Source organism: Balearica regulorum, chromosome 4 (genome assembly GCF_011004875.1).
Source record: "Balearica regulorum gibbericeps isolate bBalReg1 chromosome 4, bBalReg1.pri, whole genome shotgun sequence".
Taxonomy (NCBI): Eukaryota; Metazoa; Chordata; class Aves; order Gruiformes; family Gruidae; genus Balearica; species Balearica regulorum.
The window spans coordinates 55,480,591-55,624,769 of NC_046187.1; the positions used below are offsets into that span (position 1 = coordinate 55,480,591).

Sequence of the window (144,179 nt, forward strand, 5' to 3'; positions counted from 1 at the left end):
ATGACCTTAAATTGTTGTGGCCTTTAGGCTGAAAAAGTGATGCTACTTTTAATTTTAAATCCTGGAGCAATGCTTTTCTGATAGCTTAGTGTAACGAACAAACAAGAAGCAAGTTATGTGGACATCCATTTAATACCTGTAACACAGCAAGAACTACACTTTTTTTAAAAAAGATATTAGAATGATTGCTTCATCTTAAGTTCTTACTTCTGTTCTTCACACGGTTTTTTTCATAATCAGAATTTTGTAACAGCTGATGCTTTGCAGTTGTCTGTGCATATGTTGTGGGTTTTTTATTCTTCCTGTATGCATACTGTACTTTGGGTTTTGTGGTGTTTTTTTTTCTTTGTCAGCTTTCTGAATGTTTGGATCAGTGCTCTTCTGTTGTCTTGGAACTTTCTAATGGATTGCAGAAGGGCAACCAACTCTCTTTAATTATTACTGTGTATTAAATGCATTTTTTTTCAAACACATTTTTATCAAAAATATAGCTACTTTCACCAAGAGATGATCTGATGAAATTTCCCTTCCATTCTTGAATATGGCTATGCTTTTATTTGTTCCTACAGTTACTTACAGACAATATTGTTGACAGGTCAGCCTCTGCTTATTTAATTAATAGGCTGAGTTCATATAAAATGGTTTGATGCCAATGTATCCTCACTTTTGGAGGAAGAAATACAGCACTTAGTAGCTTCTTTTTTGCAAAGTGGTGAGTTTTTATGCAGACCTGCTGCACTGAAATGTGGTTTTATGCAGACCTGCTGCACTTTCCTTAGGTTAGTCAGCAGTTAAGCTCTAGCTTATAGTTTGGGGTTTTAAAATTTCGTAGAAAGGTAGATCTTAAAAATTGGGGGGTGATGTGATGCAGTCAGATTCAGGTTTATGAGTGTAGATTGATAGATGTCCTACTTCATATTTGAAAGTGAATACTTGAAATGGTATATGTCTTACGTGATTTCTTACAAGGTGCCAGATTGTAATAGTGAGACAAATTCGCAGTGTTGATTTCTGTCCTCTTGGCTGTAGATCGGTCAGCATGTCAAATGAATGTGTGAACTACCATAGCATGTCACATTGTTCCTCGTTGAAAAACACATCCCTTTACGACTGTTTTCTTGTATTGAAAAGCATGACCCTTTTTGATTTTTAGTTCCTGACACTATTTTGGGCCATTTGAGTACCAATGAGTCGTTGTCAAATTCTTTACTCACCTTACATAAATAAAATACGGTGAATATTTCATTGCAGGTCATATTTGAAAAAATGACTTAATTAAATAAAGCTTTTGATGACTTAATATGTTTATGCTAGATGAGTGTGGGCGAGACATAGCAGAAATTGGAAATGCTTTATGATAGTTTTTTGAAGATACAGAATACAAATGAACCCTGGGAATGTGATAGATAATTTTTAGTTGCAGTTCTAGTGAATGCATCATGTGGGGAACTCCCAGTCACACTCAAGGTGGTACCTGTGAACATAGTCCTGTATCTGACAAATTAGTGGAAAATTTCACTTATGAAGCATAGCATATTGACTTTAAAAACAAAACTGTTGTTGCCTGTCCTGCATGTAGGCCAGGGCATTATAGTGTCCCTGAAGACATTTGGCATGCTGAGAGTCCAGAAACGGTGCTTGAGCTTTGGCTTGCCTTGCAGCTGCGCAGCAGAGTTGTGTTTGACCTCAAGCAGTTCTGAAAATCAGCAGCTACCTGACAAAGACGAGTGTGCCCGATTTCTGGCCAGGCATTAGGCATCTTATTAGCTAACCAGGATAGACACATAGCTGCAGAGGAGCTGAAACTCAGGTGTGCTGAACTGTTCACTGAAGTTCTTGGGTGGGTAATGCAAGCAAGATGCAATGGTGGTATTGCAAAGGGTGGTATATGGATATTTAAAGAAATGGCATTGTGGGAGGGTGGGATGTAGAAGGTCTATATCAAATGCTGAATTAGAATTTCATGTCTCTCTTTGTTTTACACTCTTTCTGATAATCTCATATGAAAGCAGACAGAGCATTTAAAAATGACTTTGTGTCTCGTGTTGCTTGGAAAACATTTTAGTCATTTAAATTAATCGTATTTACCATTTTAGATTATATAATAGATTCAGTAATGCATAAGCTTTTAGATATTTTGTGTGTGTGTATACATATATAGACAAACACAACTGGGGAAGAAAAATTTTATCTCCTTAATGCTGAGCTTTGTGTATCAGGCTAGTCTGTGTACTCTAGTGAATGTATTCCCTATTTAGGCAGGGAGGTGATGGGACATGTGTAACCTTTAAAGTTTTCAGGGTAGTATAATGCACCTGAGGCAGGACAGCTGGTTTTACTGAAGCTGCAGAGAATAGAGGGCTACATGTGAGGCTTAGAGTTTGACTCCTAAGATTCCTTTTTAAGTGAAAATTGAAAAAAAGTGAATTCAAGGTAGTAGAAGGTGAGACGGTAAATGTTTATGAAGCTCCTCAGCACCTTTTTGCTGTCATTTTGATTAAAGGAGAACAAATAAATGCCTTAATATTGATATATGAAAATAAATGTCTATAGTTTGGCAGTCTTTATAACAAACAGGTAATATATAGTGTTTAATGTCTGCCAACATTTGCTTTAATTCTATCACTGTCAGTATTCAAGGCTTATACTGGCACAAGTTTTAAAATTAATGCTTTAAAATTAAAGTAGTACATTCCACAAATAAGCAAAATCTTTCCTTATTTCCTGAACTTAGTCAGGCTAGGTTGATACTTTTGACACAATAATTTCCAACCTTTCCACCCAAGTGGTCTCACAGGAAATGTATTTCATGTTTGCAACATGAAATCGAGCAACTGGAAAGTAAATATCCTATACTGATGTCGTGGTTTTACCCCAGCCGGCTGGTGAGCACCACACAGCTGCTCGCTTGCTCCACCTGCCAGGATGGGAGAGAGAATCGGAAGGGTAAAAGTGAGAAAACTCGTGGGTTGAGATAAAGACAGTTTAATAGGTAAAGCAAAAGCTGCGAAGACAAGGAATTCATTCCCCCTTCCCATGGGCAGGCAGGTGTTCAGACATCTCCAGGAAAGCAGGGCTCCATCGTGTGTAACGGTTACTTGGGAAGACAAACACCATCACTCTGAATGCCGTCGCTTCTCCTTCTCTCAAGTCCTTTATATGCTGAGCATGACATCATATGGTATGGAATATCCCTTTGGTCAGTTTGGGTCAGCTGTCCTGGCTGTGTCCCCTCCCAACTTATTGTGCACCCCCAGCCTCCTCGCTGGTGGGGTGGTGTGAGAAGCAGAAAATGCCTTCGCTCTGTGTAAGCGCCACTCAACAATAACAAAACTCCCACCTCTATATAACAAAAACATCTCTGTATTATCAGCACTGTTTTCAGCACAAATCCAAAACATAGCCCCATACTAGCTACTATGAAGAAAATTAACTCCATCTCAGCTGAAACCAGGGCAACCATGAATGAAGGCGAGTTCACTGTGTGATGGATTTGGGCTGAGTCAGGTATAAACAGAAGATTGGATGTGCACCTGCAGCTTGGCTAAAAAACACCCTAGTCATCTTGAAGATGTGTTTATATCCAGTTGTGTTATAGGGGTACGTGTTTATGGAGTTGTGTGCTGGAGGTTGTGCATAGCCAGTTGTGTGATGGTTGTCCCTCCAAGGAGAGGTTACGACAAGGTTAGAAATTACATGCTTAGTCTGCCACGTAGACCCATGTGGTTCCTTGAGTTAAGGAGTATTGTGTGGGTGCCTGTTCAGGTGTACCCGGTCTCTTAGGCTGGCTCCCCTTCCTTTGAAGGGTCTTCTTGAGATACATACTTGTTTCAATAGAAGTGGGTTGGATGCATGCCTTTCACTGGGGGAGTTGGAAGGAAGGGAATAAAAAAATTGCAGTGGATGAACACAATAATGGGTATTTCCTGTTGTAGTTATAGCATCTGCTATGTTAGGTTTCTACTGAGTCTTTGCACAATATGCGGAGACTTGCCCTTTTGAGGAAGTTAGTATATGAAATTTATTTTCTACATATAATAAGTAAGAGGCTATGTAGTAGGCCAGTGGACTGAAGGATGACTGGAGTTTTGCATAACCTGTTTGTAAGGCTTTATAGAACATGTTAGAAGTAAGTTTCAAGATTTCATGTATAACCTTAATTATCCTTGACATGCATATACATTATGATGTTGTATTCTAACATTTTTTCCCATGCATCTTTCTCATTTGGCATACAGAATGAACTGCACTTATTTAGCAAGCAGCTATACACACACGGGTTATTGTTTTAAAACTCTTTGGTGATTGATTTATGCCATACTTGTATTTACTGTACAAGCTCCAGCCTGAATGGGCTACTTAGGCCTGTTAGTCATCATTGTAATGGCTGAGTGATTGACAAAACATTAGTGAAAAGTCTTGAGAGAGAAGAATACATTGGTGTCCCCTTTCACAGATGAAAGTTATGATGCAGGTTGGTACAAGATTCCTTGTAGCTTATAAAAGAATATACACAAAGCTCAGCTTTCACTGATTAGTGAGAATGTCCCTAAGTCTAATAATACCATTTCAAGTTAAGCCCACACAAAATGAAGAATATACTGATGCCTCTTCTCTGGGAATAATCTGACTAGTGTCTTGCAGAAAACTTGTAGCAGGTGAAGGAATGGTATCCCAGTAACCAACAAATGTTTCATGGTCTTGCTTTCCAAGGATCACCACCTCCCAGCTGAAGATTAGTCCATCTCAATGAGCAAGAAATCAAGTAAAGGTGGCAGTAGGGCTGCATGGATGACCAAGGAGCCCCTGACAAAACCGAAGTGTAAAAAGGGAACATTCAAGAGCAGAAAGTGAGGACAGGTGACTGAAGAGGAGTATAGAGGGATGGGCTTAACAAAGCCAAAGTCCACCTGGGGTTTAATCTAGTGAGGGACTTGTAGAAGCCCTTCTTGTTCTCCTTCAGATGTAACAGCAGGAAGATGACGACTGTGGAAAATATGCTTACATATGTAAGCAGCCCCTGCTGCTTACAGGGACGAGGAACCTGGAGGTGAAGGACACAGAAGAGCATGCAGTACTTAAAGCCTTCTCCACTTTGGTTTCTACTGATAAGGTCAACCTTCAGGAACCACTGGTTCCTGACACCAGTGGGAAGGTCTGGAGCAAGAAAGACTTACCTCAATGGAGGAGGACCAGGTTAGAGAACACTTAAACAAGCTGGGAATACATGAGTCCACGGGATGTCATCAGATGCATTCATGAGTGCAGAGGCAGTTGGCAGGTCTTGCTGTCAGGCTACTCTTGGTTATCTTTGAAAGGCCATGGTGGTCTGGGGGGGTTCCTGAGGACTGGAAGAATATAATCGATCTCACTGTAGGGTAGCTTACCTTGGTTTCCTATGTTTGCTTAGTTTTAATTGTGACAATGAATTTTCTATGAGTATTTCTGAGAACAAGTGGTTTGTGCAAACAAATGGAATTAGTAATTTTGATTTAAGGTAGCTATACTAGACACATGCTTTTTAATTTCATTGTTCAGACATCATCTTGGTAAACTTTTTCTACCATTGAGGTTAATGGTTAAATTTTCAGAAAGTTTTTATAAGAAATTAACCTATTTGTGTGTTCTTTTGCAAACACTTAATTGTTACACTACTGTAGGGTATTTGCATGTGTGTAACACTAGTTTAAAAGAAGCACAAAGGGGAAGGTCTGTTATGTGTATATTGCAGATATAGTGCAGGAAAATAGATTAAGTAGTATGAAATTAATAGGATAAAGGTTATAGTAAATGTCCCTTAAATATTTGACTTTCCTGTAAATTCATCAATGACCAATGTTGTATTTTACGAGCAAAACTTGAAACTGATCTGCTGAATGATCTGTGTACAATATAGAGATCTTCTGAGTTTGTAATGTTTATTTGTCAGATAACTACATTTTTTTGTTACATGTTGCCCAGAATTACTCAAGATCACTCAGCTGGAAGAGATGGAAAAAATAGCCTTTTGTTTGGTTGGTTTTGTGTGCTCACTTCTGGATTCAAATGCATCAACGGACCATAGTTCATATGAAGTGACACATGCTATTTAAGTGTACTTGTGAATTTAGTAGATTTTACGGTTGTTATTCATTATTGTATATACAAAGCATATTAACTATATACCTTTTATCCTCATATCTAATTAAAATTATTTAAAAGACTGAAACTTTTTTGCTTTTAAATGAGCATTCTTGTGAGAAATGCAAATGCATTGAGTTCACATTCACAATAGATGTCATCTTTTGTCATGAAGTGCCTTGAATCTTGTGTATATAAATCTGTTTATATGGAAAATCATGCTGTGTTTTTACAGGCTATGAGAAGACAGATGATGTTTCAGAGAAAACTTCTCTAGCTGATCAAGAGGAACTGAGAACTATATTCATCAACCAGCCCCAGCTAACCAAATTCTGCAATAATCATGTCAGGTATTGACTAGTGGTTTTGTTAATACATGTTGAACTTCAGAACATTACATGTTGCATAGCAAAAATGAAGGAAAAATTCTGTTTGTTCCACTTCTGCCATTTCCTCTGACCACCAGTTACAGTCTCAGACTCTGGAGGGGGAATGAAGAGAACCCACAAGAGCAGCTGAGCTCTTTCATTTACAAACCTGACCTTCTGAATTTTTAAGAAGGGGGTGAGAAAAGTCTGAGTGGGGAAAGGGTTGCCTTTGCAGCTGTACCATCAGCATTCCCTGGAGTATGCATTTCTTCTTCAGCTTTCAATTCAGTTGAAGTTAAGTTCATCTTTTGCCTTTGAACATATTTCTGGTAGCTGGATGCCAATGTTGAAATGCCACTTTTAAATTGACTGTTTTATGCAAAGTTAAATTAAATATTATTAACTTTAAAAGGGGTTAAAATACTCTTAGAAGTCTTTAGCTTTTAAGTTTTTGGCATGATTATTTTCGCTGTTACTGTTTTAGGACCTTAGGTGGTAGCAGTCTGTTTTTAAACAAATGTAGGGCTGGCAAAGAGCTAGGAGCTCAACCACTTCGTGGTGATGGCTTTGCAGGATAAAATCTATTCTATTCTTTCAGCCTAGCAAAACTACACTTAATATCCAGTACTTACCAGTTTTTGAAAAAATGAACTTTCGATTCAGTGAAGAGTATAGGGGTTTTTATCCTTTGGTGGAATTTTGTAATTTTAATCATTTCTTAAATGCAACATTTACAGTCAGCTGATCCCGTTGTTATGTTTCTTGCATTGAGTCGTACAAACTTGTACTCAATGCAGAAGCTCCACAGCTCCTCAATCCTGATTTAGCACCCTCCTCGTTACACTCATTATACCTCTTTCCCCAAGAACTTTGTCTGAACCTGGAGCCATCATGTTACCTGCCCGGCGTATGCCACAGCTTGCGGGGCAGGGTACTCCTCTGGGCCCGAGAGCTGTGGGCCCGGGGCCTGCCCCACCTGCTCCCTCAGTGGTGTGGTACACAGTGTCTGCCCTGCACCTTCTCTTTGTGGTTTTGGGGTTGGGGGTTTTTTTGCCTCTCCTCATTGCCTGTAAGTGAGTGGCAGCAGAGCTTAACTGCTTCCCACAGAGCAGGCAGAGGCGACAAGGGAACTTCTTGCCTCAACATGGATGGAAGCTGGCGACAGCCTCTGTGGGCGGCGGGCGCTTCCCTGGGTCGGCTGGTTTATGGGGGCCCGCAGGACTGTGTCGGTACAAGTCTTTCACTTTCTCTTGTAGCCAAAACAAATCTGTTAGCTAGCACAGAAATCGCAAAAGGTTCTGTTTTGTTTGAAAGCTTGTGTAACTGAGAACTGAATTGGAAGAATTTTTCATACTGTAATAATAGTGCATGTTTTTGTCTCTTTCTCTCAGCACTGCAAAGTACAACATAATCACATTCCTGCCAAGGTTCCTTTATTCCCAGTTCAGAAGAGCTGCTAATGCATTTTTTCTTTTTATTGCGTTACTTCAGGTAAGATCAACAATAAGATGCTAATGTTTGAAACCTGTTGAGAGAGCATTTATACCATAGAGAGTGTTTTGCAGAGATGCTGAGGTTGGTGTACCGTTCTTTCTGAGCTAGTTAGCCTCTCAGAATAGCTGTATTGTGTAGACGTACCTTTAATAAACATTTGGGTCTATGGGGTTTTTTAACTCCTTGGAGATAACAAAATACACATAGAAATTTTTCTGTAAAATGGGTTAGCTATAGCTGAAGTACTGTCAGATGAAAAAGACTGTTGTGACAGCAAAATTCTGTTTAAAAATATCTGGCATACACAGAAAAATGTTACCTGTAGTTGGCATTTCTCATAATGACGGCTACTGCCTAAAAACCTGAACTTTATGAACTTTAATCCTGTAGTCTGTTTTGAGGAGCACGAATTGCAGCTGAGGAGAAGTGATTATTTATTCTTAGAGTGAGGCTGATAAGGGTTGAAGTTGAGCCTAGATGAAGAAAAATAGCAGGGGAGTCCATTACCGTAGCAGCTATTTCCCATATCCCAGCTGCTTAACTGTGCTGGTTAGGACTAAAGTACACAGTCTTTTCTATACCACCACTATAGCTTCATTGTAAAGGGCTATCCCTGACCCAGCTTACTGAGACTTTTTTGAAGGAGTACATAACGTTTTGCAGATATATCAGAATATTTTGATTTTGCAGTAGTTCAAGCTGATAAAGCAGATTGTGGGATTTTGTGTAGTATTCTATGAAAGTGGTACTGATGATGAATGCAAATTGAACTGTGGGCAGTTGCAGTTGTAATTACCATTGGCTAGTTCTATTTTCTAATCATATTTGATAAACACACATTTTATGTGTAATTTCTAGTGCATGTTTTAGAATGTGTTGATTTGTCTGTTGTGGAGGTCATTGTGTTAGGAATTGATTTACCAAACAAAAATTACTAAAATAATGGCACATATACTGCCATGTGTACATGCCTCACTTCAGATGTTTCAGCAAGTGAAAGTTGATTCCTCTGTACTTATTCAGGTTTTTTTCCTTCTACTCTAAGTGCTTGGAGCAGTTTCTTAGGATACATCTACACAGGTATCTTACACTGTTTTCTAGGGAGAAAAAATGTGAAGTTCGGGGTTTCATTAGGTTGTGTGACTGCAAACCTGTGGCTTCTAAATGCCACAGCCTTTGGACCCCATCTGGCATCTCAGGCTAATCCAGTGGTCCAGCAGCATTTCTTGTGGTATCACTGTGTGCATCAAGCTAGCAGACGCAGAACATGTTTGAGTCTTGGCACGACTGGGTGAGAGGCTGGCAGGTGGATGTTTGGGGTGGAGGAAGTGGAATGTGAGGAAGTGGAATGTTAAGAGTTACCAGTCCACCTTCTCCTATCAGGCTATCAGTGAGACCACAGTGGCAGGAGTAAGAAATGTGGGGTAATTGAACCAGAGTATGGGCTGGTGCCCTTTTTGCTTTCATATTTTGCCTGGAAAATGTGTTAATTGGAATGGGGGAGGTTGGGCATACATGTAGGGAGGAATGAAAGGGTAGGAATAGCTGGAGAAGTGATAGATCCCTTTCCATTATAGCCAACATGTAGGCACTTGCCCAACAGTAATTTTTTCTGCCTGGTTTCCATTTAGTTGCTTGAAAAATGTGGTCCAGAGTAACCTGGAAAATAGATCTATAGTGGTCTTACTCCAAGAAACATAGTATATGTACGTATAACATCCTGTTTTCCTTCAGAAGCACAATGTGGTTGTAGCAAAAAGAAATGTATATAATTCATAAATAACAAAGGCTGTTTTTCACAACATTTTGTGATAAATTGAGGATGTCTCTAACCACTTTGAGGCAGCACTTGTTAGTGTAGTCTTTCCTTGCAAAGATCTCATGGTAGTCATATGGGCTGCATTGCCTATTGTAAGTTTATTAAGGCAGCAATCCTCTCACGTATCAATGTTACCATTAGGAACTAGGAATTTTATTTTATAAATATGTATTTTAATTTAATTTGAAGCACAAGAGAGGAAGGTGAGTATTCTGCAGACACTAAAACCTCTGAAAGTAACTCCACTGAATTCTATGCTATGTAAAATGCAAATGTTGTTTTACTGCATCAGCTTGTTTTGAATTGAAGACAATAACCTTCTCTGGGAAATAATCACTACCACGTCTAAAAAGTGAATCCAGTTGCCTGGTCTGTATTTGCACAGAAAGTATTGCTTCTTGTATTAAAAATATGTTTTCAAGCAGCAATGCTAACAAATTTTTTTCTCTTTTTAATAGCAAATACCAGATGTATCACCAACAGGCCGTTACACAACATTGGTCCCTCTCTTATTTATTTTAGCTGTAGCTGCAGTGAAGGAGATAATAGAGGATATTGTAAGTATTTAATAGTAATATTTTGTGAACAGCTTTCCAGTTTTTCATAATTATCCAACAGAATTTTTGTTGAACTACTTTTGCCTTCTGGATGCTTTTTAAAACTTTTAAAGCTACTTACGTCAGAAGATGAAATCTTTAGAATATGGTGTTATGATTTGAAAGTGGTTTTACTATATATGCAAGTGGCAATAACATGGTAAAACAGTGACTGTTGTATTTCTTATATAGATTGTTTCTAGCCAAAGAGTTCTCATTAATGAATTAAAAGCATATTTTTAAAGTGTGAACTGGAACCAAAGACTCCACAGAACCCAGTCAAGTCTAGAATATCACCAATTTTCTCAAACAAGGGCTCTGTTAAAAGCAGATTGGAAGCTACTGAATTCATCTTAGGTGGAATCTATTTTTAAACCAAATAAACTTTAAATATCTTTTCACTTGCTACTGGAATTATAGTGCGACATTTTAATATGTTTAGAATGGTAATCTATTTGGTTTAATACATTTTAGATGAATGAGTGCAGGTCAGTAATGTGCCGTTAGTGGGATTTTTCCCAGTTGTCAAATCCAGATCCACACATCTGATGCATCTCTTTATTTCTGAAGTAACATGGATAAAATCCTGTTGTGATTTTGCAGGGTTTTGTAGACAGCAAGGGGAATAGGCCTTTTTTATTTTTTTCCCATTGCTCCAGCCCAGTGCAATTTATTGTTAGCCTTTCATGTCTTGGTGCTAAGTGTGATCTGCTGATGCCTGATGGCCAGGAACAGACATGGAACGCTTGTCCTTGTTAGGCAGGTGTCCCCACCTACACCAAGCTTTCCTGGGCTCTCTCCAGTCAGTGTTTGTGGTACTGGTGGTTTTGCTTTATTCTTGCATTGAATGAAAACTTTAAGAGCTGGGACTTGGAAGTGTACATTCTGATTTTTTTCTATTTTGTGGGTAGGTACAGGAATTTCAGGCTCTGTTTCACTTCATACAAAAGATGTTGGGGCTTTCTGAGTACCTTCCTGCCTACTCTTCACTGAAAGGATATGGTAGAACATGTCTCTCTAATTTGCGTAACATAGTTGAGTCTTTTCTCTTTAGATGATACTTTTTGTATCTAAGGAATCAGTCTTGATGATTTACCAAATCACTCTAGATGCCAAGAACTTCTTCATCCTTTCTTGTTCTGTTTTAGTTCTGCAGATATCTTATGTGGGGGACAAGAAGTTAGATACGTCATAATATGGCAGAGTGCCTTATCTACTAGAGGAGTAGTGTTCCCGGTTCGTGATATTGTGGGCTGTTCTCTTGATTTTTGGAAAGGGTTGCAGGTAGTATAGTCTTTCTGGGCACACAAATAGTAGGCTTTCTGAGAGCATCAGATTTACTGGGTTTGAGTGGAATTACAATGTATGTGCAGAAACGTGATCAAGGGGAAGAGAGGTGAGCTGCAAAGCTCTGAAATGGAGGGTGGCTGGGCACATGCTGCCTTTCCTGCTGACAGTCAACTGATTCTTCTTCTCAATTACCTTTGTGAATGGAGGCAAGATATATCATCCAGCTGGGTCGTGTGAAGCTCCTGGGCCACAGAGTTAAGTGGTCCTGAAAGAGACAATGACATTTCCGTTAAATGTTTTTGTTCTGTTTGGGATTTTCAGTATTTGCTGCCCAATAGTCAACTTCTCCTTAAATGTCTTTGTTGCTTCCACTTTACATAAACAAAATCCCTTTTAAAAAAGCCATAAAATCAGTTCATGCTTTCAGATATTTTTAACTATTCTGCTGTTAATGCTTACAGACTTATGCCATCTGTCAGTGTCTAGGCAAATATAAAACTGAGGCTGCTGCTGCTACTGTACAAAGTGTCCTTTTTAAAATTATCTCATCCACTCACTTTTCTGTTACGTTATTTGTTTCTACCATTTGCTCTTTGCAACTTGAAGTGTACAGTTTGGCATCAGAGGGGGGGAGACAAGGAACAGGTTTAGGAGTGTTTTGCATATATCAGCTAAAACAATAAAGTTCACATTACCAAATATACTACAGAGGTACCTAAAGGCAATGCAAACACCATTTTTCTTTCTGTTAAGTTTACATTACCTCAACATGTAGTTAATTCCAGCTTAGTTAGTCAAAACTGTATGAGATGAAGGAGCTGATTGGAGTAGCTGCTAACTTAAAGGCTGTATCTCTGTGTGTCTGTGTGTATATATATATGATGATAACTTCATGAATTTCTCACTTGCACGGCTGAGTTTCACAGACTGTATAGTCCAAACCAAACAATTTGGTTTTATAGTCAAACAGGTATGAAATTTAATGTTGCCTGCTGGTTATATTTGGAATATTTGGCTGACTCTGACAGCTATACTTTTTTTCCTGGGAAAGCTCACACTTGCTGCATAGTAAAATATTCAGTGTGTTCTCCCTTAACCTTTAATTTTCATTATGTCTTAATTTCTTTACATAGTGAGATATCTAAGATCTCCAGGAATGGTTATCTTCATCTAGTATAAAACAATATTAATTGGCTTTTGGATGAGAACCTTATAATTAATATCAATACATAGACTTATCAAAATAATACTTTCAGCTCAAGAACCAAATGCTTCCTTTTCTGGAGTGAAATCCCAAGAAGCAGAAGATGTTAGCAGAAGACATTATTCATGAACAGCATGTGTTTTCCATATATGTCTCAGAAGTGCTAGCAAAATTTGCGGCGTGCGATGCTAGATTATCAGCCATTTCCAATGATTTTCACCCACATATAGCTCAGAAAGCAACTGACATTAAACTGTTACTTTTCAAGCTGGAGGAGATTCTCCCTGTGGGCAAATAAACATCTGTGTTGGTCAAGTTGTTATGCCTTCCCATTGATCAAAGATTATTTATCTGTGAAAGCAGCCATCTTTTTGAAAGGAGAATCTGCTGATAATCTGTGAAAATCGAGTAAAAAAAAACCCTAATACCTTAACTCAATCTTTGCAAAGTGCTAAGGTGGCCTTTTAAGAGCTGCTAGCTCAGAGTCATACCACCATTTAATTGGAAATATATTTCTTAAGTAGCTTGGCTTACTTTTCTTTCAATTTACAAGATTGCTTCTGATTTTCTTGGTATTTCAAAGGCATGAATTCCATAGCTCAATTCAAAAAGCTTACCTAAGCCAGTTAATTCTATTTAAATTACTTTTCTAAATGAAGTTCCTGCTCAGGCACAACTGAGTTCATTACTCTTAAACACTGTGTTTAAACTACTAGTCTCCTAAGCTTTTTTTGTAGCTAAGATGAGTTTGGTTATACCTTGAAAATGCTGATGATTAGTTGCTGCATCAAAAGATTTCTAGCAAAAGGTTTCTCACAGCTATATGAAAACTGAGAGACATCATGGCCTGTGGAGGGTGGGGGGGATTTGTTGATTTTTGTCTGTCTTGGTTTTTACTGTTGCTGAAGTCTGCAGGCACTTAATGTGGAAGTGAAGTCATATATTTACACAGTCATTGCTTGATTCAGATCTATACGAGATCTGAATCTCTATACTTGTATGAGGAATGGTTCCATGATCTTTGCTCTGGTAGAAGCATTTTCCAGTTGCAGGAAAGGGCAAAGTTATGGTACACAAATAGACCACTTCCTTCTATAAGGAACTTGTTTAGATAGCGTTTGCCCACATGAGAGGACATTTTAGTACAACTGATTAGCCTGGAACTGGGTGTGGCTTTCCTGGTGATCATAACTGTACAAGTAATCTGTAGTCCTGTTTAAAATGTTTTTTAAATCAGTTTATTGAATTGATGAGTGGGAAGAGGTAATATATATGCGTTTTTTATCTTAAGTGTGAAAGCTTTATCATGTCAACAGAAGTCTTTAACCACTGTGCATTTTTAATTTAGAAAAGGCATAAAGCTGATAATGCGGTGAACAAGAAACAAACTCAAGGTAGGAAATTTTTAAAGTCTGTTAATTGTGGGTTGGGGGGTTGTTTTAGAATTTTTCGCAAATGGTAGTAATGTTGTCTGAACTGGTAATTGAGTGGGAAGTTGCTTATGCAGATTACTTCAAACTTTGGAATCTAACCAGTTGAAATAACAATTTGCAGTCACATTAGCCCCACAAAATGGAATATGATCTAGATTAAGTTTATGACATTCCCCAGAAACTTTAAAATTTACTCATTTAACAGCTACAGCGTCAACTGTGTTAAAAGATCATGATCACCACTTTATTTGGTGGGGCTAGATTATGATGAAAAGTCTATGCATTTCGAAGTACACAAATCATAATTTTATTCAACCAGCAAATCTTGAATAATTTGATTTTGAAAAACTCTGGAATTGGAAGGAAAAGCCATAAAATGGGACTTTCTATGCTGCTTCAAAATTGTGGATAAACTTTAATGGAGTTTTTTGTTTGGTTTGGGTTTTTCTTAATATGAAATCAATTTAATGGTTTGATAAGGAGATACTTAGCCAGTGTACGCAAACCAAAACTTTGGAATATGGTTTTTATTTTTTAAAAAATATTTTAATAAAGAAAAGTATTAGATTTGATGATTATTTTAGTTCAGAACGTGAGGGAGATGTTAGCTAATACGTCCTAAACACGTTTGTGAGGTAGGACATCCAAGTTTAAAAGTTGCTGCTTTGCTGCCCTTTAACTTTTCGTGTTACCTGTTCTGAGGTAGGTGTCTCTATCAAGAGCTGATCTTATTTTTATAAAGGAGGAGGAATGATTGTCATGTGAATTTGATGGCAGAACGATGAAAAATACCATGAAGAGCAGAATGTTGCATGGAATCTTATTTGAATAGATAACAAACATAACCTTAAGGTTTTTTTAGGGAGGGATGTAGTCATTGACTAAACATAATCACAATTGTTTAGCACTGCTAACCACTGCAAGTGTCTCTAATTTAAAACCATAAATTTTTAAGCATACCTAAGTTTTCCTGTAAAATTACGGGGGACAGGGAGGGAAGATAACTTATGAAACTACTGAGCCTGTAGCTCAGTATGGAGAGATTAGGATAGGGAGACAAATCTATTGACTGAAAGCACTGCAAATAGAAATCTCCAGAGAACAGGCCTGGAGCAACAGATAACCTATCTATACGTAAAAAACAAAGGAGAGCTTAATGTAGATATCCAAAATTCTTTCATCAAGCATTCATAGCTTTTAAGATTGCAACAACAGTTTTAGGTGGCAGTGAATCTTGAAGAGCCTTTTCAATTTTTTTCCCCTTTTTTGGTCCAGGGTGTATTAAGTTAATAAAAAAATTGTTATACTGTCTTTCCTGCCTCTTCTCCTTGGTTGCCTCTCATTAGACTCTTTGGTGACTGTTCCTAAAGCTCCTGAATGTTCCATACATACAAAAGAGCATCTTGGAAATTGAAAGTGTATTGCGGGTACATAAAATATTGCTAGCACTGAGAAAGAAGTTTCTTAAGCTAATGCATAATTCACATAGGTACAACATCAATCCTGATGTACTGTCAAAGCAATACTTAAATGTATCATCAAATATAATCTATTGTCAAAGCAATAATTAAAAAGTTAATCAGAATGGTACTATCTTAACTTTTTTTTTTTCATGTATTCAGCAGTTCTGTAACCCTGGAAAGTAGCAATGTGCATACTGCCTTATATATCCAGCTCTGCCTTTGGCTGTGTTTTGAACATGTAAAATTGTTAATGAAATGACATGTGCATGTATAGATTCTGTATATGGGTTTCCCTTCATCTGTCTGTTCCTTAAAGGCCATCTGTATCTCAGTTAACCTTAAGTAATTAACTTTCTAAATTTCCATTACTATAAAAAGGGAGGATTTTTGATTTATTAAGCTGCATTAGGGATGGTTTTTGTTACCTCAGGCTGCACACATAGACAGCAGGACATAGACACTTTGACATGGTGAAATATGCATTTCTGGAATATGGTGAAGTAGTCTTTTGTAGGGCAGATGAAGCGTGCTTTTGAAAGTTAGTTGCTAGAGACAGCTGAAGAATGGCAGATAGAAATGTGAAAGCCAGGCTGCAGAAGACTTCATAGCACAAGTTCTCTAACCATTATATAAAAGGTGCATAGCAACACTTCTTATTTTGTTCCCATAAGAAAATGGATTTAATTGCGTGTCAGTGTATGTTAATTGTGCTTAAAAGCTTATTGGATTAAGCCAGGGTTAGAGTACTGTTGAGGTTTTCAGGTGTCTCAGCATGTTTTCATGAGTCTGACTCATCCATTGGTGAACTGCTTTTAACCAACTAAACCAGCAGGAAACAAACCCAGGAAGAAAAGCTCACAGCTTCCTTCCATTTAGTGGGTTAAACTGTCTCATCCAAGGGTCCAACAAACACCGGAGGCAGCAGGCATTAAGCAGCAAGGGAAGAAGGGGACCTTCCCTTTGCAGTGGCAATACTACCTTAGATCAGTTTGGCTGCATGTGCAACAGCCTTAGGATGTATTTTAGCAGTGCAAGTGCTTCTGCAGCCAGCACTTCTTAAGAAGCCTCTGGCCACCTCTGGCAGCTTATTTACATTTCGGACCTGTAGAACTCCACTGTCAATTATACTACTACAGCTATCTGTGAAACTTAGTCATCTGGATTGATGCAAGGTATATTATTAATCCTCGTCATTTCTCTCATCTGGTTGATATCATGGCCCCACAAACAGTACTGCTGACACAAGGGGATGGAAGTAGGTAGTTGGTGGCACAATTATCGAATGTCTTAGGTTACTTAGGACAGTATTATAACCAGTCCTCACTCTGGATCTGTAGTTTTCCCAGTGAAGGGAAATGGTTTTTCAAAATAGCTTTTGTGTAATAATCAACTGATTGGTGAGACAGACATTAAAATATCTTGCTTACTGTCTGAAAGGGAAACTGCTACATTTACCATTGCCCCGAGCATATCAGCACTAATAAATCTGGGGGGGAAGGAAGGGTAAGAGACTTTATCTCTTCCTGAAGAATTACTAAGCCGGTTAGATAACAACTCACAGAAATCATTGAGATATACAAGAAGAGGGATCAGTCTGGACAGAACCTCAAGGAAGGCTTAGCTGTAAAGGCCATATTCCTAGATTTTGATCCACTTTTTTGAAATCAACACATGCTTGCATAAGAATTGGATCCTGATCAGGTACTTAGACAAGCATCCTGATAATTTGAAAGCTGGGAGACACAGTGAAAGAGAACAGTCTCTTTGAATTATCTGAGTATTGATACGTGGCAGTATGTTTTCATTTCATTTTCTTTTTGCACATCAATCTTCAATAGCTTTGTAACTGGTACTAATAAAAAAAAGTCACCTTTTTTATTCTCTGAAAAAACAATCTTGGCAATTAACTGGCAAACAAGGCATGTTTTTTGTATCATAGTAGCAATTCTTAAAACTAGAGCAGTGGAGTGTGCTTACAATACTAATTGCTACTGCCAGGGGAAATCTGTACTAAATATTACACTAAATGGCATGGGTCGATTTTGGGGATTTCCAGTATATTTATGGAGGAGATGACTGCAATGATCCTGAAGTTCTCTGACATGCCAGTAACAGTAAGAACAGCTGGATCCTAAGAAGCCTGCTAGTGACTTTCTATGAATCTTTTTTGTATGAACTTTAACAATATTTGAACTGAGAAAAAATTCTTGAATTGATGCTGCCCCCACCAATAATTTCATAATTTTTTGACTTTGGCAGTTTTTATTCCAGTTACTGATTTATTTTAGAAAACACCACATTATCATATAGACTATCAGATTTAATTGATTCTCAAACCTAGTAAAATGTTCTAATTGACTTTGCAATAAGATTCTACGGTACAAAAACTGTTATACAGAGTATGTGCTGTATAATTGAAATGCTTGACCTGAATTTATAGAAACAAGGCATGCTGTAAAATATCATGTAAATGAGCTGTGTCTGTATGGCTTTTCATAAGGAATCTAATACATACCTGTATACTGCAGTTAGATTGTACAACTGGAATATTCTTTCTTCTTTTTTTTTTTTTTTTTTCAGTACTACGAAATGGTGCATGGGAGATTGTCCACTGGGAAAAGGTGTGTGTTTATGTTGGTGACTTTTAGAGCATAATGCAGATTTAACATTTGCTTTATTTCTACAAATAATTGTCATTGATAAGAAATAACTGGTATGATGGGAAATGTATAATCTTTTGTATTATATTTTTTGTTTGTTAATACTTATCTCTTAAAATGTACTTTTAAGTCAAGTCAGTCTTGATGGCAAAACTGCCATTAAATGGTGGCCTTTAAGTTCAGTGAAAAACAACTTGAATAATATGATTGACTTGGGAGTATTCATAAATGGCAAAATTATACAGTTCCTTAGTATTATTTGGTGTGCCAAGGCAGAAACTTCCTTCTGGAAACTAGTTACTTTGTGTATTTGCTGAACTTCTTTGGCTTAAACCGTGAGAACTTCAAAGACTGTTACACAGTAGTTAGGAAGGGACTGTTAAAGGTAACTTTGAAGGACTAAATGTTATGCTGTCTATCTAGTCTCTTGGTTTTATTGGTTTCCATACCTGAAAGCTTGAACAAAATTTGCCCCACAGTAATTTGGAGGCAAGGTTCAGGTGAAATTGATTTATACCTTTTGGAGAAACAAGGATAAGGTATATAGCATGATGCAACAGAACATGATCTTAGGGGAGATTAATTCCTTCTTTAACTCGACTTCAGTCTTCCAATAAAATATTTTTAATAACTAGCAAAAGTAAAGAACTGCGTGGAGAAGGTCAGGATTAGACCTGTTAATGGATAGATTTCTGAAGAATTCCAGTGACCTTTGAGTACTTAATACCTATAGCCTTCTCTAAATGTGTGAGTTTCTAACAGTTTTTCTAGCAAATTCAGCAGGTAAATATTTACTGTGCTTAAAACAAAGGGATAACATATTTTTGTTTGAGACCATTAACCAATTCCCAGTTTTCTTTCAGGTAGATGTTGGAGATATAGTTATAATAAAAGGCAAAGAGTATATACCTGCTGACACTGTACTGCTCTCATCAAGGTAGAGATGCCCACTGATGCTTATAGTGTAGAGGCTGGTTTCTCTACCCTGCATTTATTTATTTATTTGTGATTGCTCCAAGGAAATAAGGAATAAACAAAATTGCTGCTGTTCTGAAGTGTAGTCCCTTCTTCATTCGGGCATTTTTCATTTCAGGCAGTGTTTCTTTAAACTGTGACAATTGCAGTTTTAAAATTACACTGGCATTCAATTTACCTCTAAGAAAAACTTAGTATGTTATTTTGTTGTTGGATATAATACAAAAAAGGCTGATTCTCTCTAAAAACTGGACCTCAACTGCTATATTTAACCAGGTTGGCCTTTTGATATTACCCAACAAATTGCATCCTATAAATAAATTAAAATGGATATATTACAGGGAACAGAAATGTTTTTTTAATAGATATAGTCATCAGTTTGATTAGTTGAATCAGGAAAAAAAGTGAACATGAGATGTGACCCATCAAATTAGCATTGTCTTTGAGCTGAACATTCACCTTATTCTCTAATATGTATATTATGAATAATTTCATCACTGAAAGCAAGATTTATAGCATGTGACTCTTTTACATGGACAATCAGAGGTTGTTTATCATCATTTCCTTGGACAGTTTTATTTAAGAAATCCACATCTTATGTGGAAGATGCACATTTTTCAACATCTATTTGATCAGGTCAATAGACAACATATTCTAAGAATTTTTTTTTTTAATTAAGATTGTTTAAATATCAATTATATTTTGATTTATTACTGTATGTGCAGTTTCTGTATTTTTTCTGGCACAAGCAGAAGCATCATTGTAATCTGTATGATTATGGTTTAGGTATAAACCCTGTATGATTCCCCTGAAGTTAATGAATCCGTTCATACATACAATAAGGTTAGGATATTACTCATTTCTGTTAGATTGTGGTGTACACTATTACACAGTTATTATCAAGTGTAAAGTAGTTGCCAGATAATACTGTAAATTTTCCCTACAGTCTGTCTTCAGTACTGTTTGTCATAACTTAAAGTGGTTTTTTATTGAGTATCCTCTACACACTTTTTACATCTGCACTTTGGGAAGCATTTACAAATTTTATTGGTGCTTTTCCTCCAAGGCCTTCGTAGGCAATGCACTATGCAGCAAGAACGCTTGTTCTGTTGCCCGATAATAGCTTCTGTCATGCTGACCATAGTGTTTTGCAAGCAAAACAGATTACATCCTCTCAGAGCAGCTTCTTTATAAACTTCCTGAGTAAGCTCCTAAATTTGAGTCTTTGCCTAGATGTCTTCACTGTTTTGCCCTTTTGGATTTGGAGGACGCTTGCGCTGCAATGTTCCCCAGTTGTAGTTTGCATACAGAATACCAAGTGCCTACAAAGCCTTCTTTCTGAGCCTTGTTCCCCCTGAAGGAATCCTACATCACGTGTTGATAAATTGAAATAAGTCAGCTGCTACTGGATTTGTCAGAACTGTTACCTCTTTGTTTAACTTCACTTTACTGTCCTTGTCAGAACACAGTATCCTAACTATGACCATCACTCCCCTTAAATTTCCCTGTCAGGCTTTCTTGTAGGATCCAGTTTGCAAAGGGGACTCTTCAAATCGTGAAAGCTTTTCTGGGCCCAGTTCAGGCATTTCTTCCAGCTAAAACTTCCTTCTTAGTTATATTACTAGGGTCCTGTTGCAGCCCTCCTCCTGCTAATTCTGCCTGCATACTGGCACGTGCTCTCCTTCTCCACATGGCCATGTGGAAGACAGTCTCATCAGTTTTGCTTTCCAGTTGATGCCCAGTTACATTTTAGGCTTCAATAGCAATGCAAGCCCATGTGCCTGGTTTTAATTCAAACTGATAATATTTGGTTCTTTTTACCAACAATAGCAGTTTCTGGAGAATAAGAGGATTTTAATTATTTTAGGAAACTATAATCTCTTACAGTGGAAGGACACAAACCTCTGAGGTTTAGTTCTGTTTGGTTCTTGCTAATTCACTGTAAATTGAAAGTTACAAAGCTGAAACAAAACACAAAATCATTTTTGGCATGTCTACATAGAAAGGTACTTGTCACCTGACTTTTCTGAAAAGTTGGTGGAAAATCTTTTATTGTGGCTTTTTTTTTTTTGATTAATGTATGAAGTGGCTAGAAACTTTGTTGGTTGAGAAAGGAGCATAACAGCTTTTATTTTTACTGTACAAGATTAGTATGCTCTGCTCCTTAAAATTGGTGCCTTACAGTAAAACGGTCTACTCGAGTAAAAATAAAAATATGCTAGCTCTTTTCTTCCTGACCTGATGAAAATAGATTTTGAAAAAATTGTCATCAGACATTTTAATTAACATGTACTGTTTGTATAATAATTTCAAACTCTGTCTTTTTGTCTTTGTCCATTTGTTTGGTTGGTTTTTGTTTTTTTTTTCCCTGTCACTTATTTTTTTCTGTTCTAATCATTTTCAAACTGGGATGTGTAGGTGGCAGTAGGGGAAAGTAGTGAAAGTGACCAATGGGGAACATCTCCCAGCTGATCTCATCAGTCTGTCATCAAGGTTAGAATAAACTAGTTGCACAGGATACGTGTACGTGGGTCCTCATATGCCAAATATGAAGAACACTGCTGTGTTGATAATCTTTGCTTTGCTGTTCACCTTTCTTTGACGGACTTTTATAAAATTAGAAAGGGTTCAGTTGATAAAAGTACAGATCATTAAAGTGTGAATCCACGCTAACACTTCAAGAAATGAAAATTTGTTTGTCCTCTTTGTTTTTACACTATCCCCATGAAATTTTATCAGACAAGTTATCATGAATAAACACACAGTAAAACACCAGGATAAATACATGTTTAATGCCTTAGAGCAAATTAAGAAGAATATACATGTTTATAACAACCCACTATTTTCAGCAAAGAATATAGTTTAATATTGGTAGGACTGGCAGAGGACCCTCTGCACAAACTTGGATGTTGCACAATCTCTGCTGCATGCAATGGCAAAAGCAGCGCTGTTCTTGTGTATTGTGACAAAATGCATGTTTTCTTAGACACGTCAGCTTTATGCTATTGTCTGCACTGTTACCGCACTTTGTTTTTTCCCTAACAAATCAATGGGCCTGCCTTGATCTAACTAACTTATTCTACTTTGGAGGTCACTGCTATCTGCTACAGTAATTGCAATTAAGCATGTGTCTCACTTGAAATGTCTTTGCTGCCTTAGTCTGATTAAAAGTGCTTCACAAAAATATTGTTTGTGTTATATTATTAACTAATAAAAATTCTGGGAATTGCAATAAAGGTTTATACAGGTGATTCCATTTAAACAATCTAAGTAGAAGTTATTTACATTTTTACAAAAGTTTGCCAAAAAGAAAATACTAGCCCAAAAGGAATTTATAATAATGATGTATCACATTTTCATGCATTTGCTTTACAAAAAATGTGTCAGAATAACCTATTTAACTTTATCCTGCAAACACTCTCTAGAAACTAAGTTGCTTATCGGTAGCCATTGTTGCATTAAGAAAATTTTAAAAAACACTGATGCTTGAATTTCATACTAGAAAGACAGAGAATATTAGACTCTTTAAAGAGGTGTATAAAGTAAACCTTTTTTCTTTTAAGTTTGTAAGGGGGGCTTATGACTCATTTGGTCCTTTTACAAAGTAAAACTTCTATCGTAGATACAAGTAGTAGGTGTTCTGTCCTTATGTCAGAAAGTGGGAGCTGACTGGAGTAATTCAGAAATCCTGACCTGTTAGACCTGTTCTGTTTACTATCTACTTGCAGAAAAGTCATTTTGTCCTTCTGTGTCTCTGTTTTCCTTGTTAACAGTATATAATGGTTGTAGTACAATTTTAAAGTCCAAAAGTATTTTACCAAATATAAAATTGCTGCTATGTTACACATGAAAAATTGTATTGAAAAACTGAATGCAAGGAATAAGCCATTTATCAGTATGTGTCAAATAGGTGAACTATTCAAGTAGTAATGCTCTGCATAAACTTAAAATTTTTAATATATAAAAAAGCTTTTTAAATTCCATAGAGGACGTATATTTCAAAAACTGCATTATGTTATCCATAATTTCAACTTTTTTTTCCTAAGAGAACCCTTTACAAGAAAACTTTCATGTCTAAACTACTGCTGCCTACAGTAGTAGGCACTAGGAATGCACTACCTTTGTGACTGTATCTTAATCTCATGTAAAAGCACAGAAAACTTTTGCCTGTGTACAGCATTTTTTAGCAGTGTATCCTCTAAGATAGGTTTTGGCAAACTTTTCTGAAAATGTAAAGTACTGTTGGTTTTTACAGATTTGGCTGTAAATTATTCTAGTTCTGAAGATTTGATAAGAAAAAGAAAAACCTGATTGCATAAATAGGCATTAAAAGATTACAGAAAGTTCATGGATTTTGACATTATAATTAAAAATCAAGGCTTTTATTTTTTTTTTCTTAATAGTGAACCGCAAGCTATGTGCTACATCGAAACATCTAACTTAGATGGTGTGAGACAAACTTAAAAATTCGACAGGTAGGAATTTAATTTTTGAGAATATTGCTAATATTTTTTCATCTAATTATTGCTTATAAAAACATTTTATGACATCAATGGCCATTTTAGAAGACTGAAATTTTAGTGATTTGAATAAAAGCTGCAGGTTATTGCCATCATAAAAGTTTTTGTTCAATTAATCAAGTGGAAGGAATGAATGGTTACTCCTAAGCCATGCCATGTGCTTTGTTTTAGGATTTTTTCTTTGAGAAAATAAGTAGAAATGTTCGTAGTTTGAGTAATGGGGTTGGTTTTTTTTTTTAGAGGATAGTGGAGGGAGGAGCCCTGCAGAAAGAAGCTGATAGTGCTGGTATTGTCCTTGAGGGGCAGGTAGGGAATAGAAGTTTTTGACTGAGTGTGCTGTCTGTATGCAGGGACATTCTTGCCTGAGCTGTACGATGGTGATGACCCTGTCTTCATCATGATGTTTTAAGATACCAAGGTGACTTTTTCACTGTCTCTAGCATCTAGCAGTATGACAGCAAAGTGTAGCGGTCCCGTTTTTGCTCCCACAGGGAAACTGTTTTTCTGGAGTTGCACTACCAGATTTGTAATACATAGATTTTATATATTAGAAAGTTATTTTAATGTCATGATAAACAAATTTTGTTTACAGGGTTTGCCACTAACATCAGACATAAAGGACATAGAAAGCTTGATGAGACTTTCAGGCAGAGTTGAATGCGAGAGCCCAAACCGACATCTCTATGACTTTGTTGGAAACATCAGACTGGACGGGCCATGGGTATGTAAATCCAGGGAAGATCATCTCAGGAGATTAAATCTATCAGTAAATAGCAGTATGATGTTAGACTACCTAAGTTTAAAATACAGATAGTAAATTCTCTATTCTGTTAAGACTAAAGACATAAACATCTTTTCTGATGCATTCTTCATTAGCCCTTGTTCTTTTAAAAAACTAGAGGACTAAAACCTAATGTCTACAACTTGAGTTTTTTATAGTAGTTGACCTTCAGAAAGCAATAACTATTAATATAGAAGGGAGTGCTAATCCAATTGTAGTTAGTTCTGGAATATGTACTTAGTAACTCACTACTTAAGCATCTCCTTCCTTGCCTCTTAAGTTTGAGTTATGGAAGCTGAATAAAAGTAGTTTCTTGTCTGTTTTTTTTTTATTGTTGTTTTTCTTCTGATTTTCTAAGTCTGAAGTGGAACTGAGTCCATCACTATATACCTCAAATTCTTCTAATCTGGTAGCTGAAAGACATTTAATAGCTTATTGACAGTATGTATCTGTAAGAATAGACTGCCTCTGTGCAATAACAACATACATGCTTGTAAAACTGCTTCAAAAATTCTTAAAATACTTAAGTGCTTACCAAATAGTGATATTTGGAGTCTTCTGTGGGTTCAAACCAAATGTGAGTATAACAGTCATTACTAGATCCAGAATTGCTGAGTCCTTCATTCCCAAAGATTTACAGGATTTCATTTTTATTTTAGTAGGCATTTATTTCTCCATAGACAACATTATTCATGTTTGTGGTTTTAGACTGACATATATAGTACTAACTAATTATTAAATACTTTTTTTATATTCCATTTTTTATTTACTAATTTCTTACAGATGCATACCGGGAATTTTCAATCACAAGAGTGTGGATCTATTATAATTCCACTGTACTTGTCGTTAAGAAGAGAAAAACATTTACCTGTAATTCTTCTCTGAAGGTAATAGTTATAATAGATCCACACATTCATCCTTCCTCCCTGGCTAGAGGGGAAAACGTATTTTTCTTTTTAATCTAATTATTTAATTTTAAAATTTGATTTTAAAAAAAGAAACATTGAATGTGCTGATGGCTATTATGCCTCAAGAATGTGTAGGAATGTGCCATCTGCTGGTCAAGCAATTTGTCACTTGGGAAATTCAGTTTTGGAATATTTTGAATATAGTTCCTGTGCAGTAGGATAGTTCCAAAAGTGTGGCTCTAATATAATATTTACCTTCAGTGAAAAAGAATTGCAGGTAAGTAACTCTTTTTGGATCCTAACCTTATTTCCAACCTGAAAAATCAGGGATTTCTCTTTCTGCCCATATTAGAGGTATCATAGAATCTAACTGGTATTTATTTATGCAGATCTTTAAGACCTGCCTACCAGATTATCTAGGTCCAGAAGCTGTGATTTCCACTTAATCCACTATCATCTTAACATTTTTGCAAAAGCAATAGAGGATACTGAAAACGTATCTCCCTCTTACTTCTTCTTTCCCTTTAGATAACGCATTGGAGTGCCATAAATGTTGTATCTGGTTGACCTTTGCAGTCTTTTTCCCTTCATGGGAGAGCAACTCAAAAAAAAAAAAAAAGGTTCTTTTTTTTTTCTTTTGGATACTCAGTATTCAAGGAGGTAAAACTCCACTACGTTATTTTGCCTTTTGGCTGAATCTAGCAACTAAAAGAGGCCAAAAAGTTTTCTTGGTGTCCTCATCTTTTGAGTGAGTTAACTCTTATCTCCAAAGTGTGCAGCTCTTTGTTATGCTGATGAATATACAGAAGCATGTCACTTGGTTTTAGTCAGTGAAGACAATTAGCTAGAGAATGGAGAAATGTTCTTTGGCCTGGATAAATTTTAAATTATGATTAGTCAATGGCTCAGAAAAAAATACTTTTCCAGATTTTTTTTTTTTCTAGTTTCTGCAAGAACTGATTCCAAAAACCTGTACTGCTGCTGTTGATTTCAGGGGAGGAAGAATGTATTGTTTCCTCTTCACTTGCAGCCTTTGAATTTTAAAAGCTTTTGTATGAGAGGATGGAAGGGGACATGATGATCCAAAGAAATTACCTGAAACTTACTCACTAAGACTGATGTTATGCTCTTTGTGCTACCAGAAATGTTACCAAATATCATGGCTTCCTTAGACTCTTTATAGCTTATATATCAGAGGTAGAGTTGGTGTCATTAAGCAATTTGTGATCTTAATAATGTGTTGGTTTCAAACAACTGTAGAGAAAATAGTTTTAGGTAAGAATGCCAAACACCAGAATACTATTGACAAGTCTGAACTGCTATTTGGTATTTATAGAAAGAAAAGTGCCAAAATAGGGTATTGTTTGTCCCAGCAAAAGAGTAATTATTATCTAAGATGTTTATATTTTAAGAAAAACTTGAGCTACAGTATATGTATAATGTCAGCTGTCTGAATTTAAGACAATTAAATGTTTCCAATGTCTTTTGAGGTTTTGTTGCTCCTTTACTCAGTGCAGTTCTAAAAGAGTAACACAAGTAAATATACCTGGTTTTGCAATTTAAAGAAGGTGCAGGAAATACTGTTAATCATGTTCATAAAAGATTTTTATTGCAGTGGAAGAGTGGATTAAGTTGAGAGTTCAGAAAATAATTTCATTTGAAAATTGCTTTGGAAAATCAATGTTGTAAGAGTAGTTGAGTTTCCACATACACTTAGGAGAAAACTTCATAATCATAAATCACAGGAAAGGTTGGCCTTTGTTAGTTTCAGTATGCTTGCTAAGTAATACCGTATATTTAGTGTCCGTAGTCAAAATTAAGTGATAAGTAATATGTTTGGAAACCTAAATTTTTGGACTTGCTTTCAACTGTCAAGTTTTCTCTGTCAACACTCCCAAAAAGTTAATTGTGAAAATGAGGCTCCTAGCATATTTACAGTAATCATCTAATTTTTGAGAAATTAGTTTTAACAACTGCTGGTTACGTTTATTCACTGACATATACTGTTTTAATCCTAAAATATAAAACTCCTTCCTTCTAGTACTGTTCCGTTGGGATCTGATCAGATTCTTCTACGAGGAGCTCAGTTGAGAAACACTCAGTGGGTTCATGGGATAGTTGTCTATACGGGACATGACACAAAACTTATGCAGGTTTGTCACTTGGATTTTCTCTAAATTATCTGTTTTGTTACCTTATTATGCCATTACACAGCACAGAAGATGCTTTCAGAAAACTTGGCTAGATTGAATATAGTAGTTAAAATGTCAGTAATGGAGCATTTTTCTTATGAAGTAAAACCAATAAAAATAAAGCCATTTCTTGTTAGTCACTTAGCCACAGAGTAGTTTTTCTATTAGCAAGCATATTTGTTGATTCTATTTTGTAACTTGTGTTTTGAAAGCTATTTTATTAGCAAGTTGGATTATTATAGCTTGCCTGTTCATCTTTTTTTATTTTTGACTGCTCCTAAAACTGTCCTCTTGTGGAGCTTTCTTTCAAGTGCAAAGGTAAGCATTCTTGTCAGAAAACAAAGTGAAACTTTATTTGCAAAACGAGGAGGGAAGAGAACCATTCTCAGACTATGAAATTACTTTTTCCAATGCTATTCAAAATATCAAATTGAGGGGCATTTGTTTAAAAAAAATGCTTTCAGATTGATCATGCATGTCTCTTATTTATTGCTTTTTTGGTTTGTAACACAGTTATTTGAAAAAGTTTGTATTAGCAGTTGTCTTCTATAGCACTAATAAGGTGTGTTCACATTCATTTTTAATGTTTACTGTTAGCTGTTGCTGTTACAAATGTTCTGTGTGATTGTTTAAACTGCTTGTGACTCAAATCTAAAGCTCTAAAATTTATGAATTTATAAGCTGCTGCCTTTTTTTTTTGAGTAAAACAGTTATGCCATTTATGATTATGATATATTTGGCACCATATTTAGAAAAAGGTGCAGTAGCATTTAATTTGAAAAGCGAGAACTGTGTATACCTCTTCTAATACTTAATAGCCACTGTTCTTTATTGTCTTTTGCAGAATTCAACAAGTCCACCCCTTAAAATGTCTAATGTGGAACGAATTACAAATATTCAGATTTTGATTCTGTTCTGCATCCTTATTGCCATGTCTTTGATCTGCTCTATTGGTACAGCTATATGGAATCGAAGGCATACTGGAAGAGACTGGTATCTTGATCTAAATTGTAAGATGTAAAATAATATGTTAATGTTTTGGTGTGCAGTTGTCTTTCATATTTGGAAAGGAGAATGATTACCATCCTTTACACAGTGTGTTTTTTACCAGTCTTTCTTTACTGGCTGTTGACTAAAGTCATTAGGCAAGGTATATCACAGCAAGTGTAAAATTTACCTTACTGTGCCATCTGAGCTCTTGCTAAATGCAGGAAAGGGAGCTTTGTTGTTTACCCCTACATCTTTCAACCTCTACATCTCTGCAGCTCAACATGTTCTGTATCAGCATTCCAGTGGTGTAAACAGTCGGCTTCTTAGACATCAGACTAAAGCTATTTTCAGCTATTGCTGATGGATTACATTTAAAGTTGCGGTGACTTTTTTCTGAATTTTTAAGCTCCCTCATCCCAGGAAATGATGCTGTGGTTTTATAATTTTTGCTATCATCTAACTTACATCTAACTAAGGAATCTAACTAATTATTGGCCGCCAACTTCAGATCTTAGCAGACTGCTCCTAATGAGGATAAAGCAGGCACAAAAGATCTCATCTAACATATTATACTGGGCAGCTGTACTCACTATTGCAAGGCAATGTGATGTTATGTGGGCCTTCACAGCACCATGCAACACATTGACATAATTTGACCCCTCAGTGAGGGAACTAGATTTAAAGGAAGGTTTCATAAATATACTTTATGGTCAATTATTCATGTTTTCAGCATTTCTTACAGTGTGTCTAAAGCCTTCTTTACTTAGACAGTAAAATCAGAACTAGGCTTTCTGCTCCTGAAACAGTCTTGAATATAAAGCTGCTGAATGTAGTTATCCTAGTAGGGATTATGGAGTGGTTTGGTCAGTTTTAAAAGAAAAATCTTAGAATCTGGTTTGAAGGCACTCTCCTAAAGTTTCTGTTGAACAAAACAGTTGTCTGCATTTGTGATGAATTTTTGTTTATTGAAAAATCTTGCTTCTCCTCTTTTTGATGCTACGAAACTTTTTTCTGTTTTTTTTTAAAGGAAGAAACTTAACTTTTGTATTTCTGTCTTGAGATAGAAAAAAGTGAAATCATTAATGGAATATTGAGTTTCCAGTAATATAAAAGGATGACATTAGATGAGTTTCATCATTTATTATTTTTCATCTGATTCTTTTCAGTGTTTGTTTTTGTTTGCTTTGTTTTTTTTCTTTTCTGGAAAATGTAAAAGTTTTCAGAATATGGTGGTTAGCACAGTAGTGGTGAAGCCCTTCAGAAGCTTTTGGTTTTATTCCTGAAAAAAAGAAACATGAAACAGTGAGCACTGGTATTTTGCGTGTTCTTCAAGTGATTATCCTTGTCAGTTTATTTTCTGATACATGCCCCGTGATTAAATGAAATTGTGTTGGGTTTTGTAAGGTATACGCTTTAAGGCATTCAGCTCATAGTTGTTCTTGTAGCAGGTACTTTTAAAATGTAAGAAATAATTTATTCCCTTTTCCCTTTAGTTATTTAATTTTTATGTGGTAGTGAAACAGGTTCCCAGCAGTACCACATCTTTCTGAATGCTGTTAGTATTTAGAGCAATCTGTTGCCTGTGGATGATAAAAAAGTGATAGTGATAACAATAAATATCTGAATATTATTTTATTTACAGGTAGCAATAGGTAATCATTATTGCAGATATCAATGTCATGGTGAATGTTAGCTCTCTGGTCTTTTAGACTTGTTCTTCATTTGATGCTGGAATTGCTATTAATGAAAGTATCCAAAACCTGCCCTCGTGGATATTAGAGTAACAAGCAGATCCACATTCCACAGGCAGTGGAAACCTGCCTGAGGCTGTTTTTCATTAAGAGACCTTTGAGTACAGACAGGCTGGCTACATCTTCTGTCCTTTCCCTGTGCTGGAGAGCAGACTGCTATTATCCTCTCTGAGGTGCTACTACTGGAGTTATCTAAAACTTTAAAAGGAAAAAGTAGTATAAAACTGCTTGTCATATATGTTAATATTCACATTTCCAGTTCTTTTAGAACTTTCATGAAACGCTCTAATTTGGTCTTGTCTTTTCATGTGGTATGAATTTACCTTTTCCGTAGTATTTTGCTGGGTTGGGGGGAGGAATAGGAAGGTGTGAGGGTGGATAGAGGAAAAAATTAATTCCACTCCACATTTCCCTCTTTAAAAATATAAAACTCCTAACATTTAGAATTCGAATTTTGTTGCTATATATAGATATTCCCAGATTATGATCTTAAAATGTAGCAAAAGTGGGAATGGCTGGTAAATTTGCTTTTCTGAAATTGGAGAAGATCACAAAGATTTCTAAATTTGAACTCCATTTTATTATAGGAATCCTTAACTCTTATCAAGGTCATATTTATAGGCAAGTGATATTGTAATTAATTCTCAAGTTTCTTCTTTAGACACAGAACACTTCAAAAATCAGCAATTAATGCAATACTCTGAATACATTGTATATACCTACTTTTATATATGGTCTTAAATGGTTTTTTATTTGCTTTGGTTTTTTTGGCAGATGGTGGAGCAAGTAACTTTGGATTGAATTTCTTGACTTTTATCATTCTCTTCAATAATCTTATTCCAATCAGTTTGTTGGTTACACTTGAAGTTGTTAAATTTATCCAGGCATATTTCATAAATTGGGTAAATATTTTTTTTTTTACAATATGTATTGACTTCTAAAATCAAGTGGTTTACAAGTAAGTGAAATGATTGATTGCTTGTCTATGTATACATTTTTTCTTTTTCTTAAATAAACTGCATACTGAAGTATTTACATTGTTATTACTGGAATCTGAGAAGGTGTTTTGCAGTCCAATGGAGTTTTGTCCAGTTTAATTTCTTCTTGCAAGTGTAGCCTGTGTTTTGGGGGTTTTTTTGGTGTTTTGCTGATTTTCCCACCACCATAGTTTAATGGGCTTTTTGGTACAAAGCCAGTGTCTGTTAGTATTATCTCTTATAAAATATCCAAAGATCATTTTGGCATCTTTTTTTTTTTTTCTTAATGAATTAGTGGGGGAAGGAAGGGTTTATTCAGTTTGGGGTGGGGGGGAGGTATTCTCCTTAAAGTCATGTAAGTGCTTTTAATAGCATGCCTTCAATTTTTTCTTTTCCAAATGTAAATTAATCATACCATTCTGAACTCTTTGATTCCTTGATCAAATGTATGAAATAGATTTGTGTGTGTGAGATATGATGTTATGCAGATAAAAGTTTATGTGGAGTAACAGGTGAGGTGTATGCTTTATTTTACAAGTTAAATCTTTTTGTCAGCAATCAGCTGGTTTTGATTTCTTCCTTTATTTTATGCTATAGAACAAATGGTTGACAAATGCAATTAAATTCTTCCTTTATGGTTTTGTATTCTAAAATAAATATTCAACAAAGGCTCACCCATTCTGTATGTGTAGATTGGCAACTGTTTATACAGCAAATCCAAAAGACGGTTTAAACTTCTGTTTCTGCCCGCGCCCCCCCCCACCCCCCATTTCACATCATGAGGGTTTAGTTGTCTTTTATCTTAACCTCAGACTCTGGACGTTTATTATCTTAAACATTATCTTTATGTGTGTGCGTATCATATTGATCTAGAGAAGTAGGTCATCTGCAATCTGTTGCACTACATTGAGTACTTCACAGTGTTATAATCTTTTACCCTATTTAAAAATAAACTCTGATTTTTGTTTTGTTTTTTTGAACAAGTTAAAAAAAAACCAAACACTTATATTGTACCCTACATTTATTCTGTACTCTTAAATTTATCTTCATGTTTTTATCTCAAGGTATATTTATCTTGCTATTCAGATATGACTGGTTGTGCATACAATATAAGACTGACTTCTCTCTAAGAGTTACAATGCAGTATTTCTGCTTGTTGCTAAATCTATTTAGATGCATGGGTCCAAAGTTTTTCAATAATAGAGATCACTGGAAATAATCAGAGTAAAATCTCAAAGAACCATATAGGTTTTTGTTTTAAAGGGGAAATTAGTTTCTTCTGAGGACTCTCAGAAGCGATCCGATTGTGTCTGTGGCTTCCCATGTTGAAATAATCATAAGTATATAACTTGTGTTTATGATCAGTCGGCTCTTCTACACTTAGCTTTTCAATTTATATGCTAGATTTTTTGTAATAAGTTATGGAAGACTAATTTTAAAAAAAAAAAAATATATATATACACACTTCTCTTTATCTGTAGGACATAGACATGCACTATGAACCTACGGACACTGCTGCAATGGCTCGTACTTCCAATCTCAATGAAGAACTTGGACAGGTAGAAAAATATTACTGGTTTTAACTCTGTGTATTGAAATTATTCATGTGGTTTTACAATCTAAATTATTAAAATAATATGAGGTTTTATTTCAAAAAAACTTACATTCTTGCCTTAGTCTTTGCTTATTTCTATTCTCTTCATTTTGTCAGATATTTTTAAAAACACTTCGCAATATGTGGGAGTTAAATTTTTGAAACCAGTATTATATGAAGAAACGCTGCTTTATGTATCAGTGTGCATATGGTAATCACAGAGGGTTAAAGTGTATTACTAAAGTTACAAACAGCAGAGGAATTCTGAACATTAAGGCTGTCTGTGGCACAAAAACTTAGTCTCTGTATATACACTATGATAGTGTGCATCTTCAGTATGTCTTTTTTTCACAAACTCTCTTACTCAGGAGAGACAGTGGGTATTCTCTAGGATTGAATCAGGGTTGTATACTTTCCCTCTTTTTTTGCCACTGAAGAGTGGAACGGGGACTCATGGCTAAATTAAACCTTGGAAATTTGGGCTTAATTCTTCATTTTGCTTTAGCGTTCTCTTTTAATACTGTAAAATCAGTTGGAGATCACTCATTGTATGTTCTTCATTTTATGGAACTATGACTTTATAGAAGTGTTTCTGGGGCACAGGGTGTGCTTCCAGAAGCACTACACACATTATATTTGTTGTTATAACCATTTGCAGTCTTGCTTTACAAACATGTTAAGCATTATGCTTTCTGTTACACTGATTGGTGATGGTAAACTGATTCTTTGGAAAAAAAAAACCTATGTGCTCATTTAATTGAATTATACGCACAAGTATACATGTTCTTGCATTTTCTAACATAGAAGTTTTCATAACTAATTCTTTAGTTTATAGCATGGGAATGTAAAAGTTGGGCTTAGCTTTCCAAGAACAATAAATAATAACATAATTTTACCCGTGTTGGCAAACAAGTCTCAGGGGCTAATATTTAAGAGATCTGCCTTTTGGGAAAACACTAGTTGCAAGTCAACATGTTCTAACATTGGATTACATAGGGGAGGACAGGGCCTTTGCCTACTGGGTCTAAGAAGTACAAGCAGATAACAGAAAAGTTGGTTCTCTTCCTGGCCTTAAAGAGAAATACAATCACCTCCAGTGGGGAAGAGACTGTTGAATCTTAGCTTTCCTTCTGTCTCATTTTACACAATCTATCTGTTTTTTCTCTCTCCGCAGTTAGTTATTCACATCCCCAGACACATTCTCTCTTTTTTACTTTGACAGTTCTTGTCTTCATTTTTAAGTTTCTCATCAAAGTCTCCTTCACCACCAAGATCTAGTCAGACTTCTCGCAATCTCCACTTTCAGGTTTTTGACAGATTCTTAATTTGAGCAGATTTTTGAAGGGAGACCAAAGGATTCTCAGCTAACAAAAAGAGCAAGTCTCTTCTCTGAAGTACCTGAGGGCTGCACATGATGAAGAGATTTCCCCCAAGAGATCTTCATGTTTTAAGAAAGGCAAAACTTTGGTGTTGGAAGAAAAGGTTGAGTTTTCTTAGCAGCAATTCCTGCTATCCCGTTCTGTCCACACAAAAAAAATACAGTTTGAGGCATAAACCTGGCATGGAAGATTTCTTCTAACTGCTGATTTGGCTAAACCATTAGCCCTCAGAAACAGAATCTTTAAATAGGAGATGCTGAGTAAATTTTACTAATACATAACCTTATTATCTCCATGTATAATGCAGTTAATTCCTAATTAAGAATACTGTGATTTTTTTTAATGAGAAATAAATTCTAATGAATTAAAATTGAAATTTACCTTTGACTAACAGGGCCTTTGTTTCATCACAGACCATTTTCTTCATATATTAACCTTTTTCTTGAGATTAGATTTGAACTAAATTTAAATATATCACAGATATATGTATTTCAGCTTCAGTTTTTAAAATAACTAGTAGTTTCTGGAGAGGAAGCGTTTATGATTTTAGGGAAATAGAACCTGGAGTACGTAGAAAGGAATGTATTTCTTCTACTCCTGCAACTTGGCGTTCCTGAACTGTCTGTCTTTTTAATAATGTTTTGGCTTTAAGAAATATTTCTATGTCATAAAGAGGGCTTTAGAAATTGCATATAGATTCTTGTACTGTATTGCTTTCTGTCAGAAATTGAATATTTTACTAGCAAAGCCATTGTTACTCACTAGCTTCTTGCAAATTTAACAATATGTTGAGTGAGGAATAGTTAAGTATACCACCATGGCGCTGAAGCAAGCTTAAGCTTCCTGACATCTCAGTTGATGGCCGTGTTTGGAAATGGGTATCAAGACTGTGCATCTGCCACGTTTATGTACTGTATATTATTTTTTTCTATAAACTGTGAAGATTGCAGATCTGGTAAAAATATTTAGCGTGTGGATAGTCCATGAATTATACTAGATAGGTAAACAGCTGCCTAATGTTAATGTATAATGAATTTTATCATTCATTTAGGGTCAAATACATATTTTCTGACAAAACGGGTACCACTGACGTGCAATGTCATGCAATTTAAGAAGTGTACTGTAGCAGGAGTTGCTTATGGGTAGGTATTTTTATATACTTTCCGTTATCTTTGTGCCTTTCTTTTTCCTCTGCCTGTGCATATATACCCATACATTAATACTACCACTAAAATAAACTTAGGCCTGGCAACACATACAACTAGGTGTCAGTTTGTGACTATGAGATGTTACTTATAAGAGATTATCATCACTTCAGTCATGACATCTCTTTCTGCATAGAGGAACAAGAATAAAGTTTAGGTACCAAAGGCTTACTGCTGTAACGCAACTTCAGTATGCATGGTTTTGCTATCGTTCAGTCTGTTTAATGTTGTTACTAAAAAACAAAAGTGTTCCCTCATACTTGCAAAAACTTGTATAATTTTCCATGCTTCACATTTTATGTGGCACATGCTCTTGCAACTAAATAATATGCAGGTATGAACAAGAGTTTGAATTACAATACTGTAGCATGATCTATAGTACTGTAGCCACCATCCAAGTGGCTTTTATGAATACTGTTATAGTGACATAACTCCAAATATCAGTGTTGCTATTGAGAAGTCTCTCCAAATAAATACAGACAAAGCATTTTACTATTTATTGTCAGCACTTGCCAGCCAAGTCCTTCAAACAGAGTTTGTTAAAAGCCTTCAAACTTCTAAGGCTGATTACTTGAAAAAACATTATTAAAGCAGTAAATAGAGCAGAAACACCCTACGTTGTAATGCTGGTGTGGCTTACCAGTATGTGAGATGCTAGACCTGGGTGATCTCAGAGCATTCAGTAGCAGATAATTAGACACCTCTAGAATTGCATAGAGATCAGGCAGAGGTTGTGTAAAGGTGATGATTTGGCTTTTGTGGCTTTATCATTGGATCTCTTTGAAAACTCCTAATTTTCAGGAGTCTAATGAGGCTTTCTGTTTTTAAAAACTTAGATCCTTAATGCAGTAATCATATCAATGATTTATTTTTTTAATTAACAGTTGTATTAAAATACAGTTCTAACGCTGATATTTCAAATAGGTATATAAATGTGCGTGTGTATAGAGAGTTTAATTTCAACCACATGAGCTAATTCTGTGACTTCAGAGAAACTGCTCTGAGCTAACTATTTTCAAATTCTTTGTATAGCAGTTTTCAAGATTTAAAAAATACAATAATTGTAATGGAACTTAAAATCAGTATTTGATTCTGAGTTCATTATATATCTTCATATGAAGTTGGTATAGCACAAATTCTGAAATCTCTCCTTTATAAAACCTAGGTGTGAATGTATCTTTTAGAAAAAAATTACCTAATTTTTTTCTGTTTATACATCCATCCACCTCACTTTAAAGAAGCGTAGACCAGTTTTCTGATTAGCATCACTGTTTAGAAAGCAGAGTTTCTCTTTACAGTGAATAGCCATTACAGCATCTCTCATAGCTGCTCAGAGAACAGAGTCAGTCTGTCTTTCTGTATTGATGCATATAAGTTGGGAACACAGAAAAGGGTAAAAGTGACTGTTACATCTCCCATATCTCTTCTTTCTAAGTGTGTTATAAATTGTGATGTATTCAAACCTGTGTCATCACAGTGCAGAGTCCTTCGTGTGCTAGCTTTGTTCATCAGCATTTTGAGAACTCAGCCACACAAGCTGCATTAGCATGGCTTCACATAAATAAAAAACCTGCCTTTTGTTTAATGAGAAACTGTAGCAATATATATATACTGAAATACAAAGCAAGATTTGTAAAGAGGGCAAATGCTTTTATATCTGCTGGTATAAGTTAGTAAGTAGACAAGCTTTCAATTGAACAAAACCAGTCATTTATAGTTTATGAAGCCTCAAGAGAAACATCATTTTTTCACAATATTTTATTGTTAACTAGGCACTAGCAAAATACTCGGTTGAAATACCTTTTTTTTTTAAGTAATTTAATTTCATTAGCTAACTTTTTTTTTTATACATGATCCAATTTTTTTAGCCTTTGTGATTCTCTTTCTCTCCCTGTTTCTATTCTTCCCTTACTCCTTATGCAGCCATTGCCCTGAGCCTGAGGATTATAGTGTTCCTTCAGATGATTGGTAAGCTCTCAAAATTATTTAGTATGTGGTGTTTGTTGAAGATTCAAGCTTAAAACCACTGAGCGAGATGTTTAGAAGCAGAGCTAAATGTGAGATATTTTACTCAAAAGTTATTTTAGCTTCAAATTGATGCAGACCAACAGAGTCTTACACGAATTTATGCCATCAGCATTCTATGGCATTAGGTTGTGTATTCCGGAATAGAATTGCTAATAGGATCACTGGGGAATATTACAGTTATTCTACTGACAATCCTGTACAATTCAGAATTGCTTATTGGAGAGAAAGTTTTGTCATTTGTTAAGGTAGTTGGTATTATGGTAACTGTGATCACACTTTTCTGCTGTTGCGTAGCAATAGGTTAGTAATAATCTATAACACGTTGGGAAAAAAAATCCATATTTGAGAGCAAAAAATATGTCATAAATTATTGTTAATATTTTACTTCCTACAGATAATTTTAGAAAATTATTGGCTTCCTTCCTGCTGCCATCTGTATGATGCTTTGTACTTCATCATCGTTTTTTCTTAAACTCAATATTTGCAATTCTGTTCAAAATAAGCTCAGATCAGGGAAAAAAACTGTAAATTACAGTCTTTAAATTCTCAATATTGTATTTGTTGAAAGTCACAGCAAGATATGTCACACAAAACTGTAATGTGTTATTGTCTTATGTTTAACAAGTTTGAAGGAAAAAAACTTGCTTTGCTAGATTGGAATGAATAATTCTTTCCCCACATATACGTAAAAAGTGACACACACGCACACCCCAGAAATCTTACCTGACCTGAATATTCTCATCTGATGTAGCAGCAAGATGTTTCTTACAAAGATGTACAAGTGTGCTTAACTGCACTCAAGTGAGTGGTTCTATTGAAATACATGAAATTAAGCATGCTTGCTTATAAGATACTTATGAAATAAGACTGGTTTAGACTAATACACATCAAGATCTTAATCATATCTGAAATGGATAAACTGATGCCTGAACAGTAGTTTAAAAAAAAAAAACAGTACTTCCCTTTTGTAAGTAATGAACATCTTGTAAATTCTTACAAAATAAGATACTCGAGAACATTTTTTATTTGTAAATCTGTTGTAATTAGTGGAATCTTTTTATGACAGTAACATATCTAGTCCTAAAATGACTAATGCTCTGCATTCCAAATCTTTTACATCTTTATTTTTTTGTGTGTTAGAAATAATTGTTTTCCAGTTTAACACAACATATGCCTGCAAATATTTTTTTCTTTTTTTAGCACTGAGAATCTGGAAAGTATCTTGAAGTCTTTCTGTTAGAAAACTTTAAGCAAACATAGCTTAAACCTTAGATTCTAAACAAATTTAATGTATCTGAAGTTGTTAACATTTGGCACTTCAAGATCTATTTAGTTTTTATTAAAAAAAAAAGTCTTGGTGAATGAGGATGCTTCCAATTTCTCACTTTAATAGGCTTTTAGAAAAAGTAGTCCTTGAGTGGTTAAATAGAGGAAGTACTGCCATTTTATATTCCTTCACAGTAGTGCAGGACTAAAACATCTCTCTTTCGGTTTTCATAGAGAATCTTTAGACTGCCTTTGATGTATATGGCTTATCCTTCAACTTAAAACACCACATGTGTTCACTCTCTTCTAAGATTGTGATCCAATGCAAGATCCACAGTAAATGGAAAAAAAAACCAAAAACCCACCGAATCTCCAGCTGAGTTTACTTTTCAGCACTGTTTTGTTTCACTGAGATTCAAACTCAACTAGATTGTCTTAATACTCAAGTCAGCTGCAGTATCAAGACTTCCTAGAAGTATCTACATTTTGAGCTCTCAGCATCAGCCAGAAGATTTGTGCAATTTGAGGTGTTAGTGTATGACTTTATTTCTCCAGAACCATCTCCATCTTGCATCTCTTCGGTCCCTTCCTACTTCACCACTGTTGCTGTGTCTTCTTTATCCATTAGTTGAGTAGGTTCCTTTTTGGTGCTTAAATAATAGAAAACAGGCCCTCTCCATGCAGACTTCCCTGACGTCTAAACTCTGCTTACCCCTTTCAGATACTGGACTTTCTTTTCTGCAAACATTTGCAAACCTATTCGAAAACTTCCAATTTCTCAAAGAAATGTGATCTCTTTGAGAATATCTTTTTTTTGAGTCCTTTCAATAACCTCATTCCAGAGATCGGAAGACAAGAAGCCGCAGTCTTACATTGTAGATTAATTTTTACTTCACCCTGCATTACCTGAAGTCAGCAGAGGAACTTCCCTGGATTTAAGTGCATTGATACAAATCAAGGTTTCTTAAAATTAGATGCACTTTGGAGATGTGAAACAAGTACATTTTCACTTCATTTTCTCACAGTATGTGATTGCAGCCTTTATTGTAGCAGCTACAAACCAAAATTTGTGTTTGACCTTAGCACAGTAGTGTGAATGATTTGTATATGAATTGTTAAGAATATGCTAATGGTGATCTCTTTTCTGTTTAATTATTTCTAGGCAGGGCTCACAAAATGGAGAAGAGAAAACATTTAGTGACTCATCGTTACTGGAGAATCTTCAGAGCAATCATGTAAGTTATATAGAAACCATTGTTTTGTGAAATCAAACCATTACTTTCAATAAGTCAAAAGATTGTCCTTCGAAGGAAAATAAATAAATTCCATATTTACACAAATCAGCATGCCCTCATGAATACTTTTATAATTGATTGTTGCTGATATGTGTTAATTAGATCCAGCCCTTTTTTTTTCCTTTTTTTTTCCTTTTTTTTGTTATGATATGATTTAGATGTTATGAGTCTAAAATATAATAGTCTTATGTTCTTCATTCTGTGAGTATTTTAATGTTAGTCATGCTGTTCGTATGATGTCATGACATCCATCAAAGCTTTCAGGATCAGTCCAATTCACTTACTATCCTGACATGACTTAGTATTTCAGTGCCTAGGCTTAGACAAGAGTCAGGAGTTAACCATATACATTGGGTTTTCATACGTGCTTCCATGAGGTTAGATCATCAGTTCAGATGATGAAGTGAAACAGGCTGGTATTTGCCCCAGAGGCAATACATTTCGTAGAAAGTTACTAGCTTAGCATATGATTTGACTAAGAAACAGTACCGTCATTACATTTTCTTTGTCATTTGTACAAGAGATGTTTTTTGCGTAGTCATAACCAATAACACCTCCTTAAATAGTGTAGCTGTTTGTTCTCTTTTGAAGATGTAAATAAATTACTTTTTTCTTTCCTTAAATTTTGTCTTCCCGGGAGGATAATTTCAGGGTAACTGACAGGCAGTGAAGCATTTTATTCCTACAAATGGGGGCAGTCTTAAAAGCTATTGCTTTTAAGTGCAACTCTCAAGCATATCTAAAGCAGAGGGGTTTATTACACTTACCTGCACAGGCTATTTTCAGTGCTAGTAACGTAGACGGTGTGCAAGAGGCATCATCCTGGTACAGAATCCTTGGCGTGCAGGTGGTTGGACTTTGAAAGTTAAAAATTTAGGCACACATTCAAAGGCAGGTTTCATCACTGTATGTTTAAGTGTGTTCTGAAGTGCTTTGGAAAGAACCTGTATTCACCCTTTTGAATACATCTCAGGGGATCTAGGGGTCCTCAGTGAAAGAGGACAGGAACCTGTTCCCATTAGTGTTTGTGCACTGGGAATTAAGTTAGGTTTTCAGATACTATTCTATTTTATAGAATTGTAATTGTCATGTTCTCTTCCTTCACATTCTTAGTCTGCTACTAATCTGAAATACTACAAATATGCTACAAAAAACCTCAGTTGAGGTTTCAGCTGCCTTGAGCTTGTTTAGGGGGAATGCAGGGGTTTCTTTTGAACAACCCATTCAAGAGTCAGTTCATTCATTTTGTAAATTTCAGCTGTACTAATAGGTTTTTAGCTGTAGTCATCAAAAACAATGAACTACTTTGCTTATATACACTCTTTTCCCCTCTTCTGGCTAAATCATTTAAATTGATTCCAGCTTTGTAGATTCTGAAGTGCCTGAGACATTCATCTCAAATGTCTTCCCTTTAAAAGCTGTCTGCCTGACCTTGCAGGTTTTCAACGTGATTTTCTGGTTCGGTTGCGTACATATTTCTAAAGGTTCTTTAAAAGTGTTGTCAAATACAGTATTTGACAAAAGTAATGTGAAAGGGAATATTTTTTAGTAAAAAAAGACAACATTCAAAGAGACTTCAGTGAATAAAGTAAAATTCTTTCTATTCAGCAGACTTACCTTCTCTATAAAATGCCTATTTGAATTACTCTTTTTCTTGTTATCTACTTTTGATTGGTTGCAATAGTAAATGCCACTAAATTCTATGTAGCCTGTATCAAAGTAGAGGAGCAAGAAGTTATGCTGCATGCTGAAATTAGTGTACAGATTACATATGTTTGTTTAGTTGATAGTTTTTAAAGAAGAGAGGAAAAATGTTTCATTAAAATTTTTGTGAACTATTACTAGTCCACATCTATTATTACATTTCAGTTAGTTTTTGCTTAAATGAATAATCACACTCTGACATTTTTTATTATATTTTTCTAGCCAACTGCACCTATAATATGTGAGTTTTTGACAATGATGGCAGTGTGTCATACAGCGTTCCAGAAGAGAAGGTGATAAAATCATCTATCAAGCAGCATCTCCAGGTAAGTACTCAGCTAATTGAGTGAACATACAGTAAAATTTTCTATCAACTCAACAAGCAAATTTTGTTCAAAGTTTATTGTTTTTTGAAGTATTTTTCCAAAAGTAAAATGAAAACATATCCCTCCAAAAAAAACCCCTGGTATCAGCTAAAATCAGTTTTGTCAGAAAGAATTTAGACTTCTCTAATTTGCTTTAGAAAATACTTACACATGTGCATTGTGTTAAGGGCAAAGGGTGATTAACCATGCATCCTAAGGTGTTGTCAAATTGTTGTGAAAGGCTGAAAGGACTGCTCAAATACAATAGAAATCAAACAAGGAGACAAATTGATGTCCTTGTGTGTGAACCTATTCTGTACTTGATAACCATGGTATTGATTTAGAACAAAGACTGTTTGTAATAAAAAATGAAAAAGAAATGTTTTTAATGGGATAAAAGTTGTGATAAGTTCTACTAGAGAGTGAGAAAAGATTGTAGTGCAAAAGGTCTGGTTTAAACCTACTGTGGTTCATATTTGACATGTTTGAATTCAGGAAATGATGAAGCAAGGGAAATACTGAAAATATAGTCAGCTCTGCTGAGCTGATGTTATTATAGCAAGTTATGATGGCAGAAATGACATGAAGCGCAGGGAATCTCAGCCTTCCTATTCCCTGCCTGCCTAGCTCCTAGGTGGCTATCCCTTTAATTCTGTCCTTCAGCAGCTGGAAGACAAGGGCAGAGGTAGGGCCATAAATAAAGCTAACTTGGCCATGGCAGTGTTTTATTGGGCATTGCGAGCAAATTTCATTCTGCCATCCTGAGGCCATTTGGAGAGAACTGATGCCTGTGGAAGACTGGCTTTGTGCTTGAAATGTTTCCTCACTGTAGGCATTGAAGTTATCTATTATTTACAGGAATGACTTACCACTATTTTCTCAAAACAGAACTTACACAAAAAGAAATGTTACTTTGTCCAGTGCCCTACTAACGAAGCTGCTTCCCTAGGATTTGGGAAGTTTGTTCTCTACGTAACATTTGAGTCAGCATCCAAACCTCTAACTCCCTGAAAGTACGCTTACAGGAGAAGGATAGGCAGGAAGTCTTGTCTCCTGATGAAGCAGTGGCATTGTATCTGCTGGAATGCATAATTCATTAGTTTGCAACTAATGAAGAGGATGTTCTCATTACTGAGCTGAGAGGTGTGTTCCTTTGGGGGCTTATTTTTTCTGAACTGTAAACTCATTTTCATCAGTTTTAACAGGAGAGACAAAGAGTTCTTTCCAGCACCATGTCTAATCTTACAAATCTATAAAGGAAAAAGGAAGTCAAAAATAGAAAAACGTGGACTGTGTCCATTAAATCATGAGGTAAGCTAACAGTTTTCTGGCACATCTGTAAAATAACTAATTGACTTGTTGCAGATGAAGGAGCATTGGTCAGAGCAGCCAGGCATCTTCGGTTTGTATTCAACTGGAAGGACACCTGACTCAGTAATCATAGAGTCTGTAAGTACATTGAGTAACACTATAATATGCTGTATTTACTTTTGCCATATTAAATAATTTTCTGAATAACTACATCATGGTACATAGCTATTGAGATGTTGTTTGGTTGGGTTTTGGTTCTTTTGCTTGAGGTTTTTTGCATTAATCATCTTTTTTTTTTCTTTCTATTATTCAGTTGGGACAGAAGAAAGATATGAATTGCTAAACGTCCTGGAATTTACAAGGTAAACAGCAGTTGTGCACTTAGTGTCTTTTGTGAAAATACTTTAAGAATTTTTGTTAAGGATAAAAATGTTGCATTTTTTATATTAATACAGGGAAAGTGTGCAGGTTTGTGTGGCTTTTATCACTCTAATATGTGATAATACTACATGCAAAGCAGTGTACATGATTAAGATCACCACTTCTGGTTTTATTGTAAACATTTTCAGAGGTGTATATTTTTTTCTGTTGTCTCCTTTTTGGCCTAATATTTTTCACTTTGCACAAAGACTGAAAAAAACCTTTAATCTCAAAACTTGGAAAAAATGATGTGAAAAGATGGTATAGGGAAGTACTTGAACTCCTAATGTATTTCTGAAAAGGCCTGGCACCGTGTCATTTATTAAAATTTGATACTTGGAGGCAAGGGGGAAGATTCAAATAAGTGTTATGTATAACTTATGTTTGCCTTGACTGATAGAATGAATTTTTTGCATTTGACCTTAAATATACTTGCATAATTATGGACTGTTTAAATACTCTAGACTGAAACCCACTCTCTTCTCAGCAGCATCACTAGAGTGGTTGGCAGGTTAGTTTTCTTGGAAATGAGTTTATCACATGCTTTGCTTTCAGCAAAAATTTTCTGTCAAAGCTGTTGGAATTATAAAAATGCCCATAAGAAATCTGGATGCCAGTTTCAGTTGGTATGTAAATCTGTTTAAGTTGAATCCATGTATGCAGTCCATGTTCTTAAGTATTTGTGTAAGCCCATTGCTTACTTTGGCACAGGATGGGGAAGAGATTTGTATGTAGAGGAAGCTTTGCTTTTTTTAGAATGATTACTTGTAATTGTGCCTGCACAAAGTGATCGTTGTCTTGCCTTCCTCGTCCATTATATTTCCCCTTGAGCTTAGCTAAAGAAGCAAAAAGATCAAAAATACCCAAAAATCCAAGGCAATACTGGAGAGATGGACTGAAGATGTAAGGTTGGGTGAAATGAGAGAAATAGCTGCCTGTAGTTATAATAATAGCAATAACAAGGTGAAACATAAAGATCACCACAGTGGAAAAAATAGAACAATGCCACAACAAGTAATTTTTATAGTTTTTAATGTCTTTTAATGGACTGCTTGCAATTACTACTGTTTTTATGAAAAATTTCAAGTATGTCCTCTATAATATATATTTATGCCATGATTCATTTTTTTGTAGGCACTATGCTCACTTTCTGTTTTGGAAAGTTAGCAAGTATGTAGCACAAAATGCATTGTTATTAGTTTGGCATCCTGTGAAAATTTTATACTCCATTCATGGAGTAGCAGTGAAGATTCATAACCTTTGTTGCTGGTTTTGATCTTTGTCTTGATTCAAAGACCTTTTTAAACTTCTGTGTCAGTCTAAATGTAATTAAACAGTGATATCTTTATAGAGAAAGGAGAATTTGCTTTTAAATCTTAACCTTTAGACTGGATTAAGTTTTTTGGTGGATACAATCACCCAACTTCAAGCATTCGGTTTTTTTATAGCTGTTCTTGTTCCTTACTCTGTAATATTTTAGTTTTGGTGTAACGACTTCGTTGGAAGCACTAGAGGTCACCCTTGTCCACAGCATGGGAAATTTTGGCTCCAAAACATAACACCATCTGTATGGGTAGAAGCATGTACCTTCAGAGGAGTAATCTGTAGCGATTAAACTATTGAGTTAAGAGTTTCCAGGTGTTCCAAGTCTTTCCAGAAAAATGAAAACTAATTCCTTGCCACATTCCAGTGCTTGGTAGAATTGTCTTTTATGGATTCTCTTTTACAGTGATCATAGCTGTGCAAGTGAAAAGAGAAATAGTACACTTATACAATATTATACAACATTATTGTACTTTGTTAATAGCAAGGAAGTATCTTTGAGTCTAACTGGCAGGTGAGCATATTGAAAGTAACTGATAATCCTTAACCAGCTGACAGTTGCTCCTAAATGTAATGCTAATCTCTGTGGAGCAAAGAGTGTCTTGATAACTCATGCTGAGTTTAGATTGCCTCCGGTAGATACTCGGCTCATATGCTACAACTGCTGTGGTGCCTTAAGCTCAAGGAAGTGAAGAGTTGTTCAGACCTTCTGCTGTTCAGGGCTCCCGATGCTGTCAGCAAAGGGACTGTGGTGGTGTTGCGGCCGTCTTGTATTCTGTCACTGGAACTGTAACAGATAGAAAAACTGCAGCTATTTCTTGGGACCCAAAACAACTCCTAGGGTATGTATCGATGGGGCAGGGGGAGAAGCGAGGCACAGTGTCGGTCAAGGATCAGAAGCCAAAGAATGTCTTATGTTTACTGTTGTCGCTGTGCTGACTACTTGCATTGCCTTTTCACGTGGGCAAGTTGCAAAGATGAGCATGATTTTGAGTGTGTTATTCTTTGTTTCAGTTAAGCATAAGCAATGTCCAGTATCAGAGCACAAATTGCAAATCAGTCCTTGCATCAGCGTGTCCTTACTAGCAGTGCTAGTGGTGAATGAGGGTTTGACTTGTACCTGCTTGGTTTGTAGAGGAATTAATTGAATTTTTATCACCAGAATTAATTTCACTGTCAAGTATTGAGTATAGATGTAGGAATAGTTTCTCAATATCTGGAGTGTATACCATTTATTGATTTAATGACTGATTTTCACCTGCATCCCTGGGGCATATCTCCACAGTCTAGCAGAAACAGTCTGTGATAGTTACAGAGTAAAGCTTTCTTGTCTAAAACTAAATATTTTTTATTTAGAATGCTGATGTATTTACTTGAAATACAGCAATAGCTTGACTAGTCCCCTGTCATATCAGTTTTATAAGTAATCCTCCACATTGCCTTGAATATTGTACGGGCAGACAGAAGGCTCTTCTGGAGTGTTTGAGACCTTATCTCTTATCCATCATTCAGAGAGGTCCGTAATATACTGATCTTGTGTTGTAACTGAAAATTGATACTTCTAATTGTAGAAAAAGAATGTGTGGCTGACAGGAGGTACCAAAACCTCTGTAGCAGTGTTTGTTTTCTGTGGTTGTGTGCTTATACTGTGAAGAAATTTTCATCTTAAACCTGAGACAGGGTCCATCAAGAGCTACATCTGCGTTCGCAGATTCTGGAAGTGGCAAATCTTGGGACTGAGGGAGGTATTTCTGTCTCCTTAACATGCTTCTGTCTTTCTGTAATCCCATGGCATTTTCATGGGAATTACCAGCTATTTTGCCTCCTTGTCATGACCCAGAGGGTTACCCACCTTGCAGTTGTATAGAGATCACGTAGTAGGTTTGCAGGATTCCATAACACACAAGGACATGGAGGTTTTATTTTTCTGAATTTCTTTATTACAGATTACTACAAATTACTATTAGTAAAGCAAATATAATCATGAGTAATAAAATCCTTTTCTATTTTAGTAGTAGCAGCAATCAATAGTAGCAGCAAGTATATATTTCCATATGTTACAAGTTGCTACTAAAGTATCACTAGTGAAGAAATAAACTTAAAATCAGTTACCTATATGTGCATACACACACATATATGTTATTGAAAATATAATACAGGTACAGTGCTCACCAAACCACTCCCAGGAGAGGGGCCTCAAAGTGGATGACAATCAAAGTCTCACTTGGAAGAGTGAGAGTCTGGAGTCAGCCAGGTGTTCTGGTGATGGTCCAATAACTTAGCTAGGAGATCTCAGAAAAATTCATGCAAGGGGAATTCTCAGAGAGAGGCTCCATGTTGGGAGTGAGTGATTTTTATATAGCAGAGACATAAGGGGGCATAGGACCCCACCACCCAGAGCAGTCAATAGATGCTGGTGATGTCTGTTTTTCACCTGGGACAGCCAATAGATGATGCTGTTGTCTTTTCTCTCAGACCAATTTTTATTTTTCCAGACTGTTTTCCTGTTCTTTCACCTAGAACAACCAATAGCAGTTGCCAGTTCCTACTTTCTCAGGACATTTTCTCTCTTTTCCAGGCTTTTTCACCTTTCCAGACAATAAGTTGTAGTTACAGTTCCTTGGTTTGCACTTATTAGTGGTTTCTAGGTACCAAGCTGTACTTCAGAGGTGCCAGGTGTGCTTCTCAAGGATGTTTCTGGTTCCCAGGCTGGCAGGCATTTTCTCTGTTGTCAGTATTTCAGCAGACATCTTCTGTTCAGTATTCTTGCCCTTATAACCGGGTTGCCTTTATGGCTGCTCACATGACTCCTACCGTGAAGAAAACAAAACAAACAAACAAACAAAAAAACGCTTTCACACTGACAGTTATTTGTTTAGTGCAATTTTGTGGTTTTCTGTATTTCACCAAGTAAAGGAGACAAAACTTGCTGCAATGAAAAGGCTCATAAAAAGTTAGAAAGTCTTTGACAGTAAGTCCTGCTCATTAGCTTTATTGCAGTTTTACTAAGAAAATGTGTGTCAGTCAAGATTCAATATCTGTCTTCATAGCTAAAGTTTCAGAATGCTACAAGAAAACGTTGGTCATTCTCCGATACATCTTTGGTAGATTGATAGGCAGCTGTATGCAGAACTTCAGGATTCCAATCTTCTGGTGTTACAAGACAAGTAGAAAACTGCTGAGTTTTTACTCAAGAGCATATATATAAAATTATTGTTTATACAACCCCTAAATTAATGTAATTCTCCACAGTTCCTTAACTGAGCATTCAGGCAAGTGTAATGAATTTAAGTAGCAGTAGACTAGATAATCTTTCCAGGAATCAAAGCGGATCTAAGACTTGCTGAAGTCTTGAAGAAGTACATTTTGGGTGATCTGAATTTCTCCACAGATCCTCAGCTGGACACTGTCTAAGGGTTTTTGGAGTTCTGCTTACCTGAGGGTTTTTGGATTGGAGATGAAATGGAGAAAGAGTTGCAGCAGTTAATGCCTTTTTATGCTCCCTTGTGCAATATTCACAGTAGAAATGTAATTTAATATTGCTGTTCAGTTGTCTGTACTTGAAGGAAAGTGCACGCCCTGATGGAATAGGAAAATATTTCCTTGAAGATACTATTCAGTTACTTACTTCACCAGTAATTATAACATTCTTTCCTCAACCTATCTCCATACATTGCACTTACAGGATGTTTTCCACAGCAGTCTGAACTTCAGGAACCATTCATACAATAATACTATTTGATCTATAAATGGGATCCAGTTCCAACAGTAACCAAAATTGTAAAAGGACCATTTACTTCAATCTCTTTTGTGTATTTTACTGTGAACTATTGTATGAGAAACATGTTTTGTTCCCTGAATAGTTTCTGTGGATTTATTTTAAAAGTTGAAGTTTGAAGGTATTATGGTATAACTACATGTTTTGACTGGGCATGATCTTGAATCTAAAGTATGCTTGTTGAAGGACCTCAAAGGAAAGAGAGAAAGCAAAAAGTGACAGTCTTCTCCGTGCTTCCCTCCAATTCCTACCTCAGTCATGAGGATGGAAAGAAAAATACTTAGATCTCATTAACAACTGAGAGGCAGAGAGCAGTTAAAATGAGACGAGCCCCTTTCCAGTTCTTAGCATACTTAAAACTTGGCGTGACAAATGAAACTCTGGGATGACAGCAGTAGAATTGCAACAGAGTACAGTGTACAAGAGACTCTGGCTGGGAAGGAGAAAAAGCTGAAATTGTCCGTGAAGTAATACCTCTTTATGATATTGGTCACAAGTGCTGTGCTTTAAGATGCTTTTTGTGATCAGTAGACAGTATTCAGGTGATGGTGAAGATTCTCAAATTTGTTTTTACGGGACAAAGACCTACAGGAGTATGCACGGAAAAACAGCATTCACTAATTATTAGACAGTGAAACTGGTTTTCCGTCCCTGTCAGCTGAGAACGTAATTCAGAATAGGTTGTCCTTTCTTCTTTTTCTTTCTCTTATATAAGATATATATTGATATTCCTAGGTAAAATTTGATAAATATTTATATTTACGAACCACCTTATATAGGGCATTTATTTCTCTTTCAGCACTAGGAAGAGAATGTCAGTGATAGTTCGCACACCATCGGGAAAGTTAAGACTCTACTGCAAAGGAGCTGTGAGTTTTATTCTGTTTTCACTCTGTCAGAGAACACATGCTGCCAATACAAATATAAAAGCAAAAAGGTTGTTATAACTGCAGTCAAAGCATTGAAAAATGTGGGGGAAGGAATGTTGATGCCTTTTTAAATTTACATCATTTCACCATGTAGCTGTTTAATGTGATGAACTAATTAATGTCTTTGGGTACTAACTGCCTATGAGGGTATGACAGACCTGTTCATCCTATTCTTTGTACTGGACTAATACCTTTATGCTTCTTAATAATTGCTTCCTTCTATACTCCAAGAAAATGGATGAATGCATGATTTAATCTATTAGTTACTTGCTGAGCATGAATCACTAGGTAGAAATAGTAATCTAGCATAAGTGACTAGATGGGAATTTTAACCTACCATTGATGTTATGCCAGAAGTCAATTTTCCTGAAAGCAGGATCTATGGGAAGATATCTTAGTCCTAATGTATCTGGGAATGGCAGAGTTGCTCATTAGTTCTTGTTCTGTACCTTAAGTCAAGTTTGAGGGGGATGCAAATCAATGCTTAAAAAAAAAATAATAATAATTTGATTGAATATAAATGTCCATTCTGTATCTTGTCAAGTAGAGAGAAGAAGCTGTTGTCAGTATTCTGTATATCAAGCTGGCTACAAAAACCTGAGAATCGCAGTTACAAAACCCTAATTTTACCTTGTGAGTTTAAGGTTAAAGAGGAAGACAGCATTTTAGGAAATCAAAAGAATTCACATGGCAAGCCAAAGGAGAATGCAGTGCTTTTCAAAATGAAAGGAAATAACAGCAAAAGTGTAGGAGAGAACAACTACATCATAGCGGAATTTGTAAATTTAGAGAATCTGATAATTTGGAATGTCCTGTTTGCCTTCCTCTGAAATAAAATTACTTCTATTCATTTTTTATGCTGAAATAAATTAATACAGTACTACATATTTTTCTGCCATTTCCTACATGATTTATATTGTCTACACAAAAAACCCCTCATTTTTCTATTAAATTGTTCTGAGTTCATTTTATTTGTTTTGTAGGATACTGTAATTTATGACCGTCTTGCTGAAAGTTCAAAATACAAAGAAATCACCTTAAAACATCTAGAGCAGTTTGCTACAGAAGGTGGGTGATACTATTTAATATAAAACTAAATATGAAATTCAGTTAGTGCTCAGTTTTTCAGTTTTGCAGTTATATGGTGCTGTAATGTTTTACATTAAGTTTGAAAATTATTTTTACTAAAGCCTTCTAAAAAAGATCTTCCTTTTTCTGAGAACTTTCAGTAATAAGTTTACGCTTAAAAAAAAAAGTACACAGTGGAATCTTTTAAACAAAATCTATTTTTCCAGAGAGCAAACACATTGCACGCTGGTTGTGTCTGTGAAGATCTCATTTCCCATCATCACTTTCATGTCCCACACACGATGAGTGCTGTAGGGGTGGCACGCAGGAAGAAGTAGCCAAAGCGAAGATGCTTGGAACTGGCTAGTATAGTGCTTTTAAGGTAGCTTTATGCTGTATTATTTCTATCACCAGTCAGAGTAAGGGGAGTTGTGAGTGCTAGCTTTCCATATGGTGTGTTTCGGTATCTCTGCTGTTTTAACAATCACTCTTACAAAGCAGTTGCTGAAGGTGGGGAATGCCTCCATGAGGGTTCATGAAGTAGGAATAGTAAGTAAAATTTAAAAGACTGTGAAATTAACATGATTGATAGAAACCTCCAGTTAGTTATTAAATAGTAGTGGATTCCACAGTATAGACGTGAGCAGGAAAGCAAACTGTAGAAAGGTTTCTGCTTTCATGTAAGTTCTTCCAGCAGAGTTCCTAGGTCTTCCATGTCACGCCCGCTTTCTGGTATCTCAGTAAAGGATTATGGAGTTATACTGTGAGGTATCAGTGTTTTAATTTATCGATGAGTTGGGAGAAAGTAGTTGGAAGCAGAATTATAATAGTTATGGGATCTGAACTGCAATTTTTTTACCTCTTTTTTTAATACACTGTTACTAGAACATTAAAATTCTCTTTAACGTGTGGTAAGAAATAAGCTTACACTGGAAAGCAAGCTTTATTAAAATATTTTCCTTCTAAAATACAGTCCTTACATTTTGATAACTGATATCTGGCCAAATCTTCATGTGTCAGTAAAGATCCTTTTTCTGTGTGTTTTACTTATGACTTCTCTAATTTTTCTCTTTTGGTTTATAATGGAATTTAGCATTTTAATTAGTGACACAGGCAGCACCTTCAGTCTCTTGATTCTGTCAGTGACAGCAGAAGCAAGCCACAGATCTGTTTGTGTTGTTAGATTTCCATATCAGGATTTCTGCAGGAAGCATTTGGTTAGCCTTAAATAATAGTAGAGTATCAAAATTATAATAAATTGTACAATAAAGTTGAAACCAGAACTAAAACCAAACCAATTTGATGGTACAACATGAAGCCTCAAATACACCCTTTGAGCTCGTGAATCTAGTTTTATGAGCTGATTGGCCAGTTTTAAAGGCCTAATCAGGATCAGTCAAGGAAAAGTTACTTAGATGTGAAGTTAGTTTGGGTCATAAGGCCCTATATTTGATTACAGAAAAGGTAAAAATAGATCAATATCTGCTATCCTGTGTGAACTGATATGAAAATTTCAATCCAATTCTTAATTACAGTTCTCTGATATAATTTTTTCCTTAGCAGTGAGGTTGGATTGAACGAATCAACATAAAAAGTGAAAAATTCCACTTTAAAACCACTGTACATACGTGTTAGTGTTAAGAAGTTTGTTCATGTACTACTTGTACCCTTCTTTTCAACAGATGAAAAGATTTACTGTTCAGAAGAATGAATTGCTAACCTTTCAAAAGCATAAAATTCAATCTTTTTAAAAAAAATTAAATACATCTCTCTCTGGAATCAATTAAAGAAATTTGTATTTATTTTTGCATCAGATTTAAATTGCAGCCAATGACTTTGCAAAGTTTCTCATGTATATCCTTTCATGCGGCAGTACAGTATGTCCTTGGCATTTGCTGCATGCTCTTGGTGTGTTGTTCAAAAATGAAGTGGTTAGCATGGCTGGCATTTATATTTAAACATTTATTAAGCTTGAGTGTTAATGCCTGCTTAGATAAACAGAGAAAGTGAATAATTTTCCTCTGGTGTTGTTCCAGTCTGTTAAGAAGCAGACTTAATGATATTTTGGTTTCCACAATATTTTTTTTTAATTAAAAATAGAAGAAATAATTAGGTTCTGATTTAAAAATAAAAAGAAAATGCTTTGAAAAACTTGTTTGCTGATATTCCTGATTTCTTCATTCTGTCATCTGCATAAAATATTTTGAAAGAATTGTGGAAATATTATTACTATTAGTCAGTCATAAATTCCTTTCTTCCCCCTCACCTCATTTTTATTGCTTTGGACCTTGCTAGCATATCCTTATTACATGGAGAGAAAGAAAAAAAAAAAACCAACACCCAGTTGATTTCTTAGCCTTAAGTTATTTTTTTAGGTCTAGATGGTGAGAAGCTGTGTTTCTAATGCTGTTCACTTGTCAAGATACTAGAATTACACATGGTTTTCATCCTGAATGTATTAAACTACTGTCTTACATCTAAGACACATATGTGTTATTTCATACCTAGCCTCTTGATTATTTCAAAATTGCTGCTGATGCTGACCAGTAGACAACAGAAACCTGTGAAGAAATAAAGATTGCATTTAGCCATCCGTGGTTATGGTGCTCCTAGAGGACAGGCCAAAGGCACTAACTACATTGGTCCTGCCTATCCCCCCACTAAATCTACCTGCCTGCATATTTGTGGCTTCCTAAGATATCATTTGGCTAGAGCAATGCTCTTCTCAATATATAAAGAGTTATGCCAATTTCATGCTCTAGAAATCTAAGAATTTCATAATACATGAAAATGAACTGTTAGGACATTAACACCTAGCTACTTAAATTGAATGTAAATGTGTGTTGTCAAAAAATTAGATGTTTCTTGTAATCTTGCAGTCTCAAATTCTCACTGTAGGTCTCAATTCAGGTTTCTGCTGAAGGAAGAAATTTCTTAAGTATAACCAGCTCAAAGATTAAGTAAAATCTCCAAATGTTGCCTGTACACAAAGATTTTATTTTAAGAATTTTGAAAGCTGAAAGAATCTGTGAGATGGGAAAATAAAATCTGAGTGGATTCAAAGTCAGCTTCTAGATGGTAAATTTCAAACTTCAGCTGAGAATTTCATAAGGATATTGAGGAGGGGTGAAGAAGAGGGTAGTTGTAACTTTATGCTGATATATTTTAACTTTATTGCTTCCCAGCATAGCAACATTTAAGTTTACAAAATATTTGTTCAGAAGTATAATTCAATCTTACAGTTTTAATGTTCCTAAAAATCTGATGTTTATACCTGTTCAGCAAATGTAATTTGGGATTGCTTCATGTTTTGGTTACAGTTTAAGGTAAGTCGAATCTTGTCTAAAATTTCTTTTTCTTTTTTTTTTTTTTTTTTCCCCCTGAAGTACATCATGTGCATTACATTCAACTACCTTGAAAGAGTTACTTTGTTGAATAAATTGCTATTTGGATCACTTTTACTTTATATATATTTTAAAAAGTCCTTCAAGATATGCAGCAGTTAGTTGAAAGTCAGCATAAGCATACATAAAATACAGAATAAAATCAACTTTTAGTAGTTACTCATTGCAGGCATGTGAAGGAAGGGACTAACAAATACTGAATTGTACTTAACTATCTGCTTTCTCTTTAGGCTTAAGAACACTGTGTTTTGCTGTGGCTGAGATTTCAGAAAGTGATTATCAAGAGTGGTTAGACGTCTATCACCGTGCTTCTACAGCGATACAGAACAGAGCACTCAAACTTGAGGAGAGCTATGAACTAATTGAAAAAGTATGTGTCACTTTCTTGGTTGATTTTTTTTTTTGGTTGGTTTGGGTTTTTTTGGGGGGTGAGGAGAGTGGCTTCCTAGTTAATGTCCTTGCTTTCTGTAACATGAAATCTGAATCATTATTGAGGTATAATGCTTAGACAGAAAAGAATCTAGCAATATACTGACAGTTGTGTCATGTAGTCCTTGCAGTTTAGATGATCAAAATGAAGGAAAGATTAATTTGACCAAGTTCTTGCAGTGCGTAGCTACCTTGCCAGAGACTATTGATTTTGAGATGAACTACTGGAAAGCTTTTTTTCAGTGTTCTCTGTTGTGTTTTTAAAAAAAAAAAAAAGTTTAACAACAGGCAAACATCATCTGCTTTGATGTATAGTGATCTTAGAACCATAGAGTAGTTAAGGTTGGAGGTCATCTAGACACAAATCCCTGCTCAAAGCAGGGCTAATTTTGCTTCCCCAGCACTTTGATGAAGTTTTGAGCATCTGCAAGGAGGGAATTTTCCCAGCTCAGTAGGCAATTTTTTTTTTCTTTTTTATTTTTTTAGTGATCAACTGTTCTTTTTTCCCTTTTTTCTGAATTAAAATTTCTGTTGCTGCAGAATGTGACATTTGCCTCTTGCCCTTTCACTGTGCATCCCTTAGAGGAAAATGGCTTCTCTGCAAGCCCTCTTCAGTTAGCAGAAGGCAGCCATGGAATCCCTCCCTTAGCCTTATTTTTTTTCCCCATTGTAAATGTGTCCTGCTTCCTCAGCTATTCCTAATACAGTGTGCTCTAAGCCTCAGGCTATTTTTGTGTCTCTCCACTGGACTTGCTCAACTTTGTCAATCATCTCCCTTGTACTGAAGGCCCAGAAAGGGAGGTAATACCCAGATGCAGCCTCCCAAAGAGCAGAACCATAATCACTTCCCTCGAGTTTCTGGCAATGCTGCTGCTGAAGTAGCCAAGCATGCAGTTAGATTTCACTCAACAAAAAAGGCTCCCACGGCTCTTAAATGTATAAGCAAAAAGAATTCATGACACCAATATTGCTTGAAGTTTGGATACTTGATATTTTGGGGGAGTTCTTGGTTTGTTTTTTATCCTTGGAAAGGACAAGAGAGATTACATTGATGAAATTGCTTAAAATTAAGAGCCTCAAAAAAACTGCAGGGTTTAATTCACAAGAGAGAAGAGTGAGGGTGTATAGCTTCAGTCACTCCTGGGACTTTGGGTTGCAAAGGTGAGCAGTTTATCTAGACATGCACAAGACAGTCTTAAATCTATATACATTTGTTAACACCATGGCAACCCTGCTACCATTACAAATTTCTGTAATGCAGAAGTACTTTCTCAGCATGTAGTATGCAGGCCATGCTGCAACCAGGATTGCCCACTATTAGTGTTACAATGGTGTCATTATCAGGGCTTTAGCTAATTTTAAAAGTACAGAAATATGAAGTATAAAAATAGCTGTATTCCCAAAAACCATATAAGTTTGCTGCATGGGAAGTTAAAAGCGAACATAATCAAGATTACAGTTTTAAGATTAAGCGGAATTGATGGATTTGGGGTTTTTTTTACAAGGTGAAGAGAAGTTGTTACAAATGAGAGAAGACAAATAATAGCACTCCTTAAGTCTTCAAATCAGAAGGGTGACCCTCAGGAAAAGGTAGCTGTTGCTGAACAAGCTACTGAGCTTGTGAATAGTTGGGTGAAGTTTTAGTGGTCACACTGTGCAGTTTATCAGGCCACGTAGATATTTAACTTAAAGCTCATAGGAATAAACTGGAAGATCTTTATTAGTTGATGCCAAATCTGGTTAACGAATTTAGAGAGCAGTTATCTTGTCGTAAATATGGCGAGTTAAACAATAGAAATGGGAACATTAAAACTGAATTTAAACTGAAAAAACTGCATGTACTGAATATTTTATGTTCACAGAATCTTCAGCTGCTTGGAGCAACAGCAATTGAAGATAAACTACAAGACAAAGTGCCTGAAACCATAGAGACACTCATGAAAGCAGACATAAAAATTTGGATACTTACTGGGGACAAACAAGAGACTGCTATTAACATTGGTATTACATTTGCATTTATTTGATGGCTTTGTTACAGATTTAGCAATGATAGAAGTCGCTAGAGTAAAATTGCTTTCAGAACAGAAAGGTATCTTGTAAAAATAATAATATCATACATCATTCCAGAATTTAAATGTTAACTTATTTTTCAGTCACTGGTAGGGGGAGAGTGGGTAATGGTGGATTCTTCCTCTGTTAAAATAGTAAGAGCAAGAAAAACAATCATGTTGTTATATAGAGGAGGATTTAAAAAAAAAAGGCATTTGTGCTTTTTGGTAGCAACTAAAATGAATTAAAAAGAACACATTGTTTGGTATTTGACAGTGAGAGGGAATGATATTAAGAAAATGTAAGTATTCTTATTTTCCCTCCTGTATTTTTCCTTCTTTCCAAGAAATCTGGTAGGGACCATAATCTTAACCAAAAGCAAAATAATATAGATTGTGGATTAAAGTACTATAAACTTTACCATCAATCAGAGGTTTCTTTTTATTCATTGCTTTTTATTATTAAGGAGGAAGAAAAAGAATAATAAATTAACTAATTTCAAAAGTGATAAATCTGTATTTTTAAATAGTAATTTATGAAAGATGCATTTAAGATTTAATATTCTTTGCATGTGAGTGTATCAGCACTTCTGCAGTAACCTAGATATGTGCCCAAAATAAAGCATTACTTTGGTCATATGGATCCTTTTTATTACAAGTATTATTTTTAATTTTAAAGAACTTTTTGTTTGCACATGATACAGTTGATCTAAGGTTATTTTCATTAGCACCTTTGGGTTTGAGGCAATACAGATAATATCAGAATTTTCACTTTATTAAGAATGGTGATAAACGTTTGTCTAGGCAGCCCTTGTAATTAGCACACAGCATACCTTCTGTTTAAAGCATCAAAGAATAAAAGAAAAGAACAGGAACATGTATATAGGCAAATTTTGTATGAAATGCAAGTTGCATTCCAAAAATTTGCAATGCTAAGGGAGATCTGTTTGCTGTTTTCTGTAACTCCCTGTAAAGATGTTTATTGTCATCCTGCCAAGCACCTCTCTGAATAAAACGCAACAGTTGTTAAGTTGCAGCAAGGAAAATTCTGACTGTTCTGACTTAGTACCTGTGTCTAATTTTTATAGAATATGGTATAATTTTTTTACCATTAATTTCAGCTGAGGGGGTCTTATTTTTAATTCTGTCTGTAGCTCTCTTACAGGAAAAAAAATTGTTTTGTTATGTTATAATGGATTTTGTAGAAAAATATTTTGAAAACAAAAATGTTTTTAACAGGTCACTCCTGTAAACTTTTGAGAAAGAACATGGGACTTATTGTTATAAACGAAGGCTCTCTTGATGTAAGTAAAACCTGCAAAGTTTTCAGTTAATGAAACATTATTTTATTGCTTAAGATATCCAGACATCATAGTGGACGTGACCTGAAAAAATAACTTGGAGCATCTATTTATCTGAACAAACACAGAAAATTCTGCTAAAACCACTGTTGGGTGGAGGTTTTTGTTTCTGTTTGTTTGTTGGAGGGGGGTGTGCTTTTTTGTTTGTTTTTATAATCTTCTCAGTTAATTTTGGTATTGCATACTTGGAAGACCACATGGTCTTTGTGATAAACTGTTACTGAATAACTAGAAACTTCATCTACAGCTTCCAAAACTACAGTGTAGCTACTACACAAATGAAATTCAGAGTGATGAGCAAACAAATTCGATGTAGTGAAATGACTCCATCCATGCAGGCACAATGCCAGGAGCTTCATATGCTTCTAGTAGCACCTAGCCATGCCCAAACAAACTAATCCTAAGTTCCTTTCTAATACTGCTTCTTACAGAATACTTCAGATCTGCCAAAAAATTAATTGTTATTGTGTGGTTAAACAGCTGAAACTGTAATAGGATGTTGAAGGACAAGTAAGGGTTAAAACTGTCAACTTGCAAATATACAGTGCTTTGTAGAGAAGAGATTTGTTAGATGAGGTAGGAATGCAATATTAAGTGAAAAATCCCACAAGGGGAAAAAACATAACTCTTGTTACCACCCTCTAAGGGAGCCTTAAGTGAACTTGGAAGTGGAAGAATTCCCTCAGTGGGAAAACTCGCTGTCCAGAAGGCTTCAGGAGAAAACCCTGAAATGATGTTTACCTTACTCTATATTGTGGTCAGGTTGCTCGAGATAGGAGTTAGGGAGAGAAAGGAACAGAAAAGTGAAAAGAAAGTATGAGAATCAGCAGCTGAGAGGGAGTGCGTTAACTGAAGGATTCAATGGTAGCATGTAGGAGTAGGCTATAACATGAATTAAAATACTTAGTACTTTTTTTTTTTTAATAAGTACCTTTTTAAATGTTTTGGCCCATTTAGAATAACACAGTTTCAACATTAGTATGAATTTAATCGTGATGACTGTACTTCAAATATAAATTGTTTTTAAGCAGCATATTTTTGCTGATAAAAGTTAAAATAAAATCCCAAACACACGACAAGCAGAAGCTGTTGATTAATGTCTGGAACCAGAGTCTGATATAGGAAGCAACTTTTAACACAAGTAGCCATTATATTAATGGAGAGGCAATTTTCTTTGTTTAGTTTATTGGATAGCTTCAGAAAGATGGGGATTGTTGTTTGTTGAAAAAACAGCAAAAGTTTTTGGTTCAAGCCCTTAACTTTGCTTTTGAGTTTTTCACTCCTCAACTAATCTCTGAGTAAAAATTAACCAATGCAAGTGAGAACTCCTGTCCTATATTTAGATGGTGTGCAAAGACTGCTGAATTTCAGAGTTACTGCAATACTTAATAGATTTGAAGTGCAGAAGATTGACTACTTTGTATACTTCTTCATAAGTTATGAAATAAAGTGAGGTAGTTTTATTTAACTGCTACAAGGAGTCCAATGAAAACTCAGTAAAAATGCATTGCACATTAATCACTTCTAGTGTAATGGTTGAAAAGTTGAGTAAGTATATATTAAGCAATATATTTTAAAAAGAAATGTATGTAAATACAGTTTAAAAATATGTATAGTATCTGACATAACTGCACTGAACTCCGTATTTCCAAATGAAGTGTCTAGATTGTGTAGAGATTGAGAGATCCATTCCCTACATGCACGAAGTACATTCAGAGTACGTGGGGATGGAGATAGCGTATCGCAGCTGAAATTGCGTATGCAAACTGGTTGCTTGCAAATCTGTCTGTGGTGATAACATAAATAGTGGTTTTTTTGACAGCAGATAGATGCAGTAATTGGACAGTTTGAGGGCAAGAGGCAGTTCAAAACGTAATAATTAATTAGCTCTGTGCCAATATTTTAACAAGAGACTCCATTAAAAGTGTTCTGCCTTGTTTGAAGGTGTGCATTTCACTGTTTGATTAATGTATACATTGTGTCTTACCTTTTGCTTGCCAGTGTGGTTGAAATCAGATGTCAGTCTCCATTTCTAGTGCAACTGGTTGAGCCAAAAATGGCCTTGAAAATTCTGATGGAGGAGTGGAAATGGAGACAGGGGTGGACTGCTGTGATTGGAGAACGTTACGTCAGTGCAGCTGCAAGGGTGGATGCAATTCCTTTTTCCTTTCTGCGTACCAACAGCAGCTGGCAAGAGGCTGTAATACTTAGAATATTGTCTGTTAAGGAATATAGCTGAAACTTTGGCTTTTGAGCAGTGTAGATCCATCTCTCGTACCGGGACTCTGTCCCTTACCTTGCGGGGGAACTGTGCTCCCATGAGGGCTGCTGGACAACCTAGTTCCCTCAGCACAGGAGGAACTGAGCAGCCATGAAACCTTGAAGAAAAAAAAATCCCAGTATAGTGGGACCTGTGTGTTTAGGATCTTGGAGAAAAGTTGCGCCATAGCAGGAGTCCTCTCCTCCTTGGCTCTGCAAGGTATGGGTATAGCCTCTTAGCTATATAAAGGTGTTGATATGTTCATAGGCGTTAGGAAGGTTGGCTTCTCTTGGTCTGGTTGCATACCAGTGCCGCCTTCTAAAAAGGAGCTAGCTCAGCTCTAATCTTTTTAGGGACAGGCAGAGTTCTCTGTCCCTAAGACATGTAAAACAGATTTAACAAAACAAATACCTCCTCAATTTGGTCATTATTATGACCTTAGCATGCAAGAGGAAGTTAGACTAAAAAAATATTGTTTAGATTGTATCCCAGCCCTGTGAACTGAATTTAAAAAGAATATGCTGAAATAGAAGATCCTCTCTTGTATGAACCAATACCCTTATTTATGGAATTAAAATACCCCAAATCCCACTCTCCAGTTAGCATTGGCTGGGGTAAAACTGGAAAGACTTTTCAACATCACCTATTTCGAGGCTCTGTTCTTTCCTGTGAACATCTGCTTAGCTTCACAAACTGTGGTTTTGTTAGTAAGTTCTTACAGTTGTCTAAAAGAACCACTGGGTTTTATTTTGCCTTCATGTTAACTTAATGGACTGCTAAATTTCAGTATAGTACTGTCAATCATAGACAGAAATCATAACACAGCTTTATTCTTTTAATTGTGCATTTAATTAATAACAGTAGAAAATAGTCTGATTACCATTCAGTTTCACTGAGAAATATTTAATGGAAATGGTGTAGAAGCAAATAAGGATGTTCTGATACTGCTTTTAATTTAAGAAATTGGAATTTCAGCATAGAACTACATGTAAGCCCACAGAGGAATTTTAAATATGACAGTTTTACAGTGGGGGTAAGTGTTTTGTATTGTCTTGAGTATTTTTTTTTTTGTTTTAATACGTAAGCATGCCTGGAGCTACCTGATGGCATTTCTGTCTGTGATAAAAAAATTAATGTCAATTTAAACAGAAGAGTTTATATTGCACGTATGAGAAGAAACAATAGATGGGAGGAATACGAAGTTTCAGGCTCTTGTATTGCTTAAATTTAGTCAGAAGCTAAATAGTCCATGGAGATGAGAAAAATCTATACTTCCTTTATGTTGCAATATTTCTTAATCAGAAAAGACAGTCTGGAAAATAGTTACAGAAGTTACTCTCATTTTAAAGGCTTTCTAACATGTAATTTTAAACAGTGGCACCTTGTTTCCCTTGCAGTTTCTATGGGGAAGACCAGGAAACCTGAAGTGTAGAATTCCCCAACAGCCTGATGTCCTTTTAGATAAAGCAATGAATGTTTAGAAGGGCTGTGGAGGGAAAAGTAGGCAAAAAACCATGGACAAACGCTTTGTGGAACTGGGAGGAGTAAGTTGGGTGGGAAAGGCAAAGCAATATCTTTAGTTTCATTTCAGAGGGTTTGAGACTTGTAATTACTTCACAGTGGTGTATTTTTAGGTGGTTACGGCAAATTTTATTTACATATGCCTGACATCACTGAAGTAGCACAATTATTTGTGCGTTAAACTTGTCATAGGATATTACTGTTTTCCAAATCCAGTGTTTTATAAGCAGTTTTATTTTCATCTTCCTTTCTCCTCTGTAACCCTTCTTCTGGGCTTTGAAGCAGGAAATAGTAGAACACTATGTTGTGGCTTTGTGAAGACCATGCAAAAAGAAAGAAATGCAGCAAGCAGGTTTTTTCCTTCTTCATGAGACTCTGTGATAGAGCTGTACTGTAACTAACTAGATAGTACTGACCTCCCCACAGCAGACTATGAGGTCCGGCTGCATAAATACAGATGAATGTCTTGTCTACTGACTAGAATCTGAAGTTCTCAGTACTGGATCACAGAATAGTGACTTGTGCAAGGTGTGATTCAAACTGTCCCTTAGCAACTGAAAATACAAAGTGTGATCCTTTAGATAACATGTAGTTGATGCAGGCTTATCTAAAATAAAAATTTCATATGATGGTTTAGAATTAATCAGTTATAATGCATGTTCTTATGAATTATCTTTGATATTTCTTTTACTTTTTTTTCTAAACTTTTAGGACCATTTTATATAATAATAAATTGTTTCTTCTGGAATCTATATATATGTGAATTTTCTTTTGCACAGTTATATAGAAAAGTCATTAAATAATATCTTCTAGCAAACATTTATGCAACTGTTGTTGCCATTCAAAGAACATTAAAATTTCCACCACAACTTATATATTTTTTGGCAAAGGGTGAGAGCAATCCTACACACCATTTCAACTGTGGTTTCTAATAGTACAGCTGTTGGAAATACTTTTTTCATGTCATACTGTTTCTTTGATCACGTAATCAAAAGGTAATTTCCTCAAAAAAAGGAAATGCCAGTGTTTCTCATCGCACCGTAAAAAAAATTTGAACTTAAGAATAGTAGGAATTAAAAATAATGGATGCAATTTTTTTGTACAACAGGGAACAAGAGAGACTCTTAGCCATCATTGCAGTACTCTTGGTGATGCTTTAAGGAAGGAAAATGATTTTGCTCTCATCATTGATGGTAAATCTCTGAAGTATGCTTTGACATTTGGAGTGAGACAATACTTCCTGGATTTGGCTTTGTCATGTAAAGCTGTTATTTGTTGCAGGTAAGGCTTACGTTATTCTTGCTCTATAGTATTTTTATCGACACAGAAAAATTAAGAAACTTCATTTATTTCGTAGAAAATACACACAACTATGTTGTCCAACCGTTAAATATGTTTAAAAAGAAACAAACAAACCCACTTCAGTAGCTAAGTTATGCAATACAGTCATTCAAGCAAAATATTTCTCTAGAGCAGTCTGCTACACAGTGTACCTGCCAAACAAAGTCATTCAGGTTGCATATACCTAAAAAAATAATTTGTTATTTGTCAAGAATTGTCTCAGCAAGATTGAGATCTTAACCTTAAATTGATCCTACAGTTAGCTGCAAGTTGTAACACATCTGGATTCTTTTGTAGAGCTTCCTGCGCAGGCAAGATTTTATATCTCTGCTTTTTCTGTAAGCCATGGATTACATTGCGTAAGAAGTACACAAAAATATTAAAGGTACTACTCTAGGTGATTTTTATTTCCTGAAGCTCATGAAAACACCTTTTTTTTCCTAATTATTATTACTGCTGATTGTTTTGGGATTCTTTTATACCATCAGATATTTAATCCTTTCCTATAAACATCAGCTGTTAGAGCTGTAAGCTTACCATAACAAGAGAACTTTTCCCAGATCAAAGAAAATTAAATATCTGCATTCTTTAAATATACACAATGTGAAAGCAGTTTGGCTTGCCTTTTAATATTGCCAGATTTATATTAAGGAAGGAATACATAGGACTATAAGTGATTGGTTATGTGTTTTGGGGCCTTCTTGCATTTTTATGGATTTAAACACAAAAACTGCAAGCATCTCCTGAGCAGTACATCACCTTTGCTACATTTGAATGATTGAATGGAAAAGGAAGTTGAGTGCTCGGTAGCTAGATGAACAAGAACTGCTCCTGTCAATGTTTAAAGAACTTGGCTTAGGCCAAGTGATTAATCTTTCAAAAAAGCAGAAGCAACGACTTTTCTTTACAAGATCATCAGTAACAGAGGTAGGATATCTGTATTAGAAATGCAAGCAAACATTCCAGAACTGTGAAAATCGCTGCTGTTTTTATCAGTGTCTGAGGTAACTATTGCAAGGTTAGCCAGTTAATGTTCTCAGAGTATTTTTTCACTATTTTGACCTTTGTAGTAGCATAGAAAAAGCTGTTTCCTATATTAAAACAGGAAAAGCCAACTCGGAAACAAGGTATTTTAAGTTCTTCTACAGTCCCTATAGCTGCCTTGTTTTTCTCAATATGCAAGTGTCACATATTCAAGTTCTCACAATTGATGTAGTACTGAAATTTTTAGGGTTGTCTGTGTATTCACACAACTCCATATTTAAATAGAATGCTATGTCTGATTATAATTGCTTTAGAGAAAAAAATGTTGAAAAAGGAGGTCAGCCTGGATTTTGTACAAGAACAAAATAATTCTTAGAATTCAGCATCACTTCTTACGAAATTCAAATCTTCTTTCAATAAATTATATAAGTAGAGATATGGTGTATACAAATGTGAAAACTGTTTTAAATACACCTTAATAGACTACTGCTTTTGATTAATAAGATAAATAAATGGAACGTTCTCTTATTCAGGTAGAGAGTTTAATAATGTTCCATTAAGATAAAGCAGATTCATCTGAAAAATCAGTGTTCAAAATGGAGCTATTTTTCTGCCTTGCAAAAGGACAGGGAAAAGCAAATGAGGTTATAGCATCCAAATAAACAACTGGTTCGTAGTCTTTCTCTCAAACAATGTGTTATCCTACCAAGTGATTTTTATTTTTTAATTTTTTTTTTTTTTATGGTTTAGCTTTGTAGACATGCTCCAGCATGAAGCACTCTGAATTTCAATCTAGGTCTTACTGTTTTTTAAACTGAGATCTTTTACCCTGAGACACAGTTTGTACTGTGTATAAACATTTTTCTAACAGCAATAGTCTTATAGTCTTTCTGACAGGCAAGTTGGGACTTTGTGCTTGTTCTACTAGTTCCAGTTTTGGTCAGCATAGTGAGTAACAAGCAGGAGATGCATGTAGAACTGCTCTTTCAAAACTATGTTTCTTTTTCTTCTCTTTGCTATATTTGAAAATACATTTTATGCCTTTTGAAGAGACAATATTGCTGTTTCTCTTGAGCTATAGAACCATTGAAGGATATTCTGTACATACAGCTGTCTTATATTGCTAGCATTTTTGTGATGAAACAACAAAATTTGCAAATGAAAGTTTCTTTTCTGGTAGTGTTCTTTCTGCCATTTCTACACTTCTGTAATATATCTAGGTCAGCTGGTTTCAATACATGTCTAGGTGTATATGGTCTGAAATATTTTGTGGTTGTTTAAAAATTGGCTGTAGGTTTAAAACTAAAATATTTGCTTGTAGCACTCATTGCTTTAGTATATGTTTTTTTTAATATCACATGCTTCTCAAAAGTCAGAATTCTGCCCCCAAAAAAAAAATTCTGTCAATGCTCCATGATTAGTAGCTAAAATTTCATTTCCTTGTTTGTGAGCTTGAAAATAACTAAAAATTACCATTTAAAATTTGTTTAATGTAAATCACTTAAACATATCATTCTGACTAAATGAAAATGTAGGCCTCTCTTCCATCCATATAAAGGCAGTAAACATTTTAAGCACTCCTTGTTTTTAAAAGTACAAATTTACATCCCTTTCTTTGAAGTTTTCAGACTGTATTCACTTGTTCAGAAGCATTTATTACATATGGATTCTTACGAAGACCAGCCATAACACAGATGAAGCTGACAAATATTCAGTAGACATTTCACTTAAAAAAAATCTGTGTGTGTAATTCCAAGCAGATGTTTGGCTTAAAGACTTTTGACAAACTGAATTCCAAGTATATATTGGCTTCAAAGTAGTGTGTGCAAGAAGAATGTTAAACAGATTATTCTGTAGTAAAAATGTACAGTTGAGAGTGAACAAAATGAGTCTTCTATAGAAGCTGGCTATAGTGAGTCTTGGTACAATATTCATCAGCAGAGTTCAAATAAAACATGTACAAAAGATCACAGAAATACTCTTTGATATACTTGGACCATAGAATTCTTCTGAAAGTCAGAAGCCTTCATTGCAAGTTCACCACAAGGCTGTAGTCATCCCAGGTCCCTTTCTCAAAAGTCTGACAGTATGTGTTGCACAGGCAGCTGAATAAAGTAGCTGTATAGCTACCTTCAATCTGAAGGCTGTATTATTTTTCACTCCTTTTATTTTTTTCCTTTTGCAAAATTATGCAATTAAATTTTGTGCAACTTTTCACTGATTTATTGTACTTAAAGCTTAAGAAATTTTGCTTAACTGGCACAGAATAGGCATTGGGTTTTTTTTTTCAGGTGATGAGGCATCACCTGCAGGTGAACTGTGAGAAGATCTCCTTTAGCTTATGGAGAGGAGAACCAGAAGGAGCTACAAAGATATTACTGAACCCAGGGAGAATTAGAGTATTGTATGTGAGCAAAGATGAGTGTAGACACGGTGTACCCAGTTTCTATTACTAATGCTGTCATGGTGTTAAGCACGATGACCTAGAAAGAGAGGCAACCCCTCTTAGTGTACCCCTGTGCTGGGAACTCGGTACCCTATCTGATGTTAAGGCTTAGTCTATTTGTTGAAACGCTATTTTTCTTTCTTCCTATAATTTTATACAGCAGACAAAATGAAAATATAGTGACAATTGCTAGATGAAAAATGGAAAATACTTTCTTTTTTCTTTTATAAATATGGAGCTCATATTATTCCTTCGTTATTTTTTCTGTGACGTTCAAATCAGATCAAGAATAAGTCTGTTCTGTAGTAAAATGAGTACCTTGGTGATATGAACTGAAGTCATAAACTGATACCATTGAAAGTATGGTATGGAGTGAAGTTACGTGATTATGATGAGTGTGACCTCAAGCTTACGTAAGATCTCATTCTACAAAAGACAAAGGAGCTTGTAGTAAACACAAATAATATAACAAATACACTTCAAATGTAATATTAAGGAATTTATAGAGATAGCGTGCTTTAATTTCAGAAGTTGTATAACTGGGTATAAAATAATATGCAGGAAGACAGATCATAATGTCTCAATTTTTTTTTAATCATTTCTGTTTAAAAATCGATATTTTAAAACAGTTCTCTCTAATATGCTTGGTACGTTGACTTCCTCCACCAGGAATAGTTTAGGATCTTCCTTCAGCTCTTAAGTCATCTGACTTTCAGAAATGTTAAATAAGTTTTAGCTCGTAAGAATTGTGATTGTTACTGTAATTTACTATCTTAGACAAAACTTAATCTTCATATATGTAACATGAATAAATGTGTGTTTCGGGATGTAGAAAGCATGTCTAGAAAACCTTGGTTTTCTCCTACAGTTTTAAAATACTTTTCAGAATAATTATGATCAACCTTAGACAGCTAAAAACTTAAATAGTCTTTATTTTAGTGGAAAAGTGCTTTCTGTTCATAGGAAATCGATGTTGGTTTGGTGAAATTTGCATTTCTAAAGGACATCATCAAAATTTCTCAAATACTGTTTCTACTTTTGCCCTGATTACTTAGCTTTTCTCAAATCTTTGTAACTTGGATTTGTTAATAAAGGAAATGGATAATGGGTAATGGATAATAGCAGTGTGATGTCAGAGATTTGAGGTTTTTTTCTCAACTTTTTCTGCTGCATTTATGTTTTCATTAAACACCATGAAATCAGTCACCAGCCTCAGCTGTCAGTTCTAAGAATAACTTCAGGTTTCTTGCGTTGCCATTAGTGTTGTTCATGTGTATCTTTAGGAATGCATAAATACCATAATACAGCTGAATTTTTGGTGTCTGGTGGTTACATTTTTTCTTGTTACTGAGCTTTTGAGTGCCATACAGCAGTCTTGGTTCAGGTGAGAACTGTAGTCATGAACTCTACAGGCCATGTTACTTGGCAGTACCCCAGTGAGTAGCAATATACAGAGTATGTTCAGGAAGGAGCATTATTCAGAAGTAACTGCTTTTTTGTGTTTTTTCTTTGCAAATTTGTTCCCAAAAAAACTTGTATTCTTAATTTCTAGTATATTCCACTGGGGTTTGGTTGGGGTTTTTTTTTTTGACTTGAAAGAATTAAATCAGAGTATGAACATCACAATATAATCTTTAACTCTGAAATTTTGGCTCTGCAGGGGGAATCTCACAGCCCCATTTGGAAAGTTCAGAAGCTTACGGTGCAAAGGGATTACTGCTATGATTGTGCATATGGAAGACTTGTAGGAAATTAATTAGAAACACACATTTTCCCCCAGTTTTTGGTGTCAGTGCATATCCAGTGGCAAGTTCTGCTTCTTATCCATGTTTAGCTTTTGCATGGAGGCATCCAGAATGAGTTTGTCTGGAAAGCTGGAAATATAAGTAAGGAAAGGATGGTTCCACCTTTTCTTCACTAGCTGCACACCCCCAGCTGCACAGCAAGTGTGGCTGGCAGCAGCAGGAGTCACGCTTTGGTACCAGAATTGCTTTCTCTGTAGGAAGCAGTGAACAGCAGAGTGGGAGGGGGAGACTTTTTTTTTTTTTTGCATTTCTCCTTGTTTCTGCTTATACCACAAAAGGAGAGGGGCAGGGTCTGATCCTTGACTCCAGTGCCAGGAAGCACAAGAGTGGATTGCCACACTGATTAGGGTTTGCTCCTTTCCTTCCCCACCCTGTGAAACACATCAGTCCTAGCACATAATTTCTGTATATTGTTGTCAGTTATCGTATCTCAAATTCTACAAGGACTGAATTTCAGCTTACAGAGTAGAAATTTCACAACATGAAATGGAAGGTACACGTGTGATACACACAGTGCTAGATGGAGCCAAAAACTGATGTAATTTCATCAGTAGAGCTTTTGAATCATCCCTGGAATAATTTGTCCCCTCAACTGTGGACAGGTATTTTCTTAATGATGGGTAATTGGAGCAGCCCTGAAAAGAACAAGGGAGAACTTACTGGCAGTTAAGTGGAGTAAGTAAAGTGGAGGATCAAGAGTCAGTGTTCAAAGTTATTTCCTCTAATTTAGCAGTGTATGCTATGTTAAGATAGTAGTGGTCCACAGGTGGTTCCTGTTTGCAGTGACATCTGTGTCTTAAATATCCTGTTGTTTGTTTATAAAATATGTATTTAAAATACAAGCGTAACAACAAAATATGCCAAAATCTGCAATTGTTTTAAGTTAATACTGGCAGTGGCAGTGTTTAGGGTTTCTTCCATTACTCTATTTTAATATAATGTCCCATTACCCCATTGCTATTTGATCTATGTGTCTTCAGTCCTGTTAAAATCTTGCTTCAACAAATCAAAGGTTTCTATGAATTTTGCTGGAAATATGCTTTTAGCATATAGCCTAAAGGGCAATAACTGCATCACATCACTGACCAGGGTGTTAGCTGGCCTGGTGTTACTACCTTTTCACAGAATGTAAAGTATGTTTTGAAAGTCCTGTATTAACCCTTTTTCTTTCTGTTACCCCTTAGGGTATCACCACTTCAAAAATCTGAAGTTGTAGAAATGGTTAAAAAACAAGTTAAGGTAGTAACTCTGGCCATTGGTGATGGAGCAAATGATGTCAGTATGATACAAACAGCACATGTTGGCGTTGGTATTAGTGGGAATGAAGGTCTACAGGCTGCTAATTCTTCAGACTACTCAATTGCTCAGGTAAGTCATTACACTGTAAAAAACTACAGTAAAGGAGTTTAATATCAGATTAATATTGGTGGATGCATGTTCTGATTGTGTGTTTGTTCATTTTTTTGCAGTTTAAGTATTTGAAGAACTTGTTGTTGGTTCACGGAGCCTGGAATTACAACAGAGTTGCTAAATGCATCTTGTATTGTTTCTACAAGAATATAGTCCTTTATATAATTGAGGTAATTTTACAGTACAGTAAATGTTACTTCTTGAAAGTAAAAATTTTATTATTTTGAGGTTTTGATTATTAGATATGATTTAAAGAAGCATTTAAACTGTCAATAAACACTAGTACTGAATCTCACTATTTAATAAACTGATTATTATTAGACTGATTTATTTTTTTGTACTTTAAGACCCAATTGTCTTAAAAATACGTACTAAATATTAGCACTGGCAGCATTACACTGCTAGCTTATTAAAATATTGTATCTGTAACATCATTAAATACTTAAGGAATACAGTTAAAACAGCCTTACATTTACTGAGATGTATGTGCTTAAGCTCTTTGAGCTGGTGTCAGTAACTGTCTGGTTCGCACTCTGGAGCCCTTTTTTGGGTCACTGTTGAACTGCAGAGCTGTTGCTGTTCAGAACAGTACTTAGGGTTTTTACATATATCTTTAGTTACACTACTGCATACTGTTCACTTGTTGATGAGGTAACCATGCCTCCTTAGGCTCGAGTTCATGAACAGGGATACTTTCCTTGAAAGCAGCTGACCTAGTTTTCTCACCTGGAATTTTAAGGAGACTAGAGTCTCCTTAACTACAGTAGTATGAGAGGACTGTGTTGTAATTAAATATATGTTTATTGGTAGGTATGGTTAAGACAGCATGTATTATATAGCTATAATTTTCATGACCACATGGCAACCTTAAGATTTTGAACATATTTTTAAATAGATTTTAAAATTTTTTTTCTCCCTCCCACTTCCTTTACTGTTCCTCTCTTTCAACAGCTGCTTTCTTATAAACAAATATGTATCTAGTAATTATGTTTCTAATTGATTCAAACTTTATATTCACAATGATACTTTGGGTTAAAAATGGGGGGCAAATGTTGCAAAGCTTGATCACAAAATAAGTTTTATAGGTCAGTCTTCTGTATTTTTACATTAATGGGGTTAACAGTTATTCTTAAAACTTTCTTAGTTTTTTTAATATATTTTCAAATACATACTCTGCAAGTTTAAGGTATTAATCTGTTTTTTACTGAAAGAAAATGCCTTCTTTCTGTTAGACCTGATGTAAACATTAACTTAAATATTCCAATTTTGATATTTATGTATGTGATCTGACACTGTTGCAATGTTTGAAAATACTTTAAATATGTTCTTATGTACATGTGTTGTAGCCAAAAAGTGTGCATTTTTCTTAGCATATTTTTTACATTTTCTAAATTTTCTTTTTTCTCTTTATTGTGTTACTAACGTAAATAGATTTCAATTTAAGTAGTGGCAAGTTTGTAGCCTGTTTAGAAAAACATAAAGTAGGAAGCTATAGGAAAAGCAAATCCATTAAAGATCCTTTTTTGCTTTAGAAGAGATGACAGACTTAGATCCTGCGTTTCAAAAGCTGAATATCTGATTAAATGATCCAACTTCCAGAAGTACTGATTAGCAATAGTTGTTGAAGTATTTGGGGAAAAAAAAAAAACCAACCAAACAAAACGGTATTAATGTATATTTGTGTTTATAGAAAACAACCAAAGTTGGGCTTTAGAAAATACTACCTTACTTTTCTTCATTTTCTGTCACTGTCACCTGCAAACACATTGTAAATTTATAACTTAAATCAGACTTAAATATCCCACTGTTTGTATTCTTTGTGCAAGTTAAATGCAAGGTACAGAGATCATAGTCTAAAAATACAAAAGATTAGAAGATGTAGTCTCTGCCTTTTGAACAGATGGAAGGGCAAAGATACCATTTTTATATGGGTTATGACCCTTTATATATCATGCACACAAGCATTTTGCCATATACACCTTCTCTGGAAGAGAAGATGACTTTTACTTGAATTCCTGTATACCCAGCGTTTGTCAGCTCAGAAAACTTTCGCAGATGTTAATAGCTCATGTCAATACTGTGAGTGAATGGGCAGAAATTCATCATTGAATGTCTCTAGAAAGGACAACTGCCAGTCTTGAATCTCTCTTTTCAGTTTTTGTACGGATCAGGCGTGGGAGCAGAGAGCTCAATGAGTACTTGTAAGCTGCTGCTTAATATGCAGAAATGCTACATCAGGAAAAGGTCTGTGAAGCTTTTGTGGCCACGCCTCCCCTGTCTTGGAGTTTAGAAAATAATACTGTGAAAGGCATGTCTGGAAGTTGCTTTAAATAAGTTTCTTTTTATTAGCTGACAATAACTAAAAATACCTACCTTTACTTAATAGATGCATATTATATTTTTAAATGTCTGCTCAGTAGTAATCAAACAAGTAATGTAATAGATTCCATTTAATCTAAAATACAGCGTTTTCCCTAGGCATTTGTGAGGTGATATGAAATAAGTGCTATTGGTTTCTTGGTTCAGAAAAAGGTAAAGGTCTATAGTAATACTCTGGCACACTGATTAGTCTTTATCAACATTTAAACTGCTGTTCTAACAAACTAGAAGTGGGCTGTGATAACTCTTTCTACTCTGTGTCATGACTCAATGGATATTTAAACAAGGACCTCATCTTTTCTGTGGGACTAGTCCCAGTAACTTTAGAGGTTATATTCTGAAGTATCATTCTAAATTGCAAGTGAAAACTTTGAATTTCTAATAGACTGCTAATGGGCATTATTAAACTCCTTCCGAGCCTCACACTCACATACGATAAGCCTGTGTAGAGTCTCATACTTATTTTGAGGGGGCTGTCATTACCTTATAATGATGGTTGGGGTTGAGATTGATCTAGGGATTGAGAACTCCTTTATGCATTGGTTTTGGTTTTATAATTACCATTACTGCATATACTCTTTTGCTAAACTGCTTGTTTGGTGAAGTTACACCTATCTCCCTTCATCTGAGGGACAAAATTTTTCTATCCCTAATTTTTGTTCTGTTAGCTAGAACTAGTAATAACATAAAATAACTTTTTTTATTTTAAATAAAAAATGTTTACAATTTTTAAAAAATTGTTTTTGAAGACCTGCATAGGTCATTCATGTTTCATGTAGGGGAAAATTCAAACAAAAGAGTAAAAGACCAGGACACAAACAGAAGAAACAGATGCGTGGAGTTGACATTTAAAGTTCAGTCACAGATCCTTAAACGTGGGCATTTGTAACAATTTAAGTGATATTATGTAAACAATTTAATTATACTAAGTAATTAGAGCTGTAATGGCCTCTCATTCTGTAAACTTTGGATGATGGTTATCTTTTTTTCCTCTCTCCCCCCTCCCCGCCTCCCAGCCCTTTTCATCCCACTCCTGAGTTACACACTTTCTGCTGCTCATGTCCATAACTGAAGTTTACCATTTTGTTCCTCGTTTCTTTTGCCTGGCACATGAGATGAATGCCTGTGGTCGTATTGAGCCCCATATCCTGCATAACCCCAAACATGAGCAGTCTTTCTCTGTATGCTCACGCTGCTTCTGAGCTGTAGAGTTTAGGTGGTGGTGTTTGGTATGCCATGGTGTACTTAATGTATGCAACTGCACCGAGTTCAGTTTAAAACACCACAGCAGAAAGTGATTGTGCTCCTGCCCGCTTTTTTGCATTATATCGTTTGAAAACTTAGAAATACAGGGTTCTGCATTGAGGCCCATCTCATTTTAGATGGGCTGTGAACCTAAATCTTTCTTTTTCAATGGAAATTATGTAGCCATTGTACTATAAAATGTTCTGAATTTTCATTTCTCCCTCTGCTTACATAGGTGTCCCTTAAGAAGTAATTTAGACTGTTTCCTGTCCTTCTGTATAGGGGTGCTGGAGCAGTAATTTGAGCTGTTAGAGTAGGACCTGCCCTCTAAGAAAGTGGCTGAATCTGCTCCTAAATTAGTATCATGTACAATATGTCCTAAAAACTTGTTTTCCAGGTACAGCTACCTTCATTGTCCATCATAATCAGAATGAAACACACTTGTCCGTGGATAATTTTCCCACAGTGAAGCAAGAAACTGTGTGTTTCTTGTCACTGTCACTAATACTGTAGTAAGCTCTGTAGAGGTTTTTTTCATGTCTGGTTAAGAGTGTAATTTTCTAGGGTCCAAGGTTCAGAAGTTAGGGTAAGTGGGTGACTTGCTTTCTTCCCCTCTTACAGTTTGAGATAAGTTTGTATTTATCCTTGCTGCTTCCCCCACACTACCACCTCCACACTACATCTACTGATTAGTTTTGAGCTATAGGTGGTGTTTATGTGAACATTGAAATACTATCTCATAAACAATAGAAAATCCATGTTTCTTCTTAAAGATGCTCTGTCTTTTGAAGTAATATGTATGGTATTCCACTGAATGGTAGTGTTTCTACTACAGAGAGCATAGTTTTTAGCCACATTAAAAAGTTTCTCTTCCCAGCCATTTTTTTTGATAGATTCAACAAGAACTTTAGAACCCAGCAGTGCTTCCAAATGTCACTTCTGCTTGGCTTGCATCTAGAGTTCTGACCAAGACTTGTTCCAGTTCCTCATTACAGTAAAACTTAACTGAAATGCCTGTAACTTGCATGCTTTCTTTGGAAAAAAGTAAATGCTAAGATTTCAGGAAGTTACTGTTATAACTTAAAGGATTTCTTTACAATTCTACAGTAAAACCGTAGTTTTTAGAGTTTAAATAGCTTGAAGATTTTAACTTAAATTCTGTACAAAATGAAAGCATCAGGGGTTTTAAGGAATAAAATGATGCATAGCATTTCTGAGAGGCTTGGTAGTGACTTCATGTGACATTCTATTGTAAATTAAAATATTATCAAATTCTTGCATTTCTTTTAAAACAGTCACTCCAAAACAATTTCAAGTGTTGCTTAGCATCACTTACCTTTAACAGCAGTGCATATGTGGAATAGATTCAGTACATGTATTTAGGCCTTTCTTTTTAAATTAAGGTTTTATAACATTTTGTCTGTTAGATAAATCACAACAGAAAGTTAATGTTCTTTCCATATACTCTTTGGTTATGAAGGGTCAAGTATATGTCTACTTGCAGTCTGTTTCATTTTCTTCCTAGAGTCATACTTTTGTTAAACTGTCTGAAATTACCAGCAATGAAATGTACACATACAATATGTGCCCAACTACTGAGTCAGATATTTTCTATTAAAACTGTCTTTTTCCACCACCCTAAACCCTTTCAAATTAAGAATTCTAAAATTTACTCCAATATTTGATACAAACAAGAAAAAAAAAATAAGGGGTCAATCAGATAATAATATGTATTTTCCTAGTTGTCTTTCTAGGTTGGGAGTAAAAGAATGTAGGAACTATGTACAATGAGAAGGTTGAAAAGAGAGAAGCACAACTTGTATCCAACAGTGGTGCTGAGGTTCTGGATTACATTCACACATCAGCTTAGTTGTAAAGCATCCAAAAATTGTTCTGATATTGAGTGCATAATTAATTGTTCAGTAATGAACAACTGATTATGCACTCATTTTGCTCCCTCATACTCAACCACTGAGAAACTACTGCTAATAAATACCTTCTAAATTCATCACAGTTGAATGATAACTTCTATTTCAAAAGTGAAAAATCAAAATATACAAGAGCTTATAAAAATCTCATTTAACTGGCATAAGTAATTCTATTGTCTTTTCAGTTCGTAGGCTGAAAGGTTAGAAAATAGAGTGCCTGTTACTGTTAATCAAAGAAATTCAGCATTATAAGACTTCAGAAAATTCAGTATATTCTATATCTCTATATTGCAGCCTTTAATATCCATGATTGTGTATGCAATCTTGTTCCAATAATTGGCCACCAAAAAAAATCTATTTACTTTTCATTTATTGGTTGAACAAATAGCAATTTTCGTTGGATTTTAACTCCCATTTTTAGTGTTAATAATTGCTAATTTCAGGGGGGTTTCCATCCCAAAGTATTCACAAACATGTTCAAACGTTCCACAACATGATAAAAGAATATGAGCTTGGTTATAGAATCTGGTCGCCTGTAGACCAGCCTGGGTACGTATTGATAAACATACATATTGATTGTAGCATTTCATGCTTCCCCTAATAAAGTCAAATGAAATGTGAACTGCAGCAAAGTCTCTGCAAAGCAGCATCTAAAAGTTCACTTGAAAAACATGAGTCTTAAATTGAGTAGAATGTTGTTGAGATGGTCCTAGCTTCTGTCACCTTATAGGTGATGTTTGTCATTGGCAATATAATTTGTGTCCCTTGTTAATAAAGATTCATCAGACATACTTCTCCACTTTGTCATCGAACTAATACAAGCATGTAGAAGAAAGCAGTCATGCTGCATGCTATACTGAAAAAGATAACAAAATGTGTCATCATGCCTTTAAAATTAAATTTGATTTTTTTTTAACGTTTTAGCAAAAGTGATACAACTTAAGCCATGAAGAGATTTCCAGCTGCCTCTCTAAAATACTCTGTAGTTGCATTAGTGCTTGTTAACTAAGTAATTGTATTGATTTAGTGTTCCGGTAAAGCCTCATCTTTTAATGAGTTTCATGTTATGAAAAAGGAATATTGGTACAATTTTCAATTCTAGACTACAGCTTACTGTATGAATGCTATTTGTTAGGAGGTTTGCTAATGATTAGAAGCAATAACTACTTCTAATCTGTAGGTGTTTCCTGTGATATTTTTTCTTCCCCTGATATTTCTCAGAATTTTTATTTCATTAAGAATTAAGTACAATACAAATGCAGTGAACCAAATCACTCTTAAATACTTAACAGACATAAAATTCCTTCTGAAAATAGCTACCCCGTTGAAATGTTTTCATATTTAGATGGAATCGCTCACGTATTTGACTAGATTGCCCATTATCTGTTCTGAACACAAGTTGATTATTTTTATTCATACAGGTTTAAGCCATAACATCCTCAACTGTGTTGTAAATATGTTCTAGGAATACTTTTTGTGAAGCTGAGGGAAAAAAATACTTATCACACCTCGCAGGACATTTGAGTAATATAAGTTTCTGCTCTTTTGCAGATCTGGTTTGCTTTTGTCAATGGCTTTTCTGGACAAATTCTTTTTGAAAGATGGTGCATAGGTCTCTACAATGTGGTAAGATGATTTGTGTGTTTTCAGTTATTTTCAACCATAATCATGAAAGTTTCTTGAGTAAGCAATCTTTAAGCAGGTTTTCACCTCTAAAGTTTTGCAATATGTTTGTTTATGGGTTTTTTTTAATCCATCTTCTAGATGTTTACAGCAATGCCTCCACTAACTCTTGGAATATTTGAGAGATCCTGTCGAAAAGAAAACATGCTGAAATATCCAGAGTTATACAAGACTTCCCAAAATGCACTGGACTTTAATACTAAGGTAGATTTAAAAAATCAAATATAATTAAAGCAGAAATTAATAGGAATTCAGTGTAGTTGTCTTTTTTGTACTGTGCTGCTCATAATTAAAAACAGGATTTTTATTACTACTATTTCCAGTTGTCCACTTATCTGTGAATGGTGCAAATCATGTTTATCCATTTCTAGCAAGTACGGAAGTGCAAGCATTTGGGGTTTTTTTCAGCCCTGATTTTTTTTTTTTTTTCTCTCTGCTGGTAATAAAGCTGTCTTCTATAGGCAAAAGTGATTAGACCTCTCTGTTGCTGGGCTGTATGTATTGGTACTGATATATGGAAATGGATTACTGAAGCCTGTGGAGAAGTGTTGCAGAGTACAATAAGAACTGTCATTAGATTTGTAGAGGGAGGTACTTGGTACTATTCTTTGTCAATTTGGAGTTGCAATTTTATGGTTTAATTTTGAGTTTTGGGAAAAAATACTTGGAGATGGTTAAGAATTGTCAGGGTGGATCAAAAGAAATCTGAGGCTATTTTAGGTGGAAAATGGGTGGCATTGATCTTGGAGAGACTAGCACAAGAAGTAGTTAAAGAACGTAGGACTCTAATATACACAATTTCTACAGATTTATCCATAAACTCTATTAAAAAAACCTACCTGAAACTTTTTCCTGAATCTGCAGTTTCATGAATGCCATCATGTTTGTAAGAGTTCCTTCTGACTGAATTTGATTTTTCTAAATATGATGGGGATATTTCAAGCAATGTCATTGTGTGTTGAACTTGGGGACAGTTTCAGTCTGTCACTGAATTAACAACACCTACATGCAATGATCTGTAGTAGATGCATGGAGCTGATACAGCATACTTAGCTCTGTGCCACTTGTGTTGTAAAACTGGAGTACTCCTATATATATATATAGAATTGTCTAAATTATCTTTGTTCACTGAAGCACGTGAGATTTTTTCTCCTTCCTCACTTCATCCCTTAACCCGCAGAAGCAAACCTAAAAATTGTAAGGAAACTAGGGAAAACTGTTCCTTATGTCACTGTGAATGCTTTACAAATATAAGACCTTTCATGATCCGTTAAAACAGACACTTTTGTGTTGTGATAGTTTTAATGCAGTAATGTAAGTCATGAGTTACATTTGTTGGATTGTTTTTTAAATTATAAGTCTATAGTATAATTGTTGTTATTGCACAGATGTATTGCTGACTTCATTGGAAATCCTGTGGCTGTTCCCATACAACACTTGTTAGGAGTAAACGTCTACAATCTTCCCAGCTACAGAATTCCCAGCTATATAAGTTGAATAGTTGGTGTTAAAGATTTGAAACATTACTGCCTTGAATGTTGATGCAGATGTTTGTTATGGTAAAAGGGATCAAAGGTTAGGAGGTCGTGACAGAGGTTAAAGGATTAGCATGTGACAATAAGAATTGGTCAGGAAAATGGAAAAGTAGAACTAATTTTTCTTGCACCCACCTGTGCTTTCTGTCAAATCAAAACTTCTGGTAATGACATAGCAAGGAGGAGAGACAAAGGTTAATGAGTAGCACAAGTTCAAATGTGCAAAGTATTGGAGTGTAAATTGGATCATACAACCTAGTGTAGTTGTATAATCTAACAAAAGATTTTGAGACATTGTGGAAAATGTTGTGAGGCAGGCAACTTAATTTCAATTGCCTGAACACCTTAACACTCGTAATACACATTGGTTAGTTACAATAAAGGCTATGATTGTCAAAAGCGCCGTTAGTGAAAAAACATGATTGCTATCCTGAAGGAAGTGGGTTACATTTTTTTTTTAAGTCTTTTTATGTCTTTATACAATATATTATGGAAAGTATCAATAAGTTGTTTATCCTTAAACTTAATATAGTTCTTTTCAGAAGGCATATTTTACAAATGAAAATAAATTTGAAAGTAAAACTTAAATTATTTAGCCTATAAATTAAAGGAAGTTTAATATGATGAAGCTGAGCACTTCAAGAATGAAGCATGAAAGAAGAAGTCCAAGGAAGATACTTTATTTGTCCTTTGTTAATTGCTTTGTATGTGGAAGTACATAGGAAGATACATGTAAAACTCAGGTTTTGATTGTTCTACTATCCAAATTTCTTATTACACAACATGTAAATTATAAATCTAGAGTCCTTTTTAATTCCCTACTTAGAATGTAGCACTTGTTCCAGTTGTCTGGTTTAGTTTAATTTTTCTGATGATACTCCCATATGTATACATTTTAATTTCCCTTCTGATTTGAAATTAAAAGGAGGAGATAATACACACTTTTTTTAAAACATAAAAATAAACAAATGACCCATGAAGAACTAAGAGGCAGAAAGTGCCTGTCAGTTATATTACTTCACAGTGGTGGCCTGACAGAAACACATTTTGTGAATCTAACACACAGATAAAAAGAAAGGTCAGGGTTCACAGAGCTAGTTTATTGCAAATGGTTCTCATGGATTTTCTGTTTTCCCTTAGGTTTTCTGGGTTCATTGTTTAAATGGCCTCTTCCACTCATTCATTCTGTTTTGGTTTCCACTAAAAGCCCTCCAGCATGGTAAGTATTATGAAAAATAAGAATACACATGTTGAAGTTTACTAAATACCTTGGTTTTTTTCTTAGGAAAGCTTCGTAAATAGTAACAGTTCTGCATGGTTAAATTTCAATATACCATTTCCAGAACTAAAGCAGATGCAGTATATTTAAAATCTTTTATTTAAAATCTGTTTAAAACTAGGAGTAATATTATGTACATATGCATAAAGCTATATGAATAGATTTGAAGTAAACTGAAACAAGATGGAGAAAGAGATTGCTATGTAATTATACTGTTTTTTATATAATATGCTACCATGATAAATACCTACAAGATCCTAAATCACTGCTGTCCCTTGCATTGTCTCTCACACTTTGTAAGCTTTTATTGCCAATGATTATACCTTCTCTCCTGTTTCTTCAGGGACTTACTAACCCCTTAGTTCACATCTGTATGAGTAGGGTTGTGACAGAGGAAACTGGGATATCTTGGCTCAGACCTCTCAGTCTTCTAGTTCAACTGTTGTACGTGTGCCTGAGTTGCAAGAGAAATGGGACGGTTGGGAGGAAAGTTGTATTAATTAGAGGAAACTTGAAATCACTATTTCCAGTTTGTGAGAATTTTTGTGTGTATGGGAGCTCTCATAGGGATAGGGTTTTGTTTTGCTTCCGCTTTGGAGCGGGGGTCGGGGGGAGTGTGTACCCTGCAGCTTGTCTGTAAAATTAGCGGTCTTCTCAGTTTCCCTGCTGCAGGCAGACAGTCTCTCCTGGCATAGGGGACAGAAATACTCTCGTGGGCGTTTTGGAACTGTCGAGGCTAGATAGTGAGATGGTCACAGCTGCTTGTGCCCAAAAAGGTTAAGGGGAAAACATCTTGCAGAGTATTTTATACTCAGTGACTTCTGATGGGTAAAGGGAGGTAGGTAGCAGCCTGTTTTCACCGAAAGGCCACTGGATGTGAGTTCAGCAGCAGCAGTTTGCATTAGAGAGGTTTGGACAGCCCAGGAGGAAAGAGGTCCCAAAATACCAATGTGTACTCTAAAACCACAACCTCAAATCCAAACCAAAATCCCTTTTCAGAGCTGTAGCCAGTCCATGTGAGAGATTTATGCATTACATGATGGAGAAATGATTAATGAGTATGTGAAGCAGAATAGAGTTTGTGTGCAAATGGCAAAGCTGGGATACTTGCACGAGCTCTTGAGAGCACTGTAGCATAGATCTTTGATTCAGAGCCCCTGGGCTAGAACTGACCTGCTGGCAAGTGGCCTCTATAAGTCTGAACAAATTGCCTTCTGTCTACCACTTCCATTCCTAGACATTGGCCAGGTGAGCAAGGCGAGCAGAAATGGGACCTGGGGATTGGGTGCGAGGCGGGCAGAATAACCAGTACCTGCCGTGGGTCCAGCTGGTGCACAAAGTTTTGCAAGAAGAGGAAATGAGCAAAGGACAGGAATTGCTCTTAGTTAAATCTCTAATGGCTGTGTGTGTGAAGAGGAAAGGGAAATAATGCTATTAGTTTCCTAGGGAGGAGCTGATGAGTGACAGAGGTCCACCAGAGAGAGGAACTTCTGAGAACAGGTTTCAGCTTCCACCTTCTCTTAGCAAAGAGGCACAGGAGGATCCTGAAACAGGAAAGGAGGACTGGGAAGAATGGGGGATAGCTCAGCTTTGTGCTTAAGAGTGCTGAGTCCCAGCACTCTGACCAATGAGAGCAGACTTGGGTGTCTGCCTACTGCTCTGTTTTATCCTCATTATGCATTGTTAAGCAGTGGAGTTTATGTTTGAGCAGGTATTTATTAGAATGCTGAAAATCAAATCTTGAAGATCATGAAAATCTCTCAGTGCTCAGTCATCCTTTTTTTTTTTTTGAGCATTTTCTCCTGTTTACTCTTTAGTCTTGCTTGTCCACCTCTTTCTTGTGTGTAAGTGGAAAATTTCAAACTGCATGCATTGTAGTAGAGTACCAAGAAATATGCAATCAGAGAAAATGGATTTGTAGTAATTATTTATCATAATTTGGTCCATGGGACCTAGCTATTGTACAGTACATAAAACTAGAGTCTTTGCGCTCCATGTACTGTCATGTGGATATGAAAAGTGACAAGGACATAAATCTTCACAGAAGCTTCTTCTGAAGCAACTTTGTCAATGTAACAGTAAATGGCAGAAGCCAAACTTATATGTACAAGTAAATCCACCAACTGCTCCCTCTTTTGTATAACCTTTAAAATGAGCCGTGATCTCAGCTTTGTTTTCAGGCTTCCAGAGCTCTTGTAGTCCTTTGTGGTGTGTAGTCTGTCCAGGGAGAAAGTTAAATTGGGGAAGTGCCAGGAATGCACCAGTATCCCTAGAGCTAATGAGGCAGCCATTGTTAGCTCCTCATTTTGGAATGGGAGAGGGCTAGGTTAAGGAGGACTATTTGCAAGCATTTTGATTCTAATTTTTTGTGTGAACTTTCACCTGCTGTCTGTTACAGAATATCAATAAATAGGTCTTTTTCTTTTTTTTTTCTGTGATAAACTGGCTTCACAGGTCCTGAAAAGCTTTTAGAAAGGAGCACTCTTCATCTGCAACTAAAATGAATTTCATTTCAAGCATGTGTAAAGGTTGATATGAAGGCTTGAAAAACACTCAACATAAATACGAAAACATACTTAATTAGCAGCATTTAATATACTCTGTGCTAGCTGAGGATAGTGGAAAAATAAGTGTTTTCAACTACAGACCATTTTTATCAGCCTTTCACCTTTCTTTAGCCAGCCCAGTCAGGAGTTTTAAACCTATTCCTACCCCCCCAAAAAAAACCCAAACATCATTATTCTTCTCTTTCCCCCAACACAGCTTTTTAAAACATCCTTTCTTATGCTCTCTCAGCATTAGTTCAGTTTACTTTTGGTTTTTTTAGAGTGGTTTTTTTTGTCTTCTAATTTTATCCTTCCTTACTACTACTAATCAAGATATTTTGATATCTTTTGTATGATGGCAGTAAAAAGCAGTATCCCAGTGATTAGAACCTCTACAACAGAGTAAGTGTTCTGGTTCAGTTGCAGTAGATGAACAATCTTGAGTGCTAAAAGCATTTCTGAACTGAACATGTGAAAACTTAGCAAGTTCAATACTTCTAATTGAGAATGAGGAATTCCCTCTGGATAGTTCAGTTGTGTGTTGTCCCATGTCTGCCAAAAACTTTCACAGAACTGGGATCAGAAAAGACCGTGCTCTGTCAATAGTCCTAAAACAAGCTTTGTTAAATAAGCATAAATGCACTGCTTCAGAATTCTGAACTTAAGAACCACAGTAGATGTGATTTTTATGCAAACACATCTCTCTAGGATGCTGACTCTTTGCATAAATGCTGCATGTGTATCCATATGTGCAAAATGGATATGTATTTATATGAATCCACAGATTTTAATTGGATAAATTCTGAAAATGGTATGAATAACAAGCATCTCAAGAATTAAACTTGAATATATTTTTTATTTTTACTTAAACAAAATCTCAGAAATATGGATAAGAGTAAAGATAAGTTTCTATACCAAAAATATCCAGGATCAGTGAAAATCTGGCTCTAAGCTTTCTGTTTAATTATATGTTACAGTCAATGTACACTCTAGCTATTAATTTCATACTTTTCTGAAAATAAGATACTGTATCTCTGAACTTAAAAGTGAATCTAATTTAATTATTATTGAATACAATACTATTCATATTGGTATATGTTGTTACAAAAAGCTCCTGTTTCTAGCATAATTCCTGAAGTCACTGAAAGTTTTAAAGGAGTAAAAATTATAAAAGTCATAGATCTCTACTGTTCAATACAGGTCAAGGTGAAATCTGCTGTTAGTACCCTGTAGGAAGTGCTACCATCTCTTTTGCACCAAATTTTTTTTTTCCTCCTATTGTGTATATTTAAAAGTTTTCATTTCTATCACTATTTTTTTTGTTTCCAGGCACCGTATTCGGCAATGGTAAAACTTCAGATTACCTGCTCCTTGGCAACACTGTATACACTGTAAGTCTTGCTACAGCTATCTGGTGCTCTATCAGCTGATACTGTCTCTATCTTTAACTCTTAGAGATGTGGGTTTATTATTATTTATAATTCTCTACATAGAAGAATTGATTCATTGTAGTGCCTTAAGAAATGGCACTTGAATGACTCTTTGAGAAGCTGTGCAGTGCGTTTTGCATTCTAATTCCAGTTTTTAAAACAAAACGGTTCAATAACGATGCAGAAGATACATCTGTCCTTTACTGGATACTGTCCATTTTTTCAATAATGGGAATTGTAATTCCCTAATTAGCATGTTCATAAACTTAAGGTAAGTTTCCGCATTGAAGAAATGCCAGGTTAGTGGATATGGAACTGTTTTGGGGACTTGTGAAGATACAATTCTGTTCTCCCTCTCTTGATTTGTCATGGGGCCTTGAAAGAGTGATAGAGCCACATCGAACCAAGTTTCATGGGATGCCTCTTTGAGACAACTAAACTGCCAGAATTATACCTGACCCACACCTAACAGTAATCTTCTGTTACTCTCGTAGGCATTAATCACCATTGGGGTTTTTTCTTTTAAACTTTTATCTCCTAGAATAAACTAATGGAGCTAAATACCTGTTTTTCACTTGCTAGGTATCAATGTTACTCAATAGATGAGGATTTTCCAAGATCTCTCTTAGCAGCAAAATTAGACTTGTGCTTACTCTCCTCTGTTCTTCAACACTGAGTTCAATTAATTTTTTAACTTCCTGGTTTTGGCAGATACAAAAAAGAAATTAATTCTTTCATCAAAATAAGGGGTCTGTAATACAAATATAAATTTACATCAAAATTGATTTCCTTAGGGAATAGGGAAACATCATAACTGAAATAGAAGGGAAATATTCTAGGATACATTGTAGTCCTTTGAGAATGTAGCTACTGTCAACATCTCCTATGTATGAGAATGTTTTGAATAGTGTTTCTGGTACACTAACCAGAAAGATTAAAGAGCATAAAGGGCCGAGTAACCACAGCCCATTCTGTGTATTTCCTGCTGCTGTGGCAGTTAAAATAAAATGTTTCTTCTCCTAGTCCATACATGGATTTTAAAATGGTACTTTCAGGCACATTGAAAAATTGTTTGTTCACACATTCTCTTACAAGTTTATTTGCTCTACACTTCCTTTTCCCTGTTCCAAAAGGCAAGCACAGGATGTTTTGTCAGCAGTAGTCGCATATGATCTTGCAATCTGTCATATGATGAACTGATCTCCATTAGGGATGGATGGAATATCCTGGGTAAGTGTTTTCAGTGCAAGTCTTAATAAAATTAAGATGTAGGGTCACAGTAGTTGTCATAGCTCAGTCCTGACAGAAGCAGATCAGCTGACACAGGTCTATTTGTATTATGATCTCATAACACCAAGTAGTGTTTAGAAGTCAGTCATTTATCTGAATGTCACTGCTTTCCCCAATAGTAAATACTTCATAAGAGTAACTACCAGAACCACCTGTTGTTCTAAGTGAAACAGGTTCTTCTTGGGGAGAGGTTCTCTGCACCCAGTTTTCACCTCATCCACAAATGTTTCATTGTTTACTGTATTCATAAGTTGCAACCTTGTTCTGTTCAGCTGAAGTTTATTTTATGAATTTTATGTATACATACATGAGTTGCATAACTTCACCTGTCCTAGCACCTCTGCAAAGTTTTCTGATAGCATCTCCTTTTCCTTGATTGCTCCTTTATGTTGGCCATCATTTTGTAGAGTGAGTTAGCAGTGTGCGCTTCTTACACCCAGTTATTCAACATACTGCTGCAATCACAGCTGAAGTTCTTCTCCTGAAGCAATTTCAGAACTTCATCCTACGCGGTCATTCCGCTCTGTGCTTCCTTCCAAAAGCCAAGCTCAGCACCAGCAGAAAACAAATTACAGATGCCGTACTAAGAGTTTACTGGATTACACTAGGTCCTGTGGGACTGAGTGTTCAAAAAGTGCTGTTGTTTAGATTGTCACCTATCAGTTGATGGATAAGTCTTAAAATCTTATGGTACTGCAGAACATCTGAGTATCATCCGTGACATCAGTTGACTCACAAATATCAAAGCCTGCTTTTTCAGGTTTGCAGCAACATTTTCCACCGCCTTGAGAAACTAGTTAATTTCTGATACTTTCAATATAGTAACCTGGAGCTACTTAGTACTGTTTGTCAAGCTGTATCCACAAATGGTAAAACAGAGGTCACAATGCAATGTTTCGGTCACCTTCTGCAACTGGCTTTCAACTAGGAGAACTGAAACTTCACTGTCTTGAGAGGCTAACTGCTTGCTACTAACCTGCAGAATGGCCAAGAATTTCCCAAGAAAGCATTATTTCACCATTATAAGTCCAGACAACTTGCTTTTTCTTTTTTCCAGATTTTCCACTTTCCTTCACTTCAGATTAAAAATCTGGGGAGGAATGGGGGTTTCAATTGATGTATTCATGCTCCTGCACAGGAGTTCAAGGAGATCGGGAACACACATGAAGATCTGAGAGACTTTCAAAATGGGAGCACAGGGATGTCAGGATTTTTTTTTATTTTTTTTTTTTCATAAAAATCTCTGCATGCGAAGTGTATATGCACTGACAGGTGTCTGTCATTGTCTTGAAATATCAAAATCATAAGGCTAAGGTACTTCTCATTCTTCCCACTGCTTTTAATCTGTTACTAGGAAGTCGGCATTCATCACTTGTGAAAAAAATCAGTATCAAAGGGATTCAGAAATGAATATAGTTTCTTTGATCCACAAAGAAAGTCAGGAATGTGCACTGATTCATATGTCCTGGAATTATTTCTTCAAACATAAATTTCAAGTAAGAGTAGAGTGCCATGAAAATATTTGTATGACCATTCTTGAGAGGTCTTTTTTAAAAAGCTCAGTGTTTATACAGAATACCAGTTTGATTTCTTGTTTCCCGGGTAGGATTCAGTGAGCTTTTGTTAGTTGGGATCAAGGGGAGGAGGTGGCAATAAAATCCAATTTCTTCACTAAGCCACTTCAATGTGTAGTTGGTAACTTTGTCAGGGGAATCAGTTAAGATGCAAGGAGGGTATGTATTCACACAGTCTGTATCTCCTTTTAGAAGTCTGCAGTGTTTGTTTTGTGTATACATTTTGTCTATGCAATGACAAATTCTTGATCTGATCCTAAAGGATGTTTTCTTTAAGACTCGCTCAGAAGTAGCAAGCAAGTGTACCAGATGAGAATTACTTTTTTTCGCCATATATAATTTTTTTCACTCGTGCAAATATAGAACCAGAACTGAATAGACTGAGTAAATTATAACGCTCACCATGGTCCTTAATTTTTTTCTAATTAGATTTCATACATGTTTTAGCTAATGGAATTGTGGCACTGTGAGATTTTTTTTTTTTCTTTGTCATCCTTAATAATGCAGTAGTAGTTGAAATAGGAGATTCCAAAATTAAAAGCATAAACTTATAGCTAGGAGTGAAAGGTTTCTGGCAGGGTTTGTATGCTTCTGTGCACCAGACATAGTGAAAGACTTGTCAAATATATTTAACCAGATATTTTCAGCTTCTGATTGAAGTAAATTTCTTCTGAGTTTCTGAGGGTCCTTGAAGTTCAACCACAGACAAACTCAGTTACATCAGTGTTGCCAACTTGGCCAACAAACTAGAGATTAAACTATAGCTGTTACAGTTGAAGCTTGGGTCTTTGTGACTCAGTTTTTCAGCTTCACGTTCTTCAGATTGCACATAAAGCAAAACTTGTGATACAGTCTCATACGTGAGTTACAAAATGTAATAAATATTCCTTTGCTAAACAGAAAACTTGTGTGAATTTCAAAGGAAGGGGATAAACAATTTCCCTGAATCAACTAGTCCTTGCTTTAGAATTATAAACTTTCTGCTATTGCTCATCTCTAAACTAAAATGGAGTGTGTCCTACAGGACAATAGCATGATATTTTCAGAGACTGGTCCATGAAAAGAGTAAAGATAAGGGAAGAGTAAAGATGAGCGGGAAGAATGAAAATACAGATTAATTCAACATGTTATTTGTGTGCAGAACATAGGTCTTGGGCTGCGAACATTAAACTCTTTGGATTTCAGGGTTTGGCAAAGGTGACTCATTTACTAATGAAGTGAAAAGATTAGATTTAGACTAATGTAGGCTTGAACAATTGCAAGTTTTCAGCCCAGCATCTAGATCTTCTAAATATGTCTTTGTGTAGAAAGTAGTAGTCATCCATAACTAGGGAGTCTGCCATCTCTACGGAAGTGAACTACACTTTTCAGAAACCTTTCTGTGTAACCAAAATACCATTGATAAAGAAGCTAATGACTTGGGAAGAGCCAGACTTGCAGAGTCCTAGGAGGCAAGGGAAGTGTTTAAGATTTCTAATATAAGAATTTTCCAAATCAAATGAATGGAGATTATTAATGGAAGCAAATAATTCTTGGTGTTCTATTACTAGTTCATTACTAGGTGTATCTTTAAATACTTTAGTGGCTTTTTACTGTGGTCATTTCAAATAGGCACTTAAAATTCAGATCTAAGCCCACACACAAAAAAGAGAAAAAATGCAGCTAGCTGTGGTCTAAAAGAATTTCACTTTGGGGCTGCTGAGAGTCCTGCATTTTTTTGGGAGCAGATTCTATTAAAGTGGAAAGGCTCTTCTATAGCTTCTGCAGGTCCATAGAAATGATTGCCTTTTGCTTTACAAATTTTGGGTTCAATCCTATTACACAGCTAGGTGCATTGGCACACGCAGTACTTTGTTGAATCCTGTTAAGGAAATCACATTTAAATTGAAGAGATTGATTATCCTTTTGTGCAAGTAAACATAAAGTATGAAAATCATTGAACTTTTTTCTTCTGTTCTCCTGAAAGTTTAACCAAACTAATCAATTCTCTATGTTAAGTAAGTTTCCCATATTAAATAAGACTCCTCTCTCTCTCTCTCTCTCTCTCTCTTTTAAGTTTGTGGTTCTAACTGTGTGTTTGAAGGCTGGATTAGAGACCTCGTATTGGACTTTGGTAAGCAAATGTCTTTACTGTATTCTCAAATGTTCTATAAAATATGACGGATGAATAATTGTATTATTTTCTTCTTATTTATTATATTACACCCTTCCAGTTTGTCAGCTCTCCCCAAAGTATCAAACATAACTGTGGTCACTGTGTGGAAAGACAGAATATCCCCATACAAAAAATAATGCTTAATATTGAAAAGGAGGACATTGGAACAAGGCTTAAAGTCATACTTAAACTAGACAAATCAAATTACTCTGAACTGATTGTAATTGAACTTAAATTGGCTTAAAATTAAGTAATATTGCTGCTGAAAGTACCATTTTGCTTTAGGAAATAGCTAACTGAAGTAGCAGAGTTCAATTAATACAAGGCACGGAAAATTCATCCAATATATCAGAATCATATTGTAAATACTAAGTAGCAAAGATCTTTTTTTTATGTCATAATACATCTGTGATGATTGTTCTGTTTTCTTTTTTGTTTGTTTTAACAGTTCAGCCATATAGCTATCTGGGGCAGCATAGCACTTTGGGTCGTGTTTTTTGGAATCTACTCTTCTTTGTGGCCAGTCATTCCTATGGCACCTGATATGTCAGGAGAGGTAAAAGTATATTTTAACTAATATCCGAATGTGTGCAAAGAATATTGTTTCAGTCCTTAGTACAGGCCTAATCTTTATTGGATCCTGCTAACTAGAGGTGTGTAAGAGGGTTGCTTCTTTTATACCTTCAATGTGGTAGCCATGTTTATTTAAAATAGAATTTGTTTTTACTCTTGTGAAAATGGAGCTCAACTAACAGGCTGTGATTATATGGTCTAGTGAGGAAGAATAGACAGGTAAGCTGCTTTGCAGTTCTATAGTAAGATTTAATTTTCTAAAGAAAAGTCTTGCCAAATTCAGAACTCAGAATTACGGTGCTTATTTGGCTGGAGGGTTTTTTTTATAATGAGGTAGCACAAGTAGTGCATTGGTTAAGGCTGTTTTTTCATCTTCAACTTTACAACTTTGCTAAGTATTTGAAACTCCAAAATGCTTCAGAAAAAATGAGGTGCCGTTGCATAAGCAGCTGCTTGTCACGCACACATTTCCCTTTCTATTAATGTGCTGCTTGGAATGCATTATTGTACTGTATCTTTAACCTTTTTACAGTAATTACTGGTTTCTCTTTCATTTATTATCCCATTTGTGTAAACCTGCTCTGAATATTGCAAATAGGACTGAATCCATAAAAGATTCTCAGTTGCTGCATGTGCTGATCTAATTGGGACTTCAGTCCAAAATTCTCAAAACCATTCAGTTCCAGAAACATCTGAAGTTTAGTATTAATTTCCCAGACACTAATGTCTGCTTCTGGACATGGCCAGTACCTCCTGAGGTGACAAATTTGGTGCACGGTCCCAGTGAGAATCAGAAACTGAGAATACCTGCCTGTCTCAGAAAGATACTCTTCTAATGGTTCTCAAAGCATATCAACTAAATCAAGCCTTACACCAGTAAAAGAGTGAGTGTCTTTAACTCCACCTCTGTGATACAATTCAGTAATTTAAAAGCTCATGCAGAGTGTGGGAACTTTATGTGCATCTCTCTCCCTCACTTGGAGGTAATTCAGACCCACAAATCTCACCACCTCCATATAAGCAGTTATAGGAAAAATAGTATATAGGCATTTACACAACTACTACATTTTAATGGATGGCACAATGAATGAACTTAAGTATTTCGACACCTAAGAAAAAAAAAGGAATTTTAAATTATACAATTTCTTGCTGGTTTTCCTCTCTATTATAACTTCTTACCCATGTATATATGTAGATTTTATACATTACCATGTTCCCTCCACTACTTAAAATTAATTATGTACATTATTCTAAATTGAAGTAATTGAAGCTATCGTACCTTAGCATTTTTCTTCATATACACTGTATTTTATAGAAGAAATGGAATGGTTTTGGAATTTGTTGTTTTTAGAGATTTTGTAAAAACTTTATACATTGTTCTTTAAGGCAGAAGAACTTCTATAGTAGTAAGCACAGTGGGAGCAGCAAGGTGTGTTATACTTGATATGACATAAAGGTGGCTACTTCACTGTTGAAATAACTGAATATTTTACTTAGTACATGTTCACTCTCTGAAGTTATTGTGAGCAAAACGTGGTTTTGAAGGGAATGCAATTCCTACAAACTTGGAAAAGCAGTTGTTTATACAGAGATGTATCTGTCAACAAAAATAAACACTCTTGGGGCTTGAATTCAACGTGATACCAAAGTAGTCTGACTTATGAACCCAAATTCATTTATTTGTTGCGATAAAACTGTATCTGTACTTGAATTGGATAGTCTTATTAGCGTGTTTGTTTATGCATATATGTATATATAGAAGTTTTAGATGTGTGTACATGCATGCAGTTGTTTGGGGGGGTGTTGTTGGGTGAGGTTGGTTTTGGTTTTGTTTTCTTTCTAAGAATATAATTAGAAGTCTGTAACATCAGAATAGTTTCCTAAACATCTCTTAGACCATAAGAGCTTATTTTAAAAGGTCTGGTCTAGCTTTTTGAGCTGTACTCTGTGTAACTAAAAGTCCTGTCGACGAATACTGCGGCTCACATTGGAAGCAAGATTTTTGTATGCTCTCCTGGAAGCCACCTCACTGACCAGGTGGGCTCTGGCAGGGCAGAATTCACAGGGTTTCCCTGAAGCAGATCCAGGCCTTCTGTAAGTATTTGAATGAAAAGATTCAGAAATTTAACTGTGGAAAAAAATTGTGATGTGATAGAAACAAATCCGTATGGACACCTCTGCTTGCCTGTGCAAATACTGCTTGTCTAATTTCTTCAAATGTGCAAGTCAGACTTGAAGACTTCATTCTAGTATATTTGGCAGAGTTTAAATGAACAAGTCAAAAGCTGACCTCTACTTCTGTAGCTTTTTGTCTGTTTTGCCTTGGCCTCATCTGATAAATTATGTTGAAGGGGATTTTCAGGGTGGGTTTTTTTTTCCAAATGTGTTCATTAAAAATGCCCCTTTTTTAAATAAACTGTAGATTTATAAGGAGATTTTACCAACTATAATCCTTTTATAAAGTTCAAATGTATTATCTTGCAGGTCCTTAGAGCTGGTAATGAGTTCTACCTACTGGTTTATAGTCTTACCAGTCAGTATTCTTGATTCAATATTCATCCAACCATTCAGTCCTAACTAGGTGATGATACCTGTCTTCTATAAACATCTGTTTCATGGCTTCTTTAAGACAGAAAAGAAACAGTCTAATAAGGATTCAATTTAACTTTTTCATATTAATGTCATGAAAATAATAAGGTTCTTGCTGCTTATTGCTGGTTCTATTCCAAGAAAATAAAATACTAATGCACTTGAAGAGGAGAGCAAAAGCATATGGAGCTGATGGAAAACTCATTCATTGGATGCAGAGGAAAGGTTTCATCTAAATATTTTGAAACTCTGATTTTTTCATCTGTTCCTATAAAAATACCTATACAGCTCTGATAAATGTGTTTAAATGGAGAGCAATACAAGATAATGGCTCAAGGAAAAATAGAGTTGTAATAGAAGAAAAAAGTCTGTTCATGCTGCAAAACCACTCTTATGTTGGAGCATTGAAGCTAGCAGCCCAAAGTTAAATCATAAGAATTGTTGGTTTGTGTTCAGCTTTTAGTATCAAAGCATCACCCAGTAACTTACTGAACAAAGAAACAAGTATGTCACATATTTTTGCAAGTTTTCCCTACTTTTTACACTAATTTTATTTCCATCATTTTATGTATCATTCCAATTGTAGAGAAGATAATTAAAGTTGGCTTTTACATATGCGTTGCTGTATGTTAGTAATACAGAAGGAAAGATTGTAGAATGCTGTGCTCTAGAAGAAAAAATAGTAAAATGAAAAATTACTTTCTGACAGAGTGCCAGCAGTTTTGTTCATTGTCAAGGCCACTACCCCCCCCTTCTTTGACATGTTCCTAAAAGTATAATCACGTGTATTTTTTCTTTCTGTCTTTTGCTCTGAGATTTCCAAAAAAAGCCAAAGATCCCTTTGATCCAAAATGTCCTGTTGATCTAGAATGCTGAAGCATTCTAGAACAAAACTTTGTTTTCTGGTCTTTCAAGATTGCTATTCCCACACTTGACCAGCTCATCCCAACTGTACAGTACTGTTCCTCACAGTGTGGGAACTAGATGGCTCTCCACATTATGGTACTCCTAAGTCCTATATATAGTGGCAGCTAGGTTGCCAAATAGGTAGTGAACCAAAGGAGTTGAAAGGTGGGTTCTGGCTCACATAAGCAGAGATATCCTGGCACAAGCGTTCTCCTGATATGAATAACTGGTAGTTATATAGCTGATATCTGTTAGAGATTTGTAACAGGCATCTGGGTGACAGTAGCTGGAATATGTTTCTTTAGTAAAATTCTGATAAAACCTTAGAATCTACATTCAAACAAGAAACAGTTACATTTTGTCAACCTTATAACAGTTTTCTTTTCCAGTTTAAAAAAAAAAAAAAAAGTCCCTAGTGAAGAAAATTTCATTCGTTTTCCCTGATTGATGTTGTTCAGATGAAAACTGTCAGTTTACCATTGTCTTTCTGCAGACAACCTAGAAAGAAAAATGGACAAAAAATGTGAGAGAAGCAATGGGATTTATGAAGCAGTAGAAAATGGAAAAATAGGCTGTAAAATTTAAGAAGGATATGTGATAAACAAGGGGTAATAACCTAAGTAGTTAATTATATCGTATCCCTGGCTACAGGTACTGTAGCAAATCAAATTTGTTATGAGTCTTTTAGTAATCTGAAACAAGACTTAACAAATGTTACAGAATCATAGAATCATTAAGGTTGGAAAAAACCTCAAAGATCATCAAGTGCAATTGTCAACCCAACACCACCATGTCTACTAAACCATGTCCCAAAGTGTCACATCTACACATTTTTTGAACACCTCCAGGGATGGTGATTCCACCACCTCGCTGGGCAGCCTGTTCCAATGTTTGACCACTCTTTCAGTGAAGAAATTTCTCCTAATATCCAATCCAAACCTCCCCTCATGCAACTTGAGGCCATTTCCTCTTGTCCTATCGCTAATTGCTTGGGAGAAGAGACCAACACCCACCTCAATACAGCCTCCTTTGAGGTAGTTGTAGAGAGCGATAAGGTCTCCCCTCAGCCTCCTCTTCTCCAGGCTAAACAACCCTAGTTCCCTCTGCTGCTCCTCATAAGACTTGTGCTCCAGACCTTTCACCAGCTTTGTTGCCCTTCTCTGGACATGCTCCAGCAGCTCACTGTCCCTCTTGTAGTGAGGGGCCCAAAACTGAACAGAGTACTCACCAGTGCCGAGTAAAGGGGGACAATCACTTCCCTACTTCTGCTGGCCACACTGTTCCTGATACAAGCCAGGATGCTGTTGGCCTTCTTGGCCACCTGGGCACACTGCTGCCTCATGTTCAGCCAGCTGTCAACCAGAGCCCCTAGGTCCTCTTCCACCGGGCACCTTTCCAGCCACTCTTCCCCAAGCCTGTAGCATTGCATGGGGTTGTTGTGACCTGAGTGCAGGATTCGGCACCGAATTGACCTCAGCCCATCGATCCAACCTGTCCAGATCCCTCTGCAGAGCGTTCCTACCCTCGAGCAGATCGACACTCCCCTCGAGCAGATCAACACTCCCTCCCAATTTGATGTCACCTGCAAACTTACTGAAGGTGCACTCCATCCCCTCATCCAGATCATTAATAAAGATATTAAATGTTTAAGACTGGCCCCAGTACTGAGCCCTGGGGAATACCGCTTGTGACCGGCCACCAACTGAATTTAACTCCATTCCCCACAACTCTTTGGGCGCAGCTGTCCAGCCAGTTTTTTACCCAGTGAAGGGTGCACCCATCTAAGCCATGAGCCACCAGCTTCTCTAGGACAATGCTGTGGGAGACCGTGTCAAAAATTAATTAAGCTGAAGTTATTATTTACCTTCATATTACTTTTGCTTGTGCTTTAGATTTATTCTTTTTTTTTTTTCTTCTTGAGTTTATTCTAAGAATTAAGGACTATATTCTTCTAGTCTTGTACACAGATCATAAAATACTAGGAATTCAAGTTTTATCTGCTTATAGAAAACTGTTAAAATACCTTTTCTACCAGGATGATTTTGGTAGTAGTAGCAAAACATGATTCCTGTTGGAGGGAATTTGATGCACAGTGTACGAGAGAGAAATACAGAAAATATTTCAAAAGTTTTCAGTGATTTTTATAACAACTTTGCAGTCTCAACATAGTCTTTATTACAGTAAAATATTTATTATTTGCAGTAATATTTATTCCCACATTTGTTGTCTGTCAGTACTGTGTAGTGTGGAAGCATCTGAACAACCAGCTTTATGGGTTATTGTGTTGGGTTTGTGTGGCAAGGTTTTGGTAGTGGGTGGGGGCATGGGCTATAGGGGTGGCTCCTGTGAGGAGCTTCTAGAAGCTTCCACAGTGTCTGATAGAGCCAATGCCAGCCAGGTCCAAGTTGGGCCCGCCCCTGGCCAAGGCCAAGCCAATCAGCGCCTCTGTGATAACATATTTAAGAAGGTGGGAAGTTTTTTTACATCCGGAGGGGGAAGTGCGGAGATGTAACATCAAGGTCAGTGCAGGAGGAGGGGGGAGGTGGAGGTGCTCCAGACACCGGAGCAGAGATCCCCCTGCAGCCCGTGGTGAAAACCATGGGGAAGCAGGCTGTTCCCCTGCAGCCCATGGAGGGAGGATGAGGGGGTGTAGAGATTCCACCTGCAGCCCGTGGAGGACCCTACGCTGGAGCAGGTGGAGGTACCCGAGGGAGGCTGTGGCCTGTGGGAAGCCTGGGCTGAAGCAAGTCCCTGGCCGGACCGGTAGACCCGTGAAGAGGGGAGCCCACGCCAGGGCAGGTTTTGGTGGCAGGACTTGTGACCCCGTGGGAGACCCACGCTGGAACAGTTTTCTCCTAAAGGTCTGCACCCCATGGAAGAGACCACGCCGGAGCAGTTCGGGAAGGACTGTAGCCCGTGGGAGAGACTCCATTTTGGAGCAGGGGAAGGATGAGAGGAGTCCTCCCCCCGAGGACAACGAAGCGGCAGAAACAACGTGCGCTGCACTGACCGCAACCCCCATCCCCCTCCCCCCATTCCCTTCCCCCCCCCCCGCCACTGAGGGGGGGGAGGAGGTTGAAGCCGGGAGTGAAGTTGAGCCCGGGAAGGGGGGAGGGGTGGGGGAGGTGTTTTAAGGCTTGATGTTACTTGGTTTTTGGTTTTTTTTTTGCTCTGTTCTGTTTAGTAATAAATTAGATGAATCCCTCTTTCTAAGTTCAGTTTGTTTTGCTCGTGATGATAATTAGCTCTCCCTGTCCTTATCTCGACCCGAGCCTTTTGTTAACTTCTCCTCCCCACCATTCTGGGGAAGGAGTGAGTGAGCGGCCGCGTGGCGCTCAGCTGCCGGCTGGGCCTAAACCACGACAGTCCTTTTTGGCGCCCAACGTGGGGCTCGAGAAAATCGAGATAAGGATACTAATTGGAAGAGGTAACGGGCAAAACATGAACTGAACATAGTTTGAGATTGAAATAGTGGTGAAGGGACGAGGGGTGGACTCTGTATTGGTGTTGTGATGGGGATATTTTTGCTTTGGTGTGGGAAAATTCTTTTTTTTTCCTTTATAGATGCGATTACTGTTTGAAGTTTTTGTGTTGAATGTATATTTTAATGATTCTTAAATATGTGATTCACAGAGGCGAGGGGTGGAATGTGTTGGGTTTGTGTGGCAAGGTTTTGGTAGTGGGTGGGGGCATGGGCTATAGGGGTGGCTCCTGTGAGGAGCTTCTAGAAGCTTCCACAGTGTCTGATAGAGCCAATGCCAGCCAGGTCCAAGTTGGGCCCGCCCCTGGCCAAGGCCAAGCCAATCAGCGCCTCTGTGATAACATATTTAAGAAGGTGGGAAGTTTTTTTACATCCGGAGGGGGAAGTGCGGAGATGTAACATCAAGGTCAGTGCAGGAGGAGGGGGGAGGTGGAGGTGCTCCAGACACCGGAGCAGAGATCCCCCTGCAGCCCGTGGTGAAAACCATGGGGAAGCAGGCTGTTCCCCTGCAGCCCATGGAGGGAGGATGAGGGGGTGTAGAGATTCCACCTGCAGCCCGTGGAGGACCCTACGCTGGAGCAGGTGGAGGTACCCGAGGGAGGCTGTGGCCTGTGGGAAGCCTGGGCTGAAGCAAGTCCCTGGCCGGACCGGTAGACCCGTGAAGAGGGGAGCCCACGCCAGGGCAGGTTTTGGTGGCAGGACTTGTGACCCCGTGGGAGACCCACGCTGGAACAGTTTTCTCCTAAAGGTCTGCACCCCATGGAAGAGACCACGCCGGAGCAGTTCGGGAAGGACTGTAGCCCGTGGGAGAGACTCCATTTTGGAGCAGGGGAAGGATGAGAGGAGTCCTCCCCCCGAGGACAACGAAGCGGCAGAAACAACGTGCGCTGCACTGACCGCAACCCCCATCCCCCTCCCCCCATTCCCTTCCCCCCCCCCCGCCACTGAGGGGGGGGAGGAGGTTGAAGCCGGGAGTGAAGTTGAGCCCGGGAAGGGGGGAGGGGTGGGGGAGGTGTTTTAAGGCTTGATGTTACTTGGTTTTTGGTTTTTTTTTTGCTCTGTTCTGTTTAGTAATAAATTAGATGAATCCCTCTTTCTAAGTTCAGTTTGTTTTGCTCGTGATGATAATTAGCTCTCCCTGTCCTTATCTCGACCCGAGCCTTTTGTTAACTTCTCCTCCCCACCATTCTGGGGAAGGAGTGAGTGAGCGGCCGCGTGGCGCTCAGCTGCCGGCTGGGCCTAAACCACGACAGTTATGTTCTTAATATTTTACCTGTTACGATTGTGGTTTTAAGTATAGATGCATAAGAAAGGAAAAAAACCAACCAACCAACCAAACACCACCATACTTCTTTGTAGGCATTTGTTGTTTATACTGAATACTGCTATGGAGAAGTGGGTCATACCACAGGACAGCTGTTTTGACCCATTACATGAAACAAGCTCCATTTAATTTCAAAAAAAGGTGCCATTACAGACTAGAAGAATGTTTTCACTGCAGACCTGAGTAAATCAACTCCTTGGATCTCTATCTCTACGAATTGATATAACTGAAGTTGATACTTTTCTTTTATGCATAACATTAACAGAGTAAGTGAAGTATACTTTCAATATTTTTTTAAACAAATTACAGTATTTTTTCAGTTTATGCAAACTATATGTGGTTTAAATATCTAAAAGTAAATGCCAAGTCTCTTCATATTTGATGAGGTATTTGCTTTGTAGATATATTTTTTTTTTCTTTGAGATTCCCCAATACACAGAAAACTGTTCTGTGATGCTGAACAAAATGCATTTTTAATGTGTGATCCAGTGAATTACCAGGAGGCATTTCCTGTTGTCCATATTTTGTCATATTGTGTATTATACCCACTTGAAAGAAATAAATGACGATGTGGTTAAATATATTTTTATATCATCTTTGCAGTTCTCTTGCAATAATTGCATTAATAAATGAAGTTTCTGTAACTTACCTCACCCTAATAAAAGTAGCTACCATTCATGTGTGAATAGACTACAAAGCTACTCAAACCTTTCCTCTAATGCTTCCATCCTTGCAATTCAAAAAGTTACTTTTCTTTTTAATGCCACGTAAAAAAAAGCTGATTGATTTTTAAAATTATAAAATAGATACAGCTCTAAGCTGGTATGGTTATCTCTTTCTTGAATAGATATGGTTGTGATTGGAATTGAAAACCAAACTGGGGAGGAGGGAAAAATAAACCCACCTATTGTATATTTCATGCTAGTACAAGTCCTGACTCTTTTGGTTTGTTACTGTTGTGTGCTCTGAGTTGTTAGGCCTTTTTTCATATACCTACCTGATTAATAAGTTAGCTTAAAATAGTAACACTTAGCGGAATAAGAAGTATGACATTAAGATTAAAAGCAAAAGTTCAGTATCTGCAGAACTTTTGAATTTATTGTGGTACTGTAGATAATGCACTGTAAAGTTCTCCAGAGCACCATCTGTTTCTGCTCTGTCTGACCCAGGGGATCTATAAAACTACTGACGGAAATTGAAGTTAAGGAACAAGCTGTATTTTACAGAATTTTACATCATTTGATTGAGGTTTTCAGAATCTTTGTGAAAAACAATAATATTCCTTGTTTGATGATTTAGCTGCACCATGAAGGAAAGATGTATTAGAATATACTATATTAACAGTATTAGTTTCTTTAATATTGCTTCCTTCTGTATTATTGCACATAACCTGCTTATATGGAATCGTGCTTGTTAAAATACTAGATATACATCCTTTCATCCCCTTACTGATTTTTTTTCTTAAAATTAAAAAAAAAAAAAAAATTAAAATGTAGCTGTCCAGATACTTCAATCTCTGATGAACAGGTTTTCTCTGGGGAAATGTTTGTCTAAAGTCTGATCTGAAAGGGGGAACTTGTTTTAATCTAATAGAAAGCAAAGTCAGTATTCAGGCTAGTATACAATCATAGAATGGTTGAGGTTGGAATGAACCTCCAGAGATCCAACCCCGCCGACACCTAGAGAAAGCTGCCCAGGACTACGTCCAGATGGCTTTTGAATATTGCCAGGGATGGAGACTCCACAGCCTCTCTGGACAACTTGTGTCAGTGTTCAGTCACTCTCACAGTAATAAGTATTTCCTGATGTTCAGATGGAGCCTCCTGTGTTTCACTTTGTGCTCATTGGCTCTTGTCCTGTCACAGGGCACCACTGGAAATAGCCTAGCTTCGTCATCTTTACACCCTCCTTTCAGGAATCTATCTCCATTGATAAGATCCCCACACACACACCCCAAGCTTTCTCTGGGCTAGATAGTCCCAACTCTGCCAGCCTTTGTTCTTGTAGGAGATGCTCCATGCACTTCATTTTCATGGCCTTTTGTTGGACACTCCAGTATGTTCATGTCTCTTGTACTGGGGAGTCCCAAAGTGGACCCTTCTCCAGGTGTGACCTCATCAGTGCTGAGTAGAGGGGATGTCCCTCAATCTCTGCTGCCAATACTTTGTCTAATGAAGCTGAAGATACCATTCACCTTTGCCATAAGGGCACATTGCTGGTTCATCTTCAACCTGTTGCTCACCAGGACCCCCAAGTCCTTTTCTGCAGAGCTGCTTCCCAGCTGGGTGGCCCCCAGCATATATCGTTGCAGGGGGTTGTTCTTCCCCAGGTGCAGGACTTAGCACTTCTTGCTTGAGTGCATGAGGTTCCTCTCAGCCCATTTCTGCAGCCTGTTGAGGTCTCTCTGGACGGCAACACAACCCCTGGTGCATCTGCCACTTCTCCCAGTTTTGTGTCGTTAGCAGGCTTCCTGAGGGTACACTCTACCTCATCATCCAAATCTTTAATGAAGATGTTAAACAGGACTGGACCGCAGTATTGACCCCTGGGCCATGCTGTTAGTTACTGTCCTCCAGCTAGACTGTGCCACTGATCACCACCCTCTGGACCCAGCCCTTCAGACAGTTTTCAGTCTACCTCACTGTTCATCCAGCCCTTACATCGACAGCTTCTCTGTGAGGATCTTATGGCTTATGCCCGGCTGTGTTGTCCCTCCACCTGTAAAAGGTGCTGTTAATGGATACTTGTCTCTTGCATTTTTAAAAATAGATGAGCGTTATTTTGATAACTTTTGCAGAATACAGCATAATAAATACATTTAAATGGTTGCATATTTAAGAAAATTGCTATGGTACTTTTCCTCAATATTAGCAGAGGGAGATATAAATAATACCCATAAAATTTGAAAAGTAATGATTCTCTTTAAGTTTTTCAATGAAACAAGAGAAGTACTGTGCCATGCTTTTAAGGGAGCCTGTCAGATAGATAACTCAGTTGACAATCTATATTTCTTAAAATTGCCTTAAGCCCTATATGGTAAACAAATACCGCAGTCTCCCAATTCTCACTTCATTAGCACAAAACTCATGGAAAATAGCCATTCTTCAGTGACTAGTATCTGGGGTAGTTAAGCTGAGTTAGCCAGTACTTCACAGACACACACACACACACACCCCCACACACACCACCCCCCCACCCCACCCCGGCTTTGCTGCTTGTTACCAATCTGGATTAAAATATTATCCAAAATTCTAGGTCTTTGTTTTGGGGGGAGTAACTGCTGTAGTAAATTTTCGGCAAGGGACTATTGCTTGTTTGAAATATAGTTTTTTTTAAGAACTTTCAAATAATTAAACAACAAAAGCTAAGGGCTTCCTTCATAGTCCAAAACTTTTTCAAGCCTGTTCTCAGCAAAAGACCCCTATAGGTGTTTTCCCACATTTTTAGCACCTTTTCATCCTCCTCCAATTTTTTTCCCAGCTTGTCTTTTACAGACCTGTGAGCCATTACAAAACAATAACTGGTAATCTGTATCTGTCTTCCTCTCTATACCTATGTTAACCTCTCGTTTAGAGAAATAAAATATTTCAATGTACAGTTGTGGAGAATATTACTACTTCATAAAATAACTCCATGATTTGTTGAAGATTTTTTTAAGTGAATCAGAATTCATTCCATAACACATATCCATTTTAGTCATCTATCCTCACCTGATTATGTTACAGTTCTGATACTAACATATTTTAGCTTATTCAGTTTTTTAAATAGAAAGTTTGCTTTTAGTGTTTCACTTCAGGAATCCAGAATATATTCATAAAGGGTTTTTTCTTTTCCCTTTTAATTCCCATTAGGTTGTTTCCATTTTGAGTCCTCAGATCTTTACGGTTTAATTGTACTTAGTCTAGTACTAGATATTTGTTAGGCAGAGTCTGCTATTCCCGGGTATACTTCAAAGATCCTATTCCATATTCAATAGTTACATGCTTGTTCCTTAACTGCAGAGGTGCAAAGAGAAACAGCAGAGCTGATCTCTGAACTATCAAATTTACCTTTTGTGCTTATGATAGTCTGTCTTGGTAGTATTACCGTTCGAATATTCTTCCTTTTTATTGGTTAGTCTTTTCCTGGTATCAGCATTGAACTGAATTCTTTCCCTCAGCATATTATTGCCAATCTCCTTTATGAACAAAATTTATGGGTTTTTTTCTGTTTAAAATACTATGAATCAAATTCAGTATGCATTCCTGTTGCAGTTATGCATACAACACCACTTTAAAGATTAACGATACTCAGCTGCCATCTTTCTCCACAACAGCTTTCTCTCCTGATGCGCAATAGTGAGGAATTACATCAGTTCCTTCCAAACTCTAGTGAAACTTGGTGTTTCCTGTACTCCTTCCTGTTACACCTGCTAGAGTGCAGACAGCCCCTATCCTGGTAACAAACTCTGTAGAACCACCAGAACTCATCCGCTCGTCATGGCTTTACATCTCCTTTCCCAGATGCTATTTCTTGTGTCATCTTTGAATCAGCTCAGATAGGTTTCCCTGTGAATCTTTTACTCTGAGGCGAAAGAGGACAGTCTAGCCTTTTATTGCAGAATAACTAATGTTCTCTGATTACAAGCACAATTAAAAGTAATGTAATAAATCTCACCTTGCCAATGTTTTCTAGCTTGTCTAATTTCACATCCAGGTGGCTAATTCTCTCTAATTTTCTAAAAGTTTGTTGGTTTGGGGTTTTTTCAGTTAGTTCAAGCCGTAGCGCAACCTTGTGTAGCCAAACTTTTACTAGAAGAACCCACTTCTCTTCCTAATTCTTGGGGAAGCTTTTTTTGTGTGTCATTCTCCTCTCTAGCTTTTTGAGGAAATTTCCAGGTATTCGTATTTATTATTAAGCCTTTTTTCTTTACTTTTTTCTTGCTTTTTATCTTTAAAAGCATTTCCATCACTGTTTCTGTCTCAAGTCAACGGCGCAGCAACTGATAATTTCATAAGAGCTATTCCTGGCACCATGATTTACTGCTGGTTTGTTTGGAGTTTTTTTCCAAATGTCAGATACCTACTGAGGTAACCTAGGCTTTCATAAAATGCAAGGAAGGAATTAAATGCCTATGAACTTAATTCACAAAATGAAAATGAGCAACCACTCTAAGCTACTCACAAAAACATGTAATAAGGTGCAGTCTTGCATTTCATCACTTTCTGGGCTGAAATGTCTTACTGTAGTTAGAGATAAGTGCTAATCTAGTGATTCACAAACCTGAACTATCTCCCACAGTTAGACCCTTATCACCTGTGTTTTTTTTAAATTCCCATTTATCCACCAGTTAAACACTAGAACATTCGCCCAAAATGAATGTTGCCCAAAAGCCAGATTTAAGTTTCTCTGTGCTTTGCAATTTTCAGGGTAATGGCTTTCTTTTTTTCTAGGAAAAAGTAAGATGTGTGTTCCAGTGAATGTTTATAATATTAAAATATTCATCAAAACAAGAGGACACATCTGTAGGAGGAGACCAGTTAATTGTCTGTATTACTCTGCCTGGCTTCATGAATGTTTATATTCTCTGTGTCACCACAGAGGTACTTCATGAAACTTTATTTATAGTACGTGTCTGTGTTCGTGAGCTTTGGTACATAAATTTTTATTATTTATAATATTTATTATTTGCTTTTATATAATTCAGACCAGAATCTTGATCATGCCTCTGTTGGAGGCATTCCGCCCTTCATACCCACCTGCAGTGGAGGAAATCGGGGATCTTGCAATGGAGTAGTAGTATCCTTAGCAGAGGAAAATGAGAGAAGCTAGGGAAAAGCGAAGATGTTACTTAGTCTATCCTTACTCATTTTCCTCATCTCATAGGAGATTTGTTCAAGTAAGAACTTACAGATTCTGCCTGCAGATGCCCACAGTTACCTGCTTCCTGACTGCCTGGTACTCCCTCTGCTTCAGCACCTCTTACTGTGGGTTGCATACCAGTAAGGCTTTGTTTTCTTTTGAATGTATTTGCAGAAAATGGAGGGACTCCTTCTTTAATATACCTAATAAGCAGAGTTCCTACTTAGTTCTTAATTAGTAGGACCTATGAGATGCGTTTTAAACTCTAAATAGCAAAGAAGGACTAGAGGCATTACAAGAACTCGCTTGTTGGAACCTCATTGCACAGTGAGTTAAATGCAAGTCTGTGTTAATATTGCAACAGTAAGTACTTTGGCGTGTATGAAGGCAAACACATGCAGATAACTAAAACCAATGAAGCAGTCTCTGTAGGTTGTTGAGAGGAAAAACTGCAGCTGGTTTGATGGTATTGAGGAGGTGTTATTTTAATAGTTCTGTGCTTTATGTGGAGAGGAGACATACCTCGATGATACGTGAAATAGATAAACTAAAAATAGTTTCATAAGCTTTTCCATAGCAAGAATTTTGCTGGGTTTTTTTTTACTTTTCTCTTTACTTTCAGAAGACTTTTTAAAATCTGAGCTAGCTGTTTCAGTAGAACATTTCATAATGAAGAAAAAAAAGAATATTCTCTTCATTTTGGCATGTAATTTCCTAACAGTACATCTTCATTAGTGCATTTAAAATGTTTTGCAGCCAGGATTTCTGATCTGCCACTAAGCCCTGAAAGGGAGCAATTCTCAGCATTTTCTTTCTTTAAAAATAAATAAGAACTTATATAAAAATCTGTACAATGCACTTAATAAGCAATGTGAATTCACTTCAGAAAGTGCTAATATTGAGCATGAGCTCCACAGACGACAAATTATTTATCCTCCCTGCAGGATTTGTAAGTCCTACAATAAACTGGGCTTCCCAGCTCTCATTTTGGATTACTTCTGAATTCCCCTGGGAGCCACTTTTGTGGCAGATTCCATTTGGTTTCACAAGGCCTAAAGGGGGAAAACTTGGCATAGACCACAAATCTCTCACATTAGGAACAATTTGTAAACCACGAACAGAGGCAGCCAGAGTCCGTCCCCAGAACAGGCTGCTCCTGTTAGTGCCATTGTCTGAAAAGGATTGGTTTGCCATTTCCCAGATGACCTGCCTATGTGTAGAGAGATGTGAAAAGTTAGAGACAAAAATGTTTTCTACAGAGTGAGGGGGGGAGCTTTCTTGTACAGAAAGGAAGGAAATACCTCTGTGGGATTTTATTTTTTTCCCTCTTCGTCCAAAAAATACAAAGAGGCCCTCTGTCTTTAATGCGAATGTCGGCTTTAAATCTTTTAGGTTTGGATTAACTCTGTAAAAGAAAAAAAAAAAAATCTGACAGGCTTTCAAATATGACGCAGAAAAACTTTTTTTTTTTTCCTCAATTCATGTTGTTCATTTGTAAAGCCAAAGGCTGGATGGACTGAATAGTAGGCGCCAGTTGTTCCTTCATTCATAGTTAGCATTACAATGGTCAGAATTAACATCCTAAGACCTACATTATCACTTTTGCTGTTTCACCAGCAAACATTTAATACAGGGTGGCTAACGCGAGCACAGCTCTTTGCTATGGTCTTATAAATTAAAAAATGTTGTTAACAATAGGAAGTAAGAGTCGTAATTACTTCAAGTTGTATTTTTTATGCTTTTTCTTGGTTTTTAGGAAACTTTGTCTCTCTAATTGCTACTTAATTATAAAAAGTCTTGCAAAATGTAGTTGTGATGACATTTCCTATTAGCTGGTGGTTTAGGAAATGAGTATTTCATCAAGTATGTCAAAAGTCATGTTTTGCTTATAAAGTGACTGTGCTAATACATTTTCTCGGCTTCCTGATACTTTTTTTTTTTTCTACGTTGAAAATGTGAATTGTTTTATTTTGAACCTGGCACTGCTCAGTGTTTACACCTTTTCTGACAGCTGTTGGCAGAAATAATTACTAGAATCTCAGGGCAATATCTGTGTCCTTTTAACATAGCTGTGGAAAGTTGACCAAATTTTCAGTTCAAATACATTCTAATGCTTTCCAAAGAATCAGTGTCTGTAGGAATTTGGATACGAAAGCAAGGTAAATAGAACTTTTTATCTATATGAGAATGAGATATTTTGTTTCTGAAAATAATTCACTTTTATTTTTACACATGAACATATCAAGTATAATTCTAAATTGTTTATGTATATGCATTAAGAAATTAGACTTTAGCTACTGCAAGCTACCTGCACTTGTCTGCTAATTAATATTAGTAAAATTTCAGCTTGATTATTTTAGTTATGTACTGAGTTTAACCTTTGAAAGGAATTAGTCTCCAAGTAATGAAGCAAAGGATTTGAAAGGGTATCGTTGTGTAGCAATGTTTCTTTCACTCTCTGCGCAATCTAATTACATTACAGAGGTATTTTTAATACTGACTGCAAAACCATATTTCAGTAATATGCTTCATTAAGTATTTATCATACTCCTTTGCATCTATAATATTATTGATGTATATACTTGGGCATGAATTACAAGGGTAGATTAAAGGTGGGTTGTGGGGGGCTTTTTTCCTTTAATGTCCATACATTATGATGTTTGTTTTGACTTTATAGTCTGTTTTAGTTTTTAGTATGTTTACAGGCCAAGTTAAGTTATGAACAAATGAAATTCCTATGTGTTGATATAAAGCAGTGTATAAAAAAAGCACACACAGCTAAAAGCAATGATCGGGTTTGCAAATATTTCACCATGTGTTAATGTGTTATGTCTTCGTTTAACACTAAGTTGCATACTTCCATAATTATGTAATTAGTTGGTTTTCTTAGTTCTCATTTTTAAGCAGTTTGTTGAACAGGAGTCTGTTCAACTGTGGTACAGTGAGTTCTGTTGGAGATAACTTTGATCCAAGTTATATTGCGAAATGATTGTAACAGTGTCTAGTATCCATATCAAGGGTCAGGAACCATTCTATCCTGTTAGGGTTGATTGCAAAGAAATTGTGCTTCTAATGTATTGACAAAGATTGTGCAGGTGAGGGGATGGATTTTCAATAAATCTGATGTTAATGGAAATGTTTACAGTCAGCACAGTGGTGTAGAGCAGGGTTACAGAGGGGTAGATTCCCCCTCTCTCTAAGAGCTAAACAGTGTGATCTTTCTACCAGCTTCTTAACATGAATTAGTGCTTACTAGCTACTGGATCGCTAGCGACTCAGGGGATTTTAGAAAGGAGTTAAAGTTTTATTTCACATTAGAGAGTCTAGAATGTTTCATTTAAATTTGCTTTTGATACCCTCAACCAAGTAATTGATATTTCTAAGGGTTTTTTTCCTAGTTCTTGTCATAATGTCATCACATTTTGTGGGTTTTTTTCTCCAGGCAGCTATGATGTTCAGCTCTGGAGTGTTTTGGATGGGACTTCTATGTATTCCTATGACAGCTTTACTTTTTGATGTAGTATACAAAGTGTGAGTACAGAAATGCCGAGGTTTACGGGAGAAAGTACTGACACTTAAATGTGTGTTCTAATTGCTAATATAAGAAAAGCAAATGAAGATCAGCTCTGATGATTATCTAAAATTATTTTTTACCTTGTTTGTTTTTGACAAACTTTTACAGGTGTTATTAGTGTTTAAAATGTAATTGCCATGCATTTTTTATAAATATTTGTTGTTTCTAACTTGCAAGAACAGCTGATAAAATATATTATTTAGACTTGCTTTATAATATTTCTTCTTGAAAAGCTTGATTTTAAGTCATCTGCAAAAATGGATTTGTAAATTGAATGTTTATATAAGTGTTAAAACAATCAATTCTTTAACTTCAAGAAGAGTAAATCTGGCAGTATTTTGCATTACTTACAGAGTGAAGAGAGCTACTTTTAAGACACTGGTAGATGAAGTTCAGGAGTTGGAAGCAAAGTCTGAGGATCCTGGGGCAGTTGTGCATGGCAAGAGGTACTGTAAAAATCTGTCGATCATTGTCTTTAAAAAAAAAAAAGCTAAATATTTTCAGCCTTATATATTTATCAAAGACAAAAGATTATTTTTCAAAATCCATGCAAACAAAAGGCATCTGTAAAGAGGTTTCAGGTCTACTGAGCTCATATGTTTTTTCATATGCTTAGATGTAGGTTTTACCAAAGGCTTAAACTGATGTGTTTCTTTGTAGCTGACTGTTGTGTTTCTAGTTATTATGTATAAAACAAATCTGAGGTACGATTTTAATTCTGTCACTTTTGACTGTGTTAACGCTTAATACAAAATGAGTTTAAACCTGCAGCATTCACTAATACAGTTATAAACTGGGCCTAAGCACAATAAAAAAATAAAATAAATTTTTAAAACCTGCTTGATAGCATAGGGGAAAACAGCAAAATCTGTCTAGGATTTGCTGAAATTGAATAGAACAAGCCGGCTTTCTATCTAATGCCAGTGCAGAGCAAACAAATTTGACAAAATTATTTCTTACCTCATATAAGTTAAACTTAAGACTCCACAAGAATTCCCTTGTTACATCCTCCTTCGTGGGTCTGGCAGGTAATTTTAAAAGGGAGAAGGTAAAATTTAACAATTGGACAACTTCTATGTGTAAACTCAGTGTAAAGGTGTGTGCTCACTAAAATACTTAGCTGAACTCATAGCAAGTGCTTAATGAACAGGAATATGAGATGACAAAGCCCCCCTCTGTCCCCCTTCCAATTCATTTGTGCCATTTGGCTGAGCTAGAGCTTTCTTTCCTTGTCTTCACTCTCACGAGTTTTGTGAAGTCTAGAAAAAGCCAAAACTGTTGACACTTGATTTTCCTGTTCTTTCTCTCCTTTGGACTGCTGTTTTTTTACTATCTTCATGGCAAAGGGCTTAGCCAAGGCTTTTTTCCTACCAAGGTATGCATGGAAAGAGACCAGAAAAAAACACAAACAGCCACTTCTTTCATTGTAGGTTCAATTTTCAGGAAGCACCTTTTGTTCCTAAAGATGCTTAAGTTCCCTTTTTCCTTCAATCTTACTGTATCCCTCCTCCAGTTCTGTGGGAATCAGCTTACTAGGATTTAGCAGGTTGAGACCAAATTACATTGGATACCAAGGTGATGACCACCATTTCCAGCTCATGTGAGTGTTTGCTCCTGCTTTTCCTTTCTTTTCCTAGAAATTATTTTCACAAGAATGTTTTGTCTCTAGTGGAATTCATCTTCCCTGGTACCATAGACAAATACCAGGGGACAAATACCATGAGGTCTGGAAGCTTCTCCCACCACCTGTGGAACACCTAGTCTAGTGTGGTGGGCTACATAGGAGCACATACCTGTATAGTGTCTCCCATCAGGCTCTCTATGCTGTCTTTGTGGCAGCAGCTTCATACTGGAACTACTGCAAAATCTCCTAGTTGATGACGATTCCTGCATCAAGCATACTTCATCACTGTAAGACCCAACTAGTGCTTGCAAGAGTAAGTTCTCTTACCTTTAAAGGTGATCTAAATTGATTGTTACGGATGCCTCTCTCCAGTGGCAGTGCTCATTCAGGCAGCTTCAGGGCAAGATCTTCTTCCAAATTAACCAACTCATACATCAATGTGCTGAGCTTTGAGCCAGAAGTAACGTATGCTGTGTGCTCTTGTGCAAAGAGCAAAAGTTGTAAAAGAACGAATTACAGAAAAGAAAGCAGACATTACTACTAGACAGTGCTAAAAGGGGATCATCTTGTGGACGTAGAAGAAAGTAAAGTAATGTACCTTTTTAGTGCTCCATACTTGCATTCCCAAGACTTCTCTTGTATTCCCAAATTCAGCTACTTTTACTTCAGTTGTCTAGGCAGTATGCTCTTCCTTCATCCTACAGAATGTCTTCCAAATCCCCTCTTATTTAGGTAAGAGGAACTTAGTGTTTTCACCACTAGTTTTATAATTATCCTTTGTCCTGGTTTCATGGTGGTGCTTAGTTACTGGCTGGGGTTAAACCACGACATCTTTTTGTACCCACCATTAAGTAGTTAGGAGGGCTTCATGAAGGTGCTTTAGTTACCTGCCAGAATGTCTTTCTTAGATCCATTCCTTGTCTACAAAGTCATTGTTAGACCTGCATTCTTTGAAGTATACAAGCATCCACCTAACATGCAAATCAATGGGAGTTATGCATCTTAATACCTCTTAAGGATTTATTCCCTCCATGATTTTTTTTAAAACTAGATCTTAATTCAGGTAATAGAGCCAAATCTTCACCCTTTATGGAGAAAGTATTCTTTGTTAAAGAAATGGTCTCATGAACTGACTTACTTTCATCTTCAGAAATTTGATCGAACTATTGTGAACATTTTTGAGTCTCCTAAGTTCCAGAAGCCTGGACTAACTACTTACAATGCAGAGTAAGTAGTTAAATTGGTAAGGAATTGGTAAGTTAAATTGTTTTAAATATGTACATGAGACTCTCTTGAGTTTAGTGCTTTTCATACAAGAATAAGTAGTTATTTTTTACAAACTTACTGCATATTCTTCTGCACTAAATACTATTTTTCTAGCGTCTGTACCTCTGGAAGTACCTTTTTATGTTGTAGCAGAAGAAGGGATTTGTTTTCATGAAATGCCAAAATAACCTAAGAAGATATAAATCACTGTTTGATTAATAAGTAACTGGGAAATAGTGAAATAACTCAGCAACTTTTCCACTCTGTCCATTCCCATCTTAAAAATACTACAACACAAAATAAAGGACTCAACATCCACAGATAACAGGTCAGGATTCTACTACTGGCTAGATGCTGTAATCAGGCAGTATCTGAATGTTTACTTAGAAGTATATTAGTGTTAATTTTTATGGCTGTTTTTTCAGCTAGAATATATTTCTTGCGGATTTTTAGAACTGTGTGGACCTGATAGTGCACGCAACTAACATAGTAAGGCTTTACCTTTTGATGTTTTCCTATCAAACAATCTTAGGATGGGAATTTTCTATTTTAATTCTGAATTTGCTATTCCAGCTGTTTTCTTAAAATCAGGATAAAAATTTACATTTACACTGAAGTAATTTAAAATAATGTTCTTCAAAGATCTTTATTGTATTCTAGCATATGCTTTAAAAGTAGGATATGCTAACATAGCCTTAAAATCTGTGATCCCTTGTATTTTTACAGTGCTGATTTGAAAAGGATTTAAACTGTTGTCATGGAAGGCTCAGGAAGAGCATTCCTATCACATCTTGCTGTTTCAGTGTGTGTAAGGATGTGTAATCAGATTTTTTCCCCAAAACCGTCCAAAAATACTTTATTCTGTTCTCCTGTAGGCAACACATTGAAATTGGTTTTATCACATATATTTGTCAGTTAAGTAAGAATATATCTTGAGCAAGAAGGTGCAAATTTTGCAAGGTCACTTTTCCAACAGAAAGTAAACTTTCATGTTGGAATACTATTGACTTGAGGGTGCCTTGATAGCATAAATAATAGAGCAGCTTCAGTGGATTAAAAAATTTGTGCCACAAAAAGTATGATTTCTATCATAGAGCCTTTGTAATTGAAATGCCCCAAAGCCATTTGTACTTAAAATTGAAATTACTAAGGTAAAAGGATACTTTTTGTATATAAACTATTGTTCAAAACCAGTTTTTCTGATACCTTGTATATAAAGCTTAAGCAGAAACAACAGTATTAATACTTACTACAAAAATATTTATACTGGGTTGAAGACTGCAGAGACTAACAATAACATCAATAGCCGCCTAAACTTGCAGAAATGTCTTTAGAGGTATACGCTGCAAACGCTGCTTCATATAATCATTGTTTTTCATTCAGTTCACTTGGAAATTATTTTAGACCAGTTAAGTGGTTGGTTAGAAATATATGAAGTAGTAATTTTTTTTTTCTGTAAATGAGATTAATTGCCTGTGAACGTATACATTTCACGTTCAATAATAGTTAATATTCTGCTTGTCCATATTGGTACTCATAATGAGCATAGGCATTTAGTTACTATGATTTATCATTGGTTAATTATGACACCATGTTTTCTTGATTTCATGTGTAGATTTTTAAATATGCTTTTGAATGGCAACAGAGTGATTCATAATAAAGAGCCTGCAGTGTTTCTTCAAGTATAGAAATTTAATACCTGAATAGCTGGAAGCACTTTTCTTTTCCCAAATATATTTCCTACTTTATTTGTATTTTCTGTATCAACAGTCAGATCTGTGCAGTGGAAAATTCATTACGCATAAACTAAGAAATGTGAATGCTTATGTTCATGTAAAACTTAAGGCAGTATTTTCAGTGCTTAGCATTTAAGAACTCTGAACATTTAATTCTGGAACACAAGCAAAGAATAGTGATGGTACCAAAAATGCTGCAATAGATGTGCTATATTTTTAATAAAATAGGTTTTTAATTAGAAAATAATACCTGTCAAATTTCATAGAAATTTGCTGATTTCAATTCACATTAAGAAGGGTTTTGCAGATACTTTGCAAAGGACATACAGCTGATAACCAGCTAAGTATTCACATGGTCTTCCACCTCTTTGACCTCCCATCTTACATGAAGACACTTATTTATTCACTCCATGTATCCTTGTAGTTCAAACCTGAGTCCCTAATTTTTTATTGATCTTGTCACTTTAACAGTTTGTCACTCTGAACTAAAAATCAAGGCTCCTACGCAGTCTAGAGGAGCAATTAGGATGAAAAAAAATTATTTCCAACAAACAAGTCTCCAAAGAACTAGCTTATGAAAACACTGAGAGTAAGATGTGTCTCAGTGCTCCTACCTCTCCATTCTGGTTCAGTCAGCAGATGCCAACTGTTTTTCTGGAACTGGTACTGAATTCCTTTTCTCCAAGGAACTCTCATTCTGTCTTTTCTTTCAAAACATGGCCACAGAAGCAGTTTCCCCTGCCTGTCCCCTTACCCTGTATATTTTGCAGTTAGCATTCCTCTGTGGGTGTGGGAATAATAGGTTTATTTCTCTCTTCCAACTTAGAAGAGCCAAGCTCTTACATCCTGGTATATGCTTTAACTGCCAGACTGGAAGGGAACAGAAAGGGGAGATAGACTGTTAGTCTCTCCGGTTTAAGACAACGGTTCAACTTCATATATAAGAAGTCTATACTCACTGAAGAAAGAACAAACATTTCTAATGTAATGGTTTGAATGCTGATCTAGAAAGGGAAGCAATCTAATTCCATTCCTTACACCGCTTAGTCTGGTCAGTAGCCTGAGAAAGTAAGTCTGTTGAGCTAATTGACAATAATATTAAAAAGTCATTTGACTGATATAAACTCAGCAACAAAGGTATGTGAAATTTGTTACACTTCCTATGTGCTTACACAAGAGACAATTTTGATAATCTAGCAAAACTGTTTTATACTCCTGTTTTCTAGTTGGACTGGAATGGAGAGTCACTTGGATCACATTAAAGCACGATAAACACATAACACAGCAGACTCAGTACTGCTGAGAAGCAAGGAGATGGGCTAAAGTGACCAACCTGCAGTAGTAAAATTAGTCTATTATTGGGTCTGATCTCCAGAAAAACACCATCTAGAGTTTCATGGGGAACACACCTTGCTAGAATAGTTTTCATGGAAGCAGTATGTTTTTGAACACACAGGTGATGGCCACGGATGTGTCTTTCCCTCCATCTTCTTTTCCCATCCCTTTGGGGTACTGTGTCAGTAGAGGCTAACAGCACTTTCTTATGTAAGAAAGAAGAGGAAAGATTGTAATTCAGCCTGGCCCTAATCAGGCCATGCTACATCAAGGAAGCCAGTGCCTTCCCTTTACATCGTATGTTTCTAAAGGAGTGGCAATCGTCAATGCTCAAATGTTCACAATGTTATTCATGTATTTGTATTGTCAGTGCACAACAGTGCTCCAAACAGATGTTTTGCCTGTACTGTGGCAAGTAAAAACATTACCAGGTATCTGGACTTCATAGTCTGCCCTTGCACACGCTTTTAATCATCTTCTTAGTAATTAATTCAGGCACAATTAAAAAAGAAAAAGGAGAATGGGCACTTTTTTATTTAATAATTAATTCCCATTTAACAGACTCAAAGATAAAGGGATACTGTAATTAGTAAGTAAATATTTTTCACACACGTCCACTTTCTTTCTAGCTTAACTGAAAGAGCCCAACTACTGAAGAATGTTTTTAAGAAGAACCATGTGAACTTGTATCGCTCTGACTCTCTGCAGCAAAACTTGCTTCGTAAGTGTTCACTGACAAAAATTAATATCCATTAATAATGTAGAATTCAAATTCTACCTTTCACTGCATTGGTTTATAGTAAAGATGCAGTATCCTAAACGCAGTAGACCATGTTCTTTGCCTGTTGGTAGGTTTCTCTACATTCCTAAGACACTGCACAGAGTTCTTTCTGCTATTTTATAATTGCCAAATTATGTAAGAAACGGCACGGTTTTCTACCTACTAATTGCTGAAAAGACATTTATTCCCCTCTATTGACCTTTCTTAAGTTGTTGTTATTAAAGCTTTAACAAAAAAATCTGATGAAAACGTAATTGGTTTCTATTTTGTTTTATATCTGCAGATGGCTATGCCTTCTCTCAAGATGAAAATGGAATAGTTTCCCAGTCCGAAGTAATAAGAGCTTACGATACCACAAAACAAAGGCCTGAGGAATGGTGAAGGAACACAGCTCGAGATTTAGGCCTTACTAGTTACTTTTGTGAGACAGACTACTAGATCTTTGCTGGGAGCTGCAACCATGGCCCAGTTATCAGAGATTTAAAGATCTATGACAGTCTTGTTCCATAAAGTTTGGATTTGTGTATTCAGTAGACATAAGCACTGTGCAATTATACTGTAACACACCATCTCTAAATTTTTTAACGAGTATTTGCTTAGCCTTTGTAAACAGATTGGAATTTACCTTGTATCTTGCCAGCTTGCTTATTTTACAATGAAGTCGAATCAATACTGGTCATATACTCGGAAGGCAATGGTCAGATCACTAAACGTACTTTACATTGACAGACCATTAGCATCTGTGAAGGTTTTTAAGTGTTAATATATTTAAATACAGTTGATAACAAGCCTTCGATTTCAATGAGTGCTGAAAAAATAGTATCTTAATGGTGTTAATTCACCTTGGGAAAGATTTTGAGTCAAGATGTTTATAGATGTTTGTGTCAAGCTAACCTAAAAACGTTTGCCAAAGAAGTTCCATAAATGTTTTCTGTTAGAAATAATTTGAAAGGAAATTAACTCCAGTCCTGATCTGAGAATTGCATGCTTGAGTCTCCGTACTTGAAGAGAACGATTTACAGTACAGTGAGTCTAATTTGAGTGGCCTTTCCGGCATTTGCTTTCAAAACTGCAAGTCTTTGCACCTTTGGCCTTATACAAGCTTTTCCCTTATTTTGTTTTAGTATTGCAAATGTTGAAAGTGGCTGCCACCTTGTAAAAATTGAGTACACGTATTAGTTTGTTCAATTTTTAAAAATTGCTCTGCCTTACTTCCCTTTAGCAAATTTTATCATCTTTGCGATGCTTAGTTGTATCTGCTTATGCTGTAGGTTCAAAAGAAAGTTTGTTTTTACTTCTTTTTAAAAATTAATTAAATTTTCAACATTTTTATACTAAAATTATTTGAAATGCATACATTGAAATAGAGAGCAAAGCATGCCCTTCGCTAGTCTGTGGTATGTACTGTTTTATTTGCACTAAAGCCACTTCCTATAAAGGTGTGAAACACAATGCAGCAGCCTCTTTACAACTTACTCATCGTGCAGAATACCTATATACTCCCACCTTTAATGAAAAATGGAGAGGAAGCAACTGCAGAAAAAGGTACATGCCTGGTTTATGAAAAAAAAAAAAAAGAGGGAGGTGTTAAATGAGAACATTGTGATAACTTTTTTAAGTGGTTATACTTGGTATTTCTCAGCTTACCATCCAACAGCCATCATGTTTCAAACTAAGAAAAGCCACTTTAACTTTGGACTTTAGTTAAATCTTGTAGCTTTTTAGTCCATGTTTAGTTCTGAGTTTAAAAGCCACCATAGTTACATTTAAAATACATTTGTCTATAGTAGCAGGTTTTAATTACATTTCTGTGCATTACATAGAAATGATCTTTTTTTTCTGTGAATGGAGATCAACTAGATGGAAAAGCAGAACAATGACATCCCCACTGATCTGTTAAATGAAGAATTTCCTCTTTGCTCTCCAAATCATCCACTTTCAACCTCAAAGTAACAAATCATCCAATCCCATCTTTTTTCTGCCCTCCTTCATTAGTCATATACTTAGGGAAGGTTGACTTTACCTCCTTGCCTTTCATGCAACTGAACACTGAACATACAACTTTATTGCACTATCCAAGTTTCTTACGCTCCGTTCCAAGAGCAACTTACAAATACACACGGGAAGCCCAACCAAAGGCACTATATGACACTACGTATTTAGGAAGGCGTCTCAATGGGAAGGCAGTCTGCATTTCATATGCATGTTATGCGATGTCTTCCTCTCACTTTCCCCGAGTGATCTTTAAACAGAAAACAGAAGACACAGGGACAAAGGGAACGGATCCCACTAGAAACAGTGCTGCCAGTCAGTCATGCAGACAAGAACTGCCTTCAGAAAAGCCATTTCAGGCATAGATAAATAGATGGATCAATATGGGAGGGCCAAATCACTTGACCTAAGGCAAGAAAAAATTTGGGGGCATGCCCCTTTCTTAAAATGGGGATCCCTATTTTCTGTCATCCAAGGGACAATGACCAACTTCAAAACATTTCTGAAATTAACCATGACACTATTGCTCCTTTATAACCTTTCAGTGTACTTAACTCATATAAAACAGCTCAATCTATACATACTCGCTTTATGGGTAATTTCTTTTATTACTGGGTGGGGTTTTTTTCTGTTCTAAATGGCTTAATTGCTGATTTTGCAGAAAAGGACATGAGGACTAGAATACATTGTAAAATATTTACAATGAGAAACTTACACGATCTCTTATTCTTCCTATGAAATAAAATTCTGTCTCACCGTTGTAATCCAGATTGTGGAAAATAACACGCAGTATATCCCCAGTTTAACTATCTTAAAAAGGAAGAAAGCAACTGAAACAGCTCTAAGATCCTAAATTTAGATTGTAATTTAAGGTTTTTAAGATAGTCTTACTGCAGCATTTCATCCTTACATCTTTACAGAATTTGAAGCAGTGTTTTTACAAAGTGCATTTTTTGTTTTTATTACTTCTGATGGGTTTTGCTCCTGTGTCTCTACTTTTTCTGCTAATTAGTGGTTGGAAGATACCGCTTTTTGGAAATAGTAAAAAAGACAAGGTGGCAATTCTAACTATGTTTTTTGATTGCTTATACAATTCCATTTTAAAATATAAGATCATCTTAGCATTTTTAAAACAGGTCAAGTACACAATATGCACTTTATTTTCATGATGAGTACACAGTAATATAATCTACTACCATCCTGTTAGCACATCGTATCTTTGTTAAGGGGATTGTGCAGATGTTTATTTAAAGAAAAAAACGGTTTAGGCAAAAATGCTCATAACAATGCCTCTGTTCTTATTGTCTGAAAATTCAAATTTGTATTAAATACAGAATTCGTATGGACTTTTCCATCTGTGCACTGCATAACAATTACAAGCTAGTATTAAAAATGTCCATCAAAAAGTTGAACCAGTGCCACTTAGAAATCGGATAACTTATAAATACTGTTGCTTGATTATTTTTAAATAGATACATACATATATATATATAGATATTAAAAAAAAATTACTCAAAAGAGTAAGTAACAGGAAACAAATTTTAACAAACCTATTGATAATTTGTATTTGGAATTTTTTCTTGCCATTTCCTAATTTTACACTTATTTTTGCAAAGCAGTTTCAACAGATTTATACTTAGTCATCATTCTATTTGTATAAAATGATAAATAAATAAAATATTTTGAAACACTGAGAGATAGCTGAAGATTCCTGTATGTCCACATGCATCCATAAAATTTGCTGTGTTACAAAGATGCGCGTTAAGTGTCTTCAGACTTCTTTCGTTACGTTTAAACCCATCTTGAATGATGAGTAATTTGGAATACGTGTTAAATTTAAGGAGCGAAGTTTTTTTTCCCTTTTTTCCTTACGTATTGTGTAAAAGCACTTGTAGTTCTGATGAATTTACCATTCTGTCTGCATGAGGCAATATTTCTAAGTGTTCTGAGGCAATGCATGGTGGTCGCTGTTCCCTGTTTTTTAATGCCTTCGTTAAAAGTCTGCTCATAATATATCGAGAAGCTAGCGCTGTGTAGGCAAATGAGTTTGTCACTTCAGCTTTCTTGGTCCTGGATGTTTTCACTGGTAACAAAACTCAACGAATGAGTTTGTCCTTCCCACCCATCCACCCCACCCCCGCCCTCGCTCCCCCAGTTTCCTCACCGTTAACCAATAGATCTTTATGAAACAAAGGAATATTTTAGCATTCCAAACCTGGTTCCTGCTTGTGCAAACCGTTACTCGCATAGGCTGCAACTGGACTGTTTGTGAGTATGAGGACTACTCCTCTGAGCAACGATGCGCAAAGTCGGGCACTGTGGAGGGTTGATACTTTAACTTAAATGAAAGCATTTCCATGGAGAGAGTGATTTGTAATTGCAAAGCTGTGACCAGAACATTTTTTTTTTTAAAAAAATCATGTTTTATGGTGTTTCTTTATTGTAGAATAGAAGCCATAAATGCATTAATATTGTTTTTCTACTTCACCGTAATTTTTCATTAAGATTTTCAGTGTCTGATACGTATAAACCGCTGCAGAAAGCAGTCGGTCTGTAATAGCAAAATTTGCATTCAAGGTAAAGTGAGGTTTTACAGCTCCACTAAGCCATTACTGCTGAAACTGTCGTGGAAGTTATGAAGCTGCATGAATGAAGACTTTTTGACTCGGTGTTTATGGTAGTTTCTCAGGTTTAGTTTTAACTGGATGTTAAATGCACTGTGTTTTATAAATAGTTCCTCTCTTTTAGTAACACATTCAGTTCTATGCAGTGTTACATGTCATTTGGCATTTGGTGAATGTGCATGTTTTGAACTGCAAATTTTAAATGTTTTGTCTTTTAATTGTTAAAAAATGAATAAACTTTGCCATTAAATGAAGAAGCTTTGTCAAATTCATTGGTTGCAAATGCTAGGGATTAGTTTCAAAGGAAAATGTGTATCTATCTCATTACTCTATTTTTGAATTCATTAAAATGGGACATATCAGAGATAGCATTTCACAAATACCAAGGAATTCTTATGTTGTTAAGGTAAATTGAAAAAGTAGAAAATAGTTTTAAGTTTTTTGTAAACACCTATTTTGAGATGTCTTTTTCAGTTCTCATGTGAAGTCCAGAAAAAGGGGTTTGTTTTTTTTTTTTTTAAAAAAAAGAGCACAGGAGCCTGCGATTTAGTGATTTATAACAGAGCCCTAACATACTCTGGTGATAATGTATTTTGAAAGAGAGGTCAGTACAAGAATGATAGAGTGGGACTAAGGAAACGTCATCTCCTTTTTGAGACGACAGTGATAAATACTGTATCCTTTGGCTGTCATAGTAGCGGGTATTTCTTTCCCCTAACAGTGCCCACCCACTGAATAAAAATTGATATCTCCAAATCTAAAATGAGTTTTCATTGTAGACAGGTGGCTGGTTCTTTATATACACACTAGACAATGAATTGATTTTGTATTCCATCAAGGCAGGTTCGATAATAGCTGCATCTTTCACGCTGTTAGTTTCATGATACCCAGTCTTTAATGGTAGGGCTGGTTTAAGGAGATTCCACCTCGTGGTATGTCACCGCCTCTGACTACGCTGGCAGTCGAGGCCATTGAAATTATTCAGGTTCTAATCTGGTTTATAATGATACAGGCTCCCTTTCAAATCCTTTCCCTCCTTTCTTACGGCAAACGTTATTTTTAAGCTAAATCATTTCACTAACCTGATTTAGACCACAGCTCCCTGAATTTGCACGTGTCATAGATAGAATAAAAAGAACAGAAAGGAATTTTTTCTTCTGCCTTTGCTAATGAAGACAGCATAGCATGGCATTATAGCCTCAGTGCAATTGCCAATGAAAAACTTCACATGAGGATCGTGGAGCAGCAGCCCTCTCAAAAGCAGCAGCTCTGTTCAGAGGATTCAGTCCACAGAGCATATTGCAATACACAGAAATACACAGAAAAACGGCGCCGAAAATTGACTCCATATCCTTCATGCCGCTGTCAAGCTGTAACTGAACAGCGGTGACAAACTAGTTTAGAAATTGTCACTTTTTTTTTTTATTCCAGTGGGATTAGTATTACAAATAATCCATGAGTTTACGTAGCCATATACGTACCGCTTATCTACTTTCGAATCCTTCACATCCTTGCAAGTCCGTGTAATGTTTTTCTTAGCACTGAGAAGTTTTGATGAGTTTTGGAGGTACACGCTTAAGAAACCCAAAATGTAGAAATACAAAACAAATGGCTCATCTAATCCAAGTCACTCTTATTCTTTGCCCACAGATGACTTGGGTTTCAGACGTGCCACTACCAGTTAAGGGCAATCAAAGCATTTTGTGTATGATATGTGTGAATGACAATAATAATGGATTTACTGTGGGTTTTTGTTTCATTGTCATTTATTTTAGATTGGTGACACTCTAGTAAAATGAGTATGAACTAACTCCAGTATTACAAAAGAAATAGTTAAACCTACTGTGTTTGTTTAAAAAATAAGCATAGCAGTAAAGCAAGTGCCGTGTAAAGGTTACTTCTGATAGCGAGCAGTTTCTTTTAGTTCAAGCATACACCTAGCCCTTCAAACTGTTTCATTAGTCATTAAAACTGTGTCAGAACACCATTTGTGTTCTGCCTGCAAGTCTTAGAAAAATGACTATTTTCTACAAATCACAGGAGCATCTAGCGCCAATAGGTCCTTTTCATTAGGAAGGAAATTCAGCTTTCTCACCTGCAGCCTGAATCCATCTGGGTTGGAAACCACTGCCACGGGCAACAACCATTTCGGTCCATGGGCCAGTGTTGCGCCCACCTCCCTTCCTCTCCCATCAGCTATATAGGTCACCGCCACCGTAGCTGCATGAATAATTTATAGATTCTTCTTAAATTATAGATTCTTGTCTGTTTGCAGCTGGAACATAATTCCCCACCTTACCTGCTTTACAGCTAACCCAGGCCAGCTCTTTTAACTGCACCTGATCTTTCCCAGCCGTAGACCCGTCTGCAGGATTTGTTGCACTCTGGCCAGCAATCTCCGAAGTGCTTAGCACTCTCTAAACTTACGGGCTTCTCTAAGTCTGATTCAATGAAATTATTCCTGTGTGTCAAGTTCTTCAAGCATTTTATGAGGTCAAACCCATTGTGCAGCATCAGGGGAGAAAAGGAAGTAGCTCAGAGGGGTCTTCCCTCCCAGGCTGAGCTTCACGTGGCGTGGCAAACTGCACAGCCTTTGCTTAGGCTGAATAATCATTAAAATCCATAAGCCTGTATGCAAGTACAGCAAAAATCCATCCTTGTGTTAAAACACAAATAAATCTGACTGTAGCGCCCACGGAGACCGTTACGGTGAAGCAGCCTGGCCCGTTCAGTATTCACCACCGAACATTAAGAGGTGATAACTTGAGTCCAACTCGTGGCTTCTCGGTTTTGAGAAAAACACTAAATTTCAGTTACCCAGCACTTGTGTCAGTGGCTGTGACAACTAATCACTTTTTAAATGAACAGGAAATTGCACCTTAACTAGTTTCAAGTTAGATGAAATTTCTGCTTGCCTTGGTTTACTAGATCAAAAAAGATTTCTACTAATTGAAGACTTGTATTTGTAAAAAAAGTCTGTTTTACTCTGTTTCTGCAGTATACAGGAATGATCAGCAGATCTCACAGGGTGCTTCCAAACCACAGAACTGGTATCTGCTGCAATATTAAATGATTTTTCCAAAAAGTTACTTGATGAACGGTCCCATACTTCTTACCCATTCAAAATGCACAGTGAAAAGAGTCCTATGAAACTTCACCAAAGGTTGGGCCAAAATTTACCCACCCCCTTCCTTGAAGACTGTTTCTTAAGAATTGCAACCCAAAACATTTACCTGTCAAGTAATTTCCCAAGTACTCAAAATCTACTTTTTAGATTTTTATAAAGCATACACTACTGTGTATCATTATTTTAGTTTGTAATTAACAATTACAACATTCAAGCTAAAACCTATTACTTAAAAAATCATTGTATACAACTTAAGTGGTCTTTCTGCTTAGAAACCACATTTCCGGCAGTAATATCTATTGGATTGTAATGTTAATTATGCAATAAAAATCGTATTAAGAAGGTTATTTCAAAGAATTTTTTTCATAAATGCTAAGATACTGATTGTTAGATATTGCTAAGAAAAAAAAATATATTCAACTCTTGAGGAAGAACTAATGAAGCTTTTCTAAAATCCAGGGTAGTATACTGTAATTCAAAACAGAAGTGCTGTCATTTTGACATGCACCAACATGCTAGTACTTGTAAAATAGGTCAGCTATAACGCACTGCAACAGATCCTATACACGGAGAGTTTGGGGCTGACAAAATAGGACAGTTCAGCCTCTGATATTGTGGATTCTGACACACAGAATGACTTTGTTCACGAAAATAAGTATATAGAGAAGCCCTTTAACTACTTCATTTTTTTCTTGTGTATTTTCCATTTGCTTGCTGCATGTGTTGTTTGGTTTAGATGTAGGGTTTTACCCTTCTTCCATTTGGTTTGTTGGTTTACTTGGATGAAGGAATGTAGAAGGGCAAACAAAATTTATTCCTAGGGCAGGATGTTTTAAATTAAAATACCCAACTAATTAGTCTACTTTTTACCATATTTTTACCACAGTTGCATATAAAAGACACTAATTGATCTATTAGTTTGCTATATATTCAGAATTTTATATTACATTAAATCTGCACAACAGGTGCACAGTTAAAGATGTAAATCATTTACAAAAGCAAAAGTAACTATTTTTAACAGGAAAAAATTCAGTACAGTTCCACCATCAAAATGAAAACTTGCTCATCAAACACTACCTGTATAGAGACATACAGATGACACAACATTTCAACCACATGGTTTATTGATAATTTTTTTTTTTGGTGTGACTACTAAATAATTAGTGTTGTCAATGCTGTAAATACATTTTAAATTACAACGTCTTACATTTAATTAAATGTCTTTACATTTTATACATGGCTAATTTTACAAATAGAAACCTTACGATCAGTTTGTCCAACTTACACGTTGCTGAGCAAAAAGCCAACAATAAATACTTCCTTCTGAAAAATGCTTTAATATAACGCCATTTTTAGAATTTTATGCGAAGTTATTAGTGATATTGCTGAATACATTCTGCTTTTCTCATAGATAATTACTTGGCTGCTTGGGACTGGCACATTTTCAACTAGCCTAATTAGTACTAGTTTTATCTAGCGTAGTTAAAGTTTACTAATACAAATATGCAGTGTAAGTTCAGGTATATTATGTGTGTTTTAAAAAACTCACGCATTTTTATATCTTAGTAAAATACTTCCTCTTATTTTCATTGCTCATGGAAGTGGGAAGCAGTCAGCTGTTTTCAGGATCCATAAACTCTTCTAAGTTTAGTTCCTCTCTTACTTCTCAGGCTTATTGCTGCTTTATAGAACTAGTCTGATTATCATCAGTGAGACGCAGCCACTGTTTATTAACTAAGTTAATAGCATTTAGAGTTAAAATGTCACTTGTAACGCTGTGAAATGAGTAACTTTATCCCAAATTGGGTCTTCTACTTGTCTCTGAACACGTTCTGCACAAATTAAGCTGAATGATCAGAGCGGTCAGTTTTTAGAGCAACTAAGTTTGGAATATTTTACAATTCATTTGTAAGTGTGATCCAAGTTTGGGAAATGAGATCCCAAATAAGACCTTGCACTTTTCAAGGGCAACTCACCCACGGGAACGGCTCTGACTTCTGCAGCCCCAGAGCACGTCAGCGCGACACCAGCAGCAGCCGACCCTGTGCTTCCGAAGGCTGCGTTATTTCTGGACAACCCCTTTCAGCTCTGACTAAAATCGGAGCAGCTCTTCCCAGCCAGGGCAGGTTCTGGCTGGAGAGGATACCCAAAGTACGGCGGTGACACCATAAATCCCGACGGCTGGGTCAGGTGGACCGTGTGGGCTGCCTGGAAGCAGCCAGATGTGTACGGCGGAGGTGGCGATGCCACAAGGCACCCCGGCTCTGCTCGGGGAAAGGAGAACCTGCGAACCGAGCCGCCGGTTGAACTGGAACTTGTCGCGGTACTGGACTGCCTCGATGGCGTCCTGAAGCTTGTCGAGGCCAGGATCATGGGAAGAGTCTCGGTCTGATAGCTCCGCAGAGAAAATCGTATTGGCTGTGACGGTTGTTTAGGTCTTAAACATGTGCAACAATAAATGGCTACCAGAGAGCCCACGATAATGAAGGCAATAAATATTGATCCAACAATGAGGAACGGAACGTAGATTGGTTCTGGGAGAAGAGAGAAGAGGAAAAGGCGCACACATTAGCCTACTGAAGTAACAGGTCCGCTGCACAGAAATAAACTCCATTGAGTTTCTGAAGCCCCGCATCGTTTTGGTCTCACTAACACAGAGCTGCTCCGAAAACGGAGCTTCCGACAATTACCATTAGAACAAAAAATTAAAGTTAAACCCTGTATGTACCAGTCAAAATTTCTTTCTGTCGACAGTTTTAATAGTTACCAATGGTAAAAGCTGTCTACACCGTGTCCCGTTTGTGGGTTCTAGCTAGGTTTCGCTCAAGACTCACACGCCTCTCCCCCTCCCTCGCCCCCCACAACTGTCAGGGCTGTCCAGTGTAACAGCTTGAATCTCAAACCTTGCAGCTCAAACGCTGCAGATGCTGTTAAGCTGCTTTCACTCGTAAGGTGGAAAATAAGCGCGGAATGTGTGACTTGGGAAACCAGTCTCCACGCACACTGCCGGATTGCTTTTGTTTGATAACCTGACGGCCCCTTGCACGGGGGGGTCGCGTCTGCAGAGCACCGGAGCCCAGTCTCACCTCCGGGAAAAACAAAGTAAACCAGTCACAGTTAAGTTTGCCGGTGCCACGCTAAAACACAAACGCGCCTTCCAGCCTGGAGGGCTCCAGCTGCTGGAGCCCCTTCGAACCGTGACGTTACACCAAGCGCACCCCCGGGGGCCCGCTCTGCCCCCGGAGCGGGGGACGCTCCCGCAGCGGTAACCCGCCGCCCGCGGCCCCGCACACCCGGCGGCTCCTCCCTGCGCGCACCTGGAGCCGCGCCCGCCTCCTGCCCACCCGCCGAGCCGGGCCAAGCCGAGCCGAACCGAACCGGGCCAGGGAGCCCCGCAGCCGCCGCGGGGGCGGCCGCCGGGCTCCGGCCGGGGAGGGGAGGAAGGGGGGGGGGGATGCTCCGCGGGGGCAGGCTCCCGCCCGCCCCGGGACCCGCGGGCCGGGCACTCACGGGCGGTGACTCCCGGGTCCGGGGGCTCCCGGTCGTTGGTGCAGCCGCCCTGCTCCAGGCGGGCCTCGGCGGCGGCGCAGCAGTAGCGCAGCGCGCAGGAGCCGCAGCAGATGGTGGCGGCCGCCGTGTCGAAGCCCTCGGGGCACTGGAAGCCCTCGTGGTAGCCGCCCTGCCCGTCCACCCAGCCGTGGCAGTACTCGCCGCCGCCCGGCTGGCCCCCTCCGCCGCCGCCCAGCAGCCCCAGCAGGAGGCAGCGCAGCAGCAGCAGCAGCGCCCGCCGCCGCCCCGCCATCGCCCCGCCGCCGCCGCCGCCCCGCTGCCCGCCCGCCCCGCCGGGGCAAGCAGGGGGCGGCCCCGGGTGCGGTGCGGGGCCTCCTGCGCCGCGCCCGGGGGTGGGGGGCAGCTCCCCCCCCCTCCACCCCCGGCCCCCCCGCAGCCGCGCCCCCGCGGGGCCGCCCCCGCTCTCACCTGCCGCCCCCGGCCCCTGCCGCCGCCTGCGCTCCTCCGCCTCCGCAGCTTCGCCCCCCGCGGTCCCGCCGCTGTCCCCCCCACCCCGGCTCCCGGGACGGCGCCGGTGCCGCTCCGTCCCAGCGAGGCGGACGGGGCCGAGTCTGGACGGAGCGGGGTCTGCGGCCACATCGGCGTTTGCTTGTCGGGGTCTGCTTCCTGTGGGCAGCTCGGGTGCCCGGCCCCTCTGCCGAGTGGGCCCGGCTGAGATGCGGGCGTCTTCCACCCCGGCGCACCTGAACCTGCCCCTTGCCTCTCCGCCGCCCCAGAGCAGAGGGGGTTCCTGCTTTGGCAGCTTGTTAAAGCAGCCCTGCGCTTCGAAGGGTTAAAAACCCAAGCGGAGCATATGATTTATTGCGAGGACTCTTTGCTTTTTAACCTGTTTCCTTTCCTCGATACTTTTTACGCGCAAAGACATAGCAGTATATCCCCGGAAGATTTATAGCCTTTTTAGTCAAACACAAGGCCCGTCACCTTTATTTTCCAAAGGGAGAGGGCGCGTGTGGTGCTGAGGAGGAGGGACACATCTGGTCATAAGAGCCTCGGATCCTTTTTCTGCTGGAAGAGTAACAGCAAGTCACCGAGCATCAGGAAAACCACAAAAGGAGCTGCTTATTCATTTATTCTAGGGGGGAAAAAAAATATTTTAAATTAACTGAGCAGATTTGGACTTCTGGTTTAAGCAAAGAAACATTTCCTTAAGTGCTGTCTCCCCTGTGTGCTATCTAAGAGGCACTCCTGCTTTAACAGTAAAAGTGCTTATGAAACTAGCGTTATATTAAAGTTGGGCTGAACTAAAGGATTCATTTTTACTGCATCTGAAACTTCCTGCCATCATTTATCGCTGGGGTATGAATATGTATATCGGAGTCTGACCACTTGTCAAACATTTTGAATGCCATGTCACTAATTTCCAAAGTTGGCAGGTTCGATGAAACAAAAGGAACAAAGTGTGCTGTGTACCAGCAATAAAACTGTGCCGAGAACCATCTATCAAGACCTTAGACTTCTGGCCAACCCCTAAATACAGTCCACAAGCACAATATTTGTGTTTGTTTTTCTTTTAACTAATCTATTCTCTCTCTCTTTTTTTTTCCTCTGACCCTTTTTTTTTTGTATTTTGATTTCTTTAAATACAACCAGTACTACCAGATAGGAAAAGCAAATAAAAAAATATGTATAAATGCAAAATATTTTTCATGGCTATTTAACAGGTGTAGGTATAGAAATAACAAAATTTGATCTTAAAGAAAATAGATTTCAAACGTGAAGATGTGATGCTCAGTCCTCTTCTGCATTTTCATTTTGAAATGATGATGTGAATTAAACTTGTACCAGCTGTCCTGACTCTGAGTTCTTAGTTTTTATAGGCAAATGTTAAATATTAATATAGTTTTGCATTTACTTCACTGTGGTTTTAGAGCAAACATAGCCTCCATGGAATGTTTTAAAATGTACGGCTTTGAAAGGCCTAATCCAGCTTCCAGGAAGGTCAAAAGGAATCTCTTTGTTGACCAGGATGAGGCTTGGAGCAAGAGCTCAGTAAGGTCTGCATGGTACGTTTAGCTGTCCTCAGGTGCGGAGGACACAGAGACAACAGATCCGTCCTGTCAGATTTCCAGGAAAGCCACACTTGGTAGGAACTGCTGAGTAAATGTGTCACAGTTCATAAGAATGTTGATTTTTGCTAATGAAATCACCAGCTTCCAAAAAAAAAAAAAAAAAAAAAGAGGTCTGAAAAAATCCTTCTGATATATATATTTTAGATATTAAGCTACTGCAGGAAACTGGGGGGGGGGGTGGGGGTGGGTGTGCAGGGTTCCCCTATCCACAGACATCAGCAAGATTTTCACCTGGGCTTATTTCTCCTCTGTTGCATGTCTGGTGCTTGGATCGCTAATAGAAGGGTTGTCTTTGTGTGCCCCTTGAGGCAGAGGCTCTCCCTGCTCCCCTCTTGTGCAATCCGATGGCAGCTGTACAGGGTCTCCATCAAACAGGCACAATTACCCTTCTCTTTATTTGAATCCCAAATTGCCCCGTCCTGCAAGAAAAATCCTGTAAGGACTTAAGTATTCACTTGAAAGTCCATATGTGGTTTATTTCTGTGTGGATAAATGGCATTTCACTCACTCAAGTGGATTTATCTCACTTGTGCCAAATAAAAATCAGAGGCAGATTTCAGTACTGCTCTTGCAAACACAGTAAACCTTGAAAGTTTGAAGATACATGAGCAGTTTTCCTATGAACTGACGAGGTCTTAACTGACTTCTTTGAAATATTGATGCAGTTTACAGAATGTGATGTGACCCTAGTGGAGATGAACTGAGTTGTTCTGACCCAGAGAGACAAAATCCTTTGCTCCGCTCCCCTTTTGTAAAGCTTGCATCTGTGTAATCACATCCTTAAAAAAATCCAAGATGCTAGCAGATTGATTTGCATCTATTTATGTTGCTTACTTTAAACTAACCCACAAATAATTGATGCAGGAAAAAATGTCATGCGGACTGTTGGTGAGCATCCTTCATCTGCAGTGTGAGGACATCAGATGCTAGGAGTACCTCTCTTAGACTGTATTTTGTTGGGTAACATTCTTGCAAAGTACCTACGCTGAGTTTGCTTATTATTTATTCTTAGCTGAAGCTTTCCAGCTTCCAGGTGATGTGCAATTTTTCTTAAATGACCTCTGAAATCATTCCATCCATGTCCACAGTAATTACCTCACTTCTGCCCAGTTGATTGATTGTAGAAACAGATATTAAGATCTCCTTAAACAGATGCGTAGTTCCAACTAATAACTTTACTGCACTTGGTTTTCTGGGATTGGGCTTTTTTTTTTTTTTTTTCCCTATTTTCACTATGATACTTTTGGGGTTCCCTTACAGTATAAAATAAGGCAGTGACCCATGGGGCTCTGGCATGAGAGTCAATCTTATTACCATTTCAGGTGGGGCACTACCGATGTTAGCATAGCCCTGGGACTTTGGCTACCAGAGTCCGAGCAGAGACTGGATCTTCCAAGAACTCCTAAATAATTGCCCACTTCTGTCTTGACTAGGGTAATGATAGGCTCAGCTTGTATCTTGCTTGATGTAACCATCAGGATTGGTCATTTCACCCTGGCTCTTTATTAAATATTGTCTTGAATTTCAAAGAATATAAAGGCTAAATTGAGTTACAAGCTTCTAAAACCAGCTTGGTGGAAGCAGATCTCCTTTAAAAAATAAAATAAATAAATAATCTCCCAGCCAAATTGCCAGCTCTTTAGCTACGTGAGTTGCTTCATTAAGCACATAAGGACTGTGTTGAATAAAACCCTGTACAGCTGCTCTCTAAAACTATATCCTTACTCCTGGCTGGTTGTTGAGAAAGCCTTTCCTGCGACCGCCTTGCTCGGAGAGCCACCTGCCAGGCCACAAGCATCCCTGTCACCTGCCAGGCCACACACGTTTGGCAGCCCGGGATGGCTGGCGGGAGCACCGGGATGTGCCTCAGCCCCGCGCCCCGGGGAGGCTCCTGCCGTGTCTCCGCTTCTCCTCTGCCTGCAGAGCCTCGTCCCGTTGCCTATGTCAGCAAATTAAGACAGACCTGTGAAACCCACAAAGTGTGTTTTAGTTGGTTGAATCAAGGGGGAATGTGCTGCTTTTCTTCTTCTTCTTCCTTGCTTCTTTTTCAGCATCTTTTCATTATCTGGGAGGGAGGGATCATTCTGGACTGTTTTGGGTTGGGAGCTGCAGGCTCAGACAGTCAACTTGGTGTGATTTATTTCTGAATAAATATTTCTAATATGATTTATGATTTCTAATACAATTTATGATTTTTTTCTGAATAAATATTTCTGCGATTTGATCAGCGCTGCGTTGTTTTTCACCCCAGTCAGGAATATCACCGTGTTTTCTGAAGTCTCTCAGGAAAACTTGAGGGGTAAGGTTACGTGGGCCAGCTATTAAGTGCAGCACTGCTTACGCTTGCCCACAACTAACCCATTAAGAAAGCCAGTTACAGTATTTGAAGAAAAAATGTAGAAGTCAGGCTATCTCAGCCCAATGACTGCCAAAGTAAGTGGAGATTAGTAGTGCTATAAATGCCTTGGGGCTGACGGAAGTTGAATGTTGGGTGACTGGTGTCTTGATACATATATACACGTATCGCAGCAGTGTTCCCGTACCTGAAATCTGTAGCACTGCTAGGTGGAGGACTTAGGTTCAGACTTCAGAAACCATTATTCTCCTTCTAAGGCATCAAGAGCAGAAGACGCTTCCCAGCCAGCCATGTGGCCATCCCTGTTCAAGGGACATCTTATGCCAGCCACCCCCTATCTATCCTTTAGGAGATCACTCTTGTCTTTCTTACACTTGAGCTCTAGAGAGACCATGTCATGAAAGATGAAGATATTTGCTTACATACAGTAACGTACGTGCACTGAATGTTTCTCTTCTACACAACCGCAGTGGTACTTGCTGCTCCCTGTCTCAGCATCCAGGTGTGCAGAGAGCTGTTAGGAGTGGAAGAGCAAGGACAGATGTCTAGGAGAGATAGGAATTGGTGATCTTATGGGATGTGCCTTTCTTCACTCCAACTGCGGCTAAAAATAGCCTGTCTTATGGCCACCAAGCAAGGTTTTCTGAAGAGGAGTTTAATTCACTTCTAAACTAGAAGTTCCTGTTGAACTCAGAAACAAATTCTCCAAGCAACATTTCTCAATTCTGAAAAAAACCAAAACCAGTAAGTAATTACACCACCAACTCTCGCCAACAGCAATAGTCAATAAAGTCTGAAAGAAAAAGTCAAAAATAAAGTGTAAAAATGACTGGTTTGTTGTATTTCTAATAGCTATTTTCAAAGCACTAAACATGGGGAAATGTTTTGACAACCTCAAAAAAAAGAGATTGAAAAATGGTCACATTTTGACCACTGTTTCGCCTGAAAAATGTTAACCAGCTCTAATTTGGCACACAGCTCCTTCTTTGTAACTTGCAGAGAAAGAATAAGTTATTGCTAGTAAATAACTGTTTTTTCTAACAATCTTCATCACTGTAACCACTTAGAGGTGGAAAGCTCAGTATGCTACTGCCATGCAATTCCCTAATCCCCTGAACAGAAGACTTAGTGCTGTAGTCCTATCAATGAACAGTGCTACAGAAAGGTCAGGGGAGAAGGACAGCATCAGTCAGATCCGCTTTGCTCTGCAGAGGAGTGTGCACTTCTTTTTCCTTGCAACAGAATTAATGACACAAAAAAAAGTTAAAGGATGTGAGAGAACATGACATTTGAGTGTAGAAAGGAGATGTGCTTACCAGGAAATGAAGACAACTGGTTTTTTCACTCACACCAAGAAAAAGAAGATTTGAACATTCAAAAATAAAAGGTGAATACACACCAATGCAATTTTTCTTTTTTTTTTCAAGATAAATAGAGTGCCTAATAAACATGTGCCTAAGTTTAAAAGTATGCAGTTTCTTTTTTTATTATTATGAAACTAAAGCATGAGGATAACTGATGATTAATGTGTAAAGAAATTTCCAGATGGATGGTTATAGAGTGCCCTAAGCCTTAAGTAAGATGCATCCTGTACAGAACTATGGGAGAACTGGTTCTGTAGGATATATTAATATCTAGCACTAGTAGAGTGTTATTAACACATCAAAGTTCTACACAAGTGGAATGATAGACTCATAGAATAGTTTGGGTTGGAAGGGACCTTTAAAGGTCATCTAGTCCACCCACCCTGCAATGAGCAGGGACATCTTCAATGAGATCATGTTGCCCAAAGCCCCGTCCAACCTGACCTTGAACGTTTCCAGGGACAAGGCACCTACCACCTCTCTGGGCGACCTCTTCCAGTGTTTCACCACCCTCATCGTAAAAAATGCTTGGATTAGTGCTGTTACCAATTTATTCTGAGCATTCAATAGCTGTTATCCAGTGCTAAAAACCAGGGTCAGATCCTGCATCTTTGAACATGGGAGCTTTTCCTCAGTTCTTCTGGCTCAGGTCCTCCACACACACTTCCTCAGGCTTCACCCAACTGAGGACCACCCATTCAGATTTGCATTTGTATCACTGCATGTTTATAAAAGATAGTTACATTTTGTTCATTCATTGTATTGTCCTGTCTTTGGTATGGCCTCTTAACACTTCCTATGTACAGTAGATTTCCCAAACTACGTAAAACATTGCAAGTCTGCAAAAAATTAGCATTTGATGCCATAAATTAGATCTATATTTATGATAATTCAACCAGTGAATGAAAGATTAGGTGAGCTTAAAGACTGAGACCCATATTCTTTGTTCTGGCTGCGGGTGGGTAGGATTTTAGGAAGAGCTTTACCTCAGCTCCCCCCAGCCTAGGGCACGTCAGAGGCTGGGTCAACGTGGCAGCATTTTGACTAGCAGCAGAGTTGCTGCAAGTTGTGCTCAACTGCTTGTTGCTCCTGATATGCTGCATTTCCAGATCCTGCCATTCACCTAATCCAAACTGATCTCTCTGGCCATCGATAACAGCTTCAGGGGAGGTAAAAAGCCCTACAACATCATGTCCAACTTCCCCGCGCAGCGAGCAAGCTGCGTTAGGCTCATGCTGTATGGCTGGACAGGGTGCGTCCAGAGGAAATACTTGGGGTCCTGAAATCTGGCCAAACAAGATTTATGTGCAGGAAAGAGGTGTTATCTAGTGAGCCCAATATATAACAGCTTTAAACTTTGGATCAGTAATAACTGGGGACTGGCTTTGACTCAAGCCCTAGAGCAGGCACACTAATACTCTTTCCGAAATAGTTCGCTGGTAATTTTTTTGACAGCAGCTGAATATTGAGCAGATGTCTTCATTGAGCTGTCCTTTTTCTGAAATAATACAGTGATATGAAAGTCCTGTAAAGCGTCTAAATTGAAGTCTGAATGTACCTCTCTAAACTGTCTTACCCTGTATTTGCAGGCATGGCATTTCATTTGTCTTTGTGTTGCCCACTCACCTGGTTTGTTAAGATCTCATCGCAGTTCTTCCAAACATGGCTCTCTCATGAGGTCTGTCATCCTCAGACAAGTTGGTAAGTCACAACTTGCTCTCACCATCATCGCAAACCCAGTTCAATAGCCCCAGGCACAGTCTGCATTTGTGTCCCACTGCTGTTGTCCCCGCAGCAACCTCTTCTGTTAGGTGGTGCATCTCACCTGCCTTAGCTGGAGACATGACATGACGTACTCCAGCGTTCCCCCACCAAAGCACCTTCCTTCATGCGAACAGCTGCCTTTCCCCAGCCAGAGGGTGCCCGCAAGTTGGACTGCCTTGCAGTGTACCCTGGCACGATGTCTGCGAGCAACTCTCCTCTCACTGCTGTTTAGCGAGCGGTGACTTTCAAAGGTTGTGTGAGCCTAGACCACCTGCACCTTCATCTTTGTGCGCAAGTGCAATAACCATGTGTTCAGCGGTAACTCGGTGTCGCTAAAACAGGCTGCTGGCATTCAGCACCTCAGCTTGAGACGGATTGGGTTGGTTTGCAGTGGTTAATCATCCAAGGGAAGATTTTCACTGGAGAACTTTTAGCAGGCAACCACTAGTGTGATTTATGACCCTCCTGCCTAATATCCCCTCCACTTATGGCTCTGCTGGAGTAGAGAGCAAAAGCCTTGCACAGCAGCGTTGGATCTAGGGGCTGTTAGGGGCTCCTGAGTCAGCTTTGTCTACTCAAGCCAGACAGCCCCATGCACACTCTGTCCTTTTCCATCTTGGTCTCCACACCAGTTTTCCTGCTTGGGAGATAAAAACCCTTGGGAGAAGGAAAAAAACCTTTATGTCTTCCTATATGCTTAGTTGCTAGTCTTCAGATGAGTCCTGAAGCCCAGCTTTAAGGAACAAATGTCAGCTCAAACCCTCCTGGCTGGCATCAACACCAACAGACTGCAGGCTCTGACCCCCAGCCCCAGGTGAAACCTGGGCTGCTGCTGTCCTCTAATCTCCCCATGGTTAGTGCACCTACTGCAAACCAGCTTCGGCCCCCAAAGCTTTCACGGCAATGCTCGCAAGCGCAGGAGTGAGAGGGCTCGGGGGGGATAGCAGTTCCCTATCTTGTACGACTGTGTCCCCTTCAAGAAACCAAATATAACACAAGCCCTTTTCACCCTTCGCAGTTTAGGGCATTACCACCAACGTAGTTGTACAATGCAGTTAGGAAGTCTGGTTGTTACTCAAGGAAAAAATTGAGTAGGAAGATGTTTCTGAATGCAGAACCAGTACAGGCTACGTTCTGCAGTGCAGGAAACCTAAAAAGGACTAAATCTTTAAAGAACTATGAGTAGATTCATAAAATATTTCAGTGAACACATTAGTTATTTTGGAGAGCAGTACTGTAGACTTAAAATATCTAGCTTTTGAATTTCTCTAAAGTATTCACATAGACTGAGTGTAGTCATGTGTTTGGGGAATTAATAACTTTACTTCTAAGTGTTACTTATTATTCTTACATACAACAGCCCGAGGAAATTTTCTTTTGCTTATCTACATTTCAGTCTCTCTTCTTAGATTTCTTCTGGGATCTGACCTATAAAAACAACTGGATTTATGATACACTAAAGTTTACGGCAAACACTTAACAAATACTCCTATTTCGGCTATGAAATTAATAGTGTTTAAATATAGTCTCAGATGTTATCATTTTTGCTGTTTACTGAGTGAAGTGGTTTTCTAGCAAATGTCAAGGAACCAGCTAACAGGTAAATACGTCGAGGAGAGTAACTGCACATCGCCATCTACGGTGCAGGCTGGGGATACTGCAGGAGCTGTTTATCGCTGGGAGACATGAGAGGGGGTATTCGTAACCAAAAAATGTCATGGATTCTCCTCTTCTGGCAGCAGTTTCTGTTGGTGCAGAGCACATGTTGCAGAAGGGCCATCGTGATACGGAATGTGCATGACTGGTGTGTGAGGAGTGAGAATTAACAGAGTTTGGAGAGTGATTATTTCTCTGAACGATGCTGTTTACAGTATCAGGGACGTGTTTGGAATGGCCAGGTGAAACCATGCAGGAGGGCGGGAGGAGCGCACATCCCGTTTCTGGTGGGACATCTCTGGCAGGGACACCAGGCTGCAGCCGTCACAGCAGCCCAGTGTGCACGGCGTGTTGCGAGAGCGCTACGTCGGGTCCCGGCCGCTGGTGGAAGTGGATATTTCATACACCAGCGGTCTCTCCTTCCCCGCTCCTGCCCTGTCTCTGGCTTTCTCCAGCTGCCTCTCACCTCGCCTCCCTGCCAGCAGCCGCTACTGCCCACCTCTTGCTTTTTCCAAGAACCAGGTTGGGACTATCTACACTGGGTGCAGGAGGGCGGTCTTGGGCCACCCCCAAGTACAAATCATCCATACAACAAGGCTGCAGGTATCTGCTCAGGCACAGCCAGCAGCTCCATAGGGATGCATCGCACGGTGCTGGGGAAGAGAAGCAGGAGGGTGCCCAGCGTACCACGCACATAGCTTATCTAAGTAGCACATGGACAACTTTTTACTCTCTCCAGGGCTACTTCTTGCAAGTGAAAAAGCTCAAGAAAAAATACATCACTGCAGAATCCTCCTTCAGCTCCCCACCTATGTCTTCTAAGCTATGCACGACCGTCCTTCTCAGGAAGCTTTGAAGGACACTAGATGGTTAAAAGAAACTGGGAACCATTGCATAGGGCAAAAGCAGGCAGAGAGGAAGAGCCAGTGATACATGCACCTTCTGCTTTCACCACCCGCTTCTGTGTGTCTTGCAGACCACCAGCAGCCCACGGGTTGTCCCTTGAAAATCCCCAGCATACTCTGCTCCTAACCTGGCTGCTGAGATCTTTGCCACTGGATGGCTATGAACTGAGCGCGTCCCACTTGTGTTTATTACTTCACTCTTGAGGCTGGTTTTTCATCTCCTGTAGTGATAACCTGATGGGTTTTAGGCTGAGGTAGGTGGAGCAAGGGCTGGCACTAATAAGTGCTGGTACACAGCCTAGCACAACTGAGTTTAACAGCTGGGTTTGGTAGTTAGCTGGCATCTCAATATAAATCTTTGACAACATCGATAACAGTTAGTAGCCTCAGCCCTAAATTACTGTTTATCCAATTATAAAAAACAGTCCTAAAGTAGCTGAATCATGAGTCCCCATTAGCCTCCCTCTCAGAGAGCAAGTTAATATTTATCATGCAGACTGACTGTAGTCCCCTGTATTATCCATGTTTGGCTTCCTCCAAAAAGCTTATCTCATCTCAAATTGATGATGAATTATTATGAACTTACTTTGGACATCTTACTTTAGACTTTTGGCTCAGGGTCCTAGAAATTTCTTCAGTGCCAGACTGTTGACTTCAGTCTTAATTAATGATCACTTGTTATCAGTTTAGTTCAAATGCTTGGTTTCTAACTCTTGGTTGTGTAGTCTAAACATTTCCAAAGTCCAGATAGATGGCTTTAACTTAAAATGTTATGATTTTGATATTGACTTGATGCCTTCCTGGCTGAGTGTGAAGATTTTATTCTTCCATCACTTTGATTAATAGACCTATTACAAATCCTACCCTTTAGAGTACCAAGGAGTGAAAGAGCTAAACAGCATGTAGATTAACCTAGTTAAAAGTTAATCTTACATTTTTGTAAGACGTTTTTTATTTGCTCAGAAGCTCCTTCACTCTTTAGTACAATTTTAAAATCATGAATTATTGTACTTCTCTGCAGTCACCTATTTGTCTTTTTCTTAGCCTAAACTTTTGTTCTGCAGCTCACATGCTGTATGATTAATCATCATTACTCTATTACACAAGCAGTTATGAGTTTGATTTAAGTATGAGGATAGTATTCTGCAAAACTCTCTGGTAGCAAATTGCAAGGTCTTTACCACTAAGAGGATATGAGCTCACATCTCTACATGAAACACTGGTAGTTCTCCCATCATTACCCAGCCACCAGGCATTCTCAGCCGCAGATGTTAGACCATTCACAGATTTCATAACGGCTTGTTCCTACACCCTCCATCAAATACCCTCTAGGTATTAAAAACATGCTTTGGGAAATCACAGTCATTAGCACAGTAAAAATAGAAAAGCTAGGGTTCATTTTTACTAATACAGCTCATTTTGTCATATTGGCTTGTAATCAAAGATTCATTCATGTTTTGCAGACTCACCCTAATACCTTCTTATTAACTAACCAAGCAGATTTTTATCAATTAGTTCCTAAAACAGAATTTGGGTAACTTCTGGTTAACAGAAGCCATGTTTGAAATTGAAGGCACTTTTCATATTCTCAAGTTCATTGTACCAGTCAGGGCTTTTTACTTAGTTGGAGAAGTTGCATTGAAACTGAGACACTAAAACAATTATCAGTCTTGAAAACCATAAAAAGAACCATTTCATTTTTTTGTGTGTTGGTCATCTGAGATTCTTAAAACGCTCATGAAATTTATTAATGTATGTTCTGGGGTGGCTATATATGTATTTTCTGTCTTGCATTTACCAGCAGTCGTAAAATGGAATTAACATCCTGTCTTAGTGCATACTTCAGGTTTATGCAAAGAAAGCTGCAGACTATTTCCATCACTTTGGGATGAAAGATCAGATCTGTTTAGGGTTTTTGTGAAGATTTCTTCATCTCTCTCTTTACAGAAGTAGCATAACAGGTAATCTAGTTATCAGCTGGCCCAAAAAAGCTCCGCACTTAAAACCAGTGGAAGTGCGAGGAGCAAAGACGTCTGCTCAGCTCCTTGCACAGCCATGTGGAGACTCAGCACAGACACAAAAGGGACTTGTAGATATCCTGAGACTTATTTGCACCCTAATTCAGTTAAATAAAATAGCAGCATCCATGTGATCGAACTTGCACATCCGACTGGTGAATTAATGGCACACGAGCAGCAGGGAACTGGTGACACCGGAATCTATGGAAAATGCATAGGTGCCCAGAGTAGCAGCTTCCTTACCATGCCAGTGCCAAGACTTCTTTATTCTGATGGCCTCTTGTGACCACTTTCATTCACAAGGCAACTTAATCGCACAGATAATTTATTTGGTTTGTTCCACTCTCATCTCTAATAAGTTTATACATCTTGTTGTTGACTTCTGCCCCACTGTACAGATCAGGGACATCAGATACTGTCTCTGTGTGTGTGCAAAACTCATTACAATTATCTGCTTATTAAATGGGCAGCCTGCCTTACCATCAGTTGTCCTGATTAATTCCATGATGAGATGTGGGATGAACTGTTAAATCCTGCCTTTACTGGAGTACTTAGACCTCTGTGCATAGGCAAGTCATAAATGGAGGATTATTTTGTACCTTGGCTGCAAGCATGAATGTGCTCAAAAGTGGATGTGTAAATGAAGTTCTGGGCATAAATTATAAATTCTGTCACTCAGTAAAAAGTGCAAAGTTACACCAGGGTAAATGTAGAGATCGCTTTCTTTCTGTATACATGTATTTGTCTATTGGTTAGTTGAAGAGGTAAGATGTCCACTCATAGACTTATAATGAAATATCTCATAAGTTATGATACTTACCCGCGTTCTTTTTTACTCATTCAGATGTTGAATATCATAGAGCTCAGGAGGTCTCCTCTGAGGTAACTTCAGAGTCATACTGATCTTGTCAGATAATCTGTCCTGAAACAGCAGCTAGATGCATTTTAATGGGTATCAGATTATTTTTCTTCCAGCTAGCTGCGCCCAATACGATAATATTACCATTGGGAGTAGTTAGCAAATAGGCTTTGGTATTGATGTCTGACTATTTTCTAAATCTCATTGAGTAGCTCAGCAGTATAATGAAACGTTATATGATGTCTGTGCAGTTTTTCCTACAAAGACCTTTTTCCGTCCTGCTGGCATGTCTGTAGAATAGAACAAGTTCTCTAAAATCTAAGTGATTTACAAACTTCCCTTTTTTTGCTGCAATTCTTCCTGAGAATTCAATGTCCATTTCTTAAATGACATCATTATCTGTCTGATAAAATCTGGCATTTACTACTGTGAATTCAGTTTAACACCAATAACATAATGAAAATAGTCATCATTTGCAAAAGATGGGCAGCTCCAACCACATGTGTCTCCAGCCCCGCGCTGCTGGCACTCCTGCCTCTCCCTCTGGAAGACTCAGAGAAACTGAGGAGTCTTCAGAGTCATTTGCCTCAGATTCAGTGCAGACAGAATCAATGTGATTACAGGGAAGTGTCCTACCACCCTCAAGAGTGTATGTTCCCCGTGAACTTTAGTTAAATGTATAGCTTCTCTTAGACAAATAGCTGTGAACGACATAGCTGCTTTCTGGCTAGATACAGATGGAAAAAAAATTGTGCTCAAAAAAAATAATTGGTACTATCCATCATCTGTTCATCGTCTCTAGAGTGGTCTGCTGCAACTGTTCTCCTTGGGGTAGCCATGGGAAATACTAGTTGAATCTCCCAGGACCTGATAGCAGAAAAAAGTACCATGACAGAACTTAGTGCTGGATACCAACACTTTTGGCCCAGGGGTCTACTTGAGTTTCTGGGCAGAAGAAGGAAGGATTTTTTAATTATTTTTTCTTCCCTACATCTCTCTCTTTCTCCTCTCATTGAGCCTCAGCTCCTGAGACACTCTCATTCCAGTCTTCAGCTGGGAGCTCTCCCAGAGGAACTGAATGGAGTCTCCAAGACTTTCCCTATCCCCCACCCTCAACAACCCCCTGAGGACCTACAGACTATTACCCCTCTAAGCCCACGTTCATGGCAACTCTGCTCAGCTTCCGCACATTGCTGGGGGGAAGAAGAAAGATCCTGGCCAGGAAAAGGGGAAGCAGGGTGCTCTAGACATTATCCCTCCGCTGCTGGAGCATCATCCCTGCGTGAGCAAGGCAGAAATACAACACAGCTGGGCAAAGTGGTGCAAGGCAAGCCACAGGTCTAGGATGGTGAATGCCACCGCCCCATGGGATTTTGGTATCAAGCAGTCTCACGTGCACTTGAAAGCACAATGCTCCCAGAGCATCTGTGCCCCGATCATCGTTAACTGCATTGTAAATGTGCTCAGAGGTGCCGTTAGTGATGATATGTGGGCTGGCGAGGGAGGAGGGACACAGCTGTGGTGCAGTCTGGCTGCCTCTCCCCGGCCCCTCTCCAGGGGTCCCCGACAGCCCCACAGTTTGGTGGAGTCAACGGGAAGCTTCCCGCAGACCTGAGTAGGCTTCGTGTCACGCAGCATGAGTACCTGTGGCTTGGGAAGACCATCTCCCCCGACCGCCCACAGAACGGCTCACTGTCCTCTGCACAGGCCTCTGGGGACAGCCAGCAAGATTTGAGGAGTGGGGAAGGCTAATTTATTTTGTTATACTTTTGGCATTTGTATGTGTTTATGCGGGCAGCGTAAAAACTCATATCTTTTGTTATTCTCTTGCCTGCTTTTACTAACTTGGATAATTTTTTTTTTTATGCTATGGTAAGTACATTAATGTTCAGTTTAAAATCTAGCTTGTTTTTGAAATGAAAATCTTATATAAATTACCAAATTAAATCCAAAATATTCCTCAGGCAGTTCAATATTTACTTACTTTATTTTTTTTTAATTACATTAGCTAGAGGCATACTTTTGGATTTGTAGGTGCTTGGATAACTAAATTTAAAGTAGCAAAACAGACTAGACTAGATAAGAGAAACTTAGGTCAAATTATTCTGGTTGTGACATATGTGATGCATAATGCTGTGTAATTAGATATTAAAGTGGTTGCTGTGCAGCAGGATGTTTTATGAAAATGGGACAAATGTTTTTTAAATGTACCACTGGAAACCAGACAGATGGTAACCTATATCCCCAAGGAGGACAGCTGAATTCCACCAAGTTTTTGATATGAATTTGAAATGTAGTGAACAGGAAAGGAGGGAATTTGTGATTATAGCTTAACTCGCCATTACTCAATGTTTGGCTGAATGTGCAAAGGATGCTTATATGGTGCTTAGTCTGGACAGTAATGTTTTCTGGGGATTTGTTCTTTCTCGAGCAACAGCAGAGCAGATGGTGACAAAGCAGATCTAGCAATAAATCATGGAGACAGGATACTTGAAGCAAGCAAGATGATCTAGAGGAACAAAATAGAAACTGGGGGATAATTGTTACACAAATGCAGAGTGTATTCCTGCTAATTTTATTAATGCTGGGGACAGTACTTAAAAGCTGATCATTTTCATGTAGCTTGGCTGTTAAAACCCCTATTAAAATTTTTGATCAACTTCCTTTGGGAGCAAAACTTTTCAGAGCATATACAAAAAAGAAAAAAAAAAATCACAGTTATGTACTGAAACTGCTGCTGACTGCACAGTTAAAAAATACCTGACAATCTTAAACAGCAACATGCCTTTCAAGACACACCAGTTTTGTGGCTCTGTAGGATTCAGCTCTGAAACCGTGACAGGCTTCAGCTCTGCATGGTGCACCAGTTTTCTTCTACTGTCTCACTGAATTTAAGCTGAAGGAGGGTCAATTTAGACTAGATATTATGAAGAAATTCTTCACTGTGGGGGTGGTGAGGCACTGGAACAGGTTGCCCAGAGAGGTTGTGGATGCCCCATCCCCGGAAGTGTTTTAAGACCAGGCTGGATGGGGCTTTGGGCAACATGGTCTGGTGGAGGGTGTCCCAGCCCATGGCAGGGGGGTTGGAACTAGAAGACCTTTAAGCTCCCTTCCAACCCAAACCATTCTATGATTCTGTGATTTTTATGATAAATCTACCCTCCTTCAGCTTAAGACCATTACCCCTTGTCCTATCACTCCATGCCCTTGTAAACAGTCCCTCTGCAGCTTTCCTGTAGGCCCTCTTCAGGTACTGGAAGGCTGCTATAAGGTCTCCCCAGAGCCTTCTCTTCTCCAGGCTGAACAATCCCAACTCTCTCAGCCTGTCCTCATAGGAGAGGTGCTCCAGCCCTCTGATCAGCTTCGTGGCCCTCCTGGACTTGCTGCAACAGCTCCATGTCCTTCTTATGTTGGAGGCTCCAGAGCTGGACCCAGTACTCCAGATGGGGTCCCACGAGAGGGGCAGGATCACCTCCCTCGACCTGCTGGTCACACTGCTTTTGATGCAGCCCAGGACACGGTTGGCTTTCTGGGTTGCAAGCACACACTGCCAGCTCATGTTGAGCTTCTCATCAACCAACACCCCCTGGGGAGGTGTCAGTATTCCCTCTGCTCCCTACCTGGGAGGCATCGCAATCCCCACCCCTGCCAGAAGCTACTTCCTTGCCAGCCAGGCTGCAGCCTGACCCCGGGAATGGCACTTCCTCATGGTTTCCTGCTGTTCGCTCTGCTGCCTTCACACCAGCACCTGCATCAGCATGGCAGTCCCTTGTCAGATATGTAGTCCCACTTAGTATTTCAGCTGGAGTGTTTATAGTTACATTCCCCGGGGTGGAGGCTGCTGACATGGAGGAAGGCAATGATGAGTGGTTCGTGGCCGTGAGTGGCAGAGGGACCCTTAGGCCTCCATTCTTGCACTAAAGCTAGACAGAACCTGGCTTCCAGAAAACACCATATGATGAGGCGATGGCAATTCCCAGCTTGCCAGGCTCACCGTTGCGTTTTGCGCACAACACTTTAGCTCGGATAATCCAAGAGATAGAAACTGTCCATCAATCCAACAAATATTTTTCTCACAGATCTTCACATCAGATCATCCTTGGTGCCTTTCAGGATGCGCCACAGCACAAGCAGCATCATACAGCCTTGACATGCAATCAAAAATCAAACCACAATGCTCTTATCATGCGGCGATGATCAAGTGGTTGGTAATCGTGCGTCCCCTTGGATCATTTGTCATTTGCTTAAAGTTAGCATTTCCTCTAATCTACCTCATCTCAGTGACACTGTGAGACATCCCTACTACAAATGATTGCTACACCAAGGTGTATTTTTGTGCTGCACAAAGGAGCATTACACAAAGGAGCCTCTTTTTAGCAGATGAAGGACTAGGCAAACTGAAGGCAGGATTATTGAGCAGTAAGTATTGGCATTTTTAGTGCAAAACGTATCATGAAAACACATTTCAACAGCCCTCAGAGAGAGTAATTTTCAATCAATAATTATAAAAATAGAGCTATTAAACTCAGATGACCAATTCCCCAATATCATAAGGTCTTCATTTTCTTTTTCTGATCATGTATTGGAATGAGCTGTTCTAATTTGAAAACAGGTAGAAAAGTGAGACAAGCCATTAATGAGAAGGGCTAAAAGCATAGTATTTTGTTCAGTTTTTCAGTAGCTTGCACCCAAGCTGGAACGAAGAGAGCAACAAAGCCTTATGTCTCCTGTCTGCACATTTCCTTGTGTGGCTGGAATTAAACCTTACATTGTAGACTTTCAAGAAGAAACAGCCTGATTTCCCATATACCTATATGTATTAAGCTCTATATAATCAAGGCTTGCATACTGAGACCTATGTGGGGTGTGATTGCAGATTTGTCTGTTTCTGATTCTCGTCAGGACATTTGGGTATTAGATAATGAAGAAGCAGCATCCTTTGAATACTAGAATATGTATAAGGAGACAGAATTTCTACTAAATTATACAAACAAATTCGTTTGATTGTAAACTATGTAGTACAGACACAGAAATAGCTAGAAAATGTTACCTGCTAGAAGTGGTGATGAAAGGCTCAGAAAGACAACAGGAGAATTAAAAAAGAAAAGAGCATGGTGCCAAGAGTGAGTAAACAGAGCATCTCCATTACAAGGAGTAAGAACAGGCTAAAGCTATTTAACATGTAACAGAAACAGCATAGAAAATATATAAAATTGTGGATAGCATAGAAAAAGTGGATAGGGAACAGTTGTTCTTTATAACTTCTAGCAATAGCAGGTGGTAGCTACAAAATTAGCAAAATGCTAATCAAACTTTGGGATGGGACATTTCAAATGTTGAAAGTATACACATTAAAAAAAAAAAAACAAACAAACCAAAAAAACCAACAACCACTAGACAATCTTGCAGGGAAAAAAGTTTCCACCCAAGGAAAGGCTAAAACTGCCACCTGATGTGAGGGGAAGCACAACTACAAGCAATACCATAAGCAACTTAACTCGGTCTGCTACAAGCTCGCCAAGTCTCAGAGGGGGTGATGGCACCTGAGGTATGTCTGTATGCCATGAGTTTCCCTTGCGTTTGTGT

General features: G+C 37.5%; 2 protein-coding genes across 2 annotated transcripts; one reads left to right on the forward strand and one right to left on the reverse strand.

The window, feature by feature from the left end:
* The first annotated feature begins 5,026 nt into the window (after positions 1-5,026).
* On the forward strand, positions 5,027-115,866 carry ATP8A1 (ATPase phospholipid transporting 8A1). Its single transcript, XM_075752232.1, is given in 42 exon segments — positions 5,027-5,196; positions 6,356-6,470; positions 7,880-7,979; positions 10,260-10,358; positions 14,240-14,285; positions 18,368-18,408; positions 19,311-19,384; positions 23,826-23,871; positions 23,874-23,897; positions 24,535-24,654; positions 24,656-24,663; positions 27,673-27,784; positions 28,668-28,833; positions 31,339-31,466; positions 33,023-33,117; positions 35,566-35,599; positions 35,601-35,656; positions 37,643-37,687; positions 40,176-40,248; positions 42,235-42,290; positions 42,292-42,338; positions 43,743-43,789; positions 43,791-43,839; positions 44,014-44,050; positions 50,009-50,078; positions 51,122-51,206; positions 54,841-54,980; positions 56,902-57,040; positions 58,327-58,391; positions 63,338-63,510; positions 69,990-70,173; positions 70,275-70,385; positions 77,319-77,393; positions 77,532-77,654; positions 80,126-80,204; positions 84,140-84,201; positions 89,161-89,217; positions 89,708-89,815; positions 107,416-107,504; positions 107,901-107,993; positions 114,138-114,229; positions 114,573-115,866. Coding segments are annotated over 42 exon segments (3,588 nt in total). The 5' UTR covers positions 5,027-5,069; the 3' UTR covers positions 114,671-115,866.
* Positions 115,867-123,181: 7,315 nt separating this feature from the next.
* Positions 123,182-125,834, reverse strand: SHISA3 (shisa family member 3). Its single transcript, XM_075750738.1, has 2 exons — positions 125,543-125,834; positions 123,182-124,566 (listed from the first exon to the last, which is right to left on the reverse strand). Exons 1-2 carry the CDS (start codon positions 125,832-125,834, stop codon positions 124,115-124,117), a joined length of 744 nt encoding a protein of 247 aa, XP_075606853.1. The 3' UTR covers positions 123,182-124,114.
* Positions 125,835-144,179: the final 18,345 nt, after the last annotated feature.

What these genes read in the sequence shown, in the direction of transcription:
- SHISA3 (XM_075750738.1), bottom strand. Translation starts at nt 125,834, where the DNA reads ATGGCGGGGCGGCGGCGGGCGCTGCTGCTGCTGCTGCGCTGCCTCCTG. An exon ending in GGACCCGGGAGTCACCGCCC is followed by an intron (nt 124,567 to 125,542) that starts GTGAGTGCCCGG and finishes CTCTTCTCCCAG; the next exon opens with AACCAATCTACGTTCCGTTC.